General features: G+C 39.0%; 1 protein-coding gene, 1 long non-coding RNA gene and 1 pseudogene across 3 annotated transcripts; 1 reads left to right on the forward strand and 2 right to left on the reverse strand.

Annotated features, from left to right (window-relative positions):
• Nucleotides 1–27404: 27404 nt before the first annotated feature.
• On the reverse strand, nt 27405–39124 carry LRAT (lecithin retinol acyltransferase). 2 transcript variants are annotated; one of them, XM_032332731.1, is made up of 4 exons: nt 39067–39124; nt 33860–34036; nt 31824–32364; nt 27405–28032 (listed from the first exon to the last, which is right to left on the reverse strand). In XM_032332731.1, exons 3-4 carry the CDS (start codon nt 32361–32363, stop codon nt 27880–27882), a joined length of 693 nt encoding a protein of 230 aa, XP_032188622.1. In that variant the 5' UTR covers nt 32364; nt 33860–34036; nt 39067–39124; the 3' UTR covers nt 27405–27879. The 2 variants fall into 2 exon arrangements, with proteins under 2 accessions (XP_032188622.1, XP_032188621.1); XM_032332730.1 differs by lacking the exons at nt 33860–34036; nt 39067–39124 and adding an exon at nt 32675–32728.
• A 448-nt stretch (nt 39125–39572) lies between these two features.
• On the forward strand, nt 39573–101935 carry LOC116584419. The gene is made up of 5 exons (XR_004283194.1): nt 39573–39655; nt 40164–40291; nt 44737–44769; nt 45297–45436; nt 101669–101935. It is a non-coding gene; the product is annotated as an uncharacterized LOC116584419 (long non-coding RNA).
• LOC116584417 lies at nt 93263–96133 on the reverse strand (annotated as a pseudogene).
• Nucleotides 101936–144179: the final 42244 nt, after the last annotated feature.

Consider the following 144179-nt stretch of genomic DNA (forward strand, 5'->3'; position numbering starts at 1 on the left):
CCCCATATAAAGAAAAACAAATAAACAAAGGCTTCTCAACAGGCATTAGGCCATTAGAACCTTGCTTTGATGAAGACAATGCTATTTGAAGACCTTTGTGGTATTTACATTGTGTGTCCTTTTGGTCAGATTTCTTCTAAAATTTTTTACTATCCAAAATCTATTAATAGATGTATTTTTCAAATGCTATAAAACTATTTTCTCTGTATATAAAAGTAAAGGAATGACCTTTATTTCTCAAGTCTCTTTGAAAAGAGAATCTTAAATACCTTTACCAACTAGAATTCTTTTTCAGGAATAAATTCCAAATTAGGGCTTTCAAGTTCATGAGAAAAGGAGATCCAAATTAATAGGAAGAATGAAGAATGAAGATAAGTGATATGGAGGTATATTTTACTGAAAAGAAGCCTTAAAGTTGAATAAGTAAGGGAAAAAATAGAAAGGGAGTTCTCTGCATGACTTTGGGACCTGGGAAGAAAAAGTTATCAATAAAATCAATTCAATCAAAAAATTGAAAGGGATATAAAAAATATAGTTGGTTCAAGTAGTCTAGATATCATGTATGTGTGGTTTTTCTCATATGAAATGCAATTTTTTAGAATAAATATCTTCATATAACTTCTGTAAAATACGAACCCCCCAAAGAGGAAGAAAAGCAATAAGAAGTCTGTATTAATGTTTAAAATCCAACTTAATCCTAATAAAAGAAATGAAGGGTGAATACTTTCATACAAAAAAAAGAGCACGGTATAGTGTTAGAGCTTCCTCCCTCCATATCAGGCAGTGATAGCACAGATCCCCCAAAAACATGCCAACTGTTTGCTTTTTTACAGAATTAATGATCTTTCTACAGGACACAGCTTGGGAGCTAAGGACCATCCTTTAATCAGGTGACTCTCCAATCTAAATGATATCTCAAAACGCTTTCAGAAGTGTGGGGGCTTTAAAAAAAAAAATCTCAGAGTAAATATGTTTATTTCAACTCACTGATCCTCATTTGAGGCTTTCTGCTTAACAGATTAATTTGAACTTTTGATGTCTCTGGGATGTAAATGTCAGCACCAAGATGATTATAAGGTGGAAAAGTGCTTTGACCGGTTAAGGTGATAGGCTATCCCGAGCCATCTTTTCATTCAGTCAGTGTACTTCCCATGATTAGCAAACTATCCTCCCAAGACAACAGATTAGAAATGGGGATCTTTGTACATAATTTACTGGTCTATCCAGGGACCAAATTTGTAACTAAGGCCTCAGTTAACATAGGTGCTAACTAAAGGAAGCAATACTAAAACCAACCTTTCCTGATTGCTATTAGTTGTTAGTTAACAACAGGATTCAGTCATCCAGTTGTTGTTGTTTTTTTAAAATCAATTACAACATTAGACATAGTGCTTGACGATCCCATAAAAATCATCTTTTCCCCCCTTTGAGAAACATACTTACCTCATATGAAATAACCAATAACATATGTTAAAAATAACTTCCTCTCTCTTCCTTTTTTTTTTTTTTTTTTTTTAAGTAGGCTCCACACCCAATGCAGAGTCCAGTGTGGAGCCCAACCCAGGGCTTGAACTCATGACTCTGGGCTTGAACTCATGACCCTGGGATCAAGACCTGAGCTGAGATCCAGAGTCAGATGCTTAACTGACTGAGCTACCCAGGCATCCCTAAAAAATAACTTTCTGATTAAAAACTTAAATACTTGGTTAGGGAGAGAGTATGATGAACTCTTTCCTGTCTTACCTCACTGAAGAATCTTCCTTAAGTCACAAATTACTAGAGACGACAGACACCATAGCAGTTGTTCAGCTGGAAGAGCCAGAATGACTTGTCCCAAATCAGAGCCAGTTAGTAGCAATACTGGATCTCCAGCTTCTCTCTCCTGACTTTCAGTCCTAAAACCTGGCTCTCAGAGAAACTTTTAAATTGTGCTTTAAATTACACAGTGGTTTAAAAAACCCATCACAGATATATTCAACGAAGAATATTATTTTGGCCGAGGACAACCAGGTCAGCTTTGGCTCAGAGATATTAGTACTCCTGACCATAAAGGATGTGTGAAGTAAAGTAGTTTCTTGGGGATTGACATTTCTTTCTTCAGAATCCATGGGTGGTGCCCTCCCAAAGTGACTGCAGCTATGTCTATCTAACTCAGTTATTGTCTTAGCAAAAGAAGCAGAGGGAGACTGCCCCTCTTTGCTTGTGAAAGTGTTTTGCATTTTCTCAAATGCAGGGACTAGAGAGTCCATGGAACTCAAAGGGGAAAGTAGAAAACCATTACAATCCACAATCCAGTCAGTCAATGTTCTACGTTAAAGCATCAGATCTTTCTAATAAGTTATTATGTTTGTTTTAATTTGCATTGATCTGCTTATACATACAATTTCTAGGGCATCATTGAAATCACTGACCTTTTATGTTTTGCCGATTTTTAACTATTCCATTCCAATCCTCATTCTTAATAAATGGGATACTTTTCCTTTTCCTCTCAACCCACATCTTAGCCACCACTGAATTGCCAAGCCCTTGCAAGTTAAAAAACAAAAACAATCCACATTTTGTTCTGTCGAAATAATATATTTAAATAAACAACTACAAAGTATAATTCTGATTTTCATTAGGACTGCCCTGTGTATATGGGGCAGGCTAACCAGACTGGATTAGAACTGTTTCTTTGGTTCTGTACAGTAGCCCTGTGTAACCCAGAAATAGGGCTTTACTACTACAATAACTAAGAGAGGAAGTCTGTAGTATGTGTTTAGAAGGCTGGGAAGTGGGTGAGTAGTATTTACATCAATTAGTTAGATGTGTAGAAGTAAAGACGAAGTAGGTGTAGAATAACCATAAGGTCTAAATTGATAATGACTGCTTTAAGAACAAATATTAATAGCATTACATCATATTAAAATTTTACACAGGTTTGTTTTTCTTACTACTTATTCACTACATGCATGGTTAAATATCTTTCTTAGTTTATCTTTGTAGCAAAGCCTGTTTATATATACATCTTATATCTAGGATGGTATTAAAAAAAGAAAAAAAGCACTGGAATCAGAGCCAAAAAATCTATATGCCAATTTCAGCTCTTCTTTTTCCAGTTGTATATGGCCTTGGTCAACTCACTTAATATCTCCGAGCTTCAGTTTTCACAGCTGTCAAATGGACAAAACAGCAGCTGTCTCAGAGGTGGGTCGTTTAACAGGAGAGAGCAAATGAAAATACGAAGCCTTATAGGGCCCATTTCTTTTGTGGGATGTGAGATTTTAAGTGTCTTTTTTTGATTTGTTTGTTGTGTGTTATTGTAATTTTAGAAATTTAAAAATAGACATTTAACAAGTTAGATGCAATGTACTTTCTCACAACTCAGAATTGATTGCTGTTAACAACCAGTTATGTTTGCTTTAATTCTTCTTTTTTTGAAAAAAAGTGTATGCACATGCACACATATGATAAAAATTGAATCTCCTTTGGCCTCCCATTTATTCCCTTTGCTCATTGATAGTTTCATTTATTCAGTATACGTTTATGGAGTGCCTACTACATATCAGGCATAATGCTAATGCTAGGGTGGGGATTCATGGTGAAGGAGGCAGACAAAAATCCTTGCCTTCACTTTAGTATAGTCACACTGACTTCCTGATTGTTCTTGACTATAGGAGGCCAACTTCTGCCTTAGGGCCATTAACTCTTGCTATTCCATAATCCTGGAATTGCTTCCTACACATGGTCAAGTGATGGGCTATTTCTTCTTCTTTGAGGCTTTATTGAAATTCCCTTCTCAGTAAGACCCTCCAAGGCCATACTATGTAAATTACATCTTTTTCCCCAACACTGATACAAGCTATATCTATCTCTCTCTGCTTAGTGTTTCTCCATAGTGCTTCTCACCATCTACCTATCCATAATTTCTCTTGCCATTATCTGTCCTCCTAAAATATAGGATCCAAGAAAGCAGAGATTTTTGCCTATTTTATGTCTTGCCCACCTCCAGTGCTTAGCATAGTGCCCCTAACAATTATTTGTCAAGTGACACAAAGGAATGAATAGGAGTTTAAAAATTAGGAGCAGCTAATTTCTTCTCAAATTTGAATGCTTAAAGTGATCAAAAGAAAACTATAATTCCTATATGATTTACGAAATTACCAAAATGTTGATGGACATTATCTCCATCTCCCTGCTTTGATAGAAAAACTAAAGTACTTACTTGCAAAATATGAGTGAAACGATTTTCATAATGTCAGGGTTTAGAAAAGTTATATCTAAAGTATTTTGAGACTGATAAAAATGGGACTCTGAGGGGTGCCTTGGTGGCTCAGTTGGTTAAACAACTGCCTTGGGCTCAGTTCATTATCAGGGTCCTGGGATCAAGCACCATGTCAGGCTCCCTGCTCAGCGAGAAGCCTGCTTCTCCCTCTCCCTCTTCCCTTGCTTGTATTCCCTCTCTCACTTCTCTCTGTCAAATAAATAAATAAATAAAATCTTAAAAAAAAAATGGGACTCAAAAATTCATTTTTGCACAATTTAAGCTGCTCTGTTTTGTTTTGGTTTTTTTTAATCCCTGGATTTGAAATTACCATAAAGCTGAAATTACTGTAAACCCCAAAGGAAATTTTACTGTCAGCCTTCTTGTTGGACTCTAGAAGTAGACTTAGCTAGCCCAATAAAGGACTCCAACTGCATGCATCACTTCAAGAGTAGTTCAAGGACATGAGCAACACAGTTCAATAAATATTTGTCTACAACCTACTACTCTCTAAGCACTTGGGAAGTCTAATGAGTTCCACTTCAAAAAAAAATTTTTTTGTTAGTCACAGTAATAAAGCAGAAATACAATGGGCTTTGGAATGAGATAGTTCAAATCCTGGCAGTGTAAGTTTGGACATAAATTATTTAGCCTCCCAAAGTCTCCATTTTCATATCAATTACACATACAACAATACTGGCTGTCTTGGACATTTGTAGTCTAGATTAAATAAGATTCTCTATCAGTCAGGATGAACTGAGTTATGCTGCAATAAGAAATAACCCCACAAATCTCAGTGGAAAGTAACAGAGGCTTATTTCTCTCTTGAGAGAAATGCAATTGCCCATGTGAGATGGTCCTTTACTTTACTCAGGAACCCGGACAGATGGAGAACGGCTGGCTATTACACTGCAGGCCACCATGGCAGAGGAAAAGGACCCTCCCACGTGGGCATTTGCATGCCAGATTTCAAACTGACACATATCCTTCCAATCACATCGCATTAATAGCAGCTGGTCACATGGAATCACCCACAAAGGGGCCTGAGAAGTATAATTCTAGGGACCCAGAACATTAACACCCGCTTTGGTTGAGCAGCAAAATCAATGACATGGTAAATGTAAACTGTTTAGAGTAACATCCATCTTGGGTCTGTCCCTTTCCTCCTCTAGGTGGCTTCCTTGTATGCCTTCCTGTTTATTAAGTAGATATCCATGTTTCAAAAACAGTGTCTTTGAATTCACAAACTGTGTTCAGTACAACGCTTGAATTAGAAAATGCTCCATGAAAAAAGTTATGTGACCAAATTAATTTGATAAACACCACCTACTACATCCCATCTTAAAAATTCTCATTGTGTAGTAGCTTATTAGAAGTTTAGAGATGTCCTCTGGTAAAGATAACTCTTTACTTCTGTTTAACCCAAGGTTTAACAAACTAATTTTTTTTTAATTTTTTTTTTTTTTCCAACAGACAGAGATCACAAGCAGGCAGAGAGATAGGAAGAGAGAGAGGAGGAAGCAGGCTCTCTGCTGAGCAGAGAGCCCGATTCAGGGCCAATTCCAGAACCCTGGGATCACAACCCGAGCCAAAGGCAGAGGCTTTAACCCACTGAGCCACCCAGGCGCCACAACAAACTTATTTAACTACCAAACAGCTTCAGATGGTTGGAAAATGCTACTCCAATGACTGTAAATTTAACCTCACTAAATTTCCACATGACAATGGAAAGGTCTTAGCATTTAAAAACAAAATGTCTTATTCCGAAACTTAATATAGATTTCCTAGTGTATTAGTTGTTTAAAGTAGTTCTCTATCAGTATATCAGTAAAAGGATGTTAATTACTTTGTTCAACAGCTATTTATTGAGAATTTAATTCTACCTCCAGTACTACCAAGACTAACACTACTATTCACATTTATTGAACATCTCCTACATGCCAAATTGATATTTGACCCTCGAGATACAAAACTGAAAAAGGCAGAGAAGATCTTTGCCTTGATGGTGGTCATGGTCTAGAGGAGGAATATCAGTCAGCATGCTTCTGAACACTTTGCATGTGTTAATGCCTTAAATTCTCCTGACAACCCTTAAAGTTGGCATTATTATTGATTTCATTGTACAGATGAGAAAAAGAGAAGTTGCACAGCTAGCAAAGTGTCCAAAATTCAAAGACTGATTAAATAAATTGTAAAACATCCATATGGTGGAGTATTTGATAGTCACTAAAACTTCTGTTGTGGAAGAATATTCAGGAGGGGGAAAATACTGCTTATGATTCTAAAAGGAGAGTCCATTTTTACTAAAAGTAGAATATTCTTATGAAATATTAAGAGAAGGATTAAAATAAAGTATATTTTTTCACTTCATTCTGCTATCTTGAACAATGTAATAGAATTCTTTCTTAAAAAGAAAAAAGATAATGTGATTTTTAAGGGAAGAAAAATCAAATAACTTACTTGTATTCCTGCACTGTGGTGCCAACTGTGAATATGTCTGGGGTTCAGAAGAGGCTGGCCTCCAGCATCAGCTGTTATGGCAAGAAGAGGCTCTGATTGGACTCCAATAAGGCCAGTGAAATAGTTAGTACCAACTCCGGTTGGCAGATCTGGAAGCTAACCATGTGCAAGCCTGTGACCGCCCATTCCTGGGCTTGATGCCAGAAAAGGACAGCCATCTGTCTGGGCATAGGTAAGCGAAAGGGTACTGGTGGTGCTTGAATGTCCAAGAAAGTTATCTGGATGAGGAGAAGGTGAACTCTCCACCAGCTGCTCAGAAGGCACTGCAAAATTAAGATGGGCAGTCACCTGTATCACAGCCTATACTTAGCGGTGAAGGGGAGCATGTCCAAGAACAGCTGGATTCTCATGCAACACGTCACTAGCTGAGGGTTGAAGAAGTCCACCAGGAGCTCCCAGCTGACCAGGCTGGGACCCCCAGGGCCAGGGCGAGGAAGCACCCAGTGCCCCAAAGAGTTGCTTCAGGCCAGAAGGAGCTCATCAAAGCTATCTGTCCAGGTAGAGATCAATTAATAAACCTTCCCCTCTTTTGTGTGTATGCTGTGACCACGGCAATTACATAGATCAGTACTCAGTAAAATCTGCCTTCATCTGCCACAGGAAAAAAAAGAGAGAGATAATTTAGTAACCCGCCAAAGAAATAAGTGTTGCATTTAGTTTTAAAACGGAATCTGTGGGACGCCTGGGTGGCTCAGTTGGTTGGGCGGCTGCCTTCGGCTGGGGTCATGATCCCAGTGTCCTGGGATCGAGTCCCGCTTCGGGCTCCTTGCTCGGCAGGGAGCCTGCTTCTCCCTCTGCCTCTGCCTGCCATTCTGTCTGCCTGTGCTTGCTCTCTCCCCCTCTCTCTCTCTGATAAATAAATAAAATCTTTAAAAAAAAAAAAAAAAAGTAAAACGGAATCTGTTAACTTGATTGTGCACCATTTATCTTGTCTGAAAACACCCTCCTGATAAATAGAAAGAAAAAAAAAATCTAGATACTGCTTACTCTGAGAACTAGAATCACCATGGAAGTCGGTTTCTTATTACAGAGTCTATGCTGTCAAATAAGGTTAACACAAGGTCAGCTAGAGTGTTACGTTGCACTTAGTAAAGATTTAATGCTAGATTTCTCTTTACAATAGAAATTTAACTCATTAATTCAGATCAGAAGAGGAGAAAGAGCTTTTATCTTAATTTAAGAAAAATTCAAATGTTTTACTTCTCTGGACTGACAATAAGTATTTATTATTTTAATAACAGAAACGTGAGCATGAAATACTGACTGAAAGAATTCTTTTGAGGACAGACTTAATGAATACGTAAGAATGACTTATTTACCTTAGCGTATTTGCAAGTTAATGGGTATGAGTAAATGACTGCTTTAGAAGTATTTGGGATCTTTAAAATGATTGTCTCAAGTAATTTACATATCCTCTCTTGTAATCTTGAATACACTACTAGTGTTCTTAAATTCATGCAGAATTAAGCCTTAACCCATCCTGTCAGTAGTGTCAAGGAATACAAAGTGTATCTCTGAATTAATGAGGTTTTAAGTCTATTGGTACCTAATTTAGCCTCATTTTATCTGCCTTTTGCAGCAACAAGGGAATAACCAAATTGAGTGTGTGACCAGTTATTAACTCCTAATGAGGTTGGCAACTTGTGCCTGGTGAAATTAAGAATAAAGGAAGTAAGCATTTAACATGATGGAGAAGAAAAGGATGTGGCTCTTTTATTTTTTTCCCTTTCCCAACTTCTACTCTAGATTATTTTTCTGTTTGTAAGAATATTATATACTCAATATGTCTAACTTAACTAAGACCTATACTCATCAAAATTTTTATGTTTTTATGATCAAAGCAAGGACTCTAGAACTCTGTCAGCTCCCTCTTTTCTTTACCAGCTTCCCAGCTAAACCACACACACATGCTTTGTGGCTGCTACCTGGTTTTCACTTTGGATTATCAAACGTGTGCACACATACACACATTTCTTTTCTTATAAATTATTTAATAAGTTATTTATTCACTCATTATTCCCATATGTCTTAAGGTGACTGTTTAGATTAATTTCTTTTTTTTTTCCTTTGAGTGATTTCCTCCAATAGTCTTTTCAAAGTTGGCCTTTAAATACAATCTTTCTGAGCCTTGAATGCCTGACACCATTGTTCTTGCTCCATCATATTTAAATAATAGTCTTCCTGGAAATAAAATTTTACTTTCTCAGCTTTCTTATTTCAGCAACTTGAAATAGTACTTTGTTTCCTTCTTGCAACCAGGGTTATTGTGGAGATGTCTGACATCCGTTAATCTTCTTTTTGAAGGTGTTCTGTTCTTTCTGGAAGCGTTTATAATTTCTTTCTTTGGCCTTAAATTTTATCATAATGCATCTACATACAGTTGTTGTTTTTTTTTTTTTAAACTATATGTTTTAAAAAAAAAAAAAAAAAAAACTGAGGGAGAGAGAGAGAGAGAGAGAGAGAGCACAAGCCAGGGAAGCGACAGACAGGGAGAAGCACGCTCTTTGCTGAGCAGGGAGCCTGATGCAGGGAGCTGAGCAGGGAGCTCAATCCCAGGATCCTGAGCTGAAGGCAAATGCTTAACCAAGTAAACCACCTTTTTGCACCAAAGACGTCTAAAGAATTCTTTCTTAGCCATCGGCTCCGAACCTCACCCTATTGAACCTCACCTAGGTTCAAGAACTTCATCAAAGTGAGCCACCCAGATGCCCCTTTATGTATAATTTTTTTTCTCATCCATTTTGTTTAGCTCTCTATGAACTCCTTCACTCAGATACAGTTCATCTTTCCTTCATTCTGGAATACTCACAGGCTTTTCTCCAAACATTTTCTTTTTTCCACCTAACTGTTTTTTCTCTTCAAGGATTCTTATTAATTGAATATACTTCTTTCCTACACTTAAAATTTTTTTGTATGTCTTATCCCTTAATAATAATCATCATAATTTATACTTATGTAGCATCTTCTGTCCATTTTGCGTAAGTTAATTCAATCTTCACTACAAATCCTATAAGGTAGGTCCTATTACACTATCCATTTTACATGAGAAAATGGTTGTAATTAAGTAACTTGCTCAGGATCATTCAGCCAGTAAGTGGCAGAGGTGATATTTGAACCTGTGCATCTGGATGGAGAGTTCACATTTTTAAAAATCACGATGTTGTAAGGCTTGTCTTTATTTATCCATAATGTTGTGGATAGAGTTTTTGACCTGTTTTATCCAGCTTTTTATTAATTTATTGGTTATATGGTTATATGCATTGTGCTACTCCTGTTGCGTTTTTATTTTAGATCATGTTTTTCATACTTAGCTATTTTTCTAATTTTTTGTTTGTAAGTACTAGTTCTTGCTTCATGCTACGATTAGCCGCCTTTATTTCTTAGGGAATATGTATCATGCTTATTTTAAACTTGCCTTCTAGTTCATCAATGTAACTTCATCCACTATGGCTTGTCCAGTTCTTTGGTTGCTGTTGTGATCATCTGGTTATCTAATGTTCCTTGTGAGCTCAAGGCCATACTGATGCTCTTCATCAGTAATATGAACTGAGGCCCAGTCCTTTGCTGGGCAGCTTAGGGAGTTGGCAGCTGGCCAGAGGCCAGAGAATCTTCTTAGATTTTGGTTATATACTCCCAGAGTAAAGGAGGGAGCAGGGAGAATTCCAGGACCTACTCTTTCCCCTAGCTAGTACTACCCTGGTAGGCCCCTCCCACTAGGTGCAGCCATCTTTCTGCATCCCAGTGACACAGTAGAGTTTCGCTTCTTTCCAGTAGAATTTGAATGAATGAAATGATGTAACACTAACTCTTCCCCAAACTGTTCCCATGTTCTCCCAGGAAGATAGGTAATCTTAGGTCACCATTCTGTTATTAATTTTGGAAATGTTAGAAGCAGGATCTGGAAAATATCTTCTTTAAGGAAGATAATTTTGGTTTTCCCTTATTAAAAACTTCAGAGAAGAGGTTTAAGAGAATGTATTTAATAAAGCTTCACAGATGTTTTACACACCATGAAGCTGAAACATTTACTAGAATGAGAATTTACCAATTACAGCTAATGCTTACTGAGCACTTACTCTGTTTTGGCACTGTGCTCAGAACTTTAAATGTGTTATCTTACTTATTCTTTACTAGTTTGATGTAAAAGTACTATTTTAATCTCTATTTTATCAGGGAAGAAAACCCAAGCTTAGGAAGTTTAGTTGTTCTTTTTTTTATTTTTAATTTTATTTTTTTAAGAAATCTCTACACCCATGGGACACCTGGGTGGCTCAGTTGGTTAAGCCACTGCCTTCAGCTCAGGTCATGATCCCAGCATCCTGGGATCGAGTCCCATATCGGGTTCTTCGCTCGGCAGGGAGCCTGCTTCTCTCTCTACCTCTGCCTGCAACTCTGCCTGTGCTCGCTCGCTCTCTCTCTCTCTCAGACAAATAAATAAATAAAATCTTTTAAAAAAAAAGAAAGAAATCTCTATATCCAAAATAGGGCTCAAACTCATTACCCCGAGATCAAGTCACACACTCCTCCCACTGAGCCAACCAGGGACACGCCCTCCCTTTTATTTATTTATTTTTTTTAACTTCAGTGTTCCTGCTTTGTATAGGTAAGAATTTAGCAACCACTTTATCTTCAAGCATTGCCCTATGATAACAATTATGAAATCTCTGACACTCAGTAGCATATTCCAGTACTCACAGTGAAGAAAGAAAAGATAATTACTTGGATAAGTTGACAGATTCAGTGTCCTAGGGAATATGGAAATTCAAGCAAAGAGCTGGATTTTTTTTTTAAAGATTTTATTTATTTATTTGACAGAGAGAAATTACAAGTACACTGAGAGGCAGGCAGAGAGAGAGAGAGAAGGAAGCAGGCTCCCTGCTGAGCAGAGAGCCCGATGCGGGACTCGATCCCAGGACCCTGAGATCATGACCCGAGCCGAAGGCAGCGGCCTAACCCACTGAGCCACCCAGGCGCCCCAAGAGCTGGATTTTTTACACCCTTTTAGAAACATTGGATAATCAATGTCTTAAAGCAGGAGGTGGGTTATTTCCAAAAATCTTGGCGAGAATCCCGTAGGTCATTAACATGCCTCATCCCTGACTCCCTGGCACCACAGTTCTAAATGAAAGACCTAACTTTTCATCCAGATAACTTTTTTTTTAAGATTTTATTTATTTGACAGAGAGAGAGCGAGAGCACAACAGCAGGAGCAGGAGAAGGAGAAGCAGCCTCCCCCCTGAGCAGGGAGCCAGATGCAGGACTCAATCCCAGGACCCTAGGATCATGACCTGAGACAAAGGCAGACGGTTAATGACTGAGCCACTCAGGTGTCCCAATAACCGGCATTCTTCATGAGGGTGATTATCACAGTTATTAGTTACCATAATATTGGAGGCCATTTAATGCCCAGGAACTTGGAAGTTTACTTTGTTCATAAAATGACATGTGTGTCCATATAAAGATATAGAGCATTAAAGCAATACAGTAAGCATTTAACTGCTTTGTGTTTAAAACTGGATTTACTCCCCACGGGGCTAGCATCACTGAGTGACTAAGTAGGATCACTGGGCTCTTGCTATCCCCCGGTAGCAAGTTCTGGACGGGACTCCACACTGAGAATCTTATCACAGCAAAGCTGCTGCTCACTGTGTTGCTGTGAGGTAGTATAGTTAGGACTTTCAAAGCAGTAGAAAAAGATTTACCTTCCAAGCGTTTTTTAAGGCTGTCCTCAGTAAAGAAACATTTTCTCTGGTAGCTAAAGGAAGAAAATTAAGGGGTGAAACAGAAAACAATATTCATTCTGTAGGCTTTGATGGACCATCTCCAGTATTTGTCAGAGTACTAAGCCCTGAACGATAAGAGCAATTCCTATGAATAACACCATTCCTATGTCTGGTTGGTTCAAAAGATAATTGTGAAACTACTTATGGACCTTGAATAGCATGGCAGTGACTCCTAAATTCAACCGTGTTTAAGAATTGTCTTGAGGGGTAGTCATTAAAAAAGAAGATATCTAAGATCCCTGTCAAGATTTTGAATCAGCAAATTTAGCAATTGGAATTAGGTCAGCTGCATAGAACAGAACATTCTAAAATAATTCCAACTGCCTGAATACATTAACAGCTTATTTGCTCTGAAGGAACACAGTACAAATCTGATATAGTATCATCACAGGGACCCAAGGTTCTTTCTTCTTGCTTCAACATTTTAGGTTGCTGGCTCCCATCCAGAGAGTCACCTCATGAGCCGGAACAGCTGATGGCACTTGAACCCTTATGTCCACTTCCAGGCCGTCAGTGAGAGAAATGGCAAAAGAGAAGGCACACTCCCTCCCCTTCAAGGTGCCCACCTGGAATTCCTCTACAACATGTCTGTCTTCATTAGATTGGTCAGAACACTGTCCCATGGAAAAGACAGTCAGGAAATTTGGTATTTCGACAGGTGTTTTGCTAGCCCCAACTAAATAAGGATCATATTACTAGAGAGGAGACAAACAGTGCTGATGTGATAGCCAACTAGGAATCCCAGCTCCACTGTATGTGGAACGTTGTCCAGGAACCTGCAATTTTAACACATTTCCTGGGTGATTCTGATTCAAGCGGCCCGTGGAGTATGTATTGGAGAACAGTACTGTAGACAATCAGAAAAAGGGAAAAAGAAGAATGGGATGATATTAAGGTTTTGTTTTGGGGGGATTTTGTGGAATGATACTAAAGTTTTTGTTTGTTTGTTTGTTTGTTTTTAAAAGCACTCCATTTAAAGAGGTACACAGGCCTAATGAAATGTATACCTTGAAAAGAAAACTGACCTTTATTAAGAATGCTAGAAATGGGATGTGAGTGTTAAAATAATTTAGTTGGCTAAGTGTCATATTATTATGTATGCATTATTATTGCCAAGTATTTGGGAGAAACCCTGAATACACACACACACACACACACACACACACACACACGCACCCCACTCCACCTCACTCACCGCCCCCTCGGCCTCCTGCTGCCCCCATCCAGAAACTGAGCATAATCAAATCTTTCTCTCAGGTGGAATCTTGAATGCTGTAAAGTCCAGTTTTCCATATGATTGCTAAGGACATCTGAATGGTTCTTTTAGCTTTCCTAGGTTCCGATTTTAGAATAAGAGGTGCCCATCGATGTCCCAAGCTGAAATTCACATTTCACAGCCTCTGTGTTCAGGCCACGCTTTCCTTTTCCCTCCTTCCTCCTTTCCCTGGCTCTTCCAAACTTTTTCTATTACCCAGATTCGACAGAAAAAGCTTTTCACTGACAGTAGCCCCTTCTCTTCATAAAAGAGCCAGTACCTCTCATTGCTGGAAGCCTGGCCTCTGCTGGGATTTCCAAGAGGTCAGCAGCTGGATCACATCATTGGAATGGGCAGACCGACTAAACAACCATCTGGGGACCTTGGGACCTAACCGCCCCACTGGCATAAGCCTCATGCAGTGCCCCCAGAACCCCACCGGCCAGGCTTTGCTCCACAAAAGCACCTCAGCAGGCGACACAAACAGCTGCTTTGCTTTTTAGAGCTAAGTCTGAAGAGGAGAAGCTGAGCCCAGAAGAATCCCTTTGGTAAACATTAACAGAAAGAATTGGTGTGTAGTTTCCAGAAGGAACTGTAAGCCTAGAAGTAACTGCATGGAAGAGGCAATACTGACTATAGCATCTTGGTTACCATGTATTAAGCGGATTTATGGACCAAGCCCACAGCAAAGTTTGACATACTGTAACCTTCACCATAATCTTGGAAATAAGTAATGTCGTCCGTCCCGCATTTATGCTGGAGAACATTAAAAGCAGGATAGCTTGCCAAAGAACTCTCAGCTGGTCAGGAGCAAGACCCAAAGCCCAACCTTTCCATTGTACCACAGAGACTCCCTGACAAAGACTGAACACGATTGTTGAGGGGGGAAAGGGAAATCACCGTGGGGAATCACAAAGAAATGTGAAAACATTTATGAAACAATAGAAAAAGGATTAAACGACACTAACATTTCCAGGATGAATCAATGCTTTTCCTATGAAATCTAGAAATGCAATTATTTTGACAATCTCCCATAGATTAGATGGTGGACAAACAGGAAAACTTGCAAGATGGAACAGGGTGTTTGGCAGAGAATCAGAGTCGTTGAGGGAGTGCGTCATGGAGGCAAGTCTGCAAGCCTGTGCCTAGTGCTGACAGGTGTGCCTGCTGGGGCTGTGAGGTGGGCAATGCGCCCACACCCTGGGAAGCGGCGGTGTTGTCAGAGCCAGGGGAGGAACACCTGAAACTGGTGCATGGCCAAAACTCTTTCTTGTACGTTAGCTATCGCGGCAACAGAAGAAATTTAGCAAAGTGACGAAAAGAAAGGCCATCTGCTCCTTAAACCCAGAAAAAGGGCTAAGAATGAAGATGTGAAACTATGACATGAGAGGAGCAAAGGACTAAACAAGAAATTTACAACACTCATGACATACTACATGTTGGCTAATTGAATTTAAGTTAAAAAAATAAAATTTAAAATGAAGGAAAAGAAATTGACAACAGTCAGGGATAAGTGCCACGTTCATGCCTGGAAAACCCAGCCTGAATAATACCACCATTATCACTGCCCGGCATGAGACTGTGGGAGGCTACACAGGGCCCTTGGCCTTCTGGTGGGAAGAAAGCCCTGGGGCCTCACTGTCCACATCCATAGCTCATAAAGCACCTTGCATGCAAGTACTCAATGTCTGCTTGCTGAAAGGAAGAAAGTAAAGAGAGAAAACAATCAAAGGGTGAGTGGCTAGTTAGATGTCTAAGTGTAAGTCTGCTATGAATCTAAAAGTGAGAGAATGTTCTTCCTTTGGCTGAATGTCTATAGAAAAAAAAAAGTGGGAGATACTGAAATTGTAGTCATTTTTAAGAATTTATTGAACACTATATCATACCCTCAGAAACACTTTAAGAGAACGTATAATTTAATGCAGGAGCCTAGGAAACCAGCTACCAACAAGGCAAATACATTGATTTCAAACCTGCGGCATCCGGTTATTTTGGGTCATCTCAGACCCTTGAACTTGGCCCCAAGCCCCATTGGAGAATCACAAATAAAGGCAGCTTTTGGGCCCGCAGCCACCAGTCCACAGTTCACTCCTGCACTCCAGGTGTAGTCTTTCCGTTTTTAACCCCTCACCTTGTTGCAAACATTGGGTCTGGGTTTTAACAGGTGCCCAGTGGGAGCACATGAGGCAGAGGCCTGTACTTATGAGACCAGGCCTATCTTGTGGCTTTCCAACAGGGGCCATCCCACATCAGGCTCCTTGCTTAGTGGGAGTGTGCTTCTCCCTCTGCCTGGGGCTCCCCCTGCTTGTGTGCTCACTCGCTCACTCTATCTTTCTCTCTGACAAATAAACAAAATCTTAAAAATAAACAACAACAACAACAACAACAACAAACACAAAAAAAGCACCTGGGAGCTCTGGTCCTGGGACATTCTTGTTTCCCACCTCACCTTACCTTCACTCTGTGCACCCTAAGGATTTGGTTCAGCTCGTAACCAATCTAAAAGATCAGCTTTTAAAGAAAACAAAAACAAAGACCTGCATCTCCACCTACCTGTCTCTCACTTTGCCTTCTGACACAATGTCCATCTCCTAAGCTCAAGGGCCTCACCCTTCGACCCACTGCCTCTGTCCTCTGCTTACCCGGTGGTGCTGTCAGCGAGGATTCTAGGGCCTGGTCCATAAGAATAGAGACTGGAGGGAAAATGTTTTCAACTGTAGGAGGATATTCAATCCAGTCTGTTCTCAGAAAATTGCCAAGACAGATTTCTGCTGAATCAACAATATTAGATATATTGTATGTGTAAATAACGTCCTTCAGTTTGTAACCTATGTCTATCATTATTTGTGATTCTACCACTCACAATAAACTTTTGAGAAGGCTTTTCACCATGCTCCATAGGTGGAGAGCCAGGAAGGTTCATTTGCCATCCCCGCTTTCTCAGCTTTTCAATATTCACCCGTTGAGTTGGGCTCTAACTTGGCATATGAAACACCTGGCCCAAATAATAAGTCCCAGATGAGTTCTGTGGTTTAGGGAACTGCGTGTGCCCCTGTGTGTTTACCAACAAACAGACAGACACACCTGTTGTTCTTACACAGGCCTTGGTTTTATCTCTGCATCTGTCTTGGCATTGCTTCACAGAAGGAAGCTGCCTTGTAAATAACTCACCATGGAATTTAGAGTGTTCACCACAGTGCCAGCTTAGAAACTCAGTATTGTCCACATCAGAAGGCTGCTGAGCAGGAGCAGTACCTGCAGTAATTGGAGCCACTTAGCATATCTAACAGAACTAAAACCAGGCATCAGCTGTGTTGGCCAAACTTTCCAATTCCAGGGACAGGGACCAACTGGCCTTTACATATCAATTTCTTGTGAGGACTTTCTTTCTTTCTTTTTTTTTTTTTTTTTAAAGATTTATTTGACAGAGAGGAACAGCAAGAGAGTGAACACAAGCAGGGGGACTGGGAGAGGGCGAAGCAGGCACCACGCAGGGAGCCTGATGCGGGACTGGATCCCAAGGCCATGATCCAAGTCAAAGGCAGACGCCCAATGACTGAGCCACCCAGGCACCCCTCTTGTGAGGATTTAAGATCTTCAGAGTGGTTACATCCTTTTGAACTTTAAGATTACAACCAAAAAGCACAGGTAAGGACTAGGCAAGTAAAGGTGTCCCCTTCTTATGCTAAGCCCACTGGCTAGACACAGCAGTATGATCTCGGAAAGAAATTGATGTCCTCATTTACTTGGTTGCCCACAATGAGGGTGATGGGATATGATACAGAATTAAGGGTAAAAATACCAAGGCTTGAGTCCTGATACTACATCGCTGACTTCAGGGTCATGAACGTTGAATCCGCTTAGCCTCAGTTTCCCAGACTGTAAAACAAAAATAACACTTTGGTGGTTAAAAAGGAAGTCATTTATTATTTGTAGGCCCAGTTTCTTCTTTATAGGGTAATTGTTATCAAATAAGCAAATGTGTGCGACAGCACTTTATAAAATAATTAATGAGAATATGTCAGATATTTTCTTTTTTTTTTTTTTTTTAAAGATTATATTTATTTGTCAGAGACAGAGGGAGAGAGAGCGAGTGAGCACAGGCAGACAGGAGAGGCAGGCAGAGGCAGAGGGAGAAGCAGGCTCCCTGCCGAGCAAGGAGCCCGATGTGGGACTCGATCCCAGGACCCTGGGATCATGACCTGAGCCGAAGGCAGCTGCTTAACCAACTGAGCCACCCAGGCGTCCCCAGATATTTTCTAAAGCCACTTTCAACCAAAGATTGTTCTAAAACTGTGGTCACAACATGCCTTCTCACTAGAGACTCTTTTTTTTTTTTTTTTTAGATTTTATTTATTTATTTGACAGAGATCACAAGTAGACAGACAGGCAAGCAGAGAGAGAGAGGAGGAAGCAGGCTCTCCGCTGAGCAGATAGCCCGATGCAGGGCTCGATCCCAGGACCCCAGGATCATGACCTGAGCCCAAGGAAGAGGCTTTAACCCCCTGAGCCACCCAGGCGCCCCTCTGCCTTCTCACTAGAGAGTGAAAAGTTTCATCTCCCACCCCTCTAGTCTCTTTACCAAGGTCGGTGACCCCTATATAGTGGACACTCACTATAGGTGAGCTGAATGGGAGGAATGCAGCAGAATCTGAATTCTCCCCCATGGGAATGAGTTAGCTGCACTGCCAAAAAGTAGTTGGTATCCTAAGCCTGTAAGGACAAATGTGGAGTGGTTGATCAGGAAGCCCCCCAGATTCTGGGTACCTAGGAGAGACCTCCCTCACCCCGCCAAGTCTCCCTCCTACCAGGAAACAAATGTGTACTTGGGAGCACATGCTAACACGCTGACTTCGGAGTCCATGTCCTGAGGTTCAGAGTTAGTCACTATCACCGCAAGACAACTGCCACGTGGAGGCAATCTGAGGGCAAATCAGTTTGCCACAGATGTCATGACATCCCTTCGTTCCAACATACTTCTTAAATAAATCTTGGAAACTTTCACGTTCTGGGCTCTCGAGGAGAGTCCGTTCCACGTGTCAGCATCAGGTTACCTTGCGTTGCAAAGTCTGCATGAGCAGGTGAAGCCACCAAGAGCTGTAGCACCTGAGTCTGGACGTGATGTAAAGATGAACACTTGGTTGCCTTTTACATAGCAAAAAATAAAGGTGAAGTTCCAAGAAAGAAAATGGACTCATACGTCCCTAAGTAAAAAAAATTAATAATAAATAATAAAATAATAATAACAGATAAAAAGGAGACTAGCAAATTTACAAATTATATTTAATCATACTTAATGACGCTGCAAGGGGGTAAACTCAAATGCTTACTCGGAGGCAACCAAGATGACGACTCCTTCAGTTCATGCCCGTTCAAGCCACATAGGCCTCTCACACAGTGACTTAAATTCCTGCTTCATTATAAGAAGGCAAAGACTACAGCTCATCAATCCCACCCATTCTCATCTTTGTGCAAACCAATGGTGGACTTACGTTGTGGGGTGGGGGATCAGTTTGAGGCCTGGAAGGAAAACCAAGGAAACGGCCATATGGGGAGAATCACGGCTCTGATCAAGTCTTCTTGTTGGTGTCTTCACCTATTGCTGAGGTGTGTAGAAAATAAATGCGAAAAGTGTCCTTTCTCCTTTGAGAAAAGATATCCATAGCACTTGGTCTCTGGGTGGTTAGGGGAATGAACACCAGCAAAATAGAGAAATCTGAGCTATGGAAGGAGGGGTGCCCGTCCCCACAGCAGCCACAGAGAGAAATGCGGATGGAGTAGCCCCTTACCTCCTGAGGAGCTAGTCCCTCAGACTGCTGTGTTGCTCTAAAGCCGTTTCCTTCATTCTCTTTTATTTTCAGATGTTATTGTCACTTAAAGTCCATTTCCAGGAAAAATTAGATGTAGGGAGAAAAGGAGAGAACTGACCACTGTTGACAGTCGCCGACTGTCCTTTGTCTGTGACTTGCCAGAGATGAGGTGGAGGGAGATGTGTGTGCAGTAGTGGAGTGTGGAGCTGAGTTGGGGAATCTCAAAGAGGAAATAAATGTTGGTGTAGCTTCAGCATGTAGCAATTGCTACGTTCTGGGTTTCCACCCAGTAGTGAGGCACCTGGTCAGACCAGGTGTCTGGACCAACATGGTTCTTCGGGGTGGGGGGGAGGGCACCTGGGGCTTACTGTGTTAAGTGGCTGCCTTTGGCTCAGGTCATGGTCCTGGGGTCCTGGGATCGAGTCCCATGTCATAGGGCTCCCTGCTCAGTGGTGAATCGCTTCTTCCTCTGCCCCTCAGCCCCCCTTGTTCTCTCTCTTTCTCTAGGGGAAAAAAAAAGCTCTTGTTCTTCTGCTTGAGCAGATCCTTAGGGGGCTGCTGCAGGCTGAGCCAGGCTTAGCAGACAAGAACTGTTTATCTGATAAATTTTGGAGTTTCAGCTCATTGATTTACTCAGGATAAACAAGAAGATTTACTTAGGAACACTAACACATTCTTCCTCAAAGAATAAGCGATTCAGCCGAATAGCAGATAAAATGATCTCAAAATTCTACATGCATTGAGATCAATATAGAACTAATGGATAAGAAACGATTATTTTGGATAATATCCATTGAACAGGTTAGCGGTTTGGATTGGTTTAATCTTGTATTATGATTTTTATGACTTTTTAAAAAGATTTTATTGATTTCTTTGATAGACAGAGAGAGACAGCAGGAGAGGGAGCACAGCAGGGGAAGTGGAAGAGGGAGAAGCAGGCTTCCCGCTGAGCCGGGAGCCCGATGCTGGGCTTGATTCGGGGCTTGATCCCAGGACTCTGGGCTCCTGACCTGAGCTGAAGGCAGATGCTTAACAACCGAGCTACCCAGATGCCCATGACCATTTTAATCTGTAGAGAATCTGAAGTATACTTATGAGGTTATCATGCCCCCCCCCCAATTCCAATAGCATTTGAATCTGAGTCTTGCACTGTGTCTTGATCTCTCCAACGTTCTGCGAAAAAGAAGAAATGGTAATGGACTCCCCTCAACAGGTTGTTTGAACAAGAGCTCAAGACTCTAGAGATCTGGCAGTATGGTTTTTGTTTCTACTCCTTCCCATTCCCCCTACCCCCTTACCAGAATTTACATCTGAATATGTGTTCTTTTCAAGGAAGACAATAGAAATGGGAATGTTCGTTGATTTGACTTAACTCTCTGATAGTCATGGCTGCTCTGAAAGAAAAGTGCAGTTTTGATAATATCCCCAAAAGTTATTTCCCTCAGAAAATAACTATGAAAATTAACTTGAGTTATGCTTCTTAAATGAGGCATAAAGCAGTTCACAGTATGTTCCCAGTATGTTCCCTTCCAAAGAATGCTTAAGAGGAAACAGAGATGTCGGATATTAAGCGGTTTTCTGTCTTTGGGCTTTGTTGACTTCCTTTTCCCACCAAACTATGACAAAAGGAAGCCCACACTCACTTTCCGTTTACATTTCAACCCATAATCTGCCTTCTCCCTTAAACTCCCTAACATCCCCATTCCTAACATTGTGGATTCATTAAGGCCACCCAATCTCCTTATTTGTCAAATCCACTGTGATCACCCACCAGACCCCAGCTCTCTTCTGTATCTCCATGCTATTCAGATTCTTAGCTTCTAAAACTTACTCCTTCCTGGCCTTCTCACAGTATCCCCTTGGTCTACTCTAACCTTTGTGCCATTATTCCTCAGTCTTCTAGAACTGTTACTGCTCTTTCTTCTTCCCTCTTATTTTTTTGTGACCTTACTCTTACCTCCTTCCACTTTTTAGAATTCTGCATAGACTCCCCCAGAGGGTCCAATTCATATCCTTGGCTTCACCCACCACCATTATGACTCCTAAATATATCCCCATTCCTGAGCTCTGTCTTAAGCATGAGACTCCAATTTCCAGTTGTCTACTGTGCACTTCCACCCATGAGACCAAAGCCTTCTCAAACTTATATATCCCAGACCAGGCTCATTCTATTTCTCCCTGCTTCTGCCCAAATTAGCCAGTATGTCACATACAACAGGTACGGTTATCTTGGTGCCGAATCATAGCCTGTCATGCCTCAGACACATTTCTTGTCATTCTTGGCAGGCTCTTCTGTAACCTGGTTTCTGGCTTAGTTGGCCAATGTGAAGCCCTCGAGGGAGACTGGAGGGTGAGAGTAGAGGGGAAACCAGGGAATTACACACATCTACATGCTCATTCCACCTGACAATACTTAGAATGGTTTCTCTTTTCTTCATTGGGCCCAAATGAAACCCCCTCCTTCTCACCCCTCAAATCAATCATTCTCTCTCCTCCCTCCTCATTCCATCCTACTGAGTTACTGTTGGTCTTCATTCATTCCTCTCCTACATTTTGGTGATAGGATTTATGTCCCTTAAGTTACATCTCCTCACCTAATCCATTCTCTACACACTTGCAGAGTGAGTTGTGATGATAATGAGATGTTACTCTCTTCTTGAAAACTAAAACTGATTGCTATCTTCAAAGGAAAATCAATCATAAGTAGCCTTTTTAGAATAGATCGCCATACCTTGGAGCATGTCATTGTGCAACTTGGCAACAACTGGCCCAGGGATGTCACGTGAAGGGAACAGACCTAACAGATATGGAAAGAACAACTGGCCATGAGGTAGCCTCGAAGAGAGCTTTGCTCATGACCACCAATATTGCATAATGACTGGTCAGCTTAATTAGATCCTTTGGAAATTTTAAATGAGAGACAGAGGCCCGGAGAGTGGAGAGGTAGAAGAAACACAAAATCAAGGAGTAGAAATCTGTGAGGCAGCAGAAACGATGATACTCCGAGGGTCAGGAACAGTAGGTGGGTAGCAATAAGAGTAGCAGTTACAAGCTCAGTGGAATGTGGAATGAAGTATCTGGGACAGAATCTAGAATCAAAAGGAGGATGGCGCCAGAGTTGTTGTTGGATCATGGGAGCAGGTGTGAGCAGATTGGGGAGATGTGACCATTCATCCTTTGATTCATACAGCTCCCATTTCTCCTTAAATAAATAAAATAAATTTCCGTCCATAAACTTTACATTTCTTTTCCTAACAACCATATCCCATCCGATCATGTGTTTGACAAAACAGGATGCTCATAAGGCTCACCTGAGGTATTTGGAAAGTTTAGGAAATGCTTTCTTTCCACTTCAGACTTTCATAGTGTCAAGTTCTCCATGATCTTGCCTCTTTTCTCTAACAGCACCTGAGTCTAGAGTTGTCCTCCTCAAAGGAATGGTCGAAGAGTATGGATACATAGCTCTCAGACAACAATATAAACACAGGTAATTGTTCTTTGGCACTAGCAGTAATCCAAGTGTGCTCTGTTTTCTCATGACTCCGTGCCTTTCCATGTACTTCTCCAGGTGCCTGTAATGGCCTGGAGAAAGGAGATCTCTTTCACTTAGAATGCTTGTACTCTTTACAACTCAATGAAGATACTGAAAACTTGTTTCACCATCTCTCTCCTTTACTTGCCCCCAGCAGACAGGTATAAGTTTTGTCTCTGCCCTTCTGATACTTGCACAAACTTATTGTTTTGAAATCTGTTTCCTTGCCAATCTTTCTCATGAGACTGAGCAACTATAGGACTAAGATTCCAACTAGTTCATTCTTTTGTGGCCCTGCTTAGAGTAGACAAAAGGTCTGCAAGAAATTAATACATTCATTGGATGAAAGCTTGTCTAATTTATGGGAGACCTCAGGAATCCAAGGTCATATAGAGGAAAGAAAGCTGGAGTCAAATTTTGGATCTGCCTCTGGTTATTTGTGTAATCGCAAAGTATTTCAACTTCTGTGCCTGATTTTCCAGGTCTGAAATGTGGTTAGATGTTTAAGGGTTTGGTTCAGCAACCACTGTGGTTCTTTACAATATGGTAAATGTATCTCAAGACCGACCCTGGGATTTCGTCCTACTCACACTCCTGCTCCACTTAGCCAGAGGAAAATGGCAGCCACACTGGCAGGGTCAAATATCTGGTGACTGAGTTCATGTGCATGGCTCTTTGTGCTGTTGCTGCTTGGCTTTGTGGAATGGAGAGAGTTGTTATTTAATATACACAGAAACTTTTTCTACGTAATCAAGATCGGCTTCCTGATGTGGATAACATAAATCATAACAATCTGGAAGCAGATCCCCATAGTTATAATTTCAAATATGTAAAGCCAATTATGTTCAGTAAAGGAAGCCTTGAAAGACAAAATTCTCAGGCTACCATGCTCAGAAAAACATTTATGTGTATCAAATTCAAAGACAAGAGAGGACAGCATATAAAAATGATTTTATTTCATATACATATAAACCAAATATAAAACTAGTTGAGCTAACAGATCTAGGTTAGATAAAATTCTCTAAACAGATTATATAAAACACAGTATTGGCAATCATCATTTCTCATATGTTTCTCATCTATCACAAAACTTTGCCATTGGCATAATTGTGTTATCACTGGAAAACTCCTTTATTTTATATTTGACAGCAGTAGTATGAAATAGAAATGGAAAAATAAGAAATACATCTCTATTCTGAAAAAAAAAATTAAACAACAAATCTGCACTTCTTTGCTTGTCCTTACAAAGACACAGAACTAGCAGAATAAAGTTCTGAAATATCCAAAATACATACAGTTACCACATGAAGTTCTATTTCAGGAACAGATTTTTTGGCAGGAAGGGATGCATGACTCCTCCCTGACACTCCACAAACAGTTACTCATGAGTCAAATAGAAGGATTTGGCTCCTTTGCTGACAGTTTCTTGACATGTTTGCTCCCCACCCTCACAATTACAGGCCCTGATTTGAGAGATTAGGGACCATAACTAGTCTGCTAAGAGAGTCCTTTGTCCTGTCTTGCCCCATGCTCCCTCCTTCCTCTATACTTTTGGGAATTACCTTGCTGAACTCAAACCTCCACTGCCTGTTCATAAAATCCAAACTTCTTGGTCTGCACAAAACTTGTACCCACCTAATCTTTGCTCTCTTTTTCCAACACCTCTCCTCAACAGCCTTGCTCTACGCTAGCCTGTGAACCACGTGCCTATGCCTGACTGCCCCATGCAGTTCTATGCTTCAGTCAATGAACAGTTGAGTGCCTCCCACTTGGGTGCTAGGCAAGGAATGGGTAGTTTTCCTGCATTCGCTCATACTGTTCCTGCTACGTAGAATGTCCTACCCAAATCTCTCCCCCTGGAAAACATCCCGTTTCCAAGTCCCAGTACACATCCCTATAATTTTGGCCCTATTGGTTAAAACTAACCAGGTCATTTTCTGTGCTTTAAACCAGCTCTATTGCAGACTTACTGCTTCTGTGTCAATGAGGCCCTAAACTTTGAGGTCCACGTCTGCTTCTTTTCATTCCTATTACCTGCCAAGTACTGGAGACATTATTTCATCTTAGCCCCAGATAGTTCTTTGGCCTTCATCTACATATGGCAACAAAACAAGCACCAAAAAGCTGCCTTAGGCACTACTTACCATTTCACAAGTTAGAAGGGAAATTTAGAATTGTAAGGGACTTGCAGAATCCTAAGGATGAATCTTAAGTAATGAAGCCCGGAGACATTCATCAGATACACAGGAATGGCTCAGTTTCTTCCACAACCACAAATCAGGGATCTGTGCTGCTTCTACCTTGTTAAGCAACTCATCAAACTGAGCACAACAAAACTTTCCTCTGTCCTAAGTTCAACAGATTCTAGTGTTGTGGAGTACTGGATAAACACTTCTTTCCAGTTTCCTCTTCCTGTAAATAGCAGAACACATCAGTGTGATAAAATCACCTCATACTACTTCTCAGCCTAATGCTAGCATTGCCTACTTCTGATTTCTCTGAACTTTGGGAAGATTTAAATGCTTCTTCCCCTGTATTCCCTGAGCACTGTATATACTCTGATATGGGTAGTTCAAAAGTAATATTAATTCTATACCCTGAAATTACAACAGGTCAGTGCCTGGCATATAATGAGCACTCAAATGAATGAGGAACTGGATCTTACTTTAAGCATATGAAGTAAGACTAATTATGTTAATTCTAACCTTAATACTTCCCTTAGCATTTAATAAGGGATTATTATCTGTGAACACAGATTTAACATCAGGCAGTGGGTTTTGCTACCTGACATACTGAAGTCTGCAAAAAAGCAGGACACCATATGTTTAAAAAATTTTAACATTTAACATTATTTAGCAGGACACCATATGTTTAAAAAATCAATTTATTTAAACAGTTGCTACAAAGGTAATATACAGTCAAGGAAAAACCACTAATACAAGGGAGTTCTCATAGTGGTTGCTTTCATGTACACATACTTAGGATAAATTTAAGTGGTTGGAATAGGCCCAGATAACCTTTATTCTGTGGTGTTGCCATTTCGTGTTTTGACTATTTAAAACATTTTAAGTGATTAAACACAAAGTTTAATTATTTTTTTTAATTATTTATTTGACAGAGAGAGAGAGATCACAAGTAGGCAGAGAGGCAGGCAGAGAGAGAGGGGGAAGCAGGCTCCCCGCCGAGCAGAGAGCCCGAGGCGGGACTCAATCCCAGGACCCTGAGATTATGACCTGAGCCGGAGGCAGAGGCTTAACCCACTGAGCCACCCAGGTGCCCCAAAGTTTAATTATTATTAAACTCCAACTGAATTTGTTGTAAATTAGTGGTAGTAAAACAACAGTTACACTAAAATCTGCTCTTAAATTTGTTCTGATTAGATCACTGAGTAACCGACTCAACTTCCCCATATCACTCATAATGTGACTCATTATCTTGTGATTCTTGATAGCTTATAAAGCAATTTTAATACTTGAAATGTAAGTCTAGCTTGTGGCCTAATTTTTATAATTTGGTAATTCTACAAAGTATTTGAATGCTGTCTTTAACAGTGCTACATCTCAACCGTGATATTAAGACAGCCTCAGTGTAATCAATTTACACACCTGGTGGCACTAAGACACTCAGAAATTACTTCTAACAGTCATTTCCTTGGGGCATCCTTCTTTAAAGGATGGAAACTACACTTTGCAATGAAATGAATAAATCTGTTAGAAGACAAATCTGAGGACTTTTAAAAATTATACAAAACATTAGTAAGTGCTTTAAAAGGTAAACCATCCAATGACATATATGAAAGTTATACTGTGCATGCAAGGTCTAAGAAAATAGACTAAACTTGTTTTTACATCACTTCTACAAATGCTCTCTGGCAACCACACTGTATTATAAAGCAATCAAGAATGTTTGTCTCTCATCAGTCTGTGTAAATGTGTACATTTGCATATTTAATTGGCACATACACTCTCTAAGTATCCAAATTACTTCAATCCTATTATCTTTTTACCTCTCAGAGTGGTTTAATATCACCACAGTGACACATAAAAGGAAAAAAAAATAACAAATGCCAAGTTTCTGGGTAAGTAAATCCAAATCAATTTGTTCAACTGATGCTATACTAGCTTATTTCTGCAGGAAAACATAGGTTTCTATAGTTCTAGTAAGTTACTTTATCATTAAACTCCAACTTTACAACATGGTTTCAAGTAATAAAAATACTTTTGACTTATTGGGAATTATATATAATGCATGAAAAAAAAGATTTTTTTTTTTTACCATCACCAAATATGTTTTCATCTGAACAAGGGAAATTCTTTTAGTTTAATGTAAGGTTTTCGATGAAACAGAATAAATTTACAATGAAGTTAGTGGGCTCATTCAGTAAGTCTTCTAATCTTCAAATTCAGGCCTAATGGAGAACCATGATTACAGGAGAAAAAATAATCTCCTGTGGCCATCATCTTACTGGCTGGTTCCCTTGGAAGGATGACTTCGATCACAAGTTGCCATGTTTCCAAGATCTGCACAGGGCTTTAAAATGGAACTGCCTGAAGATTGAGAAAGCCTTTGTTCTTGGGCTTACACAGTAAGCACTTTGCATGATTCTTAGTCACATTTTTATCCAGAACACAGTGTTACAGGTCACATTTTTCTAGACGATGCATATACTGACTTGTGCTCTATAAATATAAACATATTTACACACAGAATACACACACTGACACGGGGATATGAAGTTAGCCAGCCATCCATAAGAAGAATGGGATAAAAATTGCAGGAAGGGTAGTATACGATGCCAAGCCCAGACAGAATATAGATGCCAATCCCAAGACCGCCGAAGCAAGAACACTTCTCTGATCACGGATAATTATCTTCACATTCTCACAGAACTAGAAAATAAAATTTAAGAATATTAGAAAAGGGGCTGAACCTAAGAAGAATCACCTATACCAAATAGTAAAGCATAATTTTTTCACCTATTTTTCTGTCTAACAGAAAAACTAGAATTTCTCTTAATGACTTTGGAAAGAATTTAAGATGTGAGTAGTTCGGTTTCTTGGTTCCACATCCCATAAGTGACTGAAATGATGCTTCAGGCAATGAGGTTCATAATGACAATTTCTAAATACAGAATTTTTATAGAAAACTACAGTAACCATATAAAAGTTATTTGGGATTAAAGATTAAAATTTTAAATTGCCTTTCAATAACAATAACATATTCTAAAATTACATAAGCATAGGAATCTCCAATCTTGAGTCATAAAATTTAGCTTATTATTATTGGTGAATTCAATTCCTACAACTCACATTTGAAAATTTGATGATACCAGTGAAAATGTTCTTCATAAATCTCAAAATCTAAAGGCATAGAAAGTCTAATTTTTTGGGTCATATCCCATTCCCTGAGTAAATTAAATTCAATCAATTATGTGACATAAAATTGGCTTCTGGAGATAAATAAATGCCTCTGAGGAAACCATTCTTCTAATATGTGAAATTGTTTTTCTTTAAAAATTTAATGCACTCAGAAATGATGGCTTATGTTTGAGTCCTGGCTCAACTCTTGTTAGCTCCAGTAAATCTCATGTAAATCATTTAACTTGTCCAGACTACCCTCTTCTCCTCCATGGGAATAAGGAGGTTGTTGTGAGGATCAAATGAGATCTTTAATGCAAAAGTACTCTGTATTCTTCTACATGCTGCATAAATGTAAGGCATTATGGTGATGATTATTACTGCTACATCTGTTGACAATTATCTCTACCTCATCACTGGGCAAAATTTATCAATGAACTGCTTTTATGTGTGACTTTTACTACTCATACTAGTTTTAAGCTCCTTTTCTAGACATGACATTGTATATGTTTTGAGGGTGTCCTATACAGTCCTGGACAGCTAGGTTTCTAAGTTCTTAATGGACAGAGTATACAAGCCCAATATATTTTAATGCGCTACCTTGACTGTAAGGTTGCCTCTATCCATACTTTTATACAAATACAAATACGAAACTTCCTGTTAGTTATCCAGATGCTGTTTTTCTTACATGTCAAACAGATGATTTGTCTCTTTCTGCTGAACAAAAACACTGACCCCAAATATACAATCTTAAAGTGGTGAGGATCAAACTAAATGAAGTTTTCAGGACAATGGGAAAAGTGCTTGGCAAATAATGGGAAGATATGCATTTAGGTAAATGAGTAAGCTGTCTCCATACAGTTATGTCCTTTTGTCTTTTTCCCCAGTAATTGTTAATTAAGGAAAACAGGGAATCATTGTGGACTCCTTTCCCCAAAAGCAGATTTTTCTCAAGGAGTGTCTTATTTCTCTGTCCTGTTCTTGTTCACTTGGCCATTAGCTCAGAATGCATCTCTAGTCTAGTGGTGCTCAACAGGAGGAAATGTCCTGCATTGCCAGTAGGTGTGAAGAAGCCTGTAAGGGCACTTTCTGAGCACTGACCCCCAAAATTAAAAGGGGTATTTGCATTAATTTTTTAACAATGAAAAGCATGACCAGCAATTAAAAAGAAGAAGAAGAAGAAGAAGAAGAAGAAGAAGAAGAAGAAGAGTTGAAAAAGCATAAAGCATAGCAATAGTAACTAAAGGGCTTTATAGTTTCTAAAATACTGAAATTGTTAATAGTAATATAAAACTCCCTTAATTTTATGATTTCTACACTTGTTTAAAGAGCTTCACACTACAAAAAAGCAAAATGTTTTCTTCCAATTTATTTTCCAATTAGTTGCAGTGCTTTCATGAGGGAAAGTGCTCTTCAGAGTGTTTATAAACTCACATTTAACTAAGAGACAACTTACAACTCTCAGTGTTATGCTTACAGTTGTCTACACAGACAGAGAACCCAGCAATCAGACCCTGCATCAAGTAATCCCTTACATCTCTGAAAAGAAGAAACCAGTCCTCCTTCAGTATTAATGACCTACTTCTCTCAAGGCATGTTCAAAAAAACAGTTCTTAGAATTGGAAAATTTGGGATGGGTTTTTTTTTTTTTTTCCCCCCCAGGAAATCTACTCTGGCCAAATTGTTTGTTACACCATTCAAAGTGGAGACAAAAACTCAGTTTCACAAGAGGTGCTATGCAGCAACAGCAATTAAAACACTTCTTTACTTCTGTAAAACCTTACAAAGTTTCCAAAGATGAAAAACTACTCCAGCTAGTTATTTATGCAGACTAAATATTTTACTACCTCAAAAAAAGCACTTTTTTTTTTTTGTCAAAATATAGAATACAGTGCTATATGTGTTCCATGAAAGGGTAACTCCTAATTACTGGATAGAAATACTGTTTTTCCTTAGAGAAATAATTTGCTTGGTTCCTAAGTAAATCTGGCGTGTTTCCTTTTGTACACTTTTGGAGCCAGTGTTTGCAAATGTAGTGAAGTTCATTTCTAATCAGGCCTGGACTGGGGCTGTGATTCTTAAATCATTGCACACTGCTCTAACTATATTTTTATTTTACTTAGAAAATAATTCCTAGCTTGAGTCTGGTGTAGCTCTATAAATAATCTATCAGGAGTTTCATAGACCAATGTATAAAAAGCATAGAATTTGTATGTTCTGCCACAGATGAAAGAAAGATTTTTCCATATGGTGTAAAAATTCATCAAGATGTGGAGCAATACAAAATCAGTTGCATGGACTCATTCTTTTGGTCCATAAAGTATCTAAACATGAAGGCTAAAATGTGAAGCTCATTAGGTGATGGCCCAGGTTTCACTTAAGAGTGAACATTAACAATAACCTCTTTAACAACTACAGCAAAGACTGAGAAAGCATCTAATTGCAAAAGCAGTTGCAGGCTTAGAAAGTCAACTATCTTTAAGTTAAGAGTTTTCAAAAGGAAATAAAAAATCCATCTCCTCCACCCCTTTGGATTTGTGAGTAATTTAATCATCGTCAATGCTAATACTGGTTTTATTTTTAAGTGCCCATAAACATTACAACATTGAATGGACCTTCTTGAAAACCAATTGTTTTGATCTTTGAGGAATCCATAAACAATCCCACCTTTGGAGCTAAGGGTTGAAGGATGCCTAACAATGAGGAAGTCTAGATGGGGATTAAAGCCTTCAAGGAAAAGAATTCAGAATACCAAGGAAATAAATTCTCTGAAGCCAGACACAAGAATAAGGGATCTACCAGGGAGGTCTTCCTACTGGGAATTATGATACTTTATATTAAGCAAAGGGAATTCACTGTGCAGCTTACAGATGGAGAAACCTGCATGTTTCCTTAATTTTAAAGGCACAACAATTTGTACACAGGGTTATAGATAAAATACAAACGATGAACGCCTTTCTTCGATTGCAATTCTTGGGAAAATTTGCAAGCACACAACGACAGATTTTCTCTCAACACCCCCCCCCCATCTCCACCTGCCCTTTTGTCATTTCAACGACGCTGGGTGGACACCCTGAGGACCTCTGCAACAATAACTGCGTAGATTTGGAATCGCTGGCAGCGGGACCGTATTTCCACACTTTTTAACAGCGCATTTTGAGGTTACCTTGCAAGGGACAACGCTATTTATTTACTTGGCCTACTTCAGGAACACCAGAGACCGTTACTCATTCTGTAACTCAATCCCTGATCCCAGAGCCTAGAAAAAAGTTAGAGATGGAAAAGGGGTCCCCACCGAATCCACGGGCGAGTCACACGTGTACCTTGTCCGCCTGGGGGCTGATCGGGGTGCCGAATCTGCAGTAGGTTACGAAGTGCTCACAGTTGTTCCAGAGTAGGCTGTAGGGAGTCATGCCCAGCAGCTTCTCGGCCCTCTGCGCCACCTCTTCGTTGAGCAGCGCCTTCTTCTTGAGGGACTTGTCCAGGTGATTGACCAGGATGTCGGCTCCGTAGGCGAAGTCCTCCACTGTGTCCACGCGGATGCTGGCTACTCTGCCAATGACGCCCAGGATGAGACGCTTATTGGAGACCACCTTCTGCGTGAGCCCCTTGTCGCTGGTCAGGGCCAACAGGATGTCGGGCATCATGTGGGCAACACGGTTGTCGCCCAGGTAGATGCCGTAGTGGGTTAGGTGGGTCCGGGGCACTTCCAGCACGTCGCCGCGGCGGAAAGAGCTGATCTCATAGAAATTATTCCTCGCCTTGTCTTCGGCCGGGGTGCCCGAACTGAAGAGCTTAAAGTTGGAGATGAGGAGCAGCTTCTCCAGCAATTGGGACAGCGCCTCCAGCATCGGGTTCTTCATCCTGCAGGGGAAAGGCAGCGTTGCGGGGAGGGGGGGGGGGGGGGGGGGGTGAGGACCGCAGCCGGTCGCGCACGGGCCGGGCTAGGTGAGCTCGCCCGCCTGGGGCGCTGCGCTGCTGCTCACCTGCAGGCCGGCGGCCCAGTGCGCGGAGGACTGCAGCTGCCTTGAAGGGGGAGCGAAAAGGAAAGGAGAGAATCCTGGAGACTGGCTTGGCCGCCCCGCCCTGGGGACTGAGAAGAATGAGGACCTGATCGCGGCAGACCGCGGGGACAGTGGGACCGGCGCTGAGAGCAACAATCCACGAAACCCACCTGGGGGCCGTGCCGGGGCGCAGGGCCGCGGGCGGAGCTCTGGGCTGAAGCCTTCTCTGAGGCCTTTTATCCCAGTCAAGGGGGCGGGGCCGAACGCCGTCACAGACCCTACGACAGCGCTGATTGGGCCCAGGCTACCAGCGCAGCTTGCCGCGAGGGGCGCGCGGGTTCTTTGGAAGGGGGCTGGCGGGCCCCCTGGGTGCGGTGTTCTTCCTGGAGACCCGATTCCAGATGCAGGTTCCCCCTTCGCACTCGCGACCCAACCTCTTGCATCCTCTAAGCGGTCGTTTAGAGCAGTGGCGGAGGCACTGCAGGGCAGAAGTTTCTGCACCTGTCTGGATTGGGAGAAAGTTTTCGGTGGAAAAGTCCCCTCTGGCGAGATTTCTGAGCCGAACCACCTCCCTCTAAAGGGTTGGATACCCAGAGACCTCGGCTTACTAAAGTGTTTGCATTTCCTCTGCGAAGCGTGCGCCTGTCCAAAGCATGCGGATTCCTTCCTAAATTCCCCGGAGACCTAGTCCCACGCGCAGCGGGTCTTCGTCCTCCCTTTTATATGCCCGAATCCTTTTTGCTCTCAGTTGGCGCGCGGGTCGCCTAGAGACCCGCGAGTCCAGGTCCCGCGCTCTGGCGATTGGAACCCAAGGCGCCTCTGTGCTCGGACGCACCAGTGACCGTTGAGCGCGCGGCTCTCAACCGTCAGCAGAAAAACGGCGAAGCCCCCAACGACCGCCTGGAAAGCCAGATTCATATCAAGTTTATTCCTCCGACCTCAGGGTCACATGGACCCTGTGTGGTTTCACCCAACAAGACCTTGCGGCTTTCAAAGCGCAGCCGCCCGGAGTGGGCAAAGTACGGATGTGGCACTGCTTTCCTTGCCAGAGCGCCTGCAGCGTGACCCAGGCGCAACCGCGAGGGTGGTCCGCTGGAGCAGCCGGATGAGGGAGCTGTAGACCCGAAGTCCGCGCCAGGCTCCGCACGCGGAGTCCCAACCCTGCTCGGAGTTCGGTGCTAGTGCATTATGTAAATGCTTAAATTCCGCAGACAAAGGCCACAATAGAGAGCCTCGGTTGGCTCCACAAAGCTGCCCAATTCGGGGCTAATAGGTTTTTTTCTGAAAGCAGATTCTCTGCTCGCCTGGGGGAGGAGGCTGGCTGTGGATGATGGATGAAGGGCCATTCATCTTACCTGGAAGATGAAGGGGACCATGGAGACCAGGCGGGGAGGAGGCGGTCTCCCAATTATCCTCGGAGGTCCGGCCTTTTCTCCCTCACCGGTTCTGCCATCAGCGTTCTGCCCCAGTCGTCCCGTTTGCCGGTGACTTTTTTGTTCATTTTGCAAATGATCCCGAATCACATTAGAGTTCTAGCAAAGAGAAGAAAACTCCATTTCCCGCAACCGAATCGAAAGCAGACGATGGAGAAGGGGAGACAGGCAGTGCAATGAAAGTTTAAATCGTTTATTTCCCCAGTCTGCCCCCCCAAATTTAAAGCGCAGAAGTACGCAGCTGCCAAAATTAATCAAACACCCGCGCGCGTGGGCGTTTGTTAGCTTCCAGCCGCACGCTCAGCACACTGAGCACACCAGCTCAGCCGCTGGATTTTAAAATCTGGGGAGTCTGTGGACATTCTTAAAAATCTGATCCGGATCTCAGCGCACACGTTAAACTGCAGATCGCACGTCTGAACACTCTAGTCTGGTACAGTTCTAAGAAAGCGTAGATGCCGGAACCTCCAGTGTCAGGAGCCAAACGGCTGGGGGAGATCAAAGGGGACTTAGTAATTAGCGATTTCCGTCTCTGGTGGTCACTAATGCGGCTTATTAACGCCTACGACTGACTCCACCTGGGAAATTTGCGCAGACAAAAGTACGGAGAACTACAGAGAACTCTTTCAGAGCAAAAAATATTAGGGAGAAATCACCTCGAGACCTTCAACAGCCTCATTCCCAAGGGGTTTTGTTAAAGATACGCAGTGCCAAGCTGATTTGCGTTTCCCTTGCCCCGCCTGAGGAAATTCGGCCCTGGGTAACCCAAAGGAGGCTGCAGAACATTTCCATTTGCCGTGTTTTTGAAGTCTTCTGAGACCTCTTAAGCGGGGAGTGGTTAGGGAAGATTAGGCAGCTTCTCAACTGAAAAAATGCAGCGTCCTCCAATGAGCTCTTGAGGGCTCAACTGATTTGCTCTCCCCATGGTAACCCTACTTTACAAAAGGCAACTCTCAACGTTCTTAGACTTGTATATATTTTTTGTGACTGAGCAGTCAGTTTCTGATTGCTCCCTTAGAGGCACACTTCAAAAATTTGTTTATATGCTAATAGTCACATTCCCACTAATAGACTGCATCAATATTAGTTAAACTGGGAAGGGAAAATGCTGTTAGAAGGAAAGGCCCACGAAAAATCTGATGTTTGAAATTTCTCCTTGGGGGTGCCTGAGTGGCACAGTCTGTTAGGCATGGGACTCTTGGTTTCTGCTGAGGTTGTAACCTCTGGGTTCTGAGATCCAACCCCAGTGTGGGATCTGCTTAAGGCTCTTTCTCTGCCCCTCCCCAGCCCCGCACTGTCTCTGTCTTTCTAAAATAAATAAATAAATCCTTTAAAAAAAAATTTCTCCTTCCTTAAACCAGAAATCATTCACTTAGAACAAGGAGCATCCCCATGGGTTGCTAGAAAGATCTCTTGTTTTCCGGATTGTATGAAAGTCAGCTACTTTCAACAAGTCTCCATGTGCAAATGCCTTGAATGCATTCGAATGGGTCACCAGGTCTGGCCTGGGAATTCTAAAAGAGCTGAGGCTTCTCTGGTCAACACACAGACTTCACTGAAAGGTTCACGAACTCTGGCCTCAGTTACCACTTCCCTATCCTCCCAGTAGAGAGTGAGAACAACCCCACCTGTAGTTCTCAAGTCTGGGCCCGTTTCTCCCAGCGGTACAGGCCAAGACTGTGCTAGGTTTCTGTGCAAAAGGGGTTGAAATCGGGCCTCATAAAGCCCACCTAACTTGTGGGCTTCATCTTGGTACCCTTGGGTCCCTGGGAGCCCATCATGGGTCCCAGGAGAAAGAGGTCCCACTCTCAGAGACAAGGTGCAGAGTCCACTGGAAATGTGGAAGGCTAACAAATTTCCTGCCTGCAAACTTCTAGCATCTGGAGCCTCCTTGTTCCTCAGAGAGGTCTTTAGAGTAGAGAATATGATCACAAAATTCTGTGCTTCCTATGTGCTGGGCCCTGAAGTGAGCTTTTTCTCACTTCATCCTCATTACCCTGTGAATTATCATCTTCATTTTACACAGGAAGAAAGGCTTATAATTTTGCTTCCATCACTGTGTTGGTGTGGATCAGGACTCCTCTACAGGTTTCTTTGCCCCCAGGTCCATCACCACTGGGGAAGGACTGACCTTCCATCAGTTTGTCCACCTGTCATCCATTCATTTATTAAGTACCTGCTATGCGGCTGGTGCTTATGCTTGCCTTGGAAATTCAATGAACTACCTAACCCTAAACTTAGATCCCATGTCTTTTCTTTTTAATTTGGACCTCATTTCCCTGCTTCTCTAGTGCCATGGGGGTTTAATTTTTAGCATCAGTTGTTTTCCTGTAGTGGTGAGGAAGGTCTGATGAAGATTCTGGTTAATAGTCTTCCCTCACCAGGAAGGCCCTAGCACTTGAGTGGCCATGTAGTTCCACCTCCTTAGACATAGGTGTTCAGGGTTTTGTTCAGGGGCATGGGCTCAGAAGCAGAACCTAGTTGATCCCAGACTTCTCACCTCTTACACCTTCTTTCCCCTGGTCCCTAAGCCTGATGAATTTGGTTTTCTAAACTTCATGCATCAAAATTATTGCCCTTCTTTAGCATGATTTTGTTGTTGTTCTTAGATTTTTAAGATTATTAAATCTGGGGACACATAAATAATGATAATCCTACCATTTGTTTTTCTTCTGAGCTATCCTTCTGCCTTGATTTTACTTACAAATGTTCAGGTCTGGCCCCATGAACACAGAAGCCCTAACTGGTTAATTCTAAGGGAGTGGGGAGAATAAAGGCTTTGTGCACTTTCCTCTGGAAGCAGGGGAAAAAGAACAGATTCCTTTTCATGGAGATTCCACACTGGGTGCTACCTAACTAGAGTGTTAGTAATCAGTTACCTCCTGGGAGGAAGACTTCCTTCCCCCAGCTTCCTTCCTGGTTGGCCAGCACCTTAGTATGAGGGCCTCAGACCTGCCTATTGTCTTTAGAAAGATTAAAGGCTGCAGTTCCAACCAGAGAGGATTTAGGGGTTTTTTGTTGTTGTTGTTGTTTACTTGTTTTTTTGTTTTGCTAACCATAAAATAAGAAGATTGATCAAAAAACCAAGAATGTGTATTTAATATCAAGAATCAGGACTCAAGTAAGTAATCTTCATATAAATGAATACCAGGTTGAGGCAGCTGTGACATGGAGGAAGGAGGCAAAAATCCCAAGTTTAGGCCTTATAGTGCCATTTACAGCTAAATGAATTCAGACAAGTCACTTGTCATCTCTGAGCCTCAATGTCATCTTTCTAAAATAATATTTCAAAGGGATGCTTGGAGGATTAAACACTGCATCACTATACCAACATTCATAACATGACATGTTGTCTATAATATGATTTGCATTATTCTTCAGAGAATCAAAGTAAGGCAGGGGTGCTTTTCCTCTTCGCTGTAACAGCACAGCTATCCAAGAATGCAGTGTCGACAAAAGATATGCTTTTGCTCAGAGACCCCTCCTGGGTGAGCAGAAAGTAGGCACATAACTGTTCTGGAGTTGAGTGTAACCACAGAGGGACAGTCAGTAGACAGTGGGCCTAGGGAGAATCACACTGGGGAGATTCGGAAGCTTCCACAGAGCTCTGCTCCTCCAGCTGCTCACCACCAATAAAGCCGTTTATAATTTATAAGAACAGAGATAAAGGCCAGTCTTTTCTTCGAAGATGACTCTCGAGACATGCAAAACCCCCAGAGGTCCATATTTGAAATGATCAAATGACATAATACCAAGGAATGACTAAAAATTCCAAGATGCCCCACAACATGTAAAACACATTTCATTTCAAAATACGATAACTGGCAAACTATGTGACTTCTTAGTAACTTCCGCTTGCTTCCTTTCAATTTTAACTTGTCATGGTAAGGCAATAGTAAATATGTAAATATGTAATATGTAATGTAATGTAAACATGTATATGTAAATAGTAAATATGAACATTTGGTGACCCAGATTTGTTAACAAAAGCAAATGTAGCAATAGTCTTTGGTTGCATATTTGAAAGGCAAATAAATATACCAACACTGTATTCATATATAAAATATACAGAGGAATGAGATATTGCTGTCACCCAAAGAGAACAGTATTGGCGATCACCAGTAATGCTAAGTACTGAGAACAGTGATAAATGCTATGTTATTCACTATATTTCAAAAATCCTTTGTAAATGCATAAACATTCTAAGGATATAATGACAAGTTACTGAAGGCCAAACTTCCTTAATATCAGGATTAGCTTTAGATGCTCCAGTCTGATGGTGTGTGAGATCTGATACTCCTGGGGCCTAGAAGGTCTCATGTGTAAAGTGTCGAGCCAGGTTAGAATGAGATGCTCTCTAAACCCTCCAAGTGTGAATGGTCCTGGGGCTTAGGAAAATCCGATGACCCAGGCCCTTCAGAGAGTCTTCGTCATTGTTCTTGGTGAATTTTCACAGGGAGTAATTGCCAGAGAAAGAAGATAAATCACTGTCCAGTACTTAGAAAATCTAAGTAGGATTCACAATAACTGCTTTAAACAATGCAATGCCTCATTGAATTAAAAAAAAAAAAAGTGAGAGAAATCATTCCAGTGAAGTAGTCATTCCATAAAAAGGGCAGGAGAGACAGGGCAAAAGTTTGGTAGCAGTTGGTGCTGATAATCACGGGTTCCTTTGATTATGTATGTTTCATTGTATAGAAACTATACACCGCTTCACCAGTATTTTGTAGCCATATATATAATTGGTATGTTCTTGAAAAGAATGATACCTCTTTGATTTCTAAACTGCATTTGGAAGGAAGGAAGTATATCCTTCTGGTATTTTTGTATTGGACTCTTAGCTCACACTAAAATAAAATTCAGTGTGGTTCAGCTAAAGCTGACTCATACCTATACAGCTCAAACAACTATTAATAAAAGGGAAACTTGATTTTGAAATTGTCACAAACTTCTTAACTGGAAGACGTCCAAGTGGACAGCTCTCTCTTTAAGAACCAGGCTATTTGTGTTCTCTATAGGCAAAAACCTTCATGTTTGAATTAAGTTCACTGATTTTTATCCTGGTTGCCCTCTACAGTGACTTCCCATTAAGTTGGATTACTTGCATTTTATTTATACCCATTCTTTACCTGGAAAGCACATGAGTGGAGGGTGCCTGGCTGGCTCAGTCAGTAGAGCATGTGACTCTTGATCTCTGGGTTCTGAGTTTAAGCCCCAGGTTGGATGCAGAGATCACTTTAAAAAAAGAAAAAAAGCAGATGAGTGGAATTGAACTTGGATCACACAGAATTAACACAGAAAATAAATTCAGTAGCTCTTTCTTTAAAGATGAATTAAAAACCTGTGTAATTGTTTTCATCCAATAGAAGTTTAAATCAGAAATCACTATAATTTTAATGTTCAATTAGTTTTACTTTCAAAAAGAATAAACCAGGATATTTGCCCTTTGGTCATAACTATTTCATGTTCTAACACTTACATTTTTACACTTTCTCTTTTCCTGTTTTTCTTTTAATCTCTATTATTTAATTCTGGAAGATGCTAATCTTGAAGGGAGGGTTCCTGATATTTTTCAGTGGTATCCTTGAAGGGCATCATCCCCATTGGCTCTGACCTTTATGGCTCAGATGGCATCCAGAAAATCAGAATCTTAAATGCATCTGGAACCTGGGAATGGAGGCCTGCAGTTGGCATGGGAGTGGCCTGTGAGATTATTTGGTAAGTAACCAAACCAGCCATACTGTGAACCTCAGGATTCCATGTCAGTCAGCAGGCTATACCAATAGGGCACCCATTATAGAATGATGTTGATGCCAAGCTCAAAGATTTAGCCAAACTTCGACATCCTTGACATCATTAGTAAATTTCCTACATTCAGTCCAATATCACCCAAAACATTGTCACAACCTACTTTGCAATTCTAAGTAAATTGGTTCAACTCATGTCCTGTCAACTCACGTACAAAAGTGGTGACAGCATCCAGTACCTTCCCTGCTGATGATTCTCATTGACTCTTCGTGTTCTGAACTTTCTAGAATTCAATCTAGCAATAGTTAGAAATAGTCATCCTGCATGCCTCACTGCCAAGTCAAATATAAGATGACAATCTAAACTGTTTCCTCAAAAGATGGCTCTTTCAGCCCTTGTTTATACTTTTGATGAGAGGACCCAGATTTTCTCCTACAGCGCCCACCCCGCATCTGAGTTTTGCTTCATTTGGTTTCAGTTATTCACTGTTAATCACAGTCTGGAAGCAGATGATCCTCCTCCTGACATACGTTCGCTCAGAAGGTTATTAGTAGACTAACACTACATCACGATGTCTATGTCTTCTACCTCACTGCATCTCCTCAGGTAGGCTTTTTATTCTCGCACATCATCATAAGAGGAGGAAGAAGAAGGGTGGATACAATATTGTACAGTACAATATTTTGAGAGAAAACACATTCGCATAACTTTTGTTACAGTTTATTGTCGTAATTGTTTTTTCATTAGTCATTGTTAATCTCATACTGCACTTAATTTTATAAATTAAACTTTATATAGTTATGTATGTATAGGAAAAAAATGTAACATATACAGGGTTTGGTAGTATCTGTGGTTTCAGGCATCCACTGGGCGTCTTGAAACTATCTCCAGGAGATAAGGGGGACTACTGTATGTCTTTTATGACTGTACCATTTGTTATTCAAATAACAATTTCTGGGTTTTGTCTTTCAAAAGAAAAAATGACAATTATAATTTAACCAGATGTTTGGGATGTCTGGTTGGCTCTAACTCTTGATCTCAGCTCAGGTCTTGATCTCAAGGTTGTGAGTTGGAGTCTACTTCAAAAATAATAATAATAATAATAATAATAATAATAATGGTAATTATAATTATTATTTAGCCAGTATTTTACTTTATAGATTAAATAGAAGAAATCTTCAAGATTTTTCTCTACTTATTTAATCTTTCAATGTAGAATAGCTATCAATTTTTTTTCTTTTCTCAGGATGCCAAACTCAGGAAGAATAAATAAAAAAGAGTAATTATTGATATTGTAAAAGAAAAGTGTATTGCCAAGATTATTGACCAAAAACGTGACTTCAAACAACCTCATTTTAACAATATTATCTAGAAATGCATCATTCTTGATTTAAAATAAGTATTCGTATGTGTACTAAGTTCACAGTGGGCATTAAATAGGACTCCCACTTAAATTTTACCTAAAACTTACAATTTTATTATGAAGTTACATTTATTTGAATTAGCTGAGAAACCTTAAATCTTATTGGTTAATATTTCAAGATTATTCCTGTTTTTTTTCCTTTTTTTAAATTTTTTTAAAATTTATTTTCAGCATAACAGTATTCATTATTTTTTCACCACACCCAGTGCTCCATGCAATCCGTGCCCTTTATAATACCCACCACCTGGTACCCCAACCTCCCACCCGCCGCCACTTCAAATCCCTCAGATTGTTTTTCAGAGTCCATAGACTCTCATGATTCACCTCCCCTTCCAATTTCCCCCAACTCCATTCTCCTCTCTAACTCCCCATGTCCTCCATGCCATTTGTTATGCTCCACAAGTAAGTGAAACCATATGATAATTGACTCTCTATGCTTGACTTATTTCACTCAGCCCATGTTGCTACAAAAGTTGGGTATTCATCCTTTCTGATGGAGGCATAATACTCCATAGTGTATATGGACCACATTTTCCTTATCCATTCGTCCGTTGAAGGGCGTCTTGGTTCTTTCCACAGTTTGGCGACCATGGCCATTGCTGCTATAAACATTGGGGTACAGATGGCCCTTCTTTTCACAACATCTGTATCTTTAGGGTAAATACCCAGTAGTGCAATTGCAGGGTCATAGGGAAGTTCTATTTTTAATTTCTTGAGGAATCTCCACACTGTTCTCCAAAGAGGCTGCACCAACTTGCATTCCCACCAACAGTGGAAGAGTGTTCCCCTTTCTCCACATCCCCTCCAACACATGTTGTTTCCTGTCTTGTTAATTTTGGCCATTCTAACTGGTGTAAGGTGATATCTCAATGTGGTTTTAATTTGAATCTCCTTGAGGGCTAGTGATGATGAACATTTTTTCATGTGTCTGATAGCCATTTGTATGTCTTCATTGGAGAAGTGTCTATTCAGATCTTCTGCCCATTTTTTGATATGATTGTCTGTTTTGTGTGTGTTGAGTTTGAGGAGTTCATTATAGATCCTGGATATCAACCTTTTGTCTGTACTGTCATTTGCAAATATCTTCTCCCATTCCGTGGGTTGCCTCTTTGTTTTTTTGACTGTTTCCTTTGCTGTGCAGAAGCTTTTGATTTTGATGAAGTCCCAAAAGTTTATTTTTGCATTTTAAAAATTGTATTATGGGGACGCCTGGGTGCCTCAATTGGTTAAGCAACTGCCTTCGGCTCAGGTCATGATCCCAGCGTCCTGGGATCGAGTCCCACATCGGGCTCCTTGCTCGGCGGGGAGCCTGCTTCTCCCTCTGCCTCTGCCTACCATTCTGTCTGCCTGTGCTCGCTCTCTCCCCTCTCTCTCTGATAAATAAATAAAATCTTTAAAAAATAAATAAATAAAAATTGTATTATGTTGGATATAGAGTCATCTTTCTGAGTGAACCTCAAAGTCCTTTTGACCCTAAAATTCCATCCATACCTTTTTGAGAAAGATGTAAGTAATACATTTTGGTATTTTTTCATTAGCCAAATGTCAAATTTATAAAATTGCAAATGTCATAAAATAATGAAATATTAACATAATTTATGTTATATTTAAATAATTTTAAATTACAGATTATATATCCAAAAATTGTACATATCAATAAAATGTTTCCATGCTTTTATAGCCAAATGGATTAGATGAAATGTACATACTTATAATATTTGCCTATTTCTGAAAAAGCCTATATTTGTTTATCCCAAATAATTAAGAACCCCAGGGGGCCTGGATCAGACCAATGGGTCAAAAGAAAGGGCTAGGCAAATTTGTTGACTGTCCATAGTTCTCATGTAATGAGAATGAAAATGGGATGAATGTTCAAGCATGCCTACTCTGTAGCCAGGCTGCCTGGGTTTAAATCCTGGCTCTTTTATTCATAGCTATGTGACCTTGGGCAAGTGGTTTAACTCCTCTGGTCTGAGTTATCTCCACTTTCAAATGAGAATGCTAATAAAAATGATGGATACTTCATAAGGTTGTTGTAAGGATTAAAAAATTAATATGTGGGGCGCCTGGGTGGCTCAGTGGTTTGGGCTGCTGCCTTCGGCTCGGGTCATGATCTCAGGGTCCTGGGATCGAGCCCCGCATCGGGCTCTCTGCTCCGCAGGAAGCCTGCTTCCCTCTCTTTCTCTCTCTGCCTGACTCTCTGCCTACTTGTGATCTCTGTCTGTCAAATAAATAAATAAAATCTTTAAAAAAAAATTAATATGTATATGTTCCTTTAAGACCTAGTAAGAACTCAAGAAATGAGTTTTCTTTCTGGAACACATTCAACAATCTATTGATTGCCCATAGCATGCAGGAAAATTTGCAAGAGGCAGCAAAGATCCCATAGGGTAGTAGAAAATTCTAGAAATGGGGATGGGAGAATTCTAATCTCTAATCCACTTCAACAAATGATGTTGTTCTCCAGGTGAGTCTCAAGTTCTGTGTGGGCACCCAGAAATACCACAATAAATGAGATTTAGTACCCTTCCTAATGAAACACAGAGCCATTAGGTAGGGAACAGAAAGACCTGAATAAAACTTCCATAGTTCAGTGTGGTGCACTGAACAGTCACAGGCACTAACGGTGCTGGGATACTTCCAAGGGAGTGATCATTTTTATTTATTTGTTTATTTGTTTGTTTGTTTGTTTATTTATTTATTTTTTAAAGATTCTATTTATTCACTTGACAGAGAGAGATCACAAGAAGGCAGAGAGAGAGGGGGAAGCAGGCTCCCCGCTGAACAGAAAGCCCGACACGGGACTCGATCCCAGGACCCCAGGACCATGACCCGAGCCAAAGGCAGAGGTCTTAACCCACTGAACCATGCAGGCACCCCGGAACAATCATTTTTAATTGGGGCAAGAACAGTGAGAGAAGGAGAAGCACCTAAGTTGCACCACAAGGAGTCAAGACCCCAATGAGAGTTTGCCAGGTACACAGGTGAACTTGGTTGGTGCCAAGAGGACAGGCAAAGGCATAGCATGAATAAAGGCAAGATTTTTTAAAAAGCCTTTGGTATAATTTGCTAGTTCTACTAGAATATAAGGTGTACACTTCTCTCAGAGAGGTTAGAACTTCCACTGGCACTTTGTGGGGTCCAGGTTGCAAAGGCCTCCCATGCCTTGCTGGGACTTCAGGCTTCACTGCAGAGGCAGCAGAGAACCAGTGCAGGCTTACAAGAACAGGAATGATTTTCCCCAAGGTAATTCTGAAGGCAGGATGCAGAATGGATTGAAGGGAGAAGGGAGAGAAACTGGAGGCAGAGACCAGTTGGATGGCCATGTCGTGGTCCAGGGAAGAGAGCTAGAGTAAGATGTGGGGAGGGGGATGAGATGGAGGGGCATGTTAAAAAGATGAAAGATATTTCTGGAGACAAACTGCCAAGACTGGTGACCTGGTTGTATTGGGGGTGGTAGGAGTGGTAAGGGGAGTACAGTGGGCCCAGGCATGACTCTCAAGTTCCTTACTGGAGCAACTGGACCAACAGTAAGAGGAGGAAGGGAAGAATAAGAACAGGTTTATGGAAGGAAGAAAATGAGTTTAATTTCAGATATATTTTCCTTCTGCTTATCCTCATCCCATAGGTTACTGGCTTAGACTAAAGCACAGCTGAACAGGTGAGTTGTTTTTAGCAACTTTCCACTTCTTTCCTTTAACTGATAACAGAAGCTTAAGAATGGCTTGGGGTGTTAGAGAGGAGAAGGGAGTTGGGGTAAATTGGAAGGGGAGGTGAATCATGAGAGACTATGGACTCTGAGAAACAATCTGAGGGGTTTGAAGTGGCAGGGGGGTGGGAGGTTGGGGTACCAGGTGGTGGGTATTATAGAGGGCACAGATTGCATGGAGCACTGGGTGTGGTGAAAAAAAAAGAATAGTGTTATGCTGAAAATAAAAAAAAATTAAAAAATAAGAAAGAATAGCTTCATGAGCCTCAGATAATTCAAGTGATAGACTGAAAAAGAGCAGAGCTACAGAGAAGCTGCATTTAGGATAATTTATGTACTTTTAGCCTCCTAAAATTTAGATCAAATAAAATCATTTCAATGGTTTCTCATGTTTGAGATACTAAGTATTCGATGTGGTAAGAAATATGAAAGAACTAAAAGAGTATAAAGTACACTTGCTGTTACAAATTTCCTTTCAGGCAAGTTTTACTGAGAATGTTTTTCCCATGTGAGATACCTCAGCATCACTTCCTTGGAGCCTCCTTTCAAGAGCCTCCAAATGAACAGGTCTGAGGTGGCCAGAGGCTTCATTCTAACGAGCACCCCAGGTGATTTTCAGGTAAGTGGCCCTCACACCTTGAGAACCACCTTGTTTGAAGCTGTTCTTCTTTGCAATTCTGCCAAACCCCAGGTCATTGACAAAAGTTAATGGGGCTCAGTGAGGTTGACACTGGAGTCCTGGTAAGATGACTCGTGCATATATACGTGAGAACTTACAAGAAACTCCCACTACACAGATTTTGTAACAACACTTTTATTAAAAATTACATAGCTGGGGCGCCTGGGTGGCTCAGTGGGTTAAGCCGCTGCCTTCGGCTCAGGTCATGATCTCAGGGTCCTGGGATCGAGTCCTGCATCGGGCACTCTGCTCAGCAGGGAGCCTGCTTCCTCCTCTCTCTCTCTCTCTCTCTGCCTGTCTCTCTGCCTACTTGTGATCTCTCTCTGTCAAATAAATAAATAAAATCTTAAAAAAAAATTACATAGCTACCACTAGTTATCAATGATCATTAAGATGATCTAAACATAGCAGTGTTTCAAAGTAATAAGCAAATTTTAAGACTAAGTGATACACTGGGCTGAACTAGTTACTGATTTGACTTCCTTCTTAGGATGACGCTGGCATACTTCAACCCAGTTCCATAGTACATGGATGGCTTCAGTTGGTTCTAGACAACGATAATATATACAAATTTTACTTGCCTCAAATAATGGCTTTCCTTAGTCTACAGAATACCAACTACTCTTTACTTCAAGATGCAATCATATATGAACTGTTTTCTTCAATTTTGAGATGCAAGTTTTCTAAGCAACATTCATAATGAAGATAACTGTTTTGCATCAAGTTCTCCAAAGAGCCTTCCCTCCTAGGTTTTTCCTCATTCTGAAGGGGAAATTCTGTAGTATTAGTGCATATGTTATATTTCATAGAATGTTGTTGATATGGGCTAATGTCAACAACACATGGAAATGACACAACAGGGAGGTCATTCAGGGTTTAGGAACTTACCTGTGGATTGCTCCTCAGTGAGGTGGTGCTTCCACCACCAAGAGAACTGTTCAACACAAAGTTCAATACATATGTTTCTAACAATCCATATCTATAGAATTAAGAAAAGATGAACTATAAAAATTTTTGCCACAAAAGGGCTGCTAAAGGAAGTGGTTTCCTGGGGCGCCTGGGTGGCTCAGAGGGTTAGGCCTCTGCTTTCGGCTCGGGTCATGATCTCAGGGTCCTGGGATCGAGCCCCACATCGGGCTCTCTGCTCAGCAGGGAGCCTGCTTCCCCCTCTCTCTGCCTGCCTTTCTGCCTACTTGTGATCTTTCTCTCTGTCAAATAAATAAAATCTTTAAAAAAAAAAAAAAAGGAAGTGGTTTCCTCCCAAGAAAACCTCATGCCAGCTTTATTATAGACATAGAAAATTAAGAAAGGAGATTTAGATGTAAATACACATATAAATAGATCTTTTACTCAAGAAGGCCCTGAGTGAGAGGTGCCGGGATGGCTCAGTTGGTGTTGCTGACTCCTGATTAAGGCTCAGGTCATGATCTCAGGGTTGTGAGATCAAGGCCTGTGTCAGGCTCTGTGTGGAACTTGCTTAATATTCTCTCTGTCCCTCCCTGCTCATGCTCCCTCTCTCTTTAAAAAAAAAAAAAATGTAGTGAGTGAAACACCAAGGCTGAATTCACCCTCATGCAAGATAACCTTTACTCAAAAAAGAAAAGCATTTGTAAAAGGGAAGAGATGGTATATTTTCTTTCAACCTCTGATAAAATTACAAATAGTTGCAAAAATTATGTAAAGAATTCTCATGTATTCTCCACCCAGATTTTCCAAATTTTGCTTTATCCTTTCTCTCTCTGTATACACACACACACACATATATATATATGTTTTTCTGAACTATTTGAGAGTAAGTTGTAGATGTGATGCCCCTTTATCCCTAAATTCTTCAACGTCCTTCCTAAAAGCAGACATTCTCTTAAATATCATGGTATTATTATCAAAATCAGAAAATTAACATCACTACAGTGATCTAAACTACAAATTTATTTAGGATTTGCCAATTACCCTAGTAATGTCTGCTATTGTGAAAGAAAATTTCAATTCATTGATTGCAGTGCTTTGTTAGAGTTGGCTTACCTTTAATCTAGGACAATTCTTTAATCACTTCTTTCACAACATTGACATTTTTGAGGAACGCAGACCCACTCTTTTATAGCATATTGACCCATATGTGTCTGATATTTCTCTTGATTAGGGTATGCATTTTTGGCTGAAATGCCACAAGAATACTATTTGTTTTCCTTTTTATATCAGGAGGCGCGTGATGTTGATTTAGTCAATTCTGGTTAATGGGTTACTATCGGGAAAGAGAAAAGCAGTCCCTGACACCTGGCATCTGAGAATGCCACAGGCCAGGCCTTGGGGTTGCTAGGAGAGACACTGGCACCCGGAGCTCGGCCTTGGCGTTCTTGTGTTGAACATAAACTACTTCACAGAACATCAATATTCGTCAAGGCCACTCTGGGACCTTGTGACAAGACCCCTCCCTTATCATGTCTGAATGCAGACAAAGCAATGAACTCTGTCATCATTGCACAAATGGCCAATCCTCTCTTTCTCCTGGCTAAAATATGTATGCCTGTGGCTGTTTTGCCAATTGCAGCTCTCTCTTCAGCCCATCCTTTCTTCCTTCAGCATAAGATTTCTGGAGGTAGCCAGTGATAGGGTTGTCCACAATTCCTGATAGCTTCTGATCCAGAACTGTTCTCTTTACCCATCTCCAGAGTTACCTAACACCCTCTCACTGGACTGCCTCATGGTTTCCCATGGGGTGCATTCTTCCTTACCACCACCATTCATAATCCCAGCTTGTTCAGTACAGGTGTGTTCCCGGTGGTCTCAGCCTGCAAGGCACTAATGCTAGTGATGCTAACTTTGTTCACTTGGGACTGTTTCTATGTCTTGGTGATGTCTAACTTTCTAACACAGTTTTAGCATCCATTGCTTGAATCAGTTCTTACCAAGCTTGTTGCCTGGGATGTTGTGATTGATAATAAGAATTATATTTGGTCTTCCTTCCATTTCTGACACAAAGCTCCTAAAACCTTTGGAATTTCTTAAGTGATGAGAGCAATAAAGATGCCTTTTGTTATGTTAATGAGGCGACTTTTGTAATGCCTCTAGATCACCTAAGGATGGGGGTTGCCATCAGAGGAACAAACCATATAATTATAAGGTTCGAAGTTTCATCCCCATTCCCCTGACCTCCAATGAGTGGGAAGGGCTAGAGGTTAAATCAGTCACCAATGGCCAGTGATTTAATCAACCATGCTTATATAATGAAGCCCCCATTAAAAACTCCAAGGGACAGGGTTCTAAGAACTTCCAAGTTGGTGAGCACCTTGAGATGCAGGGAGACTGCCACTCCTAGAAGGAGCCCAGAAGTTCCAGTGTCTTCCCATACACCCTGCTCTATGCATCTCTTCTTCGATTAATTGTTGAGTTGTATCCTTTTACAACAGATAGGTAATCTAGTGAATAAACGGGTTTCCTGAGTTCTGTGAGCTGCTCTAGCAAATCAGTCAAACCCAAGGAAGGAATTATGGGAAATTCTCACTTATAACCAATCAATCAGAAGTACAGGTAATAAACTAAGCTTTAGACTAGCATCTGATGTAGGGGTGGAAGGGAATAGTCCCGTAGAACTGAGCCCATAACCTGTATCTATCTCTAGGTTTTTGTGTTCTGGTTTGTTATCTCCAGGTAGATGGTGTCAGAATTGAGTTGAATTGTAGGATACCCATTTGAACTTGGTGTTCAGAGAATTGTTGGTGTTGAATGAAAACTGTACTCCAATCTTGCCCCATTGAAACTTGGTCTAGGAATCCAAAATACTACCAAATGTTAATTTTCCTATTTTCATCATCCTTTCTACAGTAAGAAATTAGATTTCTATCATAAGGAAAAGCTTTCTATTCTCCCCTACTTATTAATATTATTTTGGACCTCATCGTATTCTTATCCAGTGGATTATAACCCATTAATATGTTATTTATTTTGATGGCCAAATTATTACAAGTTTGTCTTGCGGGAGCTCCTTCAGACTGGCTTGTGTATTCTTTGGATTTTTCTCTCATTCTTTGAACATTTCTCCACTTTTTGCCACCAGAAGGTGTTCCGAGCTTATCTTTTCTTTCCTACTCCAATCCTTAATTAACCATTTATCCACACAGCCCTTGTTACTCCTAGTGTAGAATGATATTTAGAAATAAAAATCTGGATATTTGGGAAATTCATTACAACTGCTCCTAGGCCCTCTCGGCTGACAGAAAAAAAAAAAAAAAGTGTATGCACATACGCATGTATATTCATGCCGACATACATTGTAATCTATATTTATTTCCATGTCTATCTTTACATACCAAAAACCGTAAGTTTATCCTGATACCACTAATCTAGCCCCATAGGGGTCCTTGTAAAACTGAAAGGCATTTTAAATACACATCATGGATGAAAGGTTAAAAGCATATCCTTGACCACGGTCCTTATGGGCAAGCATGTCTAGTGCTGTATATTAGCAATCCCTCTTCAAAAAGCTCTGCTTAGAGTCTAGCCAAAGTTTCTTCCAGCCACCATCCTTACAGTGACTGGTCTGTCTTCCCAAGTGTCAGCAGTGGTAATGATGCCCTAAATATAAGCAACGGGCTTCCGCCAATCCTAAGTTGATTTTCCCCACTGTTTCATTGACAGCTGAAGAAGACTTATGCCATGGTGAAACTTGCATTTTAACGCACAAAATCATCCTTCCAGTTTCTTTGCTATAGCATCAACCCCAGCACTGGCATACTGCCATCAGCCTTAAAATTCAAAACTGTTTGCCCAGGGTGCAAAATTGGTGTAGAAAGCAAGAGGTCTATACACAGCACATATTATGTTAATCGTGAGGGCTGGTATCAAGATGTTATTTTTTTCCCCTAAGATTTTTTGCCTTCAAGCTTTAGTCTTTGAGCATGGACAAAGCTGCATACCACAAAGTATATGCTGAAGTCAGACAATCTCAATAGATAGTTCATGGGAGTATTCACTGGGAAGATTCCCTAATGACCAGGGAAGATTCACAGGGAAGATTCACTAATGACCACAAACATGTGCACAAACATGCATGGAAGTCATTCAGAGAAGATCTGAATGGGGAGGGTCACAGGGGTATTATGAGTATTGTGGGTATTGAGGGGTATTTTTTTTTAAAAGACTTTTATTTATTTATTTGACAGACAGAGATCACAAGTAGGCAGAGAAGCAGGCAGAGAGAGAGGAGGAAGCAGGCTCCCTGCTGAGCAGAGAGCCTGATTCGAGGTTCCATGCCAGGACCCTGGGATCATGACCCGAGCTGAAGGCAGAGGCTTTAACTCACTGAGCCACCCTTATTGAGGGGTATTTTGACCAAGATATGTATCCGTGAAAGGAGAAACAGAAATGAGGAAGTTAAATGAAAAGGGAAAGGTAGATGGATATGGTTACGACTGCTTGGGTATAGTATAGATACATGTCCTCTAGTAACAAATTATTTTCCTAATATTTTAAACATTATTTTTATTAATTTCTTGAATAATGATGTGGAAAAATTAATATAATTGCAACTATGCAAGAATATATAAAAGCAATACAATTATTATGGATGCAGAATATCATGATTTATTGTATAGGCACTGATATAATAATTTATACATTCAATATTTGTCCTAGATTTAAGATTGACAGAAGATAGCTTCACTGTCCATGTTTTAAAATAATTTTTCATTTTTCTCCTTATATTAATTTTATAGCATATCTTATGTTAATCATGAGACTGGTATCAGGGAGGATTATTATTTCCTCTTAGATTTTTTACTCTCAGCAAGTCAAACAACTAGACTTTGATTTTGTTTTTTCCACTGGGCGATTACAGCTACCAGTTTTACACAGTATTAAATATCTTCATGGGGCATCTGGGTGGCTTCTTGTTTAAGTGTCTGGCTTCAGCTCAGATCATGATCTCAGGGTCCTAGGATCCAGCCAGGTAGGGCTCCACACTCAGCTGGGCGTCTGCTTGTCTCTCTCCCTCTGTCTCTACCCCTCTCCCATGCTCTTGCAGGCTTGTGTACACACACACTCTCTTTCTCTCAAGTAGATGTATAAAATATTTTAAAAATACATTCATTATTACTCAAATGAATAAAATCCATGTTTAAGAGAAATTTCTAAACGTGTTACTTTAAGCAAAGATTAATTTTAAATAAGAGAACCTGTCCTAGGCTACTATTTCCTTTGTAAGTTAGTGAATGAATATAAATTTGACCCATTTTTTCCTTCTACATATAATATTATTTAAAAGATTGAAAATTATATACAAACTGTTATTAATCCTACTCTTATAATTAATGCAATTATATTAAAAAAGAAAAGCCTGCTCATGTATTTCAGGGGATACAGAATTCTCCCAGACTCCTTTTATCTATTTCCTGATTTACTGGACAGATATTTCTGCCTTGCAGAATGTAGACCAGTCTTCTATAACAATCCAGGGTCATGTGTGACAAGAGAATAATGTTCTCAAAAGAAGGATGAAATGTTGGCCAAGACTGATTCCTATTTTTTAAAGTTGAATCGCTTTAAGTGTAAGTAGTACCAGATGAAGGTGAAGTCTCGAGCCCACATGTACCACACATCCCATTATATCTTGGAAGCAATAATGTCCAACTCTGAGAAAAGAAGTAATGCAAGAGAGGGATACACTGTTGCAGGCAGGGAGATCGTGAATAGGGTCAACAATTTACTTACAAAAATAACTAAACTTCAGATAATAAAAAATCAAAACATTAATTTTAATATTTAAAAACAATAAAAACATTTTATCAGATACTTAAAAAATATGTTTCAATATCCTGTTCAAACCAGCATCAAACTAAGCTCATGATATTCACAGTATTAAAATTTGGATCACTGGAAACATGTCAATGCTAGATCAAGGTAAAGCCTCAAACCCATATGTACCATACATCCTGTTACACCTTGGAAGCAAAAATGTCTAACTCTGCTAAAAGAAGTAACGTAAGGGAGAGTGTCACCTCCTTGCAGAGATGAAGACTGTGATGGGCATGGCTTTGGGAGGGGTAAGGTAATGTAGTCTTGTCATCAAAAGCACAGACCTGGGAGCTACACTGCCTGGTTGAATCCTGGCTAGACTACCATGACCTTAGGTAAATTATTTCTTCATTGTGTGCTGCACCATCTGCCCAGTATCATTAGGTTATGAGGAGGAATAAGTGAATTAATAAGTGCTGTAAGAACCTCAGTGAGTCAATTAGACTTTTAAAACTAATGCTATTGAATCAACTGATATGGCTCAAAATATGCTAATGAGGTCCGTCTACATGCAGGACATGGTGCTTGGGCTTAGATGCTACCTCCTACAAGGATCTTTAATGTGGCTGATGTGAAATTACCTGGCAGGCTTTACAAAACCAACTCAATGACCCTTGTAGATACCAGCTCTTGTATGTCCTATGTTCACTTTCACTTACTTAATCAATAGTAAGTTGGGAACATATGTTATAGCAAGTGTTGGAAATATGAAGAGGTGTGAGACCTCATCTCTGCCTTGGAGGGCCTTCCATGGTAGTTGAAGACAGGCCATATGCAACCAATGATTACCAAAAGGTGGTATGTAACAAGCAATGGCATAGATGGAAACTATGTATGTATGGGTACCGATACACAAATGAGCAGTTATTAGCAAGGTTGTTCTTTTCTCAGTTAAGCATGATTGACTGAACCATTTCCCCTTGAATTGCTGTTTCAATTTTGTACCGCTACTCGAGGCTTGATGTTTAGAACTGGTCCACTCCAGTTCTAAAAATTCTATTTCTCTGTGATTTTGTTTTGTTGTCATACTATTGTTTTGTTTAATATTCCGAAAGAGCTTCAAAGCAACTCAAATGTTAGATCCATATGTTAAATATTTTGTATCACAAGTTCACTTTGCACAGTATATTGGATGTTGGTGCCCCCCACCCCTACATCTATATTAATAAACACAATACATAGAAGCTACACACCAAAAAAGTTAACCCACATACCAAAGTCTATATTAGACAAGTCTCTTTCCAATGTAAACACTATGTAGATTATTAAGTTAGCTTTGCGTATCTTCAACTGGAGGATGATGCGGATCACTGGTAGGAGAAATGAAAGAGAGCAATTAACAGTGATGAATGATTTACAGCATTGATTTTATAAAAAGCTGAAGAGTTTTGGATTTAGCCACAAGAAAATAACCTAAGGACTGAATGCCACTCTGCAGGGATTGTCTAAAGTTCATTTCCAAAGATAGAAGAATACAGGGAGTTGGTGTGAAGTATCATTTAAGTTAGAGATTAGGATTCTTTAGAGATTAGAAAAATGAAAAGAACCGCAAAGCAGTGCTCCTGCAACAGTGACCTGTGCACGGGGCAGCATCTGCCTAGTTAGTCAGAATTGCCAATGTCCAATTTCCATTGCAGAAAGGGGTGCGCTTGGCAGTGTGTTTTAACAAGTCCTTCAGGTGACTGATGCAAGCTCAAAATTTCTTAAGCACTGCTCTAAAAGAGCTTTGCTGGGAAGAACGTACTTGAAATACTTATCAGAGAGAGTGGGCTTTTATTTCTCACAAAACTGCGAATCTGAATAGCAATCTGACTGAGAGATTATCTCTGGACCTAAACTGGCACGGTGCACCATTCATTGCAAATGTTCCTTGCATGCCCATTAGATTTCTGCCCCCAGAGAGATGGGAACAAGTGCGTGGCTCAGGCTTCGATATCCTAAGCACTCACTCTCACACCTTGAGAGCTTAGGGCCCCGGAAAGATGGCCAGCTAAGGATTTTAGGAAAGGTAAACATGCTGGAAAAGGGGGATAGAAGAAGGGAAAAAATGGCAGAAGATGGAGTAGTGACCCAAATAGGGGACTAGGGCAGAAAAAGAAAAAGAGTAAAAAGGAAGCATGGAGATGAAAATATAAGAAGAAAGAGAGGAGATTCATTTAAAGTCAGAGCTGAGTTCAGTGAGAAGCAAGAGAAGAAAGGAATTTAAAGGAATATTCAAGAGAGTCGCTCTAAGGGTTACAGGAATCAGTACATGAAAAGTGCAGCAGTGCTTGGCAAATAGTGAGCACTATAATAAAGGCTGGTTATGACTAGGACTGCAACAAAGAAAAACAAAGTGTAAGAGCAAGAGATAAGAAAAACATTAGCCAACCATGTTCCAGAAGTAATAATAGGAGCAGCCCTTTCTGAGTAAGGTAATGAACCAGATGACCTCTAAGTCTTTCACAGTTAATGGTTATTACGTGGCTGGTATGTTATATGGCCTTTGTGTGCATGTGCACACGCACACAAACACACCACGCACAGTTAACTGGAAAAATACCTGTGATATTTATTCTCATTATTTTTCCAAATTGAACAGGTATTTTACTGGCATATCTAGGCCATTTGTTTCAAAAAGGCATCTTAACTGACATGAAGAATAATTAAAAATATATTAATAGAGTAATGTTTCCACTAATAAAGTCTTTTAAATTTCTGTTTTAAAATGTAACATACCTTAAATTTGACAAAAGCTCATAAAAACAGAAAAATTCTCTGTTTTAGCTGACCTAAACACATATTAGTTAACATCTCTAAACACAATGGGGTGCCTTCTTAATTACTTCCTTTAATATGCTGAGCTTAGTTTCAGAATTCATTAGAGATCAGACTTCCAGAAGAATTTCCTGTTTGTTTTGGCTAAATTACTATCGGTGAATTTTAGAGAAAAAGAATTGTATCAATTGATCATAGATAGTCTTTGGAAAGTATGAAATGAAAATACAAGAAAGGAAATGTATCTGCACAGAACCTAGCTATAGAAACAACAGATGATCAGAGCACATCTCAGAATACACTAGTGAAATCCAACTCTCTCATTGGCTGGTATTAGTAAAGACTGGCAGCATATGGGTTTGTTCAAAGCAACTAGAAACATATTTACTCCTTCCTTCTTAGGTTACCAGATGACCCCAAAGAAAGGATATAATTTTTCTTCAATTTTACTTGCCCAGAAAATAAAGATCTTAAATTGAATGTATTCTAACTTTTAGGATTTCCTTGTGATTAAGCACACCCAGGAAATGAGGTTATACAAAGAAAACCCTAACCCTTTATGAACCAATCTAAGCATGAAGTCACTCAAAAACATTCAGAGAGATGCTTTGTGTGATGTTCCCTGGTACTGATAGGAAACATGAGTTTATTAGGAAGAATGACGAAACAGGCTCTTTGTTCTCAGGAAAATTGCAGCACTCTTTGTGTGTGTGTGTGTGTGTGTGTGTGTGTGTGTGTTGAGGGAGCTGGTGAGTGACTGTATTACTGACCATGTGGTGGCCATATGCTTCTCTGGTTCACGGAATCAGAAATCGCTTTTCGACGTCTACACATTTCCTAGGATTTGGTTCTTCAAGTATAGATTCCATTATCCAATACTGATAATGGCCATACTATTTTAAAATCATTGTATTCTGGAGTGATGTTTAAAGTTGGCAACCCATGCTACTGGTGTTAGTTAGTCCAACTGATTAGGGAAATTTTTAAATGAGTACTAAATTGGAATTACACAAGATAATTAAATTAGTATTTTAGTCCCTAGTACAAATGGCTCTTATCTCAGGCATCCTACAAATAACAAAGGGGGTAGGATGAGAGGGTGAAGATGAACTGGGAGATCTAACAACATCCTTCCAGATCAATGAATATAACGCATCTGCTTAAATATTCGAAGTGTGGGTGGGTTTAGGTGGTACAGGCTTCAAAATAACTACCTCCTATAGAAAGACAGATGTGAGCATAAATCTGTAACTGTGTCTGACTTACACCACAAGATTAAATTTGATTTAATGCTGCATATTTAAGGAACTATTACATTCTTAGGAAATGTACTTTATTACTTTATTTAAACACTGAATATTCACTGAAATAAACTGAAGAGTGAGAATATATAAGGCTTGCCTTTTCTGACTAAACACTTCCATTATGATGCAAATTAATTTCTTTGGTGGCAAAAGTTTTGCTTTGTTTTTTTCAAGGAACAAAACTAAAAAAAATTTAGAAACCTGAAAAATGTAAATTTTCCTAAAATATGTTTATTTAATTACTATGAATAACTATTCATAAATGACATTCACAATGTGTGCGAAAAGACAGCTGACTGAATCTTTCCACCTAACATAAAACTTAAAAAGTATACTTTTAGAAACTAAGACTTTTTTTTTAAAGATATAATTTATTTTTTTGACAGACAGAGATCACAAGTAGGCAGAGAGGCAGGCAGAGGGAGAGGAAGGGAAGTAGGCTCCCTGCTGAGCAGAGAGCCCGATGCAATGTGAGGCTCGATCCCAGGACACTGGGACCATGATCCGAACCAAAAGCAGAGGCTTAACCCACTGAGCCACCCAGGCACCCCTAGAAACTAAGACATCTTAACATAATCTCTTTAATTCTCATAGATTAAATAAAAATTTCTAACTTTTCCTCCAGTAGCTTTTACTTTCCATTCTCAAAAATTTATTCTAATACCAATAAAAAACAGATCCCAAATTATACACTTTAATAATTCAAAGTATTTTTAAATACCCCAAAACAACTCTCAAAAAGAAGTGGTTTTAATGATTTCCTTTGCTAAAGATATTTTCTTATTGAAAAAGATATTCTGAAAAAAAAAGTATTCTGTTTATTACTAAATACTAGCTTACAAATTGATACTGAAAATCTGTGAAAAAGTGATAAAGGGTCACAAATATTTATTGAGCATTTGCTATGTGCTCAGTGCCCAGAATAAAAGAATGTAAGGACATTAATAGAGGGAGAACAAAACATACTCCCTATCCTTCAAGGAGCTGACGGTGCCAGAAAGTGTCTTCAACAACATTAATACAAGGTAAATAGACACATGCCAAAGCAAAGCAGAAGGGGATTAAAGAATAAAAGTGATGTTTCTGCTTGGGAGAATTAAGGGCAGTTCATAAGGGAAGAATCCCTTGAGCTAAGATTTATAAAGGTAATAGGAGTATCTGGTTGTGAAAAGATGGCCAGGAAGAAGAGCCAAGTTAGTAGAAAGAAATACTGAGATCCAAGACATGGAGCTGGGAAAGCAGAGGTTATATACTGGGAATGGTAAAGTATAAGCTCTTTAGTGTGGCAAAGAGGCCCTCCATTCCTGACTGAAGTTCCCATCCTCAGACTCATTTGTTCCTATTTCTTACTTGCAAATTCTCTCTGATCCCTGAGCTTGGAATGCCTTTTCTCTCATTCTTTCTATTACACTGTAGGTAGTCTATTAAGTACGCAATACAATTTTGTCTAAAGAAACAATGTACTTACCTTAATTAAAAAATAATTTATTGTTAAAAAATGCTAACCATCATCTGAGCTTTCAGTAAGTCCTAATCTTTTTGCTGGTGAAGGGTCTTACCTTGGTGTTGATGGTTGCTGAGTAATCACGACAGTGGTTGCTGAAGGTCAGGGTGGCTGTGGCACTTTCTTAAAATAAGATAGCAATGAAGACAGACCACATGGATTGACTCTTCCTTCCACGAACCATTTCTCTGTAGACTGCGATGCTGTTTGATAGCATTTTAGCCACAGTAGAACTTCTTTCAAAATTGGAGTTAGTCCTCTCAAACCCTACCCCTGCTATAGCAACTACATTTATGTAATATTCTAAATCCTTTATTGACATTTCAACAATCTTCACAGCATCTTCATCAGGAGGAGACTCCATCTCAAAAAACCATTTTCTTTGCTCTTCTATGAGACGCAACTCACCTGTGAAAGTTTGATCATGAGCTTGCAACAATTCAGTACCATCTTCAGGCTCCACATCTAATTCTAGTTCTCTTGCTATTCCCACCTCATCTGCAGTTATTTCCTCCACTGAAGTCTTGAATTCCTCAAAGTCATCCAGGAGAAGTGTAATCAACTTCTTCCAAAGTCCTCATAACATTGATATTTTTGACCTCTTCCCATGAATCAAAACTGTGCTTACTGGCATCTAAAATGATGAATCTTTTCCAGAAGATGTTAGTTTACTTTGCCCAGATCCATCAGAGGAGTCACTATCTATGTCAGGTATAGCCTTAAGAATTGTATTTCTTCGGGGCACCTGGCTGGCTCAGTGGGTTAAGCCTCTGCCTCTGGCTCAGGTCATGATCTCAGGGTCCTGGGATCAAGCCTGGAATCGGGCTCTCTGCTCAGCAAGGAGCCTGCTTCCCCCTCCTCTCTGTCTGCCTCTCTGCCTACTTGTGATCTCTCTGTCTGTCAAATAAAAAAATAAAATATTTTAAAAAAAAGTATTTCTTAAATGTTAAGACTTGAACGTCTAATACTCCTTGCTCCATGGACTACATAATGAAATTTATGTTAGCAGGCATGAAAACATTAATCTCATTGTTCATCAGATCTCCTAGGTGACCAGATGCATTGTCAATGAGCAATTAAAGGACTTTTTTCTGAATAGTAGGTTTCAATGGCTGGCTTAAAATATTCAGTAAACCATGCTGTAAACAGATGGGCTGTCACCCAGGCTTTGTTGTTCCATTATAGATCCCAGGCAGAGTAAATTTAGCATAATTCTTAAGGGTTCCAGGTGTTTCAGAATAGCAAATGAGCATTGGCTTCAACTTAACGTCACTAGTTGCATTAGCCCCTAACAAGAGAGTCAGCCTGTCCTTTGAAGCTTGGAGGCCAGGCACTGACTTCCTCTTTCTAGCTACAAAAGTCTTAGATGGCATGTTCTAATAGAAAGCTGTTTCATTTACACTGAAAATCTATTGTTTAGTGAGGCCACCTTCATGAACGATCTTAACTGGATCTTCTGCAGAACTTGCTTCAGCTTCTTCATCGGCACGTGCCGCTTCATCTTGGACCTCACGTCATGGAGCTGGCTTCTTTCCTTTTACCTCATGAACCAACCTCTGCTAGCTTCCAACATTTCTTCTGCAGCTTTCTCACATTTCTTAGCCTTTATAGAATTGAAGAAAGTTAGGACCTTGCTCTGGATTAGAATTAGGCTTTGGCTTCAAGGGAATGTTGTAGCTGGTTTGATCTTGTACCCAGACAACTCAAACTTTCTCCATATCAGCAATAAGACTCTTTCCCTTTCTTATCATTCATGCATTCACTGGGGTAGCACTTTTAATTTCCTTGAAGAACTTCTCCTTTGCCTTCACAACTTGGCCAACTGTTTGGCACAGGAGACCTAACTTTCAGCTTATCTTGGTTTTCGACGTGCCTTCTGCACTAAGCTGAACCATTTCTAGCTTTTGATTTAAAGTGAGAGATAGGCAACTCTTCTTTTCATGATGAACACTTAGAGGCCATTGTAGGGTTATTAACTGGCCTACTTTCAACACTGCTGTGTCTCAGGGACATGGCGGCCAAGGAGAGGAAGAAAGACAGGGTAATGGCAGTCAGAACACGCACAACATTTATTAAGTTTGTTGTCTTATATGGGCACAGTTTGTGATTCCCCAAAAGCATTACAACAGTAATGTCAAATACCACTGATCACAGATCTTTCTAACAAGTATAACATTAATGAAAAAGTTTGAAATATTGCAAGAATTACCAAAATGTGACAGAGAAACACGGTGAGCAAATGCCCTTGGAAAATGGCACCAACAGACTTGCCACAAATGTTCAATTTGCAAAAAACGCAATATCTGCAAAGTGTAATAAAGTATAGCACAGTAAAATAAGGTATGCCTGTAAAAGGGAATATTTAAAATATTTGAGGGAGACTTACCAGACTTGGCAACTCTTTGAATTTAGTGACTGTGGAAGGGTCAGAGAATACTGAGCTTTGCAACCTGGATAAGTAAGGAAATGCTAGTATCATTGACATTGATAAGAAAGAAACTAGAAGGTACTGGCTTGGAAGTAGAGAAGGCACTCAAAAGATATTTGTGTAGTTCTTTGTGCTAAGCACTGGCCCAGGCACTGGACCACAGATATGAAAGACACAATCTAATTTTCTAAGGAACCTCAAGTCTTCGCTCACTCATCAATTGTCTTACTATCCAATTAACACTTTTGAAGCACTAGATATTAGGGCCAAATTAAATAAGAAACCATCCTTGTCTTCAAGGAGTTCCCAGGTTGGTAGGGAAGACAGTCACCTATAAAAATGATCACCAAACTTAAAGTGCTCTAAAAGAAATACATCAGAATGTTTTAGATTTTATCATTTTAAATTTAGAGAGTGGCAGTGGACCAGTCATATGGAATTATTTGTTGGGTAACTAATAGTCTGGCCTGAAGTTGAAGAGTGGTGTTATAACTAGGAATGTTGGTAGATTTGAGGATTGTTCACTTGGTTGAGAAGAAGGCCAATGACACTGAGTGGAGGGTGGCTAACACCTGCAAACAGTGTATGGCAACAGGAGGAGGAAAAGGAGCCCCAAAGACAGAATAGCCAGAGTCCTGGACCTGTACAAACAGGGGAAATGCAGAAACACTATAAAGGAGCACAGGAAAATGAAGAACCTCATCTCCTGTGGCTGACCCTACCAAGTGGCAGACTGAAGACAAGTGGGGAGGGGACGCCTGGGTGGCTCAGTCAGTTAAGCTGATGCCTTCGGCTCAGGTCATGATCCCAGGATCCTGAGATCGAGCTCTGCATCGGGTTCCTTGCTTGGCAGGGAGCCTGCTTCTCTCTCAGCCTCTGCCTGCCACTCTGCCTGCCGTGTGCTCTCTCTCTCTCTCTCTGACAAATAAGTAAGTAAGTAAATACATAAATGGAATCTTAAAAAAAAAAAGCAGGATGTATGACAATCTTTGTCTTTAAAAAAAAAAAAAGAAAAGTGGGGAGGAATGATCTTTAATAAGTAATTTATCAAGGATCTAATTTTGCAAAGAAATCCAAGGAATTTGAAGGGTGAGCGGTCTGGCAACTAGACATTGAAGTAACCTTCAGGAGAGCAGAATTAAGGGAGTGGAGATTACTTTATGAGGGTTGTAAGAGCCAATAGATGATAAAGAAGTAGAACCAGTCAGTGAGTGCTTAAAATGGTTTATAGACACCAGGCCCTTCACGGAAGAAATGAAGTGGGATGTTAATTTGAAGGGGTAATTAGTAGGTTTAACAGTTCTGTTTTTGCTTTTATTTGATATTTGGGACAGAAAAACTCAAGTACTTTTCTAAGTGAGGAAAGGACTAGAAAGGCATTAAAGATGCAAGAGACAGATTTGGGGATGGGAAAGGACCAAAGGCTTGGGTGGAGCTGTTGTGAACCGGAGAAGAGATGAAAAATTCCTTTATCTGAGCGGGCAGGAAGGAGAACAGGGTGGGCATGAACAAGCTTTTGTCAAGTGATGAGTCTGAGGAAACAAGAACATGAACTGAGGGTGGTAACTGAGTGGTTTTGAGAAGAACAGAGATAGTTTGGGACAGTCACTAGTGGAAATACAACTGGGAGTCAACTAGAGATCACTACAAGTATTGTCAGTCCTGAGGGTGCTGTGGGAATTTTGTGTAGGGTAGTTCTTGGTTGTGCAGGGTTGTCATCATGTGCACTGCAGGAAGCTTGGCATCACGGGCTTCCATCCATTCAATGCCAGAATTTGCTCCCCTGTCATTGTGATAACCAGAGAAACAGCCCAATTCATTTCCAGATCTCCTGGGTTGAGAATCACTTAGCCCAACACCGCAGCGGGATCAAATCACACTAGTGTATAACTTTCCCCAGCAACACTTAGGAACCTGAGATCAGAGGTCAGTAGTTTTAAAAGCTTTGACAAAGAGACAGTAAAAGAAAGGTTTCTAGATGATTTTCCTCCATTGGTGGAGAATGTTTCTATCATCCCCAACCCAATCTTGGTAAATCTGGTTCCAGTAAGAGCAATTGCTAAAGACACATAGCATTTGAAAGCCAAGTACAGTTGCACAGAGATTAATTATTGCCAATTCAGGGACATTTTTATAGGCAATGTATGTCTAAACCCTGATCCAAAGCCTGGTTTTATAAGCCTGGCCCTTGGCCCAGAATGTAGGGGTGGGGAGGGACTGGAGTAAAAGTCTCATGTAGGAGGCTAGGCTAAAAGGAAATTCAAGGATTTAGCTTCGTGAGGGAGCTGCTGCTGAGGTCTCTGGGCAGAGCACTGCTGTCCCACGCAAACATGGCTCAGGTCGTGGGAGTTTGAAGATATAGCTGCTGATTTTCCCCAATAGTCTTAGCAATACCAACACAGTAGCGAAGCTATCTGCCCAGAGAAAAGACAAGTTAAATGTAGCTAATCAAAATAATTGACAGGAACTGATCCATATAGTACTATTTCAGAGCCAGAATTCAGCTTATTTGGCTGTCTTATGTTTCTTAAGAAATTTTCAGTATGCCTTGCTAACTTCTGTGATCATGAACTCAGCCTTCCCTGGGGAAGGCTAAGCCAATGGGTTTCAACCTCTTCATAGTTGGCCTTACTGTGACCCCATTCTACTGGGTCATGGCCTTCAATTAAGCCTTGCCAGGGTGATTCTCCAGGTTGCAATGCCAGACCATTTCACACACTCCCACTCATAACACTGATGGTGATCTGTCTGGTATTGGTCCCTGCCTGCCTTCTCAAAACTCTTGCATAAGCCTTCTAACTGCAATGCCCTCCCTTCTAAACTTGTTTATCAAAGAGTAGTGGCAATGATAAGCTCTAATAACTATTGATCTGACATATCCAAATATCTAAAATAGGTCAAAGGTAAAGGTACCTGGGAGGTTCCCTCGGTTAGTTGCCCAACTTTTGGTCTCAGCTCAGGTCTTGATCTCAGGGTTTTGGGCTCAAACCCCATGTTGGGCTCCATGCCGAGCGAGGAGACTACTTAATGCAGAGCCTCACTATTGCTTTTAGTAAGGCCTAAAACACTAATAAACCAAAACAAGAAATGTGTTTAAGGAGGAACATATTCCAAAATCAAATATGACAGAAAAGATAATTTTTTTTAAAGATTTTATTTATTTATTTGACAGAGAGAGATCGCAAGTAGGCAGAAAGGCAGGCAGAGAGAAAGGGAAGCAGGCTCCCTGCTGATCAGAGAGCCCCATGCAGGACTCGATCCCAGGACCCTGAGATCATGACCTGAGCCGAAGGCAGCAGTTTAACCCACTGAGCCACCCAGGCACCTCAGAAAAGACAATTTATATAGTAGTAGGAGTATCTAGTATACCAACTTTAGCTTTGATTGTTCTGATTGTTGATTTGGGGTGGTAAATAAATTCATCTAATTATGCATTATAATCCTCTGATCTTAGACTGTTAAGATATATGAATTTCTAAATGTTTGCTATCAGAAAATGAATGGAACATAACAATGAAATGGTAAACTAATCTGATTAAAAGAAAAAAAAGTTTTCATTAAAAATGTTAATTATTACATAGGAAACATAACATAATCATGCCAAACAATACAGATATAATTCAGGGTTTTAAAATGTATATACCATCCCATATTTTGAATATATTTCTTTTACTCTTTAAAAACTCTTTAGTTTTGGGGCGCCTGGGTGGCTCAGTGGGTTAAAGCCTCTGCCTTCGGCTCAGGTCATGATCCCAGGGTCCTGGGATCGAGCCCCGCATTGGGCTCTCTGCTCAGCAGGGAGCCTGCTTCCTCCTCTCTCTCTGCCTGCCTCTCTGTCTACTTGTGATCTCTGTCTGTCAAATAAATAAATAAAATCTTTAAAAAATAATAATAAAAAATAAAATAAAATAAAATAAAAACTCTTTAGTTTTAAGAAAATTAGACTATTCACATTTTATTTAGAGTTAGCAGTCAAAAGAAACTTGCATTTCATTAGTAAACTTTCTCTGGCATGTGATTCAATTAAGATTTTTGACACTGACCGGGCACCTGGGTGGTTCAGTTGGTTAAGCTTCTGACTCTTGACCTCGGTTCAGGTCCTGATCTCAGGGTCACGGGATCAAGCCTGGCTCTGGCTCCGCTCAGAGCAAAGTTTGCCTGTCCCCATCCCTCTCCCTCTGCTCCTCCCCCTGACCTCTCTCTCTTTTGCTCCCTCTCTCTCTCAAATAAATAAATAACATCCTTAAAAAGAAAAAAAAAATTTGACACTGAGGCAATATCTAAAAGCCTATTACTTCTAAATCAAGTCTTTCCCTAGCTCATGTCACATACCTCTTTCCCATCCCTAGTGTTTGGATCACCCAATTTAACCTATGTCAAAGCGTCTCCTATTGACTTCTAGATGCTCCAAATCCTGCCAGTTTAACAAGCGTACAAAGAGTGCCGATTTAGTAAGACTATTACTTCCTTTTGAAGGATGACAATCATTTACTTTTTTTTTTTTTTTTGGTACTTCTATAATGTGGGCAAAAGTCCCAGAATCAAAATAAAAGCTATTGATCTGCTAATTCAAAATTAACATCCTTATCTACTTACAAGCCCCAGATATAAACATGGCAACCTAATCAATTAAATTGAACCATACCTTATTACTGAATTCCCTTCTGATTGTTCTTCACACAAAACATGCTGGAAGTAATTCTTGACTGCTTGAGCAGTTAGAAATATTTTTAAATATGGGTAGTAGAAAGGTGCTATGTTATGATGTCCATCTGTATACAAAATGTCACCCTAATAAGCATATATGCTCAAGACCGATCAAGATAACTAGTTAATTTGAAGTATCTTAATCTGATTCTGTAAGGATATTGTGTAGTAGTTGGCGGTGGGGGTGGTAGAGATTGTGAGGGATTCACCAGGCAAACTGTTGCCATTGAAGTGAATCACCTGGTGGTGAAGGTCATTCTCACTGCTTTGGCCATGTCCAGAGTTTCTCTAATTTAGTTTGTTATATTTAGATATGTCTAATTTAGGCCATAACTAATATTCCATGGGACATATCTATACAAAAAATTATTCACTGTTTTGGGGCACCCTGGGTGGCTCAGTTGGTTAAGTGTCTGCTTTCAGCTCAGGTCATGATATCCAGGTCCTGGAATCGAGCCCCATATCCAGTTCCCAGCTCAGTGGGGGAGTCTGGTTCTTCCTCTGCCTCTCCCCCTACTTGTTCTCTCTCTGTATCTCTCCCTCTCAAATGAATAAATAAAATCCTAAAGAAATCCTTCACTGCTTATGTGAAATTAAAATTTAACAAGGCATTCCATATTTTATCTGGCAACTCTGCCCTGATTATCTCAAGGTATATTATGAAATTCTAAGAAAATATATTTCGTTCCTTAATATTGGAAACTAGGCATACACCATATAACTGCAACTTGCAAGGAGAGGACAGAAGATTGATGTAAAATCAAAGCAAGGATATTAGGATACTACCTCTAAAAGAGTATACATTTTAGAGGTCAAGGACCTTGGCTAGCATGTTCAGTGTTCTATTCCTGTCTACAGCTGATGTTCTAGGGAATAGAAGGTGCTAAATATTTTTTGAGTAAAAATTGGCAGATATAAATGTCTCCATTTATTTTAAGAATGTAAACTCTTCTTTCTTATCATCAGGAATAAACAGCTGGTTAATCCATTCCTTTTAGTCACCACAGTTCAAAGAGCTCAAATAAATACAACAGGTAACAGTGAAGGTGAAGTATACAAACTGGCTATGGCTATAATCCAGACAGCCCGCCAAGTACAGACAGAGTGTCAATGGGGTCACTGTAAGATTTCAGATACAGGCATCTTTAACAGGAATGTGCACACTTGCACTACAAACTCACTTGACAATAGAGATTTATACATAATATATTATATACCATATTATATATAATAGAAATAGAAATATATAATATATATTATTACTAATATATATATTTTTATATATTAGTATATATTATTAGTTATATTTATATATTAGTTATATTTATATTATATATTTATATATATTATTAGTATATATTATTATATATTTATAATAATATAAATATATTATTACTATATATAATTATTACTAATATATATTATTGTAATAGATATTATTATATAATATGTACTGTATAATTATATGTATTATATTTAATATATATCATTCTGATGTTTATATATTAGTTTTACTAAAGGACAATGATTTTATAGTCTATTTTAAGGCATTTATTTAAAAATATTCTAATTATTCATAGGATTTCAGTAAAGAAATGAGTCAGCGGCATTCTATGTGATTAAAAGGAAAAGAACTAGGACAATCATTCTATGGAGAAGGAGAAGAACCAACAATTTCTAGAGAGGAAAAAAGTAGAAAAAAAATTTGTAAGTGAAGAGATATTCTTTAAAGATACATAAATAAAGGAAATATATATGAGTAAGGAAAAGCAGAAATATGGTGATAATAATAAAGTATTGTCCTATTTAGAGAACATTAGGAAAAAGAAGATTGAAAGGAAGCTCTTGGCAAAAGGCCAACTCATAGAATATGTGCTATAATACACTATAAAACAGGAGTGGATTTTTCTGGCCCAATGTTTAAAATATGTATATTTTTGTAGAAAGTAATTATTATATTGAGAGAAAAAGCTTTTTCAAGGCACACAGTTTCATTTTTTATGTCAATAAATAAAAACTATGTAGCACTGAAAAACCTAACATAACCAATATAGTAAACAAAACCTTATTTAATTGTTTAAATTCAAGTGAAAACTAACTAAATGACTGAATCAAGTTTAGAGACACAAAAAAATGGTATTTATATGCAAAAAATTGTCCCCATTTGTTGTAACAGGCCAGACGTTCTAAGTGATATGTCAGCAAGCTACTTGGTAGATCTACCAATGGAAAAAACTGAAAAGCTATATTTAAAAAAAAGTTAAAACATGTCAAATGGAATGTGGTGGTTCTGACATGAAAGTTGCGTTGAACAGCTTAGCTGGTCAAAATTAGGTAACCCCTTTGTGGAGGAATCTTAGCACTCTAGGTTGGATAGTCTGTGTGTTTCTTTAGTCCTCTAGGAACGCTTAACCTTTAGGAGACATAAATATATGTTTTGCCTAAAAAATTCCCAATTTTTATGTAAAACCAATAATAAAAGTGAGAGCAGGTGACAATGTTAGTTAAATTATTAGAAAAAAATTCAACTGAGTAAATTTGAAGATCTAATTGGCTTTTTTCAGTGATTCATGAACTGAGCAGTAGCCCATTTAGCAAGAAAGGAGCTCTGAGGTACTGTACAAAATGGAGGATTTTATAGAAACAAAAAACACAGGACAAAAATGTTAAAAGAATGGATTATTTCAGGCAAGGTTACTTTCCTTTAGGGGAAGGCAGAGGTCTTATCAAGGAGGTTACCTCACTAGCACTGATCAGGAACTTCCATACTGACTGGCTTAAAATTCCACTCCCAGGAAAGGCTGAAACTGCAATTAGATTGGGTATTAACTCTTGGTGGGGTTTAGCAAAAGTGACTCCATCTTGGGCCTATTGTTTCTTTCTTTCTTTCTTTCTTTTTTTTTTTTTAAAGATTTTATTTATTTATTTGACAGAGAGAAACACAGCGAGAGAGGAAATAGAAGCTTGGGGAGAGGGAAAAGCAGGCTTCCTGCTGAGCAGGGAGCCTGATACAAGGCTTGATCCCAGACCCCTGGGATTATGACATGAGCCCAAGGCAGACATTTAATGACTGAGCCACTGAGGTGCCCCTGTTTCTTTTTTTAATTAATTAATTCATACACCAACATTTTTACAAAAAAGGTAAGAATCTTAGCCCTGGGCAGAGAGGAGTTTCTCTGAGGCTCACTCTGGGTTTCTATTGTCCTACTCTCCAAGCTCTGCTGGTTGGCTCCTGTGGTTGTCCCAGCAGCTTTGGTCCTAACTCAGTTGCCTTGAAATGATGTTTTTTTTGCATCAGGTCCCCACAAAAACAAGGTGCACACTGACTGAAAATGGTTTTGAGTCCCTGAAATGCTAACTTCAAGGGACACTTTGTATTCCCTCATTTTTCAGAGTCCTGCCAGGAACTGAAGCTGAGCTGCACATCCCAGAGTCTCAGTTTTTCTCTTCTCTGTGGTCATGAGGGTCTGTGCTGCTGTGTAGTTTTTGTGATTGTGGGGTTTTTGTTTTTATTTTTTGTTTCAAATTTTTATTGAAATTCTGATTAGCAACATATAGTATAATATCGCTTTCAGGAGGAGAATTGAGTGATTTATCACTTACATATAACGTCCAGTGCCTATCACAGTAAGTGCCCTCCTTAATATCCATCACCAATTTAGCCCATCCCCCCACCTTCTCTCCAGCAACCCTCAGTTTTTCCTCTACTGTTAAGAGACCCTTATGGCTTATCTCCCTCTTATTTTTTCTTCCTTCCACTATGTTCACTTGTTTTGTTTCTTAAATTCCACATATAAGTGAAATCCTATGGTATCTGTCTTTCTCTGTCTGATTTATTTTGCTTCATATAATACATTCTAGCTCCAACTACATCATTGCAAAGAGCAAGATTTTGTTCTTTCTGGTGGCCTAGTAATATTCCTCTGTGTGTGTGTGTGTGTGTGTGTGTGTGTGTGTGTGTGTGTGTGTGTATACCACATCTTCTTTATCCATTCATCAGTCAGTGGACACCCCAGGAATAAGTCCCACTTGATTTTGATGAATAATTCTTTCAATGTACATTGGACTCTATTTGCTAGAATCTTGTTGAGAATTTTTGCATTCATGTTAATCAAAGATATTGGCTTAGAATTCTCCTTTTTAGTGGGGTCTTTGATTTTGGGATCAAGGTAATGCTGGCCTTGTAAAATGAGTTTGGAAATTTCCCTTCCATTTCTATTTTCCAGAACAGTCTGAGAAGAATAGGTATTACCTCTTCTTTAAACTTTTCGTAGAATTCCCCTGGGAAGCCATCTGGTCCTGGACTTTTGTTTGTTTGGAGACTTTTGATTACTGACCCAGTTTCTTTGCTGATTATAAGTCTATTCAGATTTTCCATTTCTTCCTATTTCAGTTTTGGTAGTTTATATGCTTCTAAGAATTTGTCCATTTCTTCCAGATGGCCCAATTTCTTAGCACATAATTTTTATAATATTCTCATAATTGTTTGCATTTCTATGGTATTAGTTGTGATCTCTCCTCTTTCATTTGTGATTTTATTTATTTAGGTCCTTTCTCTTTTTCTTTTTGATAAGACTGGCTTATCAGTTTTATCAGGGGTTTGTCAATTTTATAATTCAAAGAACCAGTTCCTGGTTTCATTAATCTAGTCTATTGTGTCTTTTGTTTGTTTGATTTTATATAATTTATTTCTGCTCTAATCTTTATTATTTCTTTTTTTCAGCTGGATTTAGGCTTTATTTGCTGTTCCTTTTTTCGCTCCATTAGGTGTAAGTTTAAGTTGTGCACTTGAAGTCTCAAAGAAGTCTTACTTCTTGAGGTAGGGCTGTATTACCATATGCTTCCCTCTTATGACCACTTTTGTGGCATCCCAATGGTTTTGGACTGGGCCTATTGTTTTCTTTTTAAAAAGATATCCACACCATTCTAAATGAATGTACCTATATAATTGCTAAGAAGTTAAATTTCTACAGCTTCAATTAGCAAGAAGTAAGCAGAATATTTCAGTTTTTCTTTTTATGTTGTGGGAATAATAACTCTTTGTTTAGACTCTAGATCCACATCTCATTTTCATGGGAAACCAAAATTTTATAGACAGTCACTAAGGTCGAATAGCATTTAGTTTAATACAGGGAATCATGCAATACAGTTCACCAAGATAAAGGTAAAGAAAAACAAAACCAGTAAGACCTCCTTAAAACGGATTAGCAAGAAAACCATTCCAACAAGCGGGGGGAAAAATTCCTCAGGTTTGAATTATCCTTAAAGCACATTTCATAAACATGAAAATATGAAAACTGGGCGAAGTAGCACATAGGCAGTTATAAGGTAAACCCTTTGAATATGTAGGAAGTCCTCACCGTGCACATTTCCAATATGCATGAAATTTGGTTACCAAAATTTAGGTGACTAACACCACTTCCCCAACAACACAGTTCCAATTTCAGTTACCACGATATGTCAACTGAGTATAATTAAATCATTAGTATTATTTTCACACACATGGCAAAGTGCAGTTGTGTTGCCTCCTTATCTCCCATGACATTTTGCAAAATGGATCCTTGAGAGACTTGGCCAAGGAAGATGAAAGGGTAGTAAAGAAGCCATAAGTTACAGCAGGGGAAGTAAAACTGAATCAACTGTAAATGGAATTTCAGAAGAGAATGCTGACGGTGAGAAAATTGACACTGTGGATGTATATGTAGCCAGAGGGGATGAGTGAGGGCAAACTTATCATCATAAATGGAGAAAGTGATGGTGCCTGAAAGATGGAGAAGTCCTAGAGGAAATGATGCCAGCTAAAAGAAAACCTTCACCCAAAAGGCCTTCTCGGAGATATTTCACAACATTTGAAAGTGCCAAGGATAAAATGTTGGAAGCTGCTCCAAACTCAGAGGAGCATAACAAGTCAGAGTAGACTTCTGGATTTATTTTAGCTTCCTGAAGCTAAATCTGTAAAAGGCTGAGAACTTTCCAAGGCTGTCCCTCTCTTTCTGATTCAAATATTCTGTTCCTGACTGTTTTCCGTGACAACGACTATCTTTTGTATACTCTTCCTATCTTCCCTCCAGTGTTAGATCTCCTCCTTACTAGGATAAGATTCTTTTTCTGAACAGTTATCTCTCCAGCCTTCTCCTTTGCAAGCGTAGCCTTGATTTATGCAACAATAACCTTTACATTTGCTTGGATTCTCTTATTAAGAAAGAGAAGAGAGACCAAGTGCAATTGTAGGCTCACCATTTTCACCATGAATCTCAGCTCACAATAGTCCCCACTTTATCCCTGGTTTCCCTTTCCCTGGTCTCAGTTACCCGAAGTCAACCCCACCATCCAGCAGGTGATTCTCCTTCTGATCTGTCTTCAGAAGGTCAATAGTATCTCATGCTACTTCACAATGCCTCTGCCATACACCTCATTTCATCTCATCACATAGCATTTTATCATCTCACATCATCACAAGGGTGAGTACAATATAGTAAGATTTTTGAGAGAGGCCACATTCACATATTTTATTATAATATAGCATTATTATTGTTGTTAATCTCTTACTGTACCTAATTTATGAGTTAAAATTTATCACAGGTATGTATGTACAGGAAAAAACACAGTACATAAAAGGGTTCAGCACTATTTGCAGCCATCCACTGGAGATCTTGGGACTCTACCCCATGGATAAGGGAAAGACTATTCTATTCAGTATTTTTCATCAACTACACCCCAGGTATGTCACACCCAGGTCTTTCCATGTACTGACCTCAAATAAACCACAGTAGTACTTCCTGCCATAATGTCCTACATACTTGTCATGTCATCTTTATAGATACCAAGAAGAAAGAATAAGTAATGAAAAACAGAAAGAACAGCAGCTTTGGCAGAAAATACCAGATAGAGAGAATGAACATACCTTTTGGATCATCATCTATCTTGGGTAAACTTGATGAAGCCAATGTGCCCAGTGTATAAGTGAGATCTTTGTGAAATTGTTAATATGGAGAGCACCCCGACAAACATTTTCAAGCCAGGAAATGAGAAAAAAAGATTTTATGAAAAGGAAATTCTGTAGTTATCATTTCTTTTAATTAGAATACTAATTGGTCAGTTCTTTATTCCCACCTTAGAAGCTCGGTTTTTAAAGTTTTAATGGAACTACATGGAGCATATTGCTTTGTCATTCCTTAGTAAAAAACCAAAACCAATACCAAAAAGCAAGAACAAAAACCATATAACATTCTTCCAACTTCTCTGCTTCTGGGCAAACATTTGTCTCTCAGGAGTTCCTGCTTCTGCTTGCTGTGGGCGAAGAGGAGAGTGGCAATGAACTTTATCTGGTAGTCTGGGCAGTGTAAGTTGCAGCAGCACGAACAAGTACGAACAAGTACGGCCTTGCAGCTGACACTGAAATCAAAGACTCTTTGTTCCTTGTGGATTGATGACTGGTGGCTGCCTCATCGGATGGTCTCCCTGGAAAAGCATTTCCAGCTTCCTCTCCCCGTCTCTGAGAATTGAATCTGGTGTGAGCCACACCTTTTCCCGACTGCCAGGACCTCACAAAGGAGCTTTCTGTGTCAAAACCAATGCCAGCCTCATTTTTTTTTTTAAATCAGGGTGTGGCAAATCTGGCTCACACACCAAGGTACAGTCAACATGCAGTGTGACAGGAAATGTGGAATAGCCATGTCTTAAATTGATTTATATGACTGCATTAGTTCGCAGGATTACATGAGAATGGAGCCATGCTTTTTTCTTCTTTATTCACAACGCGGAGCACACACCGTGTGCAACATACACGCTCTCAGTAAAGGCTGTGTTAAATTTAAGGGCTGTTCTTGTTTGTTGCTTTCCAAGGCTGCCCTTGCAATTACTCTTGATCCTTTTTGGGACCAATGCAAGTGCTATGAGAACGGGAACCAAGGTGCACAGAGTAGGTCAGCAATAACTCTCAGCCGGAATGGCATTCTGTTTGTATTCCAGGCTTATTCCGTCTTCAAGCTGCTCCATGCAAGCAAATGGCACCCTCACTCTCCTCCCATTCTGTCCAGCCTGTTTAAAACTGCGGATTAGTTCTTCTCGCTCAAGGTTACTAAGGCAAATGTAACTGGCTGCCTTTTGCCACTGTTTTTTAATATACAGAGGGTTCACACTTGCCCATGCTTCCTGTTATTGCAAGTTCTTGGCAAAACTGAGATCTCTGGCAATACCAGGCTTCACTCATTTTACAAGGTGATCTGGCAAAAAGAGACACAGCCATAGCGAGTGCTCTTCCTGGGTACTTACCTACAGGTTCCCACTCAGGATGTGTTCTTTCTAAATGTTAAGAAATACATCAAAGCAGAGGCATTTGAATATTTACTCTGATAAACAATCTTTCAAATATTTCCAGATGGGGACTTTCACTAGCTACAAATCAGATTATCCACTTGCCTATTTTTTATGACTTCCGAGGTCTATGACTAGCAGATTAGTCATTTTGTCTCTTTATTAAGGAGTGAAAAGGAGGCTTTTTAAAATCAAATAATAAATGTGAATTGTAAATCCCTTTTAAAAATTAACTTTATACTTATACCATTCATTGGCAGTCCAAGGAACTCCTTATCAATTTGTGATGGTCCAAATTCCCAGTAACTACATAAAAAATCTGCAGACAGCATTGACTGGTGATACTATCCACTCCTTTTCCATCATGGAACATTTTCCATGACCAAAAGGACTGGATCATTTCAAGTTACAATGATATTACAGATAATCAAAAACTTAGCCATATTGCTAAAAATCAAGTTGCCATGAATATCACCAATGAATTCTTCAATGTAAAACCTTATATTGTGCTACTATATATTTTTTTAAGATTTTATTTATTTATTTGACAGACAGAGATCACAAGTAGGCAGAGAGGCAGGCAGAGAGAGAAAGGGGAGGAAGCAGGCTCCCTGCGGAGCAGAGAGCCCCATGTGGGGCTCAATCCCAGGACCCTGGGATCATGACCTGAGCCGAAGGCAGAGGCTTTAGCCCACTGAGCCACCCAGGCGCCCTTTTTTTTTTTTTTTTTTTTAACTCTAAGCGATTGTCTTGTCACAATGGAGGACAATTCAGGAAGGTCATAGTCCAGGTGGATTTTAAGGGCAAGTCCAGAAATTCCTCCACAAAATATATTTACACTATGGCTTTTTGTAAGGAGGAAATAACTGGAAGAAACTTATTTTGGGGAAGAGTAAGAATCTCAAAACTTTCACTTGGAGTTAAAAAGGAAAGTAGAAAGAGAAAAATTATTCAAATGGAAATTATTCAGACAGGAAAATAATTATTCATTATTTCTGGAAAGAGTGAAAGAACTAATTCTCTGATATAAGAAATCCAGTGGATCCCAAACAAAGTAATCCCAAACAAGGTAAGAAGGAAGGGATGGATACCTAGACATAAACATGCTGAAACTGCAGAATACTGAAGGAAAAAAGAAGCCAGAAAAGGACTGCCAAACGAACAGCTGATTTTTGGCAGAAACAGTGGAGTAAACAAGTGCTACAACTTTTGGCCCATAAATATTCCTCATAAATTTACCTTTGAGACATAAGGGAGAAAAACACTCCTTTTTTTTTTTTTTAAGACTTTATTTTTTAGGGCAGTTTTAGGTTCATAGTAAAATTGAGCAAAAGCCCCAGAGATTTTCTATATATATTTTACCCCCATACATGCACAGCCTTCCCCATTATCAATATCCTGTCCTAGAGTGGTACATTTGTTAAAATCTTCAAACCTACACTGACACATCATTATCATCAAAATTAATAGTTCACGTTAGGGTTCACTCTTGGTGTTGTGCATTTTATGGGTTTGGACAAATATATAATGACATGAATCCATTGTTAGGGTATTATATAGAATAGTCTTACCGCCTCCCAAATTCTTTGTACTTTGCCTACTCATCCTGAACCTGCCTCTCCATGAAGCCCTGGTAACCACTGATCTTCTTCCTGTCTCATCGTTTGCCTTTGCCAAATGTCATATACTTGGAATCATACAGTATGTGGCTCTTGCAGACTGGCTTCTTTCACATAGTAATATGCATTTAAAGATTTTTTTTTTTTTTTTTTTGACAGAGAGAGATCACAAGTAGGTAGAGAGGCTGGCAGAGAGAGGGAGAGAGAGAGAGAGAGAGAGAGAGAAGCAGGCTCCCCGCCGAGCAGAGAGCCTGATGTGGGACTCGATCCCAGGACCCTGAGATCATGACCTGAGCCGAAGGCAGCGGCTTAACCCACTGAGCCACCCAGGCACCCAGTAGTATGCATTTAAGTTTCCTCTACATCTTTTCATGGCTTATTAGCTCATTTCTTTTTGGCACTAAATAATATTTCATCGTTTGATATACCATAGTTTATTTATCTATTCACCTATTAAAGGATATCTTGGTTGCTTCCAAGTTTCAGCAACTATGAATAAAAGTTACCATAAATATCTGTGTGCAAGATATTATATGGACGTAAATTTTCAACTCATTTGGATAAATATCAAGAAATACAATTGTTGATTCATATGGTAAGAGTATGATTAGTTTGCAAGAAACTGCTAAACTCTCTTCTGAAGTGGCTGGACCATTTTGCATTCCCACCTACAATGAACAAGAGTTCCTGCTGCAGACAACCTCACCAGAACTTAGTGTTGTCAGTCTTCTGGATTTTGGCCATTCTATGAGGGGTATAGTGGTATCTCATTATTTTAACTTGCATTTCCTTAATGACATGATATTGGGCATCTTTTCATATGTTTATTTGCCATTTGTTTATCTTTTTTGGTGTGGTATCTTTTAAAGTCTTTTGGTCATATTTTATTTGGGTTCTTTGCTTTATTGTTGTTAACTTTTTTTTTTTTTAATTTTATTTTTATTTATTTGACAGAGAGAAATCACAAGTAGACGGAGAGGCAGGCAGAGAGAGAGGAAGGGAAGCAGGCTCCCTGCTGAGCAGAGAGCCCGATGCGGGACTCGATCCCAGAACCCTGAGATCACGACCTGAGCTGAAGGCAGCGGCTTAACCCACTGAGCCACCCAGGCGCCCCTATTGTTGTTAACTTTTAATAGTTCACTGTATATTTCAGATTAACAAGCTTATCAGACAAGTTTTTTGCAAATACTTTCTCTCAGTCTGTGTCTTATCTTCTGGTCATCTTGACAGTGTCTTTAACAGAACAGAAATTTTTAAGTACAGCTTATTGATCATTTCTTTCATGGACTGTGCCTTTGATGTTACCATCACCCTACCTAAGGTATCTAAGTTTTCTCCTGTTATCTTCTAGGAGCTTTATACTTTTGCATTTTATGTTTAGGTCAATAATCTATTTTGTCTTATTTTTTGTGAAGGATATAATGTTATTCTGTGTCTAGTTCATTTTGTTTGTTTTTGTTTTTTTTTTTCATGTGCATATCCAGTTGTTCCAGCACCATTTATTGGAAAGACTATCTTTTCTCCATTGAATTCTTTGCCCCTTTGTCAAAGATTAGTTGACTCTATTTGTGTGGGTCTATTTCTGGGCTTTCTCTTCTGTTTCACTGATCTGTCTATTCTTTCATCAGTACCACACTGTTTTGAATACTGTTGCTTAATAGTAAGTCTTGAAGTTGAAGTCCCCAACTTTGTTTCTTCCTTTCAATATTGCCTTCGTTATTCTGAGTCTTTGGCCTCTCCACATAAACTTTAGAATCGTTTTGCCCCTATCCACAAAATAACTTGCTGGGATTTTGACTGGAACGGTGTTAAATCTATAGATCAAGTTGGGAAGATCTGAGAGCTTGATAATATTGAGTCTTCCTATCCATCAACACGGGATAGCTCTCCATTTATTTAGCTTTGATTTCTTTCTTCAGACTTCTATAGTTTTCCTTGTATAGATTGGCTTTTTACAAAATGTTGTATTTTATTTTGTTAGACTTACTTGAGTGTTTAACTTTTTTGCATGCTAATATAAATACTAGTTTTTTGTTTTTTTTTTTTAATTTCAAATTCCACTTGTTCGTTGTGGGAGAGAGGAAAGCTATTGGCTTTTTATATTAACCTTGTATCCTGCAATCTTGCTACAAATGCTTCTTAGTTTCAGGAGTTTTTGGTTGATTCTTTCAGATTTTCTATATAGCCTGTCATCTCATCTGTGAACAAAAACAATTTTATTTCATTTTCCCCCAAATGTATACCTTTTATTTCCTTTTCTTGTCCTATTTCATTAGCTAGGACTTTCACTATATTAAAAAGAAGTGGTGAGTCATGACATCCTTGTCTTGTTCTTGATCTTAGCAAAATCTTATCGTTTTTTATAATTATACATTTTTAGAGATTAAAAACTCAAACTGCCACCAACAGAACTGCACCAAAACTTTTTAAATAAAAGGTTGAATTAACTTTTTAATGCAAGATCTTTTTTACCCTAAATGAAAGGATTAGCTAATTTTGTCTTGGTTATGCATCTTAGTTTTACTTAACTTGCTTCCTTACCAAAACTTGATAGTGGTAACTAAAATAGTTCATTCATTCCTGGATGCTTATGTGTTTTCTTATTTTTAATTTTTATTTTAGCTTAATTTTTAAAAAAGATTTTATTTATTTATTTGACAAAGAGATCACAAGTAGACAGAGAGGCAGGCAGAGAGAGAGGGAGAAGCAGGCTCCCTGCTGAGCGGAGAGCCTGATGTGGGGCTCGATCCCAGGACTCTGAGATCATGACCTGAGTGGAAGGCAGAGGCTTAACCCACTGAGCCACCCAGGTGCCCTTTAGTTTAATTTTTTAAAGATTTTATTTATTTTTGTTATTTGAGAGGGAGAAAGAGTGAGAGAGAGCACAACCAAATGGGGTAAAAAGTACAGAGGGAGATGCAGACTCCCCACTGAGCAGGAAGCCTGATGCGGGACTCAATCCTGGGACTCCAGGATCATGATCTGAACTGAAGACAGGCACTTAACTTACTGAACCACCCAGGTGCCCATGCGTTTTTGTTTTTGTTTTTGTTTTTGAAACAGTACATTACTGAATAATTTACATATATTAAAATGTGTAAATATAAAGTGTACAGTTTAATGACTATACATACACATATGTGTGTGTGTGTATACTTATATCCATGTGACCACTTCCTATATCAAGAGTTCCCTTGTGACTTTTCAGTCAATAGCAACTCCCACACCTCTCCTTTGAGGTTAATCACTATTTTTGATTTCTCTCATCACAAGTTTGTTTCGCCTATTCCTGAATTTTACATAAATAAAATAATAGAGTATATTTTTATTTGTACCTATCTTCCTTCATCAACAAAATATTACTGAGAGCTAAAGGAGGAAGAAAAATAATCTCAAAAGGATGGTCTAAGGTGGAAGAATTAATTATCCAAGCAATGTGAACATGTGTAAATCTGGGGGGAAAACTGCATAAAATAATACCTATTTCGAATCTGCGGCGTTAAAAAAAATTTGAACCATAATCGCACATGTGGGGTGACCAACTAACTCATCCTTGTTTGCCTTGGAGTTATTTTTATTTTAAAACTGAAAGTCTTACAAACAAGAATATCTTCAATCCTGGGCAAAAACGGAGATGTTGGTTACTTAACTATTTCAGGAAGGGTCACTGGAATTAAGGCATTGTAGGGTCTATATATTATAAGGAAAGGTGAAGATCTAGATTAATTCTCACTTGTTATGATATACATTAAATTTCTAGAAATAATCATGAAAAACATAGTAAGGTATAAGTTTCAAAGTAGTAATGGGAATAAATGAAGTGAATAAAAAAAAAAAATCAATAAAACATCCAGTTAAACCAAAAGAAGACAAGCAAGGAGAAAAAGAGAAAGGGTAGGACAAACACAAAGCCAAAACAGGATAAAAATAAATCAGAATATATTGATAAACATAATATGTGTAAATTGACTACTATAATTAAAAGACAAATGTTGTCACCTGGAATCAAATAAACGATCATACACATTTAGTTGTTTACAATAATCATATCTAAAACATATTGAGACAAAGCAAAAGTATTACAAAATATATCTACCAAATCAATACTAATAAAAAGTTGTGTGGGGGGGTGCCTGGGTGGCTCAGTGGGTTAAAGCCTCTGTCTTCAGCTCAGGTCATGATCCCAGGTTCCTGGGATGGAGTCAGGCTTTTTGCCCTGCTTCCTTCCTCCTCTCTCTGCCTGCTTCTCTGCCTACTTGTGATCTCCGTCTGTCAAATAAATAAATAAAATATTTAAAAAAAAAAAAGTTGGGTAACATAAACATATTGGTACTAACAAAATAATAGAAAAAAGCATCACCAGATACAAAAATAAAATTTCTGCATAATGACAAAAGGTTAAAATCACAAGTTTGGAACATGTGCATTTAATAAGATAACTTCAAAATGTAGAGTGAAAAACTGAAATAACTATAACAAGAAATTGAAAAATCTACCATTATGGTATTATAATACAGTCTCTTAGCAAACAACTGCTCAAACAGCCAAAAGCAAAGACAAAAAATCACTTTGATTGGCAAGCTTGAATTTGAAGTGTGTGTGTGTGTGTGTGTGTGTGTGTGTGTGTGTGTTATGTATACACACTTGCCAATTAGAGAACACGCACATACATATCCGCACTTGCCCTTAGAGAATACATATTGTTTTCAAGCACAAAGAAATATCTAGAAGACTAACCACATACTAAGCCATAAAGTCAATCTCAACAAATTTAAAAAAAATCAGTATTGTTTATTATTCCTTTATCATAATATAATTAAGTTAGAAACCAATAACAAAATGATAAGGAGAAAACCATATACATCTGGAAATTTTAAAGTACACGAAGTATCTAAATAACTCATGAGTAAAAAGAGAGCATAAAAGAACTTAAAAAAATAATAAAAACAAAATTTCAAATCATATAGAATGTTGGTATTATGGCATGGAGAGATATTTATAGCCTTCTTTTCTTATATGAGGAAAGAAAAAAAAAGATGGAAAATTAATGAGCTAAGCACTCAGCATAAAAAGTTAGGAAAAGATCAGCAAAACAGACACAAAAGAAGTAGAAGCAATAAAGGCAAGAGCAGAAATTAATGAAATAAAAAGTAAATGTATAATAGAGCAAATAAAAAAACCCAGGTATTGGTCTTTGAATGAGTAATAAAAATGAGAAAACTTTAGCAAGTTTAGATCATGACAAAAATGCAGAAAGGATGAACAATATCACAATGAAAGGGGGCACTACATCACATGCAAAAGAAATTAAAATACAGGATAATTATGTAAGTATTCACTTATGATAGTAAATTTGAAAAAATAAAACAAAAAGTTGCTAGAAAAATATAACTAGAAAAACTAATTTAAGAAAAAAATTTAAAAACTGAATCATTATAATTATCCTGTAACCATTATAGAAATTAGAAAGCTTGTTCTCACATAGAAAGCACCAGGTACAAATTTTATAGAGCAAGTTCTCTAAGAAGAAAAAGCAATTTTAATTGTCTTCCAGAAGACAGAAAAAGAAAACACCACAATTAATTTTAGTAAGCTAAAATAATTTGATACCAAAAAATAATAATTTGATACCAAAACCAAGGAAAATTCTAGATAAATCTCCCTTATGCCTACATACAAAAATCAATAAAAAAATATTCACAAACTAAATTGAGCAATGTACACCATGATCAAGTTGGGTTTATTTCAAGAACACAAGGTCAAGTTAATGTTATCACTCTAATATGACCTTAACAGACCATGAAGAAAGAAAACACAATAATGTCAATATGTTAAGACAATTATGAAGAAAATTACAAAATGTTTTTGGAAATGCATTAAAGGAATTCAGATTGAAGTAAGGATTTAAATATGAGAGGCAAAACTTTAACTTTTAGAAGTTAATATTGGAGAGTAAATTATCTCAAAAGAGGTAAGAGTATCTTTAAAAATTCTAGAGCACTAAAACATTCTAGAGCAAACCCTAAAAAAAAAATCGAAGGATGTCTTCTATAATGGTTGCTCCACTTCATACTCGTACTTGCAAGATACAAAAGTGCCTGTCTCAGGATACCTTCATCAGCACAGTATGTTATCAAACTTTTGGATCTTTGGTGATTTGATAAGCAGAAATACATATCTTGTTGTAGTTAAAAACTTTGGTGATTTGATAAGCAGAAATACATATCTTGTTGTAGTTAAAAACTTTTTCATGGGGGCACCTGAGTGGCTCAGTGGGTTAAGCCTCTGCCTTCGGCTCAGGTCATGATCTCAGGGTCCTAGGATCGAGACCCGCATGAGGCTCTCTGCTCAGCAGTGAGCCTGCTTCCCCCTCTCTCTGCCTGCCTCTCTGCCTACTTGTGATCTCTCTGTCTCTCTCTGTCAAATAAATAAATAAAATCTTAAAAAAAAACTTTTTTATGAAGATATTTAAAAAATTTGATGACATGAACTACATTAAAATGAATAATTCTTTCATTAACAAATCCCACAAAGCCATAACTATTGTGGAAATTATATGTGATATATACACCTAGAAAGGATTAGTTTTCAGAGTATGTGGGACACACAAGGGAACTTAAAGAACTCAAAATCATTCAGTGAAAGACAAATAACCCAAAAGAAAAAAGTGAGCAAAAGACATAAATGGGCATTTCCCAGAAACACAGCAAGACTGGTAATAAAGACGGGAAATGCAAATTAAAACTACATGAAATACTAGTTCATAACCAGTCACACTGGCAGTAACTAAAAAGATGGATAGCTCTAGGTGTTGGAGAGACTTTCAAATACTCGTATACTGCAGGGGTGAGTGTAAATTAGTACTAGAGAAAACAAATTGGTATTATCCAGTAAATAAAGATGCATATACCCAATGCCTCAACATTCCACCTCTAGGTAAATACTTAGAGCAACCTTTGCACAGAAGTACCAAGGAGATATACAAGAATGTTCAAAGGCAGCCATGTTTGTGAGAGCAAGGCAGATAAAAAAACCCTACAAAACCTACTCCCTTCCCTCGCAAAAAATATGTATAAAAACCCACAAAGATTTCAATGTTCTTCTAAAATAAAGTTTATAAATTACAACATACCCCTAAGATAGAAGATTATATAATGACAGAGACTAAATGAATTATTGCTACATGCCTCAACACTGATAAATTTCAGAAGATGGGGTGTCTGGGTGCTCAGTGGGTTAAAGCCTCTGCCTTCAGCTCAGGTCATGATCCCAGGGTCGTGGGATCGAGCCCTGCATTGGACTCTCTGCTCAGCAGGGAGACTGCTTCTCTTCCTCTCTCTCTGCCTGTTTCTCCGCCTACTTGTGATCTGTCTGTCAAATAAATAAATAAAATCTTTAAAAAAAAATTCCAGAAGATAATTTTGAATGGGGAAAAAAGATGAATTATAGAAGAAAACAAACAGCTTGATTGCACATATATAAAGTTCAAAATTATGTAAAACTAAGCAATCCATTGGCAAAACTCTACAGACAAGCAAGAGAACAATAAACCTAAAATTCAAGTATATAATTAACAACCTGGGAAGAAAGAAGGCATCTTATACCTATTTCTACCTGCTGCTCCCACCACCCCCATCATGTAGGTAGAGGTTAGCAAGGAACTCAGAGCTTTGCAAAATGAAAAAGCATTACTTAAACTGGTTTGCGTTGAATTCCACTGCCTTTCCTTCTGCTTTATTCCCAGAGTACAAAATAATTTTTTCCCAAGAGTGGAGTGGTGATGGAAGTAAAGGATCATATTTACTAATAATTTTCCCATTTCCCTTCTCTCCCCTCGTGCTAGACTATTTAGCCTAAAAACTTCTAGTTATTTTATAAACCAAAGCTGAACCAGAACAGCTGCCTTGAAGAGTCAATAGCGTTTTCTTAAAAGCTGCCTCTCTGAACCTTTCAGATTAAAAAAAAAGAAATCACTTGTTTTTTCCGGTTACTTGTACTTACCTACATCTGACAAATCCACTCTTAATTTGGATTAAAACCGTCCAAGGTCCCATTCACAATTAGCATAAACTCCTTGCGGTATGCTTCAATACATGCATTTCTAAATGAAACCTGAATCACATCTTAAAAGAACCCATTTTATATGTGCCAGAATTCTTAAATGTCATTGTGAGGTGTAGACTTACAATATAAGTCCATGGTGTGGCTTATCACTACACCATAAATTGCCTTTTGTATAAATCCATATTTTCTTCATGTCTACACTTCTTAGAGCCACACTTTTCATGAAGAGTGGTAGCTCTGTATGACAAGGAAGCTGGTTTCTCAGTGCTTCATAGGGTTAGTACTTTATTCAGACTCTTTGGACCTTAAATCTAAGAAAATAAATAGAACTAATATGAGCCAAGCAAAGTAGGCTTCTCCTTTGGATTACAATGCTTTCTAACATTCTTGGGCTCTTGGTGTTTATGATAGTGCCTATCAGGCAACAAAAATTTTAAAAAGAAAAATAGAGGAGAATTTCTTCCAACAAGCAGCATAAACCTCAAATAAACCAGTTTGCTGTAAAGCTTAGTAATGCCACAGGAAAAACCAGAACCATGTATTTTTCAAGACTGCATGTTAAAAAAAAAGAAAATAAAAAGACTGTATGTTTTATTTTCCTTATTGCCATTCTCAGAATGTATCTCAGTTCTCTGAAAGATGCGAAATTAATCCCTTTATGTAACTGAGTAGTGATAGTTAATATTAATGTTACTATTTATTTTAAAAGTCCCTGCACCCACTTCTAAAAAGGTCTGAGGGAGATTACATATTAACACATAGTTGAAAGACATACTATTATGTTTAAATGCAAAATAAAATAGACTCTGGAAAACATAAAGGAGTTGATGCTATCAAGGACCAGTCATGTTCTGCCTCTTTTGAATGAACCCCAAGCACAAACCGACCTCCTTTCTACACTCTTAAGTGGAGGCTTTTTGCTCCGGAACTTTCCAGTTACCCACAGGGCTGGTTGCGTTTGTTCAACAGAACCAGCAGGACAATGACATGGGTTAAGTGGACTTTGGAGCCAAACTACCTGACCTGGAATCATGGCTCTGTACCTTGAGCGAGTTATTAAATGTCACAAATCCTCAGTGTTCTCATCTGGGGTAATAACAGTACTTACCTCATTGAGAATGAAACGAGTTGAGAGTTTGTAAAGTACTTGGAACAGACACACTTGGAACTGGCACATGCTAAGTGTTCAATAACCATCAGCACTTGCCTGTGCAAATGCTGCCAAACTCCTGTCAGAAACCTTCCTGGCAACTTGTGCCTCTCGAATTTTCTATCCCCGCCCCTTCTTGTTGTTCTCATTGCTCTCTGATGTGAACCAGAGATTGTGGAGTATGGTTCATGAGTTTTCTCTTGACCCCAAATCTACCATAATCCTGCTGTTTTCAGTGTTCATGTGGATGACCCTGCCAACGCCCTTCATCTCCACACGGGTATCAACAACTCACCCTCTCTTCTGTATTATTGCCTGCGGCTGCTCCACCTTTAAAGCCTTAAGCCACACACCCCACTTTCCTACCACGGACTCCTGTTATCCTTATTGTTCCAAGTATCCCTGCTTATTCACTGGGATTGGGACAGGGCCTATCCCACTCACTCCATGTGTCCGACTTTTCTCCGGTTTTGCCTCCATTGCCATCTTGCTTGGGCTCAGCACTTCAACCTGTCACTTCAGTAACAGCTTCAGCGTCTCAGTCCTCTTGCTCCATTTTCCTTCTGCAGCACTTACCCAAACGTGGATCAGTCCAGCCTTCTTTGCATCTAAAACCACACTAAGGACATCACTCAACCTTGTGTACGGGAGCCATTAGCTCATGGTGTCCGTCCTCAGCTCAGCTCTCAGCACACAGCTGGGCAGCCTCCTCTATGCCCCTCACTAGCCCTGCATTTCTTTGCAAACTTCCTGCTCCCCTGCTGTCAGCTCTCATAAGGAGTCACCACGTTCTACCGAAATCACCTCCTAAATATCTCTCGTATCTAAAAATCCTGCTTGATTTCTTCTCTCCTTCTCATCAGCTCTATCCATCTCTTATCTTGCCTCCCAAATATTCTCCTCTGAGCTACTCAAGTAATCTTCCTAAAAATTCAAGTACCATCATGTTCATACTTCATACCCTTCAATAACTCCCTATTCCTGATGTAGGTCCTACACCATAGCTTGATCCCAAGGCCCCCTGTGACCAGGCTCCTGTTCACCTCTCAACTTCTTTCTGATTCTTCCAGTCTGCACCTCACACGGTCAATTACTCATACGTTCTTGAATGTGCCATATTTTCTCAGACTCCCATGCATCGCATAGGTTACCTCCTTTGTAAGGAATGCCCATTTTTCTTCTTCTTCTGGCTGGGTGACTCCTTTTGGTCAGTTAGGGTTCAGTCCAAGCGTCACTTCTGGTCAGCTCTGTTGTAGAGACTTCCCTGGCCCTTCCTCTTTCTGAGCAGGCTGGTTGGGCGTCTCTTTGTTCTTCCACATGTGTTATCGCTATTCAAGTACTTACCATGCACCTGGCACCAGTAAATGGTTAGTGAATTAACGAATAAGTGAAGGCATCCCATTTCCCTAAAATGACAAAAACTTCTATAGTATTTCATCTTATATGTCCATTTGGAATAGAGGTTTTAAAAACCATGGTGGTTGGGCACCTGGGTGATTCAGTAGGTTAAGCATCACCCTTCAGCTCAGGTCATGATGTCAGGGTCCTGGGATTGAGCCCAGAGCCGGTCTTCCCACTCAATGGGGAGTTTGCTTCTCCCTCTGCCTCTGTGTTCTCTCTCTAATAAATAAGTAAACTCTTTAAAAACAAAATAAAATTTCCCAACTTTTCTGACTAAGGAATTCAGAAGGACTTTGATTAATTTGACAATCACAGTGTTTTCAGGACTACATATGACTTCTGAAGTTTTATATTTAATGTGTAAAGTTTAGAAACATCTATTTTTTTTTCCTTTTGGTTTATTCTGTAAAATTAAAATTATCCAAGAGATTTATATTTTTATCCGTGTATTGCCACTGGGAATGCTATCCTGATTCCTAGACTACAGATGATTGGTAAATTGCAATATTTTAAAAAGTGAAAAACAGCCTGGGTGGCTCAGTCAGTTAAGTGCCCAGCTCAATTTTGTTTCAGGTCATGATCACAGAGTCGTGAAATCGCTCCCTGGTTCAGGCTCTGAGCTCAGCAGAGTCTGCTTGAGATTCTCTACCTCTCCCTAGTCCTCTGTCCCTCCTCACCTTATGAACTCTCTAAAATACAAATAAAATCTTTTTTAAAAAGTGAAGCGAGGGCACCTGGGTGGCTCAGTTGATTGAGCGACTGCTTTCAGCTCAGGTCATGATCCTGGAGTCCCGGGATCAAGTCCCACATCGGGCTCCCAGCTCCACAGGGAGTCTGCTTCTCTCTCTGACCTTCTCGCTCATACTCTCTCTCACTGTCTCTTTCTCATATAAATAAAATATTTTTAAAAAATGAAGCGAGATAATATTCAATATAATCGTACAGCCCTGAGAAAAAAATCCTGATGGGATACCATGCAGTCTGTTCATCTGAGTAATCATACACTTGCTCTAGAGTCAACAGATCCAATTCATTGAGAGGGTTAATCATCACTTAATGGGAAAAATCAGGTAATTAGGGTGACCCATTCCCCATTCGTACCCATTAACAATTTTTTTCTTTTTTAGTCATATCAACAATATAGTTAAAGAGGATTGTCAAGACTAACCTCTCAGAAAATCACCTATATCACATAGGCCTGAATGTACCAGATACTATTAAGCAGATTAAGGAGTCTCTCTCACCTTAACCTTGTTTTTGAGATACAATAAGAAAAATGGTTTTAAAGCAGGAAATCTTGAGATAAAGTACAAAAGAAGAAATAATAAACATTAGGTTTACAAATCTGGGGGCCCAAAAAAGAGAGACCTCTGCTTGCGTGTCATGCCTGACCCCCCTCTACCTAGTTTTCCTATTGACCATATACATCGAGCTATTTCTTGTTTGCATTTCTCTTTGCTCCTACCAAGGAGCACTAAGATTTCTTTATCAGAAAGTGTCTTTATATACATGAAAACCAAGCATTACTGTGTCATTAAAAGTTGAATTGCTTTTCTAGTTCTGCCTATGGATTTTCATCAGCGCAGGCTGCCATCCAGTCTCTTTCAAGACCAAATGCGTACCTGAAAGAAGTCTGGGTGGATCTAGGGCACAATTATTAGATGCAGACAAAGATGAATGGCCTTTGGTCTGATCTATATGAGAGTCAGAATGGGATCTACCTATCCAATCTGGATGGACAACAATGCACAAGAAAAATCCCACAAAAGTTATCAAAAAGAACATAGACATTGAAAGTTTGTGGTTGAAACTAGAGACAAAGTATGTTATTACATCTTATGGCTTGTAAGATTAAGTTTATGGGATCAAATATCTTGGAATCCTTAGACATTTTTATAGTGAAATATTATACTTACAAAGATTCAAAAACAGACATGTACAGTTCCGATGACTTATCACAAACAATATCCATGTAATCGCCACCAATGTCAAGAAATGAATTGCTGCTTGCACCTGAGAAGATGCCTTCTCTTTCCTAGTCACTGTACCATCCCCAGCAAAGGAAATCACTATCCTGACTTTGATGAAAATCATCTTCTTCTTCTTTTTTTTTTTTTTACAGTTCTTCCAACTAAGCATACATCCCCAAACATTAGTTTATTTTTGCCTGATTTTTAAATTTAATATAAATGGAATTAAAGTACATATTCTCTTGTTCCTGGCTTATTTCAATCAACATTATGTTTGTGGGATTCACATGTTGTTGAATGTTAGCTATAATTTGCTCAACTACATGTAGTAAATACTATACAGTAAGTTTTCATTATGTATAGAATATTCTATTGAAATAATATGCTACAACTTGTTATCATTTCTATTCTTAGATGTTTTAATAAGTCAAGGAAGTTTTTATCTCTAACTACATAGACTCTCATTACGGTGAAGATATGGACTTGTGTTTTCATTTATTAAGTTGATTCTTTAAGGGAGAGAAAAAAAAGGTTTCCTTTTTTAAAATTTATTTTTAATTTATTTTTAGCATAACAGTATTCATTATTTTTTCACCACACCCAGTGCCCCATGCAATCCGTGCCCTCTATAATGAAAAGGTTTCTTAAATCGATGTACATCAGGAAAGGGGTAATTGGAGACGGTTGATTCTGACTGGGCTGGCAGAGATGGAAGGTGAAAGCAGAACCAAAATGATTACTTGCCCCGTTTTTTCCAAAGAATAAACATCTGAAGCCCCGCTCCAAACCAAATAGCTCTGTCCTCTGTCACTGACAATGGAGTAAGGAGATAATGGCTACATAGGCAGAGAGTGTGTTCTTGGTAAGAAGAAGAGGAAGAGCATATGCATGGACACATGCACAAAAGGGCTTCAGTTCTAATTGTTATTCCATTAACTCCTGACACTTGGTTTGATATATTTGCTGTGCGGTGGTCATGAAAGCAAAGATGTTCTATGAATCACAGAATTTATCTTGTTCCTAAAGTGTTGCTAATTTGCACTGGACTGGGATATTGTTCAGCAAATAAACAGCCCCCTCCACTTCTCTCTTGTAATGAAGTCTCTTTTCCTATCTTTGGGCTTGGCCATGAGGCATGCTTTGGCCACTGGGAAATCAATGTGTGATAAGAATAGCAGGTCTAAATATGTTTGAATGGTAGACTCATGCTCTTATGTTCCAGTGATCTGTCAGAAGACCATGCCCTGGTTGGCCTTTCCCCTAGGCCCCAGAATGAAAAATGTGGAGACCTGAACCCACACCAAGGCCAACCAGCTTGCAACTTGGAACAGAGCTTCCCACCCCAGATGAGCCTACACCAGCCCCGCTGAAGTTAACTATGGCAAGAATAAATGTCTGTTATTGGGAGCCACTGTGTGTGGAATAGTTTGCTATTATGGTGGTAAAAAATGTTTTACAGCTGTAGTCAGAGGTGTAAAGTTCAGGCCATTATCACTCCTTAATAGTAATGGACTTGGCCATTTTACCTCATTCTGCATTTGCTCTATGAAACCAGGAATTCAGATTTCAAACTTCTTTTTAGTGTAAATTTTAAATGCCCAGGGGACAATGACCAGATCTTTTTAGAATCTGAAGAAGGGGGTTAGTAGGAGATGGAAACAGCTATCCCCGAGGTCAGTGGAAAGGAGCTAAGATCAGTTAGGGATGTTTTGGGTCGTGGCTATACCAGTTGGGGAAATGGCAGGAGAGACCACACCTGTACTCATGCTGCAGGAAGCTGTTCTGGACTTATTCAGAGAAGTGGGAGATGCTCTACTTTGAGGGGTAATATACAAAGAGTTAGGACATAGGTAAGTTGTGTTTTTTAATAGCTAACTGTTGAGGTCAACAAAGCTATGCCCTAGGACAAATATACATTTAGAGATTAAAAACTGCATGTATGTGAAGAAATGGTAAATTTCATATCCTGCTGGTGGGACTGTAAATTGATCTAAACACTTTGGAGAACTTGGCAGTAATAGGAGGTTACTTTGGAAAATAAGTATATATTAAGTAAAGTTGAACATGCTGTATCTTTTTTTTCTTTCAATGATTTTATTTATTTGAAAGAGGGGCAGAGAGAGAGAGAAAGTATGAGAGAGAGAAAGAGAGGAGTTGGTGAGGGGCAGAGGGAGAGGGAGAAGCAGACTCCCTGATGAGCAGGGAGCCTAATGTAGGGCTTGATCCCGGAACTCCAGGATCATGACCCAAGGTGAAGGCAGATGCCCAACCGGCTGAGCCACGCAGGCACCCGAAGATGCTCATATCTAAATACTCAGTAACTTAGTACTGGATGTGTAGCAGTGGGTCTCAATGGGACTGGTGCCACACAGATGAATCTCACAATCTCACAAATAACACTGAGTAAAGCAAAAGACCTGAATTTCATACCATTTAAACATCATAATACTATGTGTGATTTAGGGTTCCATATGTAGCAAAAATATTTTAAAAATGCATGGGAATGATAAACACCAAATTCAGCAGTTATCTCTGGCAGCAAGGGAGGAGATACAATTGGAGGGGGTAAAACGGGGACTTACGTGCACCTTAAATGTTTTATTTCTTCATGTATAAGGTGGGCATAGAAGGATTTGTTATTATTTATATATTTTCAATGTAAAGAATATATATTATTTTATATCATGTTTGTATATATGAAATATTGCAAAATAAAAATTTCAACAGAGAGAGGTTTATGAGCTTCTAACATCATGGGGCCATGTTTTGTTCATCTCTCTAAGCTCAGTGCCAAGCAGTGCCTGGCACAGAGTAGATGCTCAATTAATGTTTGTTGAATAGTCAACCAAACAAAAGTTCATATACTAGTTTTAATTCTTAGACATAAATAGAATGCTTCAGTCCTCCTTGATCATGGTATCCAGTAACACAAACATTTCTATGATATGGCAGGTACTTTTCCAGCATTAAAAGTACAACTGTGGGGGCGCCTGGGTGGCTCAGTGGGTTAAAGCCTCTGCCCTCGGCTCAGGTCATGATCCCAGGGTCCTGGGATTGAGCCCTGCATGGGGCTCTCTGCTCAGCAGGGAGCCTGCTTCCTCCTCTCTCTCTCTCTCTCTCTCTGCCTGCCACTCTGCCTACTTGTGATCTCTCTCTGTCATTAAAAAAAAAGAAAAAGTACAACTGTGAACATAAACAAAACTTTCTTCCCTCAAGGGACTCATTTTGAGTGTGCGTGTGTTGGGGAGGGTGGCAGGGGGAGGACCCAGAGGGGTATTAACAATAGAGAAAATAATTCAGTAAAATAGAAAGAAGGCCAGATGAGATCAGTGCCCTCAAGAAAAATGAGGCTGAGAACGGAAGTGTTCAAAGATTTTAGGCAACATTAAACAGGGTAGTCAAGTTCTCTTTGAGAAAGTGACCTTTGAGCTAGAACTTAAAATGAGGGAGAAAACTGTTAGCAGTTGAGTCAGAGGGAGAAGAAAGTACAAAGACCTTGAGGCAGCCTGGAAAGCAGGCCCAGGCAGTCACACGGACTGAGTGTCTAGGAGGGGTTCCAGGAGGAGGGAGATCAGAGATTGGGCAGAACCTGCTAGACCATTTTCCCTACTTTGTCTTTTACCCTTGGTGAAATTAAAGACTTGGAACAAAGGACATGCATCATCTGGCTTACACGTTTAAAAGATCACTCTATTTGGGGAAGAGATAATAGTAGGAAGTAGAGACCAGTTAGGACATTATTGCATTAATTGAGGCCCAAGATTATGGTGGCTGGAACCAGGGTGGCAACAGTGGAAATGTAAGTAGTCATATTTTGACATATTTTGAAGACAGATAGCTCTGGCGCAGAGCTATTGGTGATGGACTGTATATGAGGCATGAGAAAAGGAACAGTCAGGGATGACACAAAGGTTTTTGGCTTGAAGTCGCCACTGACTGAGAAGAAAGGGAGCTGGCTGGCTGGGAGTGGGGCCGGGTTCAGTGTGCGACATGTCAAGTTTGAGATGTTTACTGGGCATCCAGATGGAGTTGTTAAGTAAACAGTTGGTACGTGAGCTTGAGGGTCAAGAGAGACATACAAGCCAGAGAAATAACTTTGAGAACCATTCGCATATAGGTAGTATATAATAAAGCTTAAAGATAGGATGAGACCATCAGGGGAGTAAACGTAACTCAGAAAGAAGGGAGGTCCAAGGACCAGGTGTAAAGGCACTGCAATGTTTAGAAGTTAGGCAGGAAGAGGGAGGTCCAGTCCAAGATGATGGAGGAGCATCAGACAAAGACATAGGAGACATCCACGGAAAGGCAATGCCTTGGTGGCTAGGTTAAGGAAGTATTTAAAGGAGGAGAAGGGTGACTAACAGCGTCCAAGCATCCAATAATGCTCAGGGTCCACGTAAGATGATGACAACAACAGAGCTTTGTATCAAACAAAGTAAGGGTTATAGGAGAACTTGGCAAGGCCAGTTCTGGTGGGGGCTGAAACCCTTCTTATCAAGGGCTCAGGAGAGAGAGGAGAAAGAAATAAACAGGAAAGCCAACTTGTCCAAGGCTCTTTTTTTGCTTTATCTGACTTTTAAACAGAAAGGGAATCCATGCATTCCTGACTCAACTGATACAAGTGCATACTGGAATCCAGTAATCTAAACATATATCTTATCTCAAAAGAATAGAACACAAAGCAGCTAGAAAATTCCACTCATGTATGAGAATTAGCTTCATTTTCCACAGATAAAAAGGACTACCATGAGAAACTAAACTAAGGATTCTAGTAGGGGAAGAACTATCTAAGTGGGTGGCCAGCCTTCCTCTAACTTTGTTATTTGAAGTCAAATTAGTCCCCTTTACTTATCAACAAGTCAAATTTCTCCCAATGTAAATTAGTGGTTGGAAACAATTAGCTCAGCCTGAAAAGCCATTTATCTCGGAGAACTTTAACCCCACAGACCAATTCACCTGTCTGATTGATCTAGGATCAGCACAGGTGATTCTCAGACCAGACCAGCCTACTGTTCAAGAATTGCAGAGAGATCTCAGAGATCTCAGGAAAGTTAATGAACAAGATGTGCGGGGGGGATGGGGGGGAGACAGGCCTCTGAGCTCTAGACCTGCAATGCTGAGGGGAACACTAGATAAATGACTGGCTCTAGCATATCGTCAGCAAATGGACACTTTGGATGACCTTCAACCAAGGCCATCAGATCAAGATGGAAGAGAGAGGCCCTCAGCTGCTGGGAAATCTCTAAAGAGAAAAAAATAGTAATAATTAAAAATTTTTTCTTCTTACAATATAAGGGTTTGCTAAATTACCATACTATCAGCCCAGTGTGGTCCAGTATAACAGAGAGTTAATTTTCTAATATAGGGTGCTATTAGCGTTTCAGAAAATCCAGGTTAGAACAATATTCAGAATTCATTAGTAGTAGTCAGTACATGGAGGAATGATTTGACAATGAAAAATTTCTACGGAATAGAGTCAAGTTATTATTACAACTGAGGGAAGTCAAGAAAGTTAAGAAGGCAAATAATTTTCATCACATTTATTGAATCAAATTGTATTCATTTAATATGGTCTTCTAATTTATATATTCAATTTGTAGAATTAACTAGTTAAATAACTAATAGAAACCTTAACATTGCAGAAAACCCTTTTTTGCAATGTTCTGCTCTTTTTTGTTTTTGTTTATTTTGTTTTTGATGGGGACATCTTTCCCTTGCTCCCCAAACCAAATGTAATCAGAAATTTTTTTTTTTTTGGGCTGGGTACAGTATACTTTATTGATGGTACATGACAAGGTAGGGCTCCCCAAGCCCCTCCCCTTCTTCAGGGGGTCTGGGATGAAAATAGTGGAGGTTGGGAGATTCTCAGTGTTTTGGGGGATAAGTTGGGGCAGGGATTTCCCAGCAGCTGAGGGCCTCTCTCTTCCTCTTGCTCTGGCTGGGACTGGTGGTCCAGGGGGCTCCTACTCCTTGGAGGCCATGTGGATCATAAGGTCCACCAGCCGGTTGCTGTAGCCAAATTCATTGTCATACCAGGAAATGAGCTTGACAAAGTGGTCATTGAGAGCAATGCCAGCCCCAGCATCGAAGGTAGAGGAGTGGGTGTCACTGTTGAAGTCGCAGGAGACAACCTGGTCCTCAGTGTACCCCAGGATGCCCTTGAGGGGGCCCTCTGATGCCTTCTTGATGTCATCATATTTGGCAGCTTTCTCCAGGCAGCAGGTCAGATCCACGACAGACACAATGGGGGTGGGGACACGGAAGGCCATGCCAGTGAGCTTCCCATTCAGCTCAGGGATGACCTTGCCTACAGCCTTGGCCGCAACAGTGGAAGCAGGGATGATGTTCTCGGCAGCCCCTCGGCCTTCACTCCACAGCATCCCAGAGGGGCTGTCCACAGTCTTCTGGGTGGCAGTGATGGCATGGACGGTGGTCATGAGTCCCTCCACAATGCCAAAGTTGTCATGGATGAGCCAAGCAGTTGGTGGTACAGGAGGCATTGCTGACAATCTTGAGGGAGTTGTCATACTTCTCATGGTTCACACCCATCACGAACATGGGGGCATCAGCAAAAGAAGCAGAGATGATGACCCTCTTGGCCCCACCCTTCAAGTGAGCCCCAGCGTTCTCCATGGTGGTAAAGACCCCAGTGGACTCCACAACATACTCAGCACCAGCATCGCCCCATTTGATGTTGGCAGGATCTTGCTCCTGGAAGAAGGAGATGGACTTCCCATTGATGACAAGCTTCCCGTTCTCAGCCTTGACTGTGCCGTGGAATTTACCGTGGGTAGAATCATACTGGAACATGTAGACCATATAGTTGAGATCAATGAAAGGGTCATTGATAGCGACAATATCCACTTTACCAGAGTTAAAAGCAGCCCTGCTGACCAGGCACCCAATACGGCCAAATCCTTCCACTCCGACCTTCACCATCGTGTCTCGGGCACGTGGCTGGCACTGCACCTGAAGATGCGGCTGTCTGTCAAACTGGGAAGAGCAGAGAGCCGTAATCAGAAATTTTTAGTTACGGCACCTGGATGGCTCAGGCGTTCAACTTCCTCCTTCAGCTCAGGCCGTGATCCCAGGATTCTGGGATCGAGCCCCACATCGGGCTCCCTGCTTATCAGGAAGCTTCCTTCTCCCTCTTCTCACTCCCCCTGCTTGTGTTCCTGCTCTTGTTTCTCTCTCTGTCAAATAAATAAGACTAAAAACATTTTTTAGTCTTCTTAAACAGAAATCTTTGAACTTGAGCTATAAAGCAGAAAAAAGGAACTAACTTTTCTTTCTCTCTGTTCATATACATCATCTAGTGGATTTATTTTATTATTCAATCAAAAACAAGAAAAGATTTATGTGATCTAATAACACAAATTATAGGAAGTGTGTAAAAATCATGCCTTATAAAAACATAGCAAGGAAAGTATTTTAAGAAAACAATCAGGGTTTGGCATATAAACATATCCTATCTGTACATTAAGTACACCTTTGAATGTTACCTGGATCTCCAGCTTTTGACATGATTATGAAAGTTAAAGAAGGCATCAAGAAACAATACTGTGGGAAGTAGTCAAAAGATTGTTACTCTGAAGTTAACTAAGCCTTCATTTTTTAACAACTTTTTTTTTTAATCCAAGCTTGCAATATTCAGATGTATTTCACATTATATGAAGAGAATACAAGGGGTGCCTGGTTGGTTCAGCCCATTAAGTACCTGCTTCTACCTCAGGTCATGATCCCAGGATCCTGGGATGGAGCCCCAAGTCAGGCTTCCTGCTCAGCAGGGAGTCAGCTTCTCCTTCTCCCTCTGCTGTTCCCCCGGCTTGTGCTCTGCTCCCCCTGCTTGTGATCTCTCACTCTGTCAAATAAATAAGTAAAATCTTAAAAAATAGAGTATACCAACATTCAATGTTTACATGTCTTACAGAAGGGCAAAATGATATGTGTCTATGCACAGTCATTGTGGCATATATATGTACATACATTTATATGTGTGTGTATGTGTGTGTGTATGCATGCATGTATGGACCCTAAACGTCCATCAGTGGAGAGCTGAACTAAAAGAATAGTAGCTCTGTACTATAGAATACTATGTAGCTTTTGGTCAGCTCTAAATGGGCTGATGTGAAAAGTGCCCCAAGGTGGTTCAGGAAATAAAGCAAAAATGCAGAAGGACATGTATATTACTATTTTTGTAAATAAAAAGAAAAGTAATAGTGTTTAGTCTGGGACAGAGAACTGGGTGGTTTTAGGGCAGGAGTGAGAGAAGATGACTTTTAATTGTATACCTCTTATTGAGCTTGATAATAGACATAGTTTCCTTATTCAAGAGGAAAAAACATTTCTTTCAAAGAGTGATCTTTGAAAAGTCAAAATATAAGACTCCGGAAAGATAAATTCCCAGAAATAAACTGGGAGGTCATAAAGGCTCTATATAATATTAATTTTGAGAAATATTGCCAAATTGCTCCCCATAGTGAGTGAATTAATTTATACTCCCACCAGCAATGTCCAAGTGCCTATTATGCAAGACTCCTGGTTAACACAATGTATCCTCACCATTTTTGAAGTTTGCCAACATGGAAAATGGCTCCTCGTTGCAGTTGTCATTTGCCTTGGGATGGGAACGGATCATTGACCTCGCACTTGGACAATGACCTGAAGGAGGAAGGAGCCAGGTCAGGGAGCCTAGAGGGAGCTGTGGCCCTAAGCCATAACAGGGCTGGCAGGGGTGTGGTGGCGGAGATGGCGAGACGAGGCAGGCGCACAGCGACCTGTGCAGGTCGAAGTGACAGGATTTGGCCATGCACAGAATGTGGAGAAGGAGAGAGAGAAGTGTCCAGAGTGACCCTCTGGGTTTTGCAATGACGTGGAAGGAGGGATCTGAGAAGTGACAGAAGAGATTAGGGGAAGCCCAGGAACTCATGTGAAGAAGGAACAGGTGCCGGGGTTGTGCAGCCTCAACATGCATGCCTGCAGAATGGCAGAGGCATTTGGATGTACAAGCCTGAGGCTCGGAGGGCAGGTCTAGGCTGGAGAGGACAGTCCTTACATGTATGAGGCTTTACTCCATAAAGTGGGGCAAGGCTTTAGGTGATCATTCACACTGAATCTCCATGTGACGCTGCTCGACTGAAACACAAATACTGTAACAATGCGACTTCCTTAAGACTTGATTCAAGGACTTCCATAAATGTAGGTGGGGCTAAGAATGCCAAGGAGGCATCTTCTGGGAAAAAGAATATACACGCTTATTAAAAATAAACCATATCTCCATTTCCATGTTTTTCAATTGTTTTAAAAAACAAAGCATTTTTTTTTTAAGGAACAGACTTGTAACACATTTGGAAAATGCTAACAAGCATAAACAAAAACTACAATCCCACGACTCAGAGATAATTACTGTTAACATTTTGGTTTTCCCTCTCTGCCATACATGAGTTGTATCATAGATTTAGTTATACATATAATTCTAGGCATAGACTTTAATTTAAACATCATAATGTGAATAGTTATGTGCTGGCATCCTTTAAAATGTTATTTTATTTCTAAGTTATTTTTATAATTTATATATATTTTAAAATTAAAAATATATTTTAAACTGTAACCTAACAGTCCCCCATACAAAGGGAACTTTCATTACTTAACTACTATCATTGTGTATAATAATTGAAAGGTTTTTTTCTGGATTGCACAAGAAAGACGTCCTTTTCATTTTCAGGAAATGAAATCATTCATCAGGAAAGGACATCTTTCCTGATGTCCTTTTCATTTTCATTTCTTTGTTCTGTAATGAGGTTTCCCACTTCCACATGCTTATTGGGTATATGTATTAATGTTATTTTTTCACTTTATTAATAGTTTTTGAAATCAGTGATTAAAGCTGAGGGAAAATATCTGCTCAGTAATAGCTTGTTTTCCCTTAACAGCAGGTCTCACATGGGTCATCATTACATTTGCCATTTAGTCACTTTCATTAACCACTTACTCTAACTTTGAACTTGAAGTGCTCTGATGAGTATCACCAAAATACCAAAAAGCATATTCCTATTTGTAGCAAATCAGTTCATGGGGCAATGAAGCCCTATTAATCTAAGTTAACTTTTATTCTCTTATCAAAACCACCTCATGGCTATTCCTCTCAGTCACAATAAATTAGCCTGTTCTCATTATCTCAATCTAATTAAGACAGCTTTATTTCCTGATCTTTTCAGCCCCATTCTAATATCTTTGAGCAGAAATATAAAAAGGGATGACCTCAAATGTATGAGGCTGTGGTTGAAGCCCTGTTTATGGACCAAAGGACTGGAAACAATTTAAATGTCCATCACAGGAGACTGTCACATCCATAGGACAGAATATAATGTGGCCGTTAAAAGGAATGGAGGAAATTAGGAGGAACAAAGCTATAATCTACCAGGTTAAAAAAAGCAAAGTTTAGAATAATGTGACTTGTGCTTGCTTTGGCAGCACATATATAAAACAGAATAATATGACTTGAGTGAAAAATGGAGGCCCCGTGAGTTACACCAGTGTTGGCATTTTTTTTTTAAAGTAATTATATATAAATGTTTGCCTGTGCATAGAGCATAGAAGAATTTACAAGAAAGCATTGACCTTCTGGAGGGTAACTGGGGTCTGGAAGTTGAGATAGGAAGCTGACTTAATTTTCATTTAATTTTCTGTTATACTATTTGATGTGCACATGCCTTATCTTTTTAAAAATTAAAAAACAAACACAGAAATGGAATTATTCATCTCAACCTATGGCAACCTCACCTTCTACCTCTTCTTTCCCCCACCTGCATGGGAGAGATCTGCACAGCTTTCTCTGAGCCTCAGACTTGCACCCTCAACCCCGATTCCATGGCCTGAGTCAGCCTCCACTTTCCTGAATTAATTCTTCACTAATTAATGCTAATGCCTTTCAGAAACATTATGAGCCTCATGGGAAAGCTTCTGCCTGAACTCTGCACTGCTGATAATCTTAATCTATTCTGTCCACTAACAAATTATATCTTTCTGACTTTTGTTTATCACTCTTGCTTCCTAGTCTTTCCTCTCTGTCATCTCGAGTTTTCCTCACTCATGGAAAACTGCACAGAAGGATCTAAGTCGCTATGATATAAGATTTAGGATAAACAGTAGTTTGGATGAGATTTTATAAAAGAAGGTTGAGACGATTTTGAGTGGAGGGTTGACAGTAGATCCGTCTTTTGTAATTCTGTGAAACCCGTGTATAGGAATGGTCTATCTGTGACATCTTCTCATCCCTGAAAGTTCTCCTGGCCCTAACATGTTCTGTTGTAGAAAAGGAAGTGGCAAAAATAAGTCTCGGTGATGAGTTTTCTACATACTACTACTACCAGCATCTCATCACATAAGGTTCATTGGGAGCAGTATCAAACTAGAAGAACATGAGCCTTAGGTTTGTGCACAAAGTAGTAATTTACATTTTCAGTATTAACCACCAATCTTGGTTCTGTTGGGTTCAACTACATGGTTTTAATTTTTCTATTTCTTTTAAATCCAGAAGATAAAAATTTGGGGGGAGGGGTGGTGGTATTTCTCTCTGACCAACAGGAGAGAATGTAGCAAATGATTAAGCCAAAGACCTTTCTTAAAGTGTTTTCCAATACACTTATGGGATCAGTCATAATATTTATATATACTCTAGCACTTTGAAATCTCAAGCTGTTTTAACCAGCTGTCATTTTGGTGTCAAACTACGGTCATTTTAATGTGAAACAAAGGTCAACAGAGGGTTTGTCTTATTCTTTTCCTATTAGTGAAATACTTTATAGTTATTGAACTCTGTTTAAACCTCCAAAGCAAGTCCCTATGCCATATCCCTGTTATCTAGGTCACATGGGATTTTATGATTATTCACAAATAAAATATATAGAAATGAAGAAAAGTAACAGTGTCAAATTAATATTTAAAGTATTATCAACAACCCAAAACATAGATAATCAGTGTGGTCTATACAAGTTTGGCGCTGATAAGAAACACTTATATCTAAGACTGATATCCAATACATACATAATGTAAATTCAACTCTATTTCTGCACTTAAAATAAGATGGCAGAGTTGTTTTTTCATTTCTCATTCCAGAAACTACACTGTAAAGATCATTCCAAATTTTGCTAAACTGATGGCCTTTAAAAATAGACAATTTATTTCTAAGGCTTATTCTCTCTGTTTATTGTTTAACCCAAAAATAATATTTATTTTTGGCAAATATCGATTTCTGGAACTTTTTACTCTAACCTTAAGTTTATTTATTTATTTATTTTTTGCTTATGTGCATCAGGAAAATGAATTGTATTGAACTACTTTATTATAAGAGTTAGCCAACATAATGAAGAGTAAGTGCTTAGACTTATACATTGTAGTGACAAATGAAGAAAAGTATTTGAAGGTATCCAATGAGTTCCCTGAAGGTAAAGTTTAGCCCTTCTGATTGATACAGTCTCCCAATTCATGTTTTTGCTGCCAATTTTACCTAGTTCATTCATCCATTTCTTGTGCTTAAATGTACTGAGCATCTACTAGGAGCCAAGTACCACTCTTGGTGCTGCCACGTTGGTTCAAATAGTAACAACAGCCCGTAATAGAAGTAATAGTGTAGGTAGTAATAGTGCTATGGGGTGGGGGGTATAAAACATGGAAAAGGTGATGGGGAGTGTGGTAGAAGTGGCTGCCTGTTCATATATCCTGGAAAAAGCCATTCAGATAAAGAGCACTCCATCCAGGTAGAGGGAACAGCAAGGACAAAGTCCATGAAGTAGAAGCATGCTTGGTGTGGAGTGGCTGGAGTGGAATAAGAGGTGTGTGGTGGGACATAGGTCACAGGGATAGGCAGGGGACAGGTGGGACAGATCATGGGTGCCGCGTGGGCCATTGTAAAGACTTTGGCTTTTACTTTGAGTAGGGGAGCCTTTGGAAAGTTCCAAGGAGAAAAGCAGCATGACCTGATTAAAGTAGGTTTGACAGAATTACTCCAGCTGCTGTTTTGATCACTGTGAACAGGTGAGTGTATGTGTGTGTCTGTGTGTGCACACATCTGTGCTGGGGGCTGTGGCAGGCAGTGGAGGAAGCAGTGAGTGCTGTTAGGGCTCTATTGTAAAAATCCAGGCAAGAGAAGCTGATGGATGGATGACATGGAACGAGAAATGGTTAGATCCTACATACACTTAGAAGATAGAGTCAAAGCAATTGGCTCTAGATCAGATGTGGCTGATGGAAAATAGGGAGTCGGGGCTGACTCCATGGGTTTCTGGTGTAAGCTACTAGGAAAATGGAATTGCCAACTGAGGGGAGAAGACTGGAAGAGGCGCAAGTCTGGGGAGTGGGTGATATTCAGGAGCCTGTTTTGTTTCTTTTGGAGAGAGAGAGAGTACACGAGCATGGCACATGCACCAGGTGGTTGGGAGGGGGCGGTGAGAGGGAGGGCAGGAGAGGGAATCTTAAGCGACTCCATGTCCATCGCAGAGCCCCTTGCTGGGCTCGATTGCACAACCCTGAGGTCATGACCTGAGCCAAAATCAAGAGTTGGATGCTTAACCACTGAGACCCAGGTGCTCCAGGAGCCTGGGTTCTAACACGGTAGGTCGAAGGTGCTAATGAGATATCCAAGAGGAAATGTTGAGTAGGCAGTTGAATATCTGAGTACAGTAGCTGAAAAAGGAGGTTGTGAGATAAAAGATCACTTCCAGTATGGGCTTTTAAAAGTTTTTGTGGCATAAACCCCTTTGAAAGTCTGTTAAAAACTTGAGGCTCCTTCTCTGAGTGATATTTTAAATGCATAAAATAAAATATCTTTGAAATATTTTGGTATATATAATTGGTATAAAGAAAAGCAACTATAATGAAACGTAGAATCACAATATTTTGAAAGTTATACTATGGCAACATATTTTTTATTAATATACTACCCAATAAGAACTAACAGTAAGCATAATAACTACAGTACTTTAAAGAAGTCATGTGCATAAATATTTCAAGACATCCGTAACAACTGTATGGAGATGAAAATATCTAATTTTTTACTAGAGATAAAGTCATAGATATGGCGAATATTATTGTTCATAATTGCAGGAAATGCAAAGTTTCATTTAGAGGTTAGTGAAAATAAAGAAGAAATGTTTCCCTTTCAAGGTCACTGACACCAGGTCTATGGACTCCAGGTTAAGAATCTCTGTGTGGGGGCAAATACAGCCAGAGAAGTGGGGGACCAAGGAGGATAACCTGGGACTCTCCAACATGAAGTGGCACGAAGAAAAGGAGAGAACTGATAAAGAAAATGGGGAAAAGAAAACCGAGTGGAAGAAGGACCCAGTGATCAACGTCATGATCCTAGGGTCCTGGGATGGAGTCCTGCATCCAGCTCCCTGCTCAGTGGGTAGACTGCTTCTCCCTCTGCCCCCTCCCCCCGGCTTTGCTCGTACTTTGCTCATACTCCCTCTCGCTATCTCTTTCTCTCTCTCAAATAAGTAAATTAAAAAAAAAAAAAAGTGCAGCTGATGGTTGAGTAAGATGAGAGATGAGGACTCAGGACCTTGAGAAGAGCCGTTCCTGTTCAGGGGTGGGGACAAAAGCCTGACTACTGGGATCTCAGGCGTGAATGAGAGAAGGTGATGTTCAACAACTGGGCTAAAATAGTTTTGCCATAACATGAATTTTTTAAATTTTGAACTTGTAAGCAAAGGAAGGGGTCAAGGGAGGACTTTTGTTATTGTTATTGTTGTGTTTACGATGGGTGATATTACATGCGTTTACGGGCTATGGACGAATCCAAGAGATAGGGAGAATTGATAACACAAGAGAAAAAGTGACAATTCCCAGCTTATTGTCCTTGAACAGTGAGAGGTGACGGTGAGAGGGATGGAATCCAGTGCCCAGGTGCAAGGGCTGTCCTCAGAGGGAGCCTGAATCCTTCATGCTTAAGTTAAAAGAAGGGAAAGCAATTAGCTACATGGGTCTTGATAGAATCAAGTTTGAAGAAATGATGGCGGAAGAATGTGGAAATGCTTTTGTCGCCTCCATTTCCTCAGTGAAATACCAAATGGAACCAGTGAGTGAAGAGGGGTATGGAGAGAAGGGGAGAAATAATGATCCAGTCCTGCAGGTGAGTGAACAGGCCAGAGAAACAGTCAGACATGTTGCGCCAACGGGGTGGTGGTCATGAATTAAAGTAAAGCTGGTTGGGGTCTGGCTGCTCAGGTGTGGGCATGGCTGGCAGACAATTTAGTCTCAACCAGAGTTAATACCAATACATTCATCACAAAAAGGTCCTGAACAAAAGATGAGGAGACACACCTGCTTCAATGTACTTTTATGTCTGTAGTTTTTTTAATTATAAGCAATTCAAACACTGTAAACTCACTGGTATAGTGCGAGCCCTGAAGGTCATGTGCTTGGAACTGGGGCCCAGGTCAGGGGAAACTGTGCATCTAGGGCTCCTGGGGCTGACACTGCCAAGGGTGGGTGTGACCAGAGAAGTTTTATTTCTAATGTGGGGATGGGCCCAAAGGCCTGGTGCCCACTCAGTACCCTACACAAGACAATGTATTCTAGCAGGAACAAACACCATACAGTATCCATTTACATGATGGTGAAAATGCCCAGACAATTACTTAAGTCTCAATAACCCTATTTTTTTTAACAGATTAAATCAGTATGAAAACTAAAAAGACACTGTATAAACCAAGGACCTTGTTCCTGTTTAAATATCCTTAATCATATTCTTGCATTTGGCAAACAGCCTCCAAGTATGTGCTCCCTTTCAATATCTATTCTTTTATTTACATGTCTGTTTCCATGTTGTTTTAGAATTCCAGCTCCTTGATAAGGAGTTATGTTTGCATTACATTTAGGCACACCCAGTGTTTCCTAGAGCATTCTTTATCTAGAGGACAGTAATCACTAGTATTTCCAATATTATAAAAGATAAATTGAATTTCTAAATGAAATACCTTCCTTGCAGTCACTGAGTTATATTTTGTTAATACACTCATAAAATAGCTACTTTATCCACCAGGGCAAGTACTAAGCCACATTTACCATTGGAACAATGAAAGGAATAGTTTGTAATATATATTCAAATACAGGCTTTAATTAGTAGTTGAAATAATGTAGATACTTCTATCACACGATACCTATCTAGAGTCACAAATGAAGAATGGAAAGGTTGGCCATTAAACTGGGAAGGAAGAAGGTACTGTTTAAGTACACCAGGAAAACAAAAGCCAATACAAATGTAAGTTTTAGATGTATACACACATATAAGTTACTATATGGCAAGGGAACCAAGGGCAAAAATGAACTATTCGACTTTATCAAGATCAAAAGCTTTGGTGCAGCAAAGGAAACAGTCAACAAAACCAAAAGACAACCGACAGAATGGGAGAAGATATTTGCAAATGAGATATCAGATAAAGTGTTAGTATCTGAAAATCTATAAATAACTTATCAAACTCAATACCCAAAGAATATATAATCCAATCAAGAAATGGGCAGAGAACATGAACAGACGTTTCTGCAAAGAAGACATCCAGATGGCCAAAAGACACATGAAAAAGTTCTCAACATCACTCGGCATCAGGGAAATACAAATGAAAACCACAGTGAGATACCACCTCACCCCAGTCAGAATGGCTAAAATTAACAAGTCAGGAAACAAGAGATGTTGGAGAGGATGTGATAAAGGGGACCCTCCTACACTGTTGGTGGGAATGAAGACTGGTGCAGCCACTCTGGAAAACAGCATGGAGGTTCCTCAAAAAGTTGAAAATGGAGCTACCCTATGACCCAGCAATTGTACTACTTTACCTTATTTTAGTATTTATTTACCCTAAAGATACAAATGTAGAGATCTGAAGGGGCACATGCACCCAAATGTTTATAGGAGCAATGTCCACAATAGCCAAACTATGGAAAGAGCCTAGATGACCAGATGTGATATATATATAGAAGATGTGGTGTATATATATATCTATATATCTATAGATATACACACACAATGTATATACACACACAATGGAATGCTATGCAGCCATCAAAACCCCCCAAATCTTACCATTTGCAACAATGTGGATGGAACTGGAGGGTATTATGCTAGGTAAAATAAGCCAATCAGAGAAAGACAATTATCATATAGTCTCATGACTATATGAGGAATTTGAGAAACAAGGCAGAGGATCATAGGGGAAGGGAGGGAAAAATGAAACAAGATGAAGGCAGAGAGGGAGACAAACCATAAGAGACTCTTATTCTCAGGAAACAAATTGAGGGTTGCTGGGAGAAAGGGGGTGGTAGGGATGGGGTGGTTGGGTGATGGACATTGGGGAGTTTATGTACTATGGTGAGTGCTGTGAATTGTGCAAGACTGACGAATCACAGTCCTGTACCCCTGAAACAAATAATACACTATGTTAATGAAAAAAAAATTTAAATTAAAATAAAGATACTATATGTTGTCATGTGCATCCAAAATGAAAAACTAAAGAGATTGGAAAAGTCCTGACCAAAGGCCACAAAATTTCAACATGAAGCTGACTGTTAAAGGGCACTTCGATATTTGCTAAATTAATTTAAAACATATATAGTTTTCATATACTGTCCTTCAGACTCTTTGGGTTGAAAGGTACTTTGGGGACAGGTGGAAAACAATTGCATCCTGAAGCCTCGTTGATGAGATTAATGTTGATTCTCTAAGGGGCAAGAAATCTTGGTTATGGACCAGGATATCCCAATGACCAGGAGATGCGGGCTTAAGTATTTAGAGCTGCAGAGTCTTACTACCTGACAGCTTAACATTTCAAGGGGTTCGAGATTTAAAAAAAAAAAAAAAAAGTGTGTGTGTGTTTGTGGAGAGAGAGAAAGAGAAAGGAGACAGAAAATGTGTGAAGATGTTAATTACTGAATGTCCACAAATGCCATGAGGGTGTTCATTTTACTACTTCAGTTTCCCTACAGATTGGAAGATTTTCAGAATGACCAGTCTCCTACAACATTACGATGTACTCTATAGGAGACATACCTAAAACATGCAGGTAATGATTTATACAGAATGAATAAAAATTTTTTTTTCAAAAGAAAACAATATGAATTTCATAGAAACAGCTCAAGATAAAAGTGATTAAATGGTCTGATCATTTTATATGCATTGAGTGTACCATACAGTGACGCACAGCATTTCCACTGTCCTGGGGACACATACCGAGTAGCCTTTGCGCAGCCTCACCTTCCTCTAGTGGTGTGGCCTCTGAATCCATGATCTTGAATCTCAATTGAACCTTGGGTGTTGCTCAGAAGAAATCAATCATTGTCCTTCATCAGTCCCCAGTGTCTCCAGTTGTGCAAAAAGGGCATTTCCGACATTCACTACCCTCACATGTTCCATTACTCTCTTAGCAGACGAGCTTATTTCCAACTTCAAAGGAAAACAGAAATCTCAGTTGGGAAATCGCTCACCTGTATGCTGCCAAACTAGAAAATCTGCACCTGTTGTGTGGTAGATGCTGCCATTTGGCTGGTCTAACTGCCATTCCCAAGTCCCATCCATGTCCCTTGACTTCTCCCACCATGAGGATCAGAGAGCTTTCTCAGCGTACCACACGGTGCTGGCCAATCAGACCTAAGCAGAAGTCCACCTGATGACTTCCGGCAACATTTCCTGATTTAAGGACAAAGCGTAGCCCACACCACCTCCTCCTCCTTTTCCTGCCTTGATCAGGGCACGAGGGGAAAAGGCCAAGATAGCTGCGGTGATGTCAACCCCTGAGTGCTGACATCATTGATACAGACAGAGGCCATGCCAGCATTGCTTACCTTAAATTTGTCAAGTGAGAAAAAAAGAAACCTCTGCTTGAGTGAGACACTACTAGTGGCCAGATTTCTGTCATTCGAACTGAAAGCATTCCTAACTGACAAGGAGCTCATTTTTCTGCCCCCCCCCATCTTGTTCCTTCTTCCTAGAGGTCTCTGTGGACAGCATTCCCCCTCAATACCTTCAACCTTTCTCCACAAATTGTTCTGCATCACTGGTGTTTAACACACTCAAGTCTATCCCATATTAAATACTAAAATGAAACTGTCCCCCACTCTCCCATCTTCCCCTAGCAACTGCTTTATCTTAGCCTTCCTTTCACTCAACATTCTTCTTAAAAGAGCTGTCTACACTCACTATCTCTCACTTCTTTCATAGTCATTCCTCAACTGGCCCCATCTGGATTCCCCCTGCTGCTTGACATTAAGTATTTGTGTCAAGGTCACCAACAACATCCTCACTGCAAACTCCAATGGGAATTTTTTCGGTTTTTATCTTATTTGACCCCCTTGTAACATTTGACACCATGACCATTCAATCCTTTCGGAAATACTTTCTTTCCTTGAATTTTTAAGTGTTCTGTCCTGGTTTTTCTTGCCTGTCTGGCAGATCCCTGTAGGCCTATTTTAAAGGATCCTCCTTTGTAAATCTCCTGCATGTTGATATGAAATGAGCAGAGATGGCTGCCTCCTCAGTCCTTCTCTCCACGACAGCACGGTTGTCTTGAAAAGTCCCACAGACTCCCCTGAACCTGTTTCTTGCCCCACAGTCCTCTTCTGTAAGTGGCAGCACCATCCAACCAAGGTCCAAGCTGGAACGATCCTTCCTGTTCCTCTCTCCCTTATTGCTCAAATCCAGCTAATCATTAAGCCTGGAAATTCTGTCCCCTAAAAGTCCATGATGGGCCCATTCTGCTTAGTCCTGCTAATCTTATCCCAGGTTGGGCCTCTCCTGGCATCCGTTTCCAAACACCTCTCCCCCTGCTAACCTGTTCTCTGTGCTGCAGCTCAAGGGAACTTCTTTTTTTTTTTTTTTTTTTAATTTATTTCCAGCATAACAGTATTCATTATTTTTGCACCACACCCCGTGCTCCATGCAATCCGTGCCCTCTATAATACCCACCACCTGGTACCCCAATCTCCCACCCCCCGTCCCTTCAAAACCCTCAGATTGTTTTTCAGAGCCCATAGTCTCTCATGGTTCACCTCCCCTTCCAATTTCCCCCAACTCCCTTCTCCACTCTAAGTCCCCATGTTGCTCCCAAACTGCCAACCTCTCTTTTATCTTTGGGATTTCCTGTGTGCTATCTCCTCTGGCCAGAATTTTTTCCCCCAAGGCTAAGTATTGCTACTCGGAGTCTTTGGATTCTGTTGAAGAGGCCACTGTCTTGATATGCAGAGACTAGGCTGGGTGCTCCTGCTGTGTTTCCACAATATTCTACACCCTTTGCCATCACTGCGTTTTCTTTTGTTCCAGGAGGACACATTAGATCTCTAGTGACACGTCTCCCCAAACAGATTGCTCAATTAGATTGTAATGCCAGGATTTTCATTTTATCTACACCAAGACAACAATTCCTTTTCAAACAGCATTGGCATTCATCAAAAACTGTGGGTTAAATCCCTGGAATATTAAACATCCCCATTTAGTCTGAAGGGCCGTTTACCCTACAGTGAAAAAGGGACATAAATGCTGAAGCAATCATTTTGACAGTCACCGAAAATATTATTGGGATGGATATATCCTACCTTTAAAAGCAAGGAGTGATCCTCTGTCATCCCTGAAGTATATAAATTGTTTACTGTCTATTGCAATAAAAATTCCAAGAAGGAAATAAACAGAGAATATATGAACAACTAACTAAATCTGTATGGATTGCCCATGATGAAGAGAGTGCCAAATGCTTTCAACAGCTTGGACATGACATCAAAGTATAAAATCTAATTAAACAAAATCTAATCGATTCAGTTAATTTCATCGTCAGAGAAGCAGAGGCCAACAAGACCAAAACAATTTAAAAATAAGACCCTTATGCAACAGTATTACAAATAAATTCAGAATTAACAATGTGACATTATTGAAACATCCGGATTATTGCCAGGATTTACTGCAATTAGTTTTCTCTACTTAATATGCATGTGCTTCAGATTATAAAACCAAGAGGTTCATTTGTAAGATGAAGCAAAACATAGACTAACAAACTTTTCATACTTTTCCAACAATCTAACTGCCAACGGAATATAACTTAATATACAAAATTCAGTCCAGATAACTTTTAGAGTGACCTGCCAATTCCTTGATTCTAAGGAGAAAATAATTTTTTTTCTGTTACACAAGCTATGTTCAGATAATACAGAAGACCAAACAACCATACCATCATATTTATTGCTGAAAGGAAAATGTAGGGGCGCCTGGGTGGCTCAATTATTTTTTTTTTTTCTCTCTGCTTGACTTATTTCACTCAGCATAATCTCTTCCAGTCCCGTCCATGTTGCTACAAAAGTTGGGTATTCATCCTTTCTGATGGAGGCATAATACTCTATCCCCAGGGGGGGTGGCTCAATTATTAAGCGTCTGCCTTTGGCTCAGGTCATGATCCCAGGGTCCTGGAATCAAGCCCCACATCGGGCTTCCTGATCAGCAGGAAGCCTACTTCTCCCTCTCACACTGCCCCCTGCTTGTATTCCCTCTCTCACTGTCAAATAAAAACAAAATATATTTCAGTACAATAATGTAACCTTCCAAGAGAAAAGGCTGTCTATATGTATACCAACATAGACAACACCAAAGAAAAAAAGATAAAGGCTAAAAAAGTTCAAGGAAAAAATACCAATTTTCTCTTTTATCTATGATGTTTTGATCATTAAGATTATTTGATCTTAAAATACAAATACCAATTGCATTTGGCTGGCAAAAACTGTTATCAACATAACCCTTCTATCTATCTATCTATCTATCTATCTATCTATAGATAGATAGATAGATATAACGTTTCAAGTTCCACATTCATCTGCTTAAGGATTTAAGATCTTTCCCTAAAATCATTATACTATTTGCAGCTAGGACTTCATGTGCCTCTATATACTTTGATCTCTATTATTAAATTTTAAGCTCCCTGAATGCAGGCTCTGAGTCTTATGTAGCATTGATGTGTTAAACCCCACACAAAATCCCTTTCAAATTAAACAGTCAAAAATATGTATCTGCATTGTCATCTCAGTAAACCGCAACACGTGTGACGATCAGGCTAATGGTGACTCACACCCCTGGACCCTTCATCATTTGAGGAAAAATGGTTTCCTTAGACCCAATTAAACTGTCGGAATAGACATTTACACTAATGCTACACACATTTTAGGGGACACTCAAACGTCAGTCCATCCTTAAGATGCACTCATGGATGTGGTGACCCACACGCGATGCAGGTGGAGGGTTGGGGGGTGGGTTGTGCAGGCAGAGCCTCCTCGGTGGGCTGGTGGCCGGCCGCGCCACCTGGGTCCCTGCCTGGCAGGGACAGAACCTTTGCAAAATTATGGAGATTCACAAAATAAATGAAATTTATTTCATCTGAAATATCTGAAAGGAAAACCAATGAATAAATCCCACATCTCATATCGTGGTCCCCTAGCTCTTAGAATCCCCATGGGTCACCCTGGGCGCCTGCCTCCCAGCAACTCTCTGCGGCCCATACCTGCGTGACATCCCTTTTCTGGTCAAAGACTCCACTCCTCTGGCCACAGAAGTTGGCACAGGAACCCAGCTTGGCTCATCCAAAGGGCCTTCTGGACCTTAGAAGAAACCAATTCTGGGAGAAAGGAGCCCTTTTCCTTTATGATCTCAGAATATTTTGGCTCCAAGCCTTTGAGCTGTCAAGCACTTCTTCTCCAGCTTCCCAAAGAAAGCGGTCTTCCTAGTAAACACACGAAAGCAGAGGGAAGAAAGTGAAAGGCCAGGTGAGCCCACACCCCTAAACCTTGTGGCACCTTAATTCTTCTCAAGATTAGATTATAAGAGCCCGTAAATTCCCTTGACTTACTTTCACTAGCTCTTGTAAGGCTTCCATCACTAGAAGCCAAAGTTCTAACTAGAGCAGACACAGATTTATATTACTATAAGGATTCTTGGAATTTATGGAGTCCAAAATCCTCACATTAAGTATTAGGAAGATGGATTAGTTAGAGAGGTTAAGTACCTTGCCTGATTACAATGAATTTGTAAGGACTTTGGAAACTGTGGCACTCTCCAGGTTGGATCACTCACTCACTCTCACACCAACGTTCCCCAGTACTGCAGCCAGGGTGCAGGGAGATGGCCCAAGTTCTTGGCAAGCAGAGGCATCAAGCCAGGATTTGGATAAGAAATGAGCATGCTCAGCGTTTGTCTCTTTGGGGGAGCATGGTGGTATGGCCAAGCAATTCCTCTGACACAACAAAGGTAAACTCTCTGGTATATAGTATCCTGCCTGCCTGGTACAATCCTGGCTCCCTAGAACCACTGTTTTTCTTTTTAATTGAAGTACAGTTGACATATCATATTAAATTAGTTTCAAGCGTACAACAGTGATTCAACAATTCCATACATTATGAAATACTCACCACGATCAGCGAATTTGAATATTATTGACTATATTCCTTCCCTATGCTGTACTTTTCATCCCTGTAACTTCCGTATTTTATAACTGGTAAATTTGTACCTCTTAATCTCCTTTGCCCATGTCACTCATCCCTCCCTTCCCCTTTGGCAACTACCCATTTGTTCTCTATATTTATAAGTTTGTTTCTCTCTTTTGTTGTTGTTTATTTGGTCATTTGTTTGTTTAAGATTCCACATATAAGTGAAGTCATATGGTAGATGTCGTGGCCTGGCCCATTTCACTTAGCATAATACCATCTAGCCCCACCATGTTTTCACGGATGACAAGATTCCATTCTTTTTTAAGGCTGAGTAATAGTCAATTGTGTATATTTACTGCCTCTTTTTCAAATATTCATCAATCACTTGGAACCATTGTCTTTTGATTGATTGTTCTGTTTTCTTTGTCTGTTTCTGACCGAGTGAGATCCAAAACTAGTTCTATGGCTCTCCCAAGATTCTGGGAGCTACTAAGATCCTTCAATAAATCTCTTTCTGCTCCAATGAGCTAGAATTCTGTTTGAAACCAAGAACCTTGACCTAAACAAAATTTGGTACTTGGACATGCAGTGCTGTAATCTCGCATGTGGAACCGGATTGCTGAAGATGGACTTTGAGCTGAGAAGGCACAGATACTGAAAGCAGAAAGCCGGGAACTCTTCTTATGTGTGATAAAAAATGTTGTCAGAATGTCCCATAGTGTACCTCGAAAAGTACACTACACTATGTGCTACTTTCCATTAGAGGAGTAAAAAAAAAAAAATTGACGTAGAAGGAAGACACTTAATAGCAGTCCCCAGTATTCCTAAACTCCTTCCCAAATTTAGTACCATTCTGACATGGTTTTTGGCTTCCCCAGAAACTACAAAAAAAACCAGTGTGTTAAACACAGGGGATTTTCTTTTCTCACACTTGAAGATTCAATAACACTGAAGAGAGAGTCAGTCCATGCAGTTTATACATTCAAACTCAGAACCCCAAATCATCAATTAAACAGTTAAATGATGAGTAGAGGCTACGAAGAGAGGGGAGGAAATCCCATACCATAGAAATAGCTCATTGAGATCACACGGTATTTCGCTCACATCTATTGCTTCGTGGCTTAAACCGTCCTCCCACCTCCTTTTTCTCCCCATCCCCTTCCCTTCCTGTCCCCTTCTCCCTCTGTCGCTCTTTTATAACCTATGACCCTATGGCTATTTGGGCTATTCATTATTCTCCTCGGAGAAGAGAAGAGCCTGGCTTTGGAAAACTGTGTAAGGTTTTCAACATTAAAATCACGTGGCAAGACTCAGTGTTAATCGGAAGTTGGAGCAGATCTAGGTTTCCCGAGGCCTGAAGTTATGGCAATTTGTGGAAACTTTGTTAAGAAGAATCATAAACATTAAAAATACAAAATCAGATAGGAAAGTGGATGAGAAAAAAAATTGCAACCAATTATAAATTCTATGAAGTTGACAAATCCACAGATATCACAGTATCCAGCAAAACAGCGTAACATTTTAATAAACTGCCCAGCAGCCTTCTCCAATATGCTACCTCTCTAGGCTGCATACTCTGCTCATCTCTTCAAATGCAAATAATTCTTAAAATACACTTTTCTATAGAGAAAGTAAGATTTTTCAGTCAGTTCTCAGCACAGTGGGTTGAAATGTATTCTTTGTCATGGACAGTTTTTAAAAACGCTTTGAGCTTCACCACTCATTTATTGCATGTAAGCTTAAGTTGGGGAAGAAGTTTCTACCATTCATGAGCCCTAACATTTCAGGGCATTTCAATTTTCTTGTGCAAGTTAATCTTAAATACTTTACGACAACCTTCCTTCAGTTGATGATTCACTGTAGCGGGGTAAGTTTTATGCTATTCTGTGGATTTGTGCAAGATTAACAAAATCAACTTGTGCAAGATTAACAAGATTAACTTGTGCAAGTTAATCTTAAATATTTTATGACAACCTTCCTTCAGTTGATGATTCACTGTAGCGGGGTAAGTTTTAGGCTATTTTGTGGATTTCAGTATTTGCTGTCAAATCGTCAAGGAAGTTAAATCTTTCTCCAATGTGTTCATATAATTTATTACTCTTCATTAATTGCATTCAATTTATCCTTTTCTATTTGAAATTTATCTTTCTTAATGAATTACTGCTTTTGATGTGGTCTGAAGATTTGTTACAATTTATTCTTGATAGAAAAATATCTATTGATCTCATGTAGAAATACACAAAAAACGGTTTTACCTTGGGATGTTATTATAATATAATTTAATATGCTTCATTGTCGACTATAGTCCTGACAGGGGAGAACTTCTAGTTTTGACTGGATGCCAAGGAGAACGGAAACGCCTGCTTACATGCCTAATGAATTTTGTGTTTAATAAATTGTTACATACCTAATGATAGGACAAATTTTCCATGTATGGATTGGTTTCTGAATGCACATTTTTCAATTTTTTAAAAGATTTTACTTATTTATTTGACACAGGAAAAGAAGGAACATAAGCAGGGGGAGTAGGAGAGGGAGAAACTGAGCAGGGAGCCCCACATGGGGCTCAATCCCAAGACGCTGGGATCATGACCTGAGCCGAAGGCAAACGCTTAACTGACTAAGTCACCCAGGCTCCCCTGGATGCACATCTTTTAAAAATGTTTCTCCTCCACTGGCAATAGACTTCTGGTGCTTGGGACTAAAGGTTGTTCATATGGCATCCAAAGTTCTGGCCCCGTCTTCAATATCATGAAATTAGGTGAGCTGGTGTGGTTGAGGTAGACATACTCCTATAGTGGCCCAGCCAAGAAGGCTGAAATAACACACAGAACAGCCTAGGAGGCACATAAGTACATCTGGAAAATGTTGGCAAAAGGGTAGTTAAGGTAGAAAGAGATAATAGTCTTGCAGACAAAATATGTTACTCCTATCAAATTTACAAAAATATCTGACTGTGTGAGCCCAATAGTAGCGCCTCGGAAGAGGCTCAGATAAGTGAGGGGCCCTGGAGGTGAAGCTTCATTAGCGTTATGGTGAATACGCCTCTGCTATTTCCATAACGTGTTTCTCGTTTTAATTTATATCCACTTTTATTGAACTAGAACAGACACATAACATTGTGTAAGTTTAAGGTGAGTAATATGATGATTTCATGTTTGTATATATTGTGAAGTGTTTGCCACAGTAAGGTTAGTTAGCACATGGCTGACCTCACATAATTACCATTTTGTTGTTATGGTGAGAAAATTAAAGCTCTACTTTCATAGCACCTTTGGGGTACACAATGCAGTATTGTTAGCTATTGTCACCATGCTATACATTGGCCCCCTGGAATTTATTCATACCGTAAGTGAAAGTTTGTAGCCTTTGACCAACATCTCCCCATTTCCCCTGCACTTCAGCCCCTGACAATCACCATTCTATTCTGTTTCTGGGAGTTCAATGTTTTTAGATTTCACATATAAGTCTTTGTCTTTCTCAATCTGAATTACTTCACTTAGTATAATGCCCTCAAGGTCCATTCATGGTGTTTTAAGTGGCAGGATTTCCTTCTTTTTTATGGAGGAATAATAATTCATTGTGTAGATATACCACATTTTCTTTATCCATTTATCTGTTGATGGGCACTTAGATTGTTTCTATGTCAAGGCTATTGTAGATAATGCTGCAATGAACATGGTGGGGAGTGTAGATATCTCTTTGAGAGAGGGATTTTATTTTGGAATATATCCCTGTAAGTGGGATTGCTGGATCAGGGGTAGTTCTGGTTTTAATTTTTTGAGGAGCATCCACATTACCTTCTAGAGTGGCTGCACCAATTTACATTCCCACCAACATTGCACATTGTTTCTCTGTATCATTTGTTATTTGCTATCTCCTGTCATTTTGATAATATCCATTCTAACAGGTATGAGGTAATATCTCATTGTGGTTTTGATTTGCATTTCCCTGATGTTAGTGATGTTGAGCACTTTTTCGTATATTTATCAGCTATTAATGTGTCATCTTTGGGAAAATGTCTATTCAAGTCCTCTGCCCATTTTTTCCATTGGATTGTTTGGGTTTTCTTTTCTATTGAGTTGTAGGAAGTTCCTTATATATTTGGATTAGTATCCCCTCATCAGATAGATGGCTTGCAAATATCTTCCCCCATTCCATAGGTTGCCTTCTCATTTTGTTAATCATTTCTTTGCCGTGCAGAAATTTTTTAGCTTAATGTAGTCCCACTTATGGATTTTGGCTTTGTTTTAATTTTAAGATGTAAGTCTTGCATAGTCAAAATTCAATTCTCCTTCCATTTTTAAATGTTGGTAGAGAAAGAGCAAAGAAGTGGAAATAGAACAGAACTTTTCCCCATGACATGAACATTTCTAGAAAATTCTACTTCTCTTCCTGGGACCCAAAGGAGGGTTCTTACTTTCTCTCCTTTTACCCACTTCTCTCAGCCTCAATTTCTCACTGTGTGAAATGTAGGAATTCAAAGATTTCCAAATGTTATGTCCCAATGAATGAATGAGCTCACTGAGTTATCAGAACTGAAGCCTTGAGAGGCCTGGTGCTATGATCATGGCAGGTCCGAATCATTTGTGAGGGGAAAGCAAAAGCAATGTAGGAAAAAAATCCTGTGTGCCTGGGATGTGGCACAGCACAGCCCACCCTGAGACCTGTTTAGAGGGCACTAAGAAAGAAGACACTACTCTGGGAAAATGGGTTCCTAATATGGGGGTAATGGAACACAGGATTGGGGTGATGACATGGGCAGAGTAAACCCAAAATAAACTTTACCAGGTTGCTCTGTTTGGGACTATCCTCTAAATCCATCATTTACCATACACATAATGGGCAAACATACATAGCCATACTTAAAGTAAAGATGTTTTAAAATTTTTGATAAACTTTAAATAAATATTATGAAAAAGAGTATATAAACAACAAATGTTTAAAGGTATCCAAATCCTGAAAGGCAAAAGGGCTATAAACATGGCATGACCCTGGGCATGAACACTGCCAAGTTCAGAAGGGCCAGCTAATGAATATTATAATTGATGAACTGATGACAGTGATAAGAAAGTGAGGGATTCTTACAGCTGTAACTGTAAAAATATGCCTACTTACCCATTCTAGTCCCTGCTTGTGCAATATCTCCTGAAAATATTTCCACGACTGCCCTCTGTTTATGATGTACTGGAAGTCAAAGGACTACTTCTCAAGGACCCTATTAACAAAGTGTAGAAATTAACAAATGCATACCTCAAAATATGACACAAGCCTGTATCTACATACCATGAAAGAAGATATTTTTCTGGATCATGTAATTATCTCTGATTTGTATGATCACTATAAAGAATTTATTATTACAGGTTTTCCCAATTATCCCATGCATGGTAACAAAAATAAACACCTCATAAAGTGATAACACTATTAGTCGTTTATAAATTAATAACAATACATTTTATCTGAGGAATACAACTCAACACATGTTATTAATAGCTTGAAAGAATCACTAAAATTGTCTTTGTAAAATTCTTTTTTCCCCTATTTTCCCTCTTTTATTTGACTTATGCCTACCATTTTCTTCATATGACAGATGATTTTAAATGATATTTATATCATGGGGATAGATCAATTTCTCTTAAAAAATATCCACATCCTATATGATGTATAGCTATTGGATAGTTTATTATAGAATGAGTCATATATCCTAGTTTGAAACAGAATTCAAGTACAGAAATACGTAATTAGCAATGTTAATTGTTACAACTGTTACAATGTTAAGGATTTAGCAACCACCTTCTTTGAAAGGTGTGGTCATTTGGAAGGTCACTAGAAAGGGTGGAAGTTTAGGGTCTCGTTCTGCCTGTTTTTCTAAAGACCTGCTTGTCCTTCATTAAGTCAGTTCATTAATTTTCCTTTTTAGTAAAATGCAGATCCTATCAGCTTCTGAACTGCTTCATAGAGCTACTATGATGAAACAATATGGCATCAGATGTGAAACATTTTAAGGACAAATACAAGACAAAATTATTTTAATGACCAGTAATTAAAGTAAACTACTTTTCCCATTATGTTTACTGTCAATTTCTAAGTCTAAAGCCAACTTAATGCATCTATTTGACAATCTAATTATGTGACTCAATTGAGCTTCATGGAAGCACCATGAAAAATAGACACAGGTACTGTTTTCTTTTTATTTATTTATTTATTTATTTAAATAAACATATAATGTATTTTTATCCCCAGGGGTACAGATCTGTGAATCGCCAGGTTTACACATTTCACAGCACTCATCATAGCACATACCCTCCCCAATGTCCATATCCCTACCACCCTCCCCCCAGCAACCCTGCCTGTTTTTTGAGATTGAGTCTTTTATGGTTTGTCTCCCTCCCAATCCTATCTTCTTTCATTTTCTTTTCCTACCCCCCAAGTCCCCCACATTGCATCTCCACTTCCTCATATCAGGGAGATCATATGATAGTTGTCTTTCTGCAATTGACTTATTTTGCTAAGCATAATACCCTCTAGTTCCATCCACATCATTGCAAATGGCAAGATTTCATTTCTTTTGATGGCTGCATAGTATTCCATTGTGTATATATACCACATCTTCTTTATCCATTCATCTGTTGATGGACATCTAGGTTCTTTCCATAGTTTGGCTATTGTGGACATTGCTGCTATAAGCATTCAGGTGCACGTGCCCCTTCGAAGCACATTTGTATCTTTAGGATATATACCCAGTAGTGCAATCGCTGGGTCATAGGGTAGCTCTATTTTCAGTTTTTTGAGGAACCTCCACACTTTTCCAGAGTGGTTGCACCAGCTTGCATTCCCACCAACAGTGTAGGAGGGTTCCCTTCTCTCCGCATCCTTGCCAGCATCTGTCATTTCTTGACTTGTTAATTTTAGCCATTCTGATTGGTGTGAGGTGGTATCTCATTGTGGTTTTGATTTGTATTTCCCTGATGCCGAGTGATGTGGAGCATTACAGGTAATGTTCTCAAGCATCTTTTAATACAAACACCTTACAAACCACAGACTAAAAGTTGGCTTTCAGATGGTAGCTCCACTTGTGGTGAGCAAAGATAGCATCATGTATAGAGAAGTTGAGTCACTCTGTTGTACTCTGGAAACTAATGTAACATTATATGTCAACTATACTCAAATTTAAAAAAATTAACAAAAATGAATTTTTAAAAGTTTTAAAGTTGGCTTTCACAATAACCTTTCAGTTTAGGTTCTATATTCACTAATTCTAATTCAGTGAATTAAATATAGCAATTAAACCCTAGCCACTTTTAGAGTATATATTTCTCTGTAGAGTGAAATTTCTACACTTTGACACTGCTTCCTGTTTCAGGGTTTTATCAAGCATCTAAAATTTCTCATATAATTCTAAATAACCCCTAACTTTAAATCCTCCCCTTACCACACACTAGTCTACAAAATAAAACACAAGAGTTCTTGGCGTTTGGGGTCGGGGTAGGGGGCTTTATAAAATGAAATGAATAACAGACTGCAAAGATTCTGAAACCAAGAATTCTCTAAAAAGTTTGTCAAAATAAAATATTTGGTCAATATCTTGTTGAGCTATTTTATATAAAAGAGAAAATTCCTAAATAGAAAAGAGTGTCAATAGATTATGACACAGAAAACTGAGCTACTTTATTTTAACATATCTGGGATTATAAGTAATAATACTGTTTTTCTCTTTTAAAAATTTAATACATTATCTGTTTTTATGTTATTTGAGCTGAAATAATTCAGTTACAAAGGTTGTGGATCTTTCTCAATGATTCTACACTAAAACGAAACTCTTGGTCTTAGAGGTTAAAAGTTCAGAAGCTAGAACTGGGCTGTAGGGAGTTCAGAATCTGGCCCTGCCCCTCCTTGGCTGTGTGCCTGCAGACAAATTATTCCACCTCTCTGTGTCTCAGTTTCCTCACTTACAAAATAGAAATACTAATAGATCTACCTAAAAGGGTTGTGATGAGGACTGAATGAAAACCCAAGCAGAGCACTTGGAACAGTGCCTGGTACATACTTCCTACATTGCCATTGTTTCCCAAACACGTTCCCATCTTTTATTAATGCTTAGTAGGTAAAAGCAATTACTATGTACCAAAATATCTACAAATAATCCAGAATAGTAATATGGTCAAACCTTTGTGAGTGTAACTTTCAGAGGTAAAATGTCCTAAGAAATTATTCAAAGAATTAAACTTGTAAATAGAAAATATATATAAGGCACACCTATGAGAGTGTTGCTGGGACTAAATATATGAAGAGGGAAAGAAAGTACCTAAATAAGGTCACATTAATAATCCAGAATTTAATGAGATATTGATCATACTTCATTTTGTTTAATGTGGTCATTCACATTTTAAAAAATAATCTCAAAATGCCTTGAATTAAATTAAATCAATGAAATTGATTTTTAATGTGTGGTTGTAATAGATTTTGACATACTTTATATGTTGATTTTTATTTACTTATTCACTTATTTATTCCTTTTTAAAATTTTTTAATTTATTTTTTAAATTTCTTTTCAGTGTTCCAGAATTCATTGTTTATGTGCCATATCCAGTGCTCCATGCAATACGTGCCCTCCTTAATAGCCACTACCAGGCTCACCCAATCTCCCAGCCCCCTCCCCTCCAATCCCCTCAGTTTGTTTCTCAGAGTTCACAGACTCTCATGGTTCATCTCCCCCTCTGATTTCTCCCAAATCACTTCTCCTCTCCATCTCCCAATGTCCTCTGTGTTATTCCTTATGCTCCAAAAATAAGTGAAACCATATGATAATTGACTGTCTCTGCTTGACTTATTTCACACAGCATAATCTCTTCCAGTCCCATCCATGTTGATACAAAGTTGGGTATTCATCCTTTCTGATGGAGACATAATACTCCATTGTATATATGGACCACATCTTCCTTATCCATTCGTCTGTTGAAGGGCATCTTGGTTCTTTCTACAGTTTGGTGACTGTGGCCATTGCTGCTATGAACACTGGGATACAGATGGCCCTTCTTTTCACTACATCTGTATCTTTGGGGTAAATACCCAATAATGCAATTGCAGGATCATAGGGTAGCTCTATTTTTAATTTCTTAAGGAATCTCCACACTGCTCTCCAAAGTGGCTGCACCAACTTGCATTCCCACCAACAGTATAAAAGGGTTCCCCTTTCTCCACATCCTCTCCAACACATGCTGTTTACTGTCTTGTTGATTTTGGCCATTCTAACTGGTGTGAGGTGGTATCTCAGTGTGGTTTTGATTTGAATCTCCCTGATGGCTAGTGATGATGAACATTTTTTCATGTGTCTATTAGCTATTTGTATGTCTCCTTTGGAGAAGTGTCTGTTCATGTCTTCTGCCCATTTTTTGACGGGATTATCTGTTTTGTGTGTGTTGAGTTTGAGGAGTTCTTTATAGATCTTGGGTATCAGCCCTTTGTCTGTACTGTCATTTGCGAATATCTTCTTCCATTCCTTGGGTTGCCTCTTTGCTTTGTTGACTGTTTCCTTTGCTGTCCAGAAACTTTTGATCTTGATGAAGTCCCAAAAGTTCATTTCTGCTTTTGTTTCCTTTGCCTTTGGAGACATATCTTGAAAGAAGTTGCTGTGGCCGATGTCAGAGAGGTTACTGCCTATGTTTTCCTCTAGGATTCTGATGATTCCTGACTCACACTGAGGTCTTTTATCCATTTCGAGTTTATCTTTGTGGATGGTATAAGAGAATGGTTGAGTTTCATTCTTCTACACATAGCTGTCCAATTTTTCCAGCACCATTTATTGAAGAGACTATCTCTTTTCCACTGTATATTTTTTCCTGCTTTGTCAAAGATTATTTGACCATAAAGTTGAGGGTCCAAAAAAAAAAAAAAAAAAAGTTGAGGGTCCATATCTAGGCTTTCTACTCTGTTCCACTGGTTTATGTGTCTGTTTTTGTGCCAGTACCATGCTGTCTTGGTGATCACAGCTTTGTAGTAAAGCTTGAAATCAGGCAATGTGATGCCCCCAGTTTTGTTTTTCTTTTTCAACATTTCCTTAGCAATTCGGGGTCTCTTATGGTTCCATACAAATTTTAGGATTGTTTGCTCCAGCTCTTTGAAAAATGCTGGCAGAATTTTGATTGGAATGGCATTAGAAGTATAGGTTGCTCTAGGCAGTATAGACATTTTAACAATTTTTATTCTTCCAATCCATGAGCATGGAATGGTGTTCCATCTTTTTGTGTCTTCTTTAATTTCTTTCATGAGTGTTCTGTAGTTCCTTGAGTACAGATCCTTTACCTCTTTGGTTAGGTACATTCCCAGGTATCTTATGGTTCTTGGTGCTATAGTAAATGGAATCGATTCTCTAACTTCACTTTCTATATTTTCACTGTTAGTATATAAGAAAGCAACTGATTTCTGTATGTTGATTTTGTATCCTGCCACATTACTGAATTGCTATATAAGTTCTAGTAGTTTGGGGGTAGAGTCTTTTGGGTTCTCCATACAAAGTATCATGTCATCTGTGAAGAGAGAGAGTTTGACTTCTTCTTTGTCAATTTGAATACCTTTCTCTTTGTTGTCTGACTGCTGTTGCTAGGACTTCTAATACTATGTTGAACAAGAGTGGCAAGAGTGGGCATCCTTGTCATGTTCCTGATCTCAAAGGGAAGGCTGTCAGCTTTTCCCCACTGAGGATGATATTCGCTGTGGGTTTTTCATAGATAGATTTCATGAAGTTGAGGAATGTTCCCTCTATCTCTATATTATGAATTGTTTTAATCAGAAACGGATGAGGTATCTTGTCAAATGCTTTTTCTGCATCAATTGAGAGGACCATGTGGTTCCTCTCTCTTCTCTTATTGATTTGTTCTATCACATTGATAGATTTGCAAATGTTGAACAGACCACTATGCTTTGAAACTGAAGTCAACCAAAAAAAAAAAAAAAAGTCTGGAAGGAATTCAAACACCTGGAAGCTAAAGACCACCTTGCTTAAGAATGTTTGGATCAACCAGAAAATCAAAGAACTTAAAACAATTCATGGAAACCATGAGAATGAAGACAGTTTGTTACAAAACCTATGGGTTACGGCAAAGATGGTCCTAAGGGGGAAATACATAGCCATCCAAGCCTCCCTCAAAAAAACTGAAAAACCCAGAATACACCAGCTCTCTTTATACCTTAAAGTACTGGAGAATCAACAACAAATTAAGCCAACTCCACATACAAGAATGGAAATAATCAAGATTAGAGCAAAGCTCAATGAGATAGAAACCAGGGACACAGCAGAACACATCAACAAAACTAGAAGCTGGTTTTTTGAAAGAATCAGTAAGATCGATAAATCATTGGCCAAACTAATCCAAAAGAAAAGAGAAAGGACCCAAATTAATAAAATTATGAATGAAAAGAGAGAGATCACGACTAATACCGAGGAGATAGAAACAATCATCAGAAATTATTATCAACAGTTACATGCCAGTAAGTTAAGCAACCTACACAAAATGGATGCATTCCTGGAAACCTATAAACTTCCAAAACTGAATCAGGAAGAAACTGACAACCTGAATAGACCAATATGTATTAACAAGATTGAGGCAGTGATCAAAAACCTTCCAACAAACAAGAGCCCAGGAACTGACGGATTCCCTGAGGAATTCTACCCAACTTTCAAAGAAGAAATAATACCTATTCTCCTGAAGCTGTTTCCAAAAATTAGAAACAGAAGGAAAACTTCCAGACTCTTTTTATGAAGCCAGCATTATCCTGATCCCCAAACCAGGCAAAGACCCCACCAAAAAGGAGAATTTCAGACCAGTATCCCTGATGAATATAGATGCCAAGATTCTCAACAAGATCCTAGCTAAGAGTGTCCAACAGTACGTTGAAAAGATTATCCACCATGACCAGGTGGGACTTACCCAAGGGATGCATAGGTGGTTCAACATTTATTCATTTATTTATTTATTACTTTTCATATAGTCTCCATGCCCCATTAGAGCCCAATGTAGGACTTGAACTCATGACCCTTAGATCAAAACCTGAGCTGAGATCAAGACTCATATGCTTAAGGGTGCCTGGGTGGCTCAGTCAGTTAAGCATCTCCTTCAGGTCAGGTCCAAATCCCAGCGTCAAGTCTAGTGTCAAGCACCCTGCTCAGCAGGGGAGTCAGCTTCTCCCTTTCCCTCCCCTGCTTATGCTCTCTCACTCCCTCAAATAAATAAATATAATCTTAAAAAAAAAGAGCCAAATGCTTAACTGACTGAGCCATCCAGGCACCCCTGTGTTGATTTTTTAAAATAACTCTAAATCCCTGATTCCTTTTCTAGGAAATAACTAGAAATTTTCCAGCAAGAATGGACAAAATATTATTTGGTTTTACTGCTGAAGAACAATATATGTTAAGTAGTTAAAAGTTAAAAATGTAAATAGTCATAGCCCTCTAAAAACATTTTAAGAAAACCATATGTGTGATACCCAAGAGCCTAAACATAACATAAATATTAAAGGTGGAACAAGAAAGGAAAGGAATGGAATTGCGGCGAGTTTTGCCACAGGCATACAGAAAATTCAAATTAAATAAAAAGCATGTTTTAGAACTATTGACTATTTCTTTTAAATACACACTATCAAATAGTAGTGACCCAAAATTTATAACCCATTACAACTTAGCTAGATGGGTCTTTAATATAAATACATTCATATGTAAGTGATTAAGAATATTCCAACCTATTCTTTAACATTGGAATAAGAAATCTTATATTTTACTTATTCTATTTATATTTATTTCAGCTTATGTTTCATATGTTTCTTCAAATTCTAAAATTTGAAGGTGAACCTCACTATAATTTTCCAAACTAGCATCTTTAAATATGAGTTCTACAGCAAAGGATATGATTTTTTAAAAAAGTAAATGGGACAAAGAGTTACAAATTTACAGTTATGTTCACAGAGATGAAAGTACAACATGGGGAATGTAGTCCATAATGTTGAAATAATGTTGTACAGTGACCACATTTATGGTGGTGAGCACTGAGTAATGTCTAGAATCGCTGAATCACTATGTTGTACACCTGAAGCTAATATAACACTGTATGTCAGCTATACTTCAGCAATTAAAAATCTATAAATAAATAAACACAGTGAAAACAAGCATCATCACCAGATTCCAGCCAAATACTGTTTGGCTGGAATGACCTAGGCCTGTTGCTTGCTGGCTATCTCCATGATAAAAAAGGGAGGTTGGCAAGTGTTCAAGGACCAAATGAAAATTTTTTTTCCTCCTAAAATCCAAATCATTAAAAGAGAAGGAAAAGAAAAAAAATATTCATGAATTTACAGTGGATCAATTCCAACATTCCCTTTGTTGTTGTTCTTGATCACAGTCACCTGTTTCAGGTGTCAACAACAGCTACAGCTAAAGGGCTAGGGCAAAGCTAGCAAGTCATCCTGAATATAGCTTTAGCTTCAAACCACAACATTTGATTTGTTACAGCTTTCAATGCCCTTATTTTCTAAACAGTCTAAAATTGAAGATTTCCACTTTGATACAATAATTACACGTACATACAAGTACTTTTACATTTCTTAGATACTAGAGTTTTGGAGGTTCTGTTGTCTCTGAAAGTTTTGTTATTAATTCAGTGTATTATAGAAGGTCAAAGAATATGGTCTATAAAATGTCTAGTTTCTGACACAGATTAAGATGGCTTTGAGGATGCTTGGGAACAGGATGCATACTAGTCTCATGAGTGAGAATGTTCTGTCTGCAGCTATTAATTCAACTTTTATATCATCCCAATATTCTATATTCTTTTAATTGTTTATATAAGGGGCACCTGGGTGGCTCAGATAATTAAGCATCTGCCTTTAGTTCAGTCATGATCCCGGGGTCCTGGAATCCAGTCCCGCATCAGGCTCCTTGCTCAGCGGGGAGCCTACTTCACCCTCTCCCTCTGCAGCTTCCCCTACTTGGGCTTGTGTGCTCTCTCTGTCAAACAAATAAATAAAATCTTCAAAAAAAAAAAAATGTAGAACTTCCCCCAAAACTAAACTACTAATAGCTTACTGTTGACTGAAAGCCTTACCAATAACATATACAGCCAATTAACATATATTGTATGTTACATGTCTAATATATTCTCAAAATAAAGATAAATATTATTAAGAAAATTATAAGACATAGAACATCTGCTTACAGTATTGTACTGTATTCATCAAAAAAGAATCCATGTATAAGTGAACAAGGGCAGTTTAAACAGTGTTCAAAGGTCAACTGTAAAAGGAAGAAAGAGACCTTTTGCTCCTTGAATCCACACTGCTCCATATTCAATTCCTAAAAATTGAGAAGAAAAACAGGATCAATTGTTTTAATACAAAACCTGCTCAATACTTTTAATAAAAAGCTGTTTTTTTAAAATGGACTAAAAAGTTAAAGAAAGGCAAATATTAGAAATTCCTTTAAAATGAGTAATAGCTTATTTTAACTTGCTATTCATTTATACCACATCACCAACAAAATCACTATAGGCTTCTGAGAACATCCTTGTGAAATGGAAAGATCTCTATTTGCCTCACCAAGTTTCAGGAAAGATGGCCTAATTACAGCTTAATACCATTCATATTTTGATGTTATAAATGCAGTTGTGTGCTATTTTATACATATCTATGTCCATTAAGTATAATCTCTCTCTGAACTAAACAACATCTAAAACACTACTCTGGCTGAAGAAATTGTGGTCTGAGAATAAAGTGGGTGTTAATAAGAATTGATCTAGGCAAGGAGATGCATATCAGTGGATAAATAACATACATGCTTGCATTATTTGGTAAATGTAATAGACGTATAGTTTTTTGCAAACAACAGAATTTTCAAGAGAAGCAAAAATCTTGGTTACTATCTTCATGTCACTGAGAGCACTCTGAAAGTTTCATACTAACCTATTTAACAATATTATGCAACAAATACAAAGAAACTCTTTAAATTCTCAAAACAAAGATTCTAGAAATATGACAGTGTTATCACACTTTTATCTTTAGCATTTATTTGACCAAACGAAACATCTTGTCCCTGGGAGCATGGACTTATTACAAGAGAAAGGAATCAGAAGTCTGGGAGACCCAGATTTAATTCCCCAGTTTAGCTGTCTTCTCAGGCAAGTTGCTCAACCTCTCTGTCTCCCTTTCCTCTTGTGCAACCTAAGTAAGATAACTGCTTGGGGAAGAGAGTTGCAAAGATTATACCTCTGAAGAGCCTACCTCATACACTAGCAATAGTAAACCCTAGTTGGGGCTCAAACAATTTCCGTCCTCTTTTCCCAAATGACCATTCAAAAACCCTCTGCATTTTGAACTGAATTTCTAGCTGCAAACCATTCAAAGTGAAAAACGTTATAGCTGATTCATTTTCTAAAATCTGAAATGGGTCTTTAAAAGCCCCTCATATCTAAATGATCTGAAGCAATATTATTTCAATAAGTTCCATAAAGTTCTCTTAAAATTTGTTATATTTTACGACCCAATTAGCTATGTCTTTAAAAATATATACAAGTGCTGGTTCAAAAATCAAGATGCTGGTCAAACAGAAATGTAGCTGAACCCCTTAATTCAGGCATATAATGTAACAAAACTGCCTGCAGTACAATAAAGTCAGCAAAGTAAACACTGGAAGGAGATAGTCGGCCTTGTTGTCTCTGTTAAACATGTCAAAGTGCTACATCTGAAAATATTTGAAAAATCTGCCTATTTTCCATCTGTTATATTTCTCAGAGGATGACTGAAAGTTCATGTGAAAGTTCACTGTAAGTTCAAATATGTCATATGAGGTCATTTGCAGGGTAAAGGTTCACTGGGAGTTTATTATTATTTTTTTAAAGACTGAAGGGGAAAAAGAATAAATAGACTAATTGAAGCTACTTTATATTGCATTATGACCACTGTGTTTTTAAGCATCATTAGTAGAAAGTATAAATTTTAAAAGGCCATGTGCGTGCTCAATGGCAGTAACAATAATTGTAAGGAAAGTGCCTAAGATAGTACCCTTGGGATTCGTCTTAGAGAAGAGGCTGTAGATCAGTTTTTGTTGTTCTACATATCATTTTAAGTACAATTTACATTGTATTGAATAATTTGTTTAAACCACATATATAAAAATAGTTCACAGGGGTGCCTGGGTAGCTCAGTCAGTTAACCATCTGCTTTTGGCTCCGGTCATGATCCTAGGGTCCTGGGATGGAGTCCCGCATCCAGCTCTCTGTACAGTGGGAAGCCTGCTTCTCCATCTCCTTCTGCTTCTCCCTCTTTCTCTGCTGCTCTGACTTGTGCTTGCTCTCTCTCAAATAAATAAATAAATAAATAAATAGAATTAAAAACAGTACACAGAGACAGAAAAAAGAAACATCAAAATAATAAAGAAATATAGTCTTACTGTAACTGAATAGGTATGATTTTTAATTTGTTGGTTAAGAATGTTGTTTGAGGTATACCACTTGCGGGCTGCTTATACCATAAGCAGGAAGCCAAGAAAAATATGTCATTTGGAACAAAATGACTATTTCATTGAAAAGAAATCTAAACCAAATGGACATTAGTCAATTTTATCTGAACTGCTGAAGCAAAAATTAAGATTTGCTTTTGGATAAAATCTTCATATTTTAAAAATGCTTAGAAGAATATAATAATTATTATAATTATAATAATATAATTTTCACAGAAAGCAACAGTGAACATATGTATATATGTTCAAATATATACGAAATTTAGAACATAACTTCTGGGCTCACCAATTAAAAAAATTTTCTTTCTCTAACATATTGAAACATACTAGAGTTCAACAAAGTATTCCAAATATATTGAGTAAAGGTGTATTCCACTCTTTCCCGTCAAATGCATGTCCTCAGCTTCACAATATAACCTGCAGTCTGCACTTTGCTCCTTCAAATGAAAAGCATATTTGTTTCTCTCCAGCATGTGCATATTCTCTTCATGATGTATTGTCAACTGGTTTTAATGGACCACAGCTTTTATTCACAGCATTAAAATATATACATGTTAGACATATATATGTATCTAATGAAATTAACTTTTTTAGCTGTTAAAGAAGGAAAGGTAGGGCACCTGGGTGGCTCGGTTGGTTAGCATCTGCCTTGGGCTCAGGTCATGATCCCAGGGTTCGGGGATAGATCCCAGCATCTGGATCCCTGCTCAGTGAAGAATTTGCCTCTCCCTCTACTCCTCCCTCCAACACTTGTGCCTGTGTGTGTGTGTGCGCACACGTGCGTGACAGATACTCTCTTTCTCTCTCTCTCTCAAATAAATAAAATCTTAAAAAAAAAAAAAAAGAAAGGAAAGAAATTCTGAGTGGAGAGAGGAGAAAATGGTTGAGAAATGACTATAGTGGGGGGAGTAGGGCAGATCAGTGTCTTCCTTGACCATTATTTGACACTCTCTAATCACAGCTTTCCATCTTAGAAGTTATCTTCTTCCTCCCAGTATCTCTGGCTTAGATGGGTAAGAATCTGAACACTCTCTCCACTCTTCTCAACTTTCATCTCACCTTCCTGAGATTCCCTGATTGTCCTGTGGCGGTTCTCTTCCCACTCCAAGCCACCTCATCCTTTCCCAAGACCTCAACTATCACCTCTCTCAGACTGTCAAGGAAAACTTTAAGTCTTTCCCTCACATACCCCCAAGCTATTTTCAACTGCTGATATGTTCCATGCACACAAAAAACTAAATGAAATGCTACTTCTACCTATGTTACTACCATTATTACTATTATTACTAACACTAGCATCACTGCTACTGCTGCCTCACTGCTATTAATACTACCGTTATTACTGTGTCTCCTGAGTACCATTCACTTATGTGTTTACTGTGTGTCAGGCACTGGATTCAGCCCTTACCAACAGCAACCTAGTTATAGTAATCTTTACAACAAACAATAATACCTACTCGAAGGGTATTATTACCCTTATTTTATACTCAAGGAACTCAACAAGACTCAGAACTACATTACTATAACAGAGAGGTGCAACACATGTTCAAATAAAATCAGAGCATGCTTCTACTCTTGTGTTAACACAATTTATCTTTCATTAGTCTCCAAATAGATGATAAACACTGAAGTATAAAACAATAAGATAATGAACATTTTATTTAAAAATTACTGTATTTTTTCATACTGTTCTAAGTGCTTTATTCACTCCCCTTCTGTAATAGCCCCATTTTCCTTACTCTACAGATGAGTGAAACTGAGGAACATAGAGGTTGAATAACTTGTCCCAACTCACAGAGCTGGTAAGTGGTAGAACCAGGATTCCAGGCAATGTCTCGAGAGTTTATGCTTTTTAATTGCTATTCTGGGCTAAGGGATATATCCAATAAACTTGTACAAATGCGAAGATCCATGCCCTCAAAGAGTTTACTATCTGGTTGAACAGATAAGAGCAAGATGATAAAATCTAGGAGGTCAGATTTCTGGCATATTAACTATCTGTTTTATAGTTGCAAAGCTGTTATACTGGAAACAAGAGGCAAGGAAACCAACTACAAGACTTCATAATTCACATAGTCTTCAGAATCCAGAGAAGATTCTATGAGTCCTCAGAATCTACAGAAGAAAACTAGCAAATTTGGATGAACACAAAATGAAGCAGATTAAGGATATTATGGAGTGAAAACTGACTTTGTTGGTTATTGCTGAGATAAGGGAGACATGGAAGAGAACCAAGATCACCTGAGTCTAAGTCAGTGGGAGACTGACCACATCATCATCAAAAATACACAAGTCTTGGGTGCCTGGGTGGCTCAGAAGGTTAAGCCTCTGCCTTCAGCTCAGGTCATGGTCCCAGGGTCCTGGGATTGAGTCCCACATTGGGCTCTCTGCTCAGAAGGAGCCTGCTTCTTTCTCTCCCTCTGCTTTTCATTTCCTCTGTTTGTGCTCTCTCTCTCTCGGGCAAATAAATAAAATCTTTAAAAAAATATATACAAGTCTTAAATAGAGGCTGATGAATTTTTTTTATATTTTTACTTTTTTATAAATTTTTTTAAAGGTTTTATTTATTTATTTGACAGACAGAGATCACAAGTAGGCAGAGAGGCAGAGAGAGAGAGAGAGAGAGAGGAGGAAGCAGGCTCCCTGCTGAGCAGAGAGCCCGATGCGGGACTCAATCCCGTGACCCCGAGATCATGACCTGAGCCGAAGGCAGCGGCTTAACTCACTGAGCCACGCAGGCGCCCCAGAGGCTGATGAATTTTGAGGTAAGAATAAAATTATAGATAAAAACAAATCTATGTGGATAAATCATCTGCTCCCAAGTAAGAGTAACCACTGTAAAAGCAGATGGTCATTCTGAGAGAGAAAATACAAAAGTGTAAGAGCGAAAGTCTGAGGACATATTTCCCATTGGTGCTACAACCCTCATGTACTTATTGCTTCTTACTCATCTGGTACCATATGACAGACAAGGAGGAGAAGGAAAAGTTAGAAAGAAGAATATGTAGCACCTGCCTGGCTCTGGAAAAGGATCAGAAAAAGAATGGGAAACAAGGCTAGAAAGACCACTGTCTAATTTGAGAAGGGTCTAGAATCTCATCTAGACAAAGGCCTATGTTCTGTAAGCTTCATACTGGTGAGCTGGCTCATGCTGTAGGAGCTTCGTGGAGTCGAGACCAAGAACTTTCTCCCAACAGAGCCCGGATGGAATGTGGTCCTGGTATTCCAAGGTTCCACTACATTTAGTACATTGAGTTCTTAAAGAGAAGGACTCTATTTCTATTTTAGGTACTATTGCATTTTCCTAGGACTGTACCTAGCAAAGTACCAGAATCTGTGACTTGCTCAGATTTTGCAATAGAAATTTATTGTCTCAGTTCTAGAGGCTAGAAGTTTGAAATCAAGGTGTAGACAAGCAGGGCCATGTTGTCTTTGAGCTCAGTGGGAGAATCCTTCCTCTCCTTTTGTAGCTTCTGGTAGTTTGACAGCAATCTTTGGTGTTCCTTGGTTTGTAGATGCAATCCTGTCTTCATGTGCTATTCTGTGTGTCTTTATGTTGTCTTCCCTCTGTGCATGTCTTTCTCTCTGTCCGAATTTCCACCCTTTTTTATAAGAACACCAATCCTATTGAATTAGGCCCACCCTCATGATATCATTTTAACTTGATTATCTCTGTAGAGACCCTATCTCAAAATAAGGTAACATCCTAAGGTCCTGGGGGTTAAGAATTTGAACCTATCTTCGGGGGACACAACTCATAACAGGTACAAAGTTTAGCCTAATAATAAATCAGAGACCATGAAAATAGGAATATTAAATATTGTACATTTTCTTATGGAAGTACAATTTTTAAGGTGCCATAAAGAATTCTCCTGAAACTTAGCTCTGGATCGTAATAAGATAATGATGGCAAGGACATAAATTTTGTGTCTCATAATATAAAAACAGTACATAATGAAAATAAAGAAACAATATAAATTTTAAAAAGAACAATAATGAAGTACAGTTCATTAAACACATAATAAAATTTCTAGAACATAGCTACTATATGCCATGCTATATAGACTTTCCTACCAGTCTGGCATCAGGTGTTAATCTATGAATTTTTCATCACTACTCTGAGCACCCCATTCAGTGAGGCGGCCTGTAAAAAAACAAAAATGACAATTACTATGGTAAGCAAAATTTTCAATACCCACCCAAATATAAAATCAAACTTTATTTTTCAGAAGTATTATCATAAAAGTGGGGGAAAAAAACTTGATGACTTTACATGGATGCCATTTTGGTTTTGTTTGTTTTAATAAAGTAAGCCAATGATGCAGAAAGGCTAGCTTGGAATAACAGAAAAAAAAAAAATACGGGTCTAAGAATCATGGGAGGGGCACTTCAATGTCTCAGTCGGTTAAGCTCTGCCTTTGGCTCAGGTCATGATTCCAGGGTCCTGGGGTCGAGTCCCTTGCTCAGCAGGAAGCCAGCTTCTTCCTTTCCCTCCACTGCTTCCCCCGCTTGTGCGCTCTCTCTCTCTCTCTCTTTCTCTCTCTCTGTGTCAAATAAATAAACATATAAATAAAATCTTTAAGAATCACAGGAATGTAGGCCAAATGATAAGCTTTAAGCAAAATGGGGTTAATGCATTATCCAGTGCGGTTGTGAGAAAAGACTGAGATAAAAACATGTGTAAAAGCACCATGAAAATTGCAAAGTGCTTCAACGGTAGGTTATTATCAGATGTGAAGTGTGACATGAAGTTGTCATTACGTTATTTATAGAATAGGAGAGAAAATTTGTAAAGTATGACTATCCTATTTGATAAGCTAATGGACTAAAAGTTATCAATAAATCTATTACCTAAAACTCACTCTTCAAGAATCTAGAAGATCTGAAGCTCTTTATGAAGTTAAGAGCTGTGATCAATATGGGATAATAAAATGCTTTGAGTTTTAGGTGTTTAGCTTGTGTGAATCCAGCTTGTGTGAATATTTAACTCACACTGTAACTTTGGGCAAATTATGTAACCCTTTGTATATCAATTTCCTCATCTCTCAAATGCAAACAACAACCTCTGCCTAATAAACAAATGGTAGAATTTAAAAAAAAAAATTGTGAAGTGCCTATCACATAGTAGGCATTCAACAAATGATGGTTACTTTGTTTCATAAAATGTCTTGAATCTTTGTATAGGACATATTTCTTTAGCTTTAAAACTCTGCACTATTAAAGAAATGCAATTGGTGTACCTAAGTGGCTCAGTTGGTTAAGTGTCTGCCTTCAGCTCAAATCATGATCCTGGCATCCTGGGATCAAGCCCCACATCAGGCTCCTTGCTCAGCAGACAGCCTGCTTCTCCCTCTGCCTGCTGCTTCCCCCCTGCTTGTGCTTTTTCTTTCTCTGTGTCAAATAAATAAAATAAAATAAATAAAATGTCTAAAAAAAAAAACAAAAGAAATGCAATTATGTTTCATTTAAAATTTAAGATGACCTACCAGACACATATATCTTAATTTCTGAAAAGCTTAAGTAAATTTTACTATCGTGTAGTTAAAGAGTAAAATTATTACTAGTATTATTATTAGACTTACCTTCCAGACACTAATAATTCAAAGCCATTAATTTTCCAACCAAACTATGAGGGGAAAAAACCTACAAAAATTAATTACTTATTTTATAGTGCATCCATTTATAGGTAGAATCTTCACATAGTATGTGTTTGAGATAAAGTAATTGATTCCCTACTTAATCTAAAGTACAATTCAAGATCACTGCATAGATTCAAATAAAAAATTATACAAAGAAAAAAACAAAAACCTCTCTTAAAAACTTGGAAGTAGGAATTCTTCTTTGGACAAGATGGAATAACCTGGACCCAATTTATACTACAACATGAAACAACAACAACAACAACAAAAAAAAAAAACAAAAAAGCAGACAAAAAATATGAAACTATAGTATTCAAGACACTAGACATCAGGCAATGAAGAATAGTGCTCCCTATGAGATGTAAAACAAATGAGATGAGACTATGACTGAGTTTCCAGGCTACACACATTGCCAGGGAAGCCTGTCAGATTCCGAGTTGAAATCTGAAAAATCTGTACAGACAGAGAACTCCAGATCTCTGCATAGGGCCTCTCTTGAGCACTCAGCTGAGAACCAGTCACGCATGAATCTGAAAAGGCTACGTAGTGCGGCAATAGTGATTGTTCTCATTAGCAGTCTGGAAAAATCATATTAATCATAGGAAAAATCGGTAGAGTATTCAGAAAGACTTGCCTCAATAGTAGGAAATAATTGGGCCTAGACGAGATGTTGCTCTAGAAAGCAAGACCAAAAAGGATTACACGATTTCAAAGTAACTTACCATATTATAATAAAATTATTTACAGGAGTACAAAAATATCCAGCAACCATCAAAGTAAGTTTACAATGTCAGACATCCAATCCAAAATTACCAGGCATGCAAAAAATCAGGAGAAGATGATCCATATTGAGAGAAAAATCTGTCCATTAAAATACACCTACATCAGACACAGATGTTAAAATTAGCAAACAAAGACACTGAAACCATTACTATAACTGTATTCCATATGCCAAAAAACACAAAAAACAGATCTCAAGCCCAAACACAAAAATGATCTGAATTTGTACTTCTAAAGAAAACTACAAGCCTGAGATGAATAAAACACAACATAAATAATGCAGAAAAGATTAGTTAACGTTAAGACCTAGCAATAGAAACTATCCAAAAATGTAATAGAAAAAGAATTTTTAAAATGAAGACACCATCAGTGAGCTTCTGAAAAACTAAGTGACATAATGTATATATAATTGGAGTCCCACTAAAGGGAGAGGGTCATGGAAAGTATTTGAAGAAATAAAGGTTAAAAATATTTTCAAGTGTGACAAGACTATAAATTCACAGCTGCAAGAAGATCACAAACACCAAGGAGAAGAAACATGAAGAAAAGGCACATTGTAATATAATTACTCAAAACCAATGGTAAAGAGAAAATCTTAAAAGCAGACAAAGGAGCTGGGGTGCCTGGGTGGCTTAGGCAGTTAAGCATCTGCCTTAGGCTTGGGTCATGATCTCAGAGTCTTGGGATCTAGCCCCTCATCAGTCTCCTTGCTCTTTGGGGAGTCTGCTTCCTGCTCTCCCTCTGTGCTTGCTCTCTCTCTCAAAATAAATAAAATCTTTTTAAAAAAAGGAGTAGACAAGAAAACATGACATCTGTAAAGATACAAAGATAAGGAAGAAAGAAAAATAACCTGTCAACCTAGAATTCTATACTCAGGGAAAAATACCTTTCAAAAACACTGGTGAAATAAAGACTTTCCTCAGACATAACAAAAGTGAAAGAATTCATCACCAGCAGACCTGTATTATAACACTCTAAATGTTAAAGAAGTGTCTTGGGCAAGAAAGAAAATTATACTAGTGGGAACACTAATAAACACAAAAGACTAAAGAGTACCAGAAATATTAACTGCATGGATAATTATACAAGATTTTTTTCTTAACATTTAAAGTACTTTAAAAAGTAATTTATTATTATAATGCCAATAAAATATAAATAATAAATAATAACAAAACTAAATAAAAAGTTACGTATTGTTGCATTTATAATATATATAGAAGTAAAATGTTTAAAAAAGCACAAAAGATAGAAGGGAAGAAATGGAAGCATATGATTGTAAATTTCTTATACTCTACGGGAAGTAGTATAATCTCACTTGAAAGTGGACTGCTAAGTTTGGTTTTTTTTTTAAGATTTTATTTATTTTTTTGACACAGAGAGAGAGGCAGCACAGCAGGGGGCACTGCAGAGGGAGAGGGAGAAACAGGCTACCCGCTGAGCAAGAAGCCCAACATGGGGCCATCCTAGGCCCTGGGATCATGACATGAGCCCAAAAAATCAGGCACGCAAAAAATCAGGTTAACCAACTGAGCCACCAGGCACCTCTAGACTGCTAAGTTAAACACGTATAAAAGTGCTAAAGCCACCACTAAGATAAAAAATAAAATTAAAAAAAAGAGTTATAGCTAATAACCCAACCACTGAGACATAATGGAATCATTAAAAAAAGAAAAAACCGTGATTTCACATAAGGCAGAAAAAGAGAAAAATGGGAGCAAAGAGTTAGATAAGACAAATAGGAAACAAATAGCAAGATGACAGGTTTAAAGCTAACTGTATCAATAATCATATTAAAGTAAGTGGTCTAAATACTTTAATTAAAAGGCATAGATTGTCAGATTATATTTAAAAAGGAAGACTCAAAAGACAGTTGGCATGGCTACTGTAGCATCAGACAGAAAAGATCAGAGCAAAAACTACCACCAGGGATAAAAAAGGTCATTTCATAATGACACAGAAGTCATTTTACCAGGAAGGCATAATAATTAATTATGTAAGTGTAACTGTCATCAATAAAAGTCCACTAGAGGACTAATTATGAAGGAGGGGAGGTAACACCCGCTAGGCGCACTCAGAATGATTGGGATGGCAAGAAGCAGGAGTAGATAATAGAATATACTTTATAAAAGTTCCCTGCCCCTAAGATTTCCCTGCTGCGGGGAGAGAAGAAACGGACTATTGAGGATGCCTAATTTGTTTATTTATGTTTTAAAGATTTCATTTATTTATTTGACAGAGAGAGAGAGCGCACAAGCAGGGAGAGGAAGAAGCAGGCTCCTCCTCCTCGGATCAGAGTGCTTGATGTAGGGTTCGATCCCAGGACCCTGGGATCATGACCAGAGCCGGAGGCAGATGTTTAACCCACTGAGCCACCCAGGCACCCCGAGGATGCCTAATTTAAAATATAAAAACTAAAATTTCTGTTAGACACAATATCAGATAATAAACCCAACACTGCAAAGTGTATTTCACTTTCTGTTTGCACACACAGGAAGACACACACATGTATTTAGAAAATTAGTTTACATTAAAAACCACAAGACAGGATTTTTAAGAACCTAAATATTACATATGTTTATAATATTTATAAGAATTTATACATATGTATATATATATGTGTGTTTGTGTTTTTTGATTTTGGGTTTTTTTTAAAAAAAATCACCTGTGAAGCTCTGCTGTTATGAAAGAATGTAGAAATCCTGTCTTGTGTATTTTTTTAATGTAATTCAATTTTTCAAATGTCAAACTAAACCTAAATATTTTTCCAGTTATAATTCACCAAAGAAATAAGTCAACATAGAAGAAACATCTCATTAACACAACACAATTCAATAGAAATGTATTAGTGCCACCCGGTGGCAAACACACAAAATTTGGTATACGTGAAGAAGCGGTCTTCAAAAAAATAAGTAAGTAAATAAATAAATAAATAATTCAGTTTTTAACCTACAAATATTCTTCCAAATCCCTTATTATAAATAGTACGTCTCTGAAAGCAATTTTAGTGTCTTTTGTATTTAGGATTCCCAAAAACGACACATGGCAGGTGCTCCATGAATGTTACTCTAATGAGCTGAGTGTGCTTATGATTCATTAATACTTAAAGCTAGAAGAATTTATCTTAAAGACACAACCAAAAAACTGAACTAAGTTTTAGATATAAGGATAGCTACTGTAGCTTATTTAACATAATTTAAAGAAGGGGGACACCTGGGTGGCATAGTCAGTTAAGCAACCAACTCTTTGTTTTGGTTCAGGTCATGATCTTGGGGATGTGGGATCAAGCCGTGTTGGGCTCTGCACTCAGTACAGAGTCCGCTTGGGTCCCTCCCACTCCCTCGCCCTCTGCCCCTCCCCCCGCTCTCTTGCTGTAACTCTCTCTCAAATAAATAAATAAATCTTTAAAAACTGACATAGCAAAAAATAAATACATAGTAAAAACATTGGAACCAACATATATGTTATTTGAAAGTTGGCTTGATCATTTGCACAATATACTAGTATAACATGCTGCCATTGAAAATGATATTGTGAGAAAAATTTAATGACATCATTGTTCAAAGTACATTATTTCAAAAAATCAGGTATTCATAGTATCATCTCATTTTCATTTGTGGTATATATGTTAAGGTTTTTATGTTTATAATCCATATCATGGTGGTTACCATAGAAGGCATGACAAACAATGCTGACCCCACCATCTGAATCTGGTTCAGATGTGGAGATTGATTTTGATGCCCCCCACACACACCAAGAGCATACAAAAAAGTTTACTGCTCACATAATGAGGCTTTCTGGATGAGCAGGAAGGTTCTCAGTCTGGTCCAAAAATGGCTTGAGAGAGTGGGGAAAGGAGACTGGCTTGGATTTTTATTGCAATTAATGGGCAGGGCTGGGATGAGGGTTTCCACATGTGGACTGCAGTGTGTTACATGCATTTTGAACTTCTTGCTAGAGCTAAAGGAGAGGGAGCAACAGGTCTTTCTTATCAGGGGAGAATGGTCTTTCTCTCTTGTTTTTTCTAAGACTTAATTATTTGGCAGGGGGCGAGGTATAAGGAGGAGGGGCAAAAGGAGAGAATCTCCTGCAGACTTCCCACTGATCTCAGGGCCTGAGTAAGGCTCAACCTCACAACCCATGAGATCATGACCCGAGTGGAAACCAAGAGTCACACACCCAAAGGACTGAGCCACCCTGGTGCCCAGAGATTGATCTCTTTAGAACTTACATTGATCATGTCATTTCCTTTCTTTTGCCTTTCTTTAGCATTTTTTTTTTTTAATATGTGGTCAGGTAAAGTATAAAATCCTAACCACGACCTTCTGAGTCCTCTGCCCTCTGGCTCCCGTCTACCTCTCCAAGGCTCACCTTTTATCATCCTCCAACCCTTTCTCTCCATCCCACTATTTGGGACTTCTGGTTCCTGCATTCCTTCAGGAATATGCCTTCAGGCCCTGGAATACATGCTGTAGTTTCTTCTACTTGGCACCTTTGCTTTTTTCCAGAACACAAATTATATTCACCCTGAAGATCTCAACTTTAAATGTCACTTCCTCTGGAAGACCGTTATTGTCCCCTTCAGCACAGGTAAGGGCCCCCAGCTATAAATCTTGGAAGCTCCCTGAACATTCCCTCTCCTAATATTCATCTTATCTCAAGTAACATGTTTGCTGGGGCCTCCTAGACACTGTACCAAGCGTTTCCCCTGCATTCTCTTATTTAACCCTCATAATAACCTATATGGATACAAAGAAAAGAAAAGCAGATGCTCAGAGATCATGTAAAATCCTGAAGTCACAAAAGTAGTAAGAGATAATGACAAATACTGGAAATTTCTTGAGCACCCATAGGATACAATTTGCTCAAAATACTAACAAAACCAAGATATCAAAGGACACCACTTCATGTTTGGGAGGAGGCAAAGAGGAAAAACATAGGTCAATTTCAGTAAGAGCTGGGCAATAAGAGAGAAACTGATTTGAAAAGGGAGGGAAGGTGGAGTCTGCTGGGGGGCAGGAAGAGCTCAGCCCCAAAGGGGACATGGATTTGAGGATCAGTATGAAGGGATCTGGCTTTAGAAGCAGCCTCATGGCAGAGTGTGGACCTGATACAGAGCACAACTTCATTAAGGCAAAGTTGTGCACTTGGTTTATTCTGAACAGGTGAATGGGGGAATCTAAGAAGCATTAAATGTGGATCTTCCTTTTGTCTATATAACACAATTATCATCATTCTCTCTCCATATGCAAGGAGAGGCTTCACTACACTTGAGAAGCCTGATGGGACTTGAGACTATGTTACAACAAACAACCTCAATTTCCTAAGACATTAAATAGAGTTACCCAAAAAGTTGGGAATCTGACCAGCAAAAGGTTAATCCATCCAATGTTAGGGGGAAAAAATGACTATATAGAAAAATTAACATAGGCAAAATAGTCCCCAATCATGCAGAAGAGTCCTCAAGCTATAAAGACTTTTCTGATTACCCTGATTTTGAAGGATTCCCAAGTATTGAGTATAAACCCTGGAGGTTTTAACATAAAGGTACAGAAGTTATTACACCAACCATTACCAGTTTAATCAATCAACTTCATATTGCATTTCTAAATCATTCAAGTAACAACTACAACAAAGTATTCCACCCTTTTTTTTAAATGAAATATCACAGTTCTGTGAAAAGGAATTTAAAATTCACTGTGTGCCTTTTGGTATACTAGATCTTATTAAGCCTCAAATAGGAAAACAATTTATTTATTTCAACTTGCTTCTAATATTTTATTTATTTAAATAAGTATTAGTGTCAAATATTATTTATTAAATATTACTATTTTAGTTATATAAATATCAATTTATAAATATAAACCATATATAATTATATATCATATATTAAAATATAAATAGAATAAATAAAATATTGATGAGTTAACATTTAATATTTGATAATCATAAATATGATAAATATTAAATATTATCATAAGTATTAATAAATATTATTTAAATAAATTATTTTAAATTAATTTAAATTAAATTAAATATTAAATATTTTAAAGTTAACAAACTGGCACCTGAAAATACATTCTGTAATGGCCAAAGAAATTTAACCATTTGTTAGTAGGTAAAACAAAGGTGATAAACATTATGCTCCATCAGAACGATGTCAGCACCAAGGTCCAGGGACTTGCCCTTTGGGAAACAGGAAGTGATTGTTACTGTGTTTAACCCAGATCAGATGAAAGCTTTTGATTAAAACAAACAAACAAACAAAAAATGCCAATGTACCATTTTGCTCAATGATTGAAATATGCCTCAGGTAATGCCAGGCATAAAATAATGTGGATAAGGAACACCTGGGTGGCTCAGTCAGTTAAGCATCTGCCTTGGGCTCAGGTCATGATCTCCTGGTCCGGGGATGGAGCCCTGTGTCTGGCTCCTTGTTCAGTGGGAGACTACTTCTGCTTCTCCCTCTCCCTCTCCCTCTGCTCTTCCTTCCTCTCTTCTCGTGCGCACTCTCTCTCTCTCAAGTAAAATAAATAAGTATATAAATAAATAATCATAAAAAAATAATGGGGGTAAAAACACACTTTTCTTTCCTTTTTTTAAATTTTATTTTATTATGTTAGTCATCATTTCCTATAGGTCTGTTCAATCAAGTATTTGGTTACCATTACCCTCATTCTATAATGCTGGTTTATCTGGGCACCCAATTCTAGAATAACAATCATTTACCTCATGGATGCTATCTCACAATCTTCTGGAGTCCAATTTTACTCCTGAGAGGTTTGCTATCAATCTAATTACTGAGCTTGGTGTGTTGCCTTTTCCCTTACATGTTCTTCTGATCTTAGTTTTGGGTTTTTAGACAGTTGCACTGTGATATAGCTGGTATGGATTTCTTTTGGCTTAATCTCTTTGGGAGTGATTGACTCTCCTTGATTCTGTGAATATATATGCTTCATCAACCTTGAAAATTGCTCTTTGGACATTACTTCGCCCCCATTCTTCATCTCCCCTTCTTCTAGTGCTCTTAACTGGATAGAGTGTTAGACCTTATAATTCTATCTACATATTTCCAACTTCTGACTTTCCGTCTTTTTGCCCTGGGCTGCATTCTAGATAATTTTCTCAGATCCATTTTCTAGTTCTTTAATCTTCCATTAATTATATCAAACCTGCGATTGAATTGATCCACTGTGTTTTTACTTCCATAATTATATGCTTAATTAATAGAAGTTCTCTCAGTTTTTATTCAAGTCCATCTAGACCTCTCAATGTTTCTTGTTCTTGACTCAGGTTTTTTCCCATCTTTATTCCTTTAAACATCTTTAACATGTTTATTTCCTTCTATGTAAATCATTCCGATTTATGATTTCCATAGACATTTACATATGTTTTGAAAGTTTGGACTCCTTTTAGGTTTGATGAGGCTTTATCTGCTTCCAAGGAAGCATCCTGGATTTGCATTTACCTCTGCCAGAGGTTCTGGTAATATTAGCAACCACGAACTCCTATAAGTAAATGACCAAATAAATTACTCGGACAGAAGTTTTTCCAAACTGAAGAAGTAGTATATATTGGAACACCAACCGGGGAGAAGGCAGATCCATGATCACAGATTCTTAGGGGAGATGTTGTTCCCCCACAATGAACCCCAGCTGAGACAGACAGGTTTCCTTGCAATTCTTCCTTCCTTAAAAAACAAACAAACAAAGAAACAAAGAAATAAAGTCTCTGTTTTTGAGAACCAACATGTCCACTTCCTTCAGGTGCCATTTTATTTATCAGCCCACCACTGTCGTTTTGAAGGAGCTGCTAAGTGTACAATGAAGTTAAATATTGCTCTCAAAAACACCTGTTAGCTCTCAGTTCATTCCTAATCCTGACTGCATTTCCACAGCCACTCTTTATTTTAATTATATATTTTTTTGTGTTCCAAAATTCACTGTTTATGCACCACACCCAGTGCTCCATGTAATACATGCCCTCCTTAATAGCCACCACAAGGCTCACCCAACCTCCTACCTTCCTCCCCTCCAAAACCCTCAATTTGTTTCTCAGAGTCCACAGTCTCTCATGGTTTGTCTCCCCCTCTGATATCCCCCAACTCACTTCTCCTCTCTTTCTCCCAATGTTATTCCTTATAGTCCACAAGTATGTGAATTCACAGCCACTCTTGATGTCCCATCTCCATGACCCACCCGCCATCTTTCATTAGACTCAGGAATTACACTATGACCAGGGATGTGGGTAGAGGGAGTGTGTCTCGTTATGTCACCTAGCAGGGAACCAAGTGCCCCAGGAATGAATGGAGTGCTACATGAATTCAGGAGGAACAAGAGGAAGAATTTCCACTAGACGTTGTACCATCTGTGGCTAAGCAGAGAGAGAAACAGGTAGGGTGTGTGTGTTAGGTTAAAACGAATGGCACTGAAAAACAGCCGCAGGCTTTCTACAAAACAAGTGTTTTACACTCCAAAATCGACTCTTAGCTTCTCTGCCTAACTCACTCCAGTTAGCTGTTTTGATCAGATCCGTTTACTGCAAGCCTTCTGCGGACAGGCCCCACGAGAGACAGAAACAATGCATTCACAGGAAAAAGATAGAATCCCCAGCTGACAAGGAGCCTATGGTGTGGGCAGAGGCAAACAGAGGATCACAGCACGTCTCCCTTCTAGCTATATTATCAGTTCCCCAGGGCCGGCCCAGATGTTTACTGCCCTGTGTATCCCCAGCCCACAGCACACACGGCTACCTTGTAGTGCTCAGTAAAGCAACGGAAGTATGAAGTGGAACCTTCAAACCTCTTACAACCCACATAATCCCCAAAGGTTAAAGATGAATTCCTTTCTGTCCTGCTGTTGGCTTAGATATACCAAGGGGATGCCACTGTAGCAGCTAATGGCTATCAGAGAATTTCTGCTTCCTCCACTCCAGGCCCCAGAGATTAAAAACTATGTGGGTTCTTGAGAAAGTCCTATTGATACTCCTAAGAATTTCTGCTGTTACTGCGTACTTGGAAGAAAGGCTTTTGAAATGACTGACACTTTGAAGCCACATGTGTTCAACTACAAGCCAGAGGAAGGAAGGATGGAAGGCCGGAGGAAGAAAGGGAAGAAAAGACCTTTCCAAAGGTCCACATTCATGCTTTTAATGGTGTCTGGACATTTCTTCCCACTCTTCACATCTGTGATAGCAGATCCTTGCAGAGTTTCCTTCTATAAATATTTTGCAAAAAAATATTTTAAACTTTTATTCATGAAGAGCTTACTTTTGATTATACATGCTAAAACAAGAAACACATGTGATATATGAGTAGAATCCTACATATTTCCCTGTTGGAATAAAGAAATTAATATGCACTGAAAAAGGTGTTCTGTTTCTGGCACTTTTCACACAATCTTTCATTTAGTTTTCCAAAGAACCTTGTAAAGGAGGTATTAAAACCCTCATTGTATAATCAAGGATCCTGAACCAAGGAAAGGTTAAGTGAAGCTTAGTAGTGAAACGTGTGCAAGACAAGACACTTGGCTTCTCTGAGTTTCTTCATCTTTGAGACAGGACACTGACAATATCTGTTTCATAGTGTTGTTGCAAATACATAATCTCTTCTTATTCTTGCAAAGTGATTTAACAAATTTGAAAGGTCCTTGAGCAATTTATTTCCAGTAAAGAGTCATGCTTCCCATCAAGTTAAAGTTAAGAATATGGGTGCCTGGGTGACTCAGCCTGTTAAGCATCTTCCTTCAGCTTGGGTCATAGTCCTGGAGCCCCAGGAGCAAGTCCCACATCGGGCTCCCTGCTCCATGGGAAGTCTGCTTCTCCCTCTGCCCTTAACCCCGCTGTGCTCTCTCTAATAAATAAGTGAAATCTTAAAAAAAAATAATAAGAATAAGAATAAATTTACTAATAGGGGCGCCTGGGTGGCTCAGCCGGTTAAGCATCAAGCATCTGCCTTCAGCTCAGGTCGTGATCCCAGGATCCTGGGATTGAGCTCTGCATTGGACTCTCTGCTCAGCAGGGAGTCTCCTTGTCCCTCTCCCTCTGCCCCTCCACCCATTTGTGCTTGCATTCTATTCTAATAAATAAGTAAAATCTTTTAAAAAAATTACAGCACGTTTTTCACCACGTGGGGACCATTAAGGCTGAAGTCTGCCTCATGCTAATGTTACGTCATATTTAAAACCCACCAACAGTTATGATGGCAAATTCACTCACAGAAGTTACTTTTTTGATAGTATAAAAATAAACTCTTCCTTAGAATGAAGAAACAGATGAATAAAAATACATTATCTACACAGAAATGAGCCAC

Source organism: Mustela erminea, chromosome 2, assembly GCF_009829155.1.
Source record: "Mustela erminea isolate mMusErm1 chromosome 2, mMusErm1.Pri, whole genome shotgun sequence".
NCBI lineage: Eukaryota > Metazoa > Chordata > Mammalia > Carnivora > Mustelidae > Mustela > Mustela erminea.

What these genes read in the sequence shown, in the direction of transcription:
- LRAT (XM_032332731.1), bottom strand. Translation starts at nt 32,363, where the DNA reads ATGAAGAACCCGATGCTGGAGGCGCTGTCCCAATTGCTGGAGAAGCTG. An exon ending in TCAGCCCCCAGGCGGACAAG is followed by an intron (nt 28,033 to 31,823) that starts GTACACGTGTGA and finishes TTTATTTTCTAG; the next exon opens with TTCTGTGAGAATGTGAAGAT.